General features: G+C 46.5%; 1 protein-coding gene across 2 annotated transcripts; it reads right to left on the reverse strand.

Annotated features, from left to right (window-relative positions):
* Nucleotides 1-21,641: 21,641 nt before the first annotated feature.
* Nucleotides 21,642-119,493, reverse strand: RCAN1 (regulator of calcineurin 1). Of its 2 annotated transcripts, none has more exons than XM_027585061.2 (4): nucleotides 119,128-119,493; nucleotides 29,508-29,681; nucleotides 26,292-26,451; nucleotides 21,642-23,410 (listed from the first exon to the last, which is right to left on the reverse strand). In XM_027585061.2, exons 1-4 carry the CDS (start codon nucleotides 119,368-119,370, stop codon nucleotides 23,238-23,240), a joined length of 750 nt encoding a protein of 249 aa, XP_027440862.1. In that variant the 5' UTR covers nucleotides 119,371-119,493; the 3' UTR covers nucleotides 21,642-23,237. The 2 variants fall into 2 exon arrangements, with proteins under 2 accessions (XP_027440862.1, XP_027440863.1); XM_027585062.2 differs by lacking the exon at nucleotides 119,128-119,493 and adding an exon at nucleotides 32,340-32,528.
* Nucleotides 119,494-144,179: the final 24,686 nt, after the last annotated feature.

Here is a 144,179-nt window from a genome sequence, read left to right on the forward strand (position 1 = left end):
AAAAAAAAAAAAAGAAAGAAAGAAAGAAAGAAGACCACACAGGAGCCAACAGAGGATTCCCAGTGGTCAACACTGGAACTTCTGAGCTGCAAAATAAAGTAATATTGGATTATAACCCAAAGTATCAAGTAAATATCCACAAGTCCATATGGATATAAGTAAATGATGGGATAAATTTATAAATGAGGAAGAAGAGATTAAATCTCCCATGCAGAAATATTCCAAAGGATTGATGCAGCTACCGTACCTCTAAGGAGAGAGAGTCCAACTCCCCATTTTGGGAGTGACTTCCTTCTAAACTGTACAGTGTAGAAAGGGAGGGGAAAAGACTAACTTTGCATGGGAGAAACCTGACCAACTCCGCCTCCGGCGGCTGACCAAGGCCCCCCAGTCATCAATCATGTTGACAGAATATACACATGCCACAATGTGCTGAAAATAGCACTTGACCTCTGTGCCTTCCTCCCAGTAACTTATAACGCGGTCTTTTTTTTAATTAAAGATTTTATTTACTTATTTGAGAGAGAGCACAAGCAGGAAGAGGGGCAGAGGGAGAGGGAGAAGCAGGCTCCCCGCTGAGCAGCGAACCCTACATGGGACGCCATCCCAGGACCCCAGGATCATGACCTGAGCCCAAGGCAGACACTTCACCGACTGAGCCACCCAGGGGTGCCAAAAAGGAAAAAAAATTTAAATGAACCTACTACTGGCACACACGGAAAGATAGATGAATCTCTTTAATAGGGAGTTGAAAAAAAGAAGCCGGACAAGCTTATACTGTATGATTTCTCGCATATAGGATTCTTAAGCTGGCGACTTTGGCTTTAGAAGTTAAGAAAGTGTTTCTTTTGGGGAAAGAGCAGCAGCCGATGTCATGGCAGGCGAGCCGATGACGTCACGTGAGGGGCTTCGGGAATGTCATTTCCGTTTTCTTTCTTGCGCCAGTCGGTGGTTCCAAGGATATGTTCGCTTCCTGGCCGTTGGTTGAGCCGACACTCATCACCTGTGCGCTACATTGTGCAATCGGACAAAACTGAACGGTGGGAAGAAAGCAAAAACTCACGAGGAATGAATCAGAATGTGTGTCCGCACGGATGAATACTAAAAAATGTTGATTTTTTAAAAGGTAACTTGCCAAGTCATACCTAAAATACACCAGTTTTTAAAAATTTACCATTGGTAGAACAAACTAGGTCTCTGTTCCGTGAAAAGAGAGTTTTATTTAAAAAGACCTCCGAAGGCCAAAGGAGCCTTAAGACAAAAGAAAAAGGCCACCAAATCCGGCTTGACGGGAAATGGTTTCTTAAGAGGATTTATGGACAGAAGTGTGTCTTGTACGTGGCCACAAGTCAAGGAGAGCTCCCCAGTCCCTTAGGACCAGCTTTTATAACCCTAGGGGCTGGGAGTACAGCTGAGGGACCACCTTAGAGGGGAATGTTGGAAAATAGGTGTGTCATTGTCCTGTCCCCAGGGCAGATCAAGGATGTTATGCCCTGAAAGTGTACTTAAAGGTGTGGTTAAACAAAAGGAAAGAATGTGGTGCGGAGGAGGTGGGGGGGGTGGGGGGGGGTTGGGGGGGTTTGGGGGGGTGCTGTGCACCAGAATGTTTCAGATCACAGGCCAGTCAGCCGGCATGGCGGGTTTGTCCAAGATGACATTAGTCTGGTTCACACAATCTCACTTGCAGACTTAGAAAATTTAGTCTAACTATATAGAAACACACATGAGATTATAAACACCAAATTCATGATAGCAGTTACCTCTGCAGAGGGAGGAAGGGAAATAGAATCAAGGAAGAGGGGATAGAGGGTCTCGCTTCTACCTATAATCTTTTATATATATATATAAAAAATCTGAAGCACAAATTGCAAAATATTAAGTTATGATACAGCTGGGTTCAGCTACATGGGTAATCATATTATTCTCTATTTTTTTATAGTTTTGAAATATATACGTATGTGCGTGTATGTATATATCTGTAAGAACATGTAATAGCCTAGGGGCGCCTGGGTGGCTCAGTCCATCAAGCGTCTGCCTTCGGCTCAGGTCATGATCCCAGGGTCCTGGGATTGAGCCCCGCATCAGGCTCCCTGCTAAGTGGGGAGTCTGCTTCTCCCTCTCCCTCTGCTACTCCCCCGCACTTGTACATGCACACACTCTCTCTCTCTCCCTCTGAAATAAATAAAAATCTTTTTTTATTTATTGTAACGGCCTAGGAGAATTAACAACACTTATGATCAACACTTGGCCTCCATGTTGCTGAGGATGAATGGATCCATAGATTCTTGGCAATACAGAAACTGTTAGCTTATTTTTTAATAAGAGGAGTTCTAACTCAAAGACTAATGACCTTTGCATTTCACCAGCCCCTTGTTAGCATCATATCTTTCATGAAATGTAATTTCGAAGTTTTCTGGAAGACAAATTACATCTGCTGATAAGGCTCTTTAGAACCACTGAGAACAGTCAGATGCTGGAGGTCAATGAGCAATGAGAAACCAACCCAGTGGCTCATTCATTCACTCTGAAGCATGAACCGAGCACCCATATGGTCCATGTGAGACATGACAGAGCTTGAACGAGGCTGGCTGCAGAGGAGAGATAGAAGTAAATATCTCTGAGAAACATTTTGAGGCAGAGCTGTCCCAAGTCCCTGAACAGCGCTAAGTGATGTGGCTGAGCCCAAGCAGTGAGAAGAGGAATCAAGGAGGACAGCAAGAATTGACTTGAGTGACCATGTGGAGGCTGGGTCATTAACTGAGATGGGGACCAGGGGGAAATTTATTTTTTATTTATTTTTTATTTTTTTATTGTTATGTTAATCACCATATATTACATCATTAGTTTTTGGTGCAGTGTTCCATGATTCATTGTTTGTTCATAACACCCAGTGCTCCATGCAGAACGTGCCCTCCTCAATACCCATCACCAGGCTAACCCATCCCCCTATCCCCCTCCCCTCTAGAACCCTCAGTTTGTTTCTCAGAGTCCATCATCTCTCCTGGTTCGTCTCCCCCTCTGACATACTCCAGGGGGAAATTTTTAAGAAATTTGTCTTTCAAAGGTGTGAAGTTGGGGATGCCTTTCGAAGTCCAAGCCTGGATGTGGGCAACTGTATGTTGAATCTGAAGCCTGGAGAGGAGTCAGGCTAGAGACATAGACTTGGGTGTCATCAGCATATTGATGGTACTTCGTGGCATGGGACTTGCTGAGACCTCCCCCCTCGGAGAAGAGAGGTCTGAGGATCAAGTCTTGAGATGCTCCAGTGATTAGTTTAATAGAGGAGCCAAATGAGATAAGCAAACGCTTTTTTTTTTTAATTTATTTGACAGAGAGAGAGAGAACAAGCATGGAGAGCTGTAGAGGGAGAAGGAGAAGCAGGCTCCCCACCGAGTAGGGAGGCTGACATGGGACTCGATCCCAGGACTCTGGGATCATGGCCGGAGCCAAAGGCAGACACCTAACCAACTGAATCACCCAGGTGCCCCAAGCAAAAGCTTTAGATTCAGAACTTGCGGTAGCAAGGGAGTTGGCCACCATCACTTGCATTTGGGCAGAGACTCAAAAGCAGGCAGAGAAGTGGGAAAACTTCGTAGCAGACCAAAGAGAAGACTTTAGGCGTGCCCTGATTGGACGTTGTAGGGAAATGGTAGGTGGGCTAGCTAGAAGTGGGGTGTCCTATGTGATTGGTTAGGGATGAACATTGGGTTTTCTCTTGTTGGTCCTAAAGTGGAAGCAGGCGCACAAATTCTGGAAGCTGTCAGTTATTAGTCAAGTCCTGGCCGTTTGGGGCCAAGTGTTGCAGAAGTTACTGATTAATTTTCTGTACTGTGATCAGAGATCAGTCTGGCTTCCAGCAGGCTGGCTTCCTGGGAAGGTTGCTGCAGGCTGTGGGTCAGGGCTCTATCTCTAGAGATGATCTGGCCATTGTCCATTTGCATATTCAGTCTCTAGGAGAATAAAGCAGGAATGGAGACTAAGAAGGAACAGCTGGAGAGGTGGCAGGAAAGGCAAAAAAGGGTCTCGTCCCGGAAGTCAGGAAAATAACGTGTCTCAAACAGGAGGGGTTGGTTAACTCTGGCAAATGTCACTGTCATGTCTGATAAGCTGAGGGCCCAAAAGCAGGTCCAGTTTTCCCAGATGAGAAAGATACATGACCATCCTTCTTGCTGAATCCTCCAATGTGAGAAACGTTTTCTGGTGGCAGCAGTGGAAATGGGAACCAACAGGGTGAGCTAGCAAGAGCAGAGGGCACATTGCATCCCATCTGAGGCCTGCACAGCAAACACTGTCCCCTGCTGGGAAGGAGGGTTTCCAGCCCAGTGCTGGGTTCCACGATTGGTAGGATGACCACATCCCAGATTGCGATTAACCTGAAACCCATGCCCGGGCCTTGAACCACATACTAAAGGCCCAGATGTTCCATTTTAGGGAATTCTGTTATCAGGATGATTGGGAAATGGGTCATTTTCCTTCATAGACTGTTGAGAACAGGGGACAGAAAACTGAAGATGGCAAGCCCATCCCAGGAACTTTGAATCAGCCACAAGAACGTTAACCACGAGCAGAAATTGTTTGATACTTTTTATTATCATGAATTTGGTTTTTCTTGACTTAAGCAATAAAACTGTTATGAGAATTTGTAAAATCGACAGTAGATAAAAGGTGTCAGAGCCTTTCCCCCCGACCACAGCCTGGCTAGAGTGACCTTACGCTTGAATTCATCTTTGATGAGTATTAGAAGCAGGTGCTTCTGCCCCTTCATGAGGGGACATTTGCTTCACTTCTGGGTGCGAACACTAACTCCCATTCTTCTGGAAACTGACTTCTTCAAGACTGCAGGAACCTGAGATCAGGGAAAAGTGGAAAAGGATGACCTTGAGTGACAGTGAGCAAGGTCAAAGCTTTAATCCTTCTCAGGATCTGTAGCCCCTGACTTGGCCTGGCCCAGATGGCCCACACCTGCGTCACCTGATGAGCTCCCTCTGCAGGCCTTGCCCCTTTCCTGTCCACAGGCTGCCACTGGAGGATCTTTCAAAAAATCCCAAATCTCACTACCCCTTTCCCCTACAAGATCTCAAAGGCCTCTCCTTGCTCAAAGGCTCTGGTCTGGGCTCCCGAGTAATGCGCAAAATATCCCTCGGCATTCTTCCCCCTGCCAGTGGTTTTCACCCTTAGCTACCCTTCAGAATCTAGGGGAACTTTACCAACAGCCCAGTGGTTCTGGTTTGATCAGATGATGGTGGTGGGAGGAGTCCCAGGTACCCAGATTTTTAGTTCAGTGTCTCAGGACCTGGGGACACCTCCTTGAACCATTTGCAGATTCCGATTCCAGTGGCTTGGATAGAAGCAGGCTTTTTGTGGGTTCCAAGAGCACTCCACCGCAGCACGCAGTAGATTTCAGAGAGACGGGGGTGGGGGGTGGGAATGAGGGAAGGAAATGTGGGAGCTGCATCCCAGAGGGGCTTGTGAGAGCTCAGGAGGCCAGGTGCCAGGAATGGCCAAGGGTAGGGCTGTGGGCAGGGAAAGGAGGATGGGTCCCCTAGCAGTGGGCCTAGGACCACTCTCCCAGGCAGTGTCAGGGTAAATACAAGTCCAAAGAAAGAGGATTGTCCCTGGGGTCAAAGGGAAACAGAAGCCCCTCCCTCCCTTTACTTCGAGTATTTCCTTTAGCATTCTTTCTGTCTCTGAGATGCGGGCAAATCGTTCAAAAAAAAGAAAGAAAAAAAGAATTAAGCCCCTTACCAGTTTTGCTTTTCAGGAATATCTTTCTCGGGGGGCTTTGGAGCCCCCTCTTTGAACCATGAATGTGGAGGTGAAAGGTACCCTGTCTGCCTGTTTCTCTGGGAGGTTAGCCTAGGTACCTGCTTCGGGTTGTAACTTCCTGCTTCTCGAAAAGGCCGGAGAGGACTAGTGTCCCTTAAAGTTAGGTGATTTGACTGCCTGCCAACTTCTGCTCTGGGCTGGATGAGCGAGGTGAGGTTTGGGGGGACGTCCCTCCAGAGTCAGCCATCCTGGTCCGGAGGCTGGATTTCTGGCTGGCCACCGCCGGTTCCTGCTTTAGCAAAGGTGGGATCAAGCCTGTATAAATGCTGGGGAGGAGCTTCGCTGCTACGGAAGTTTGGCTGCCCAAGAAACACAAAGAGGCTGATCTGAGGAAGGTTCTGGAATCCCCAGTCGCATGGAAGGGGAGGTGAGGGACAAGTCACAGCAGGGAGTCGGACCGGGCAAGTCAAGGCCATCTGCTAGGATAAGTTACTGCCCAGAGAAAAACTGGGAAAAGGGGCCCTCACATTCTTCACCACTGAACCAGTCTGTTCCAGGCAGAAGATGAGGGCAACTCCCCAGGTAGAGCTTGTCCTGGAGGGAGATACTCAATTGTCTGAGAAAGAAAATGACTTCATCCTGTTGGTTTCAGGGTCTGCAAAATGCATCTCAGGCTCCTGAGGGCAGAGTGGGGGTAGATGCGAAGGTTTACAGTTTCTGGGTCTAACAGGCATGGTTGGTGAGCTGATGGGAATAGCACAGAACCAGCAGAGCTTAGGGGTGTAAGGTTTGGTAGACAGAGGAAAGCTCTAAGTACCCATGCCAGTGCCAGTGTCCCAGGAATAAACCCAAACCAAGAACCCACCCTGAGCCATGATCTCATCCCCGGCAGGCCCCCCACTCTGCAGCTGGGGTGTCTGTAGCTTCTGCAGGCTAAAGACAGTATCTGCTAACCCCTGGTCCAGGCACACCTCTCCAGAAACAATGAGCCCCATAATATCCCCAGGCCTCTGTAAGCCCTGAGGATCACTGGATCTCAAGGTAGGTAGCCTTTGAATGGGGTGTCCTCGCTAACCAGTGGTTGTGGACTGGGAACTCTCCAGCCTCGGGAAGGATAGGAATGTTGATGCCCTGGGAATTGGGGATATAGGCGCTGAACTCTATTTCTACAGGTATTGGCTGTTGTGCCAACCGTCTCAAATGCCTTTCCTTTTTTGAACCTTGTGCCAGAGTCCTTCCCATCTGTCCAGAATCAACAGCAGCATCACCTTGTCGAAGGAACCTCTCTTGGGCCCCCTCAGGTGGAGGGCGCCTGGGTGGCTCAGTCGTTGAGCGTCTGCCTTCGGCTCAGGTCATGATCCCAGGGTCGTGGGAGGGAGCCCTGCATCAGACTCCCTGCATCAGGCTCCCCGCTCTGCGAGAAGCCTGCTTCTCCTTCCCCCACTCCTCCTCCTTCTCCCACAACCCCTCTCTCACTGTCTCTCTCTCTCTCTCTCTCTCTCTGGTCAAATAAATAAATAAAATCTTCAAAAAAAAAATTTAGAAGACTTTATTTATTTGAAAGCAAGAACACGAGCGGGGGGAGGGGTAGAAGGAGAAGCAGGCTCCCCACTGAGTAGGGAGCCTGACTGGGGGCTCAATCCTGGGGCTCCAGGATCATGACCTGAGCCGAAGGCAGATGCTTAACCAACTGAGCCACCCAGGCGCCCCAAGAGGAAAACCCTTACAAGGATTTTACACCACCCTGGAAGGAGCCCTGAACCCTTTCCCGCATGATTGGTTGATCACCTGATTGGGTGACAGGCACATGGAGGGTTAATGCAATTAAAACAGCCCATAAAACCCCCGAGATCTAAACACCAAATTGGCAACCCTCTCAGGTCCCCTCCCTCTTTGGGAGTTTTGAACTATCGCTCAATAAAATTGCTTTGCTGCCCACCACTCTTCGTCTGGTCTACCTCTTCATTCTTCCAAGCGTGGGCGCTAAGAGGAAAAGAAATCCTGTAACAAGAGCAGCCGGTCACAAAAAATCCCATAGTGTATGATCCCCTTCACATGAGAGCCCAGGAAGGAGGAATCTAGAGAAGCAAAGTAGATTCCTGGTTGCTGAGGGCTGGGCTGGGGGTGGGGGTGGGGGAGGGATGGGGAACATGACACATAATAGCGAATGGGCTTGGGGTTTCTTCGTGAGGTGGGGAAAATGCCCCAAAATGGACGGTGGTACTGGTTTGCACACAGCTGTGAATACACTCAAACCGCTGAGTTGCACGCATCAAATGGGCGAATTGTATGTGATTGTATGTCAACAAGGCTGTCTAAGAAGAAACAAGCAAAATGAAACCAAAGGTCGTCTTTCCGTCTTTTTGACTTCTTGTGGAATCAGTGACGGAGGCACACTCTGTGGCCTGGGCGGTGTGGGGAAAGAGTGGCAGAGGTCGGTGGGGGAAAGTGTAAGCAGGCATCGCAGGAGGGAGGCTTGGGCTTCCAGAGTGATCAGGCTTCCCCAGGGCGGAGAGACCCGGCAGAACCCATTGACATTAGGGTTGCACACAAATTGCTCCAAGCCTTAGCACAGTCCCTGGGAGCTGGGAGTGTGCCTGTCTCCCTGTTCTTGCTCTGACCATGTGTCCTGAGCGTCACCGAGTTATCACCATGCAGGTTTCTCCACCCCCCACTTCGCCACAAAAAGCACAGCCTAGTGAGCGCCAACATTCTCCCTGGCTACTCCAGCTCCAGGGAGTTCAGACTAGGTCCCCGGAAAGGACCTGGCCTGGGGTGTCTGCCAATGTCACTGTCGCTTCGCAGGACCCACAGTTGGCACCTCGAAGTTGCTGGAAATTGCCATGGATGGAGCTGCTTTGTGAGACAGGACAGAGGATTCTGAAAAGAAAAATAGGGCGCCTGGGTGGCTCAGTTTGTTAAGCGTCTGCCTTCGGCTCAGGTCATGACCCCAGGGTCCTGGGATCGAGCCCCTCATCAGACTCCGGGCTCAGCAGAGAGTCTGCTTCTCCCTCTGCCCCTCATCCCGCTCATGCTTGATCTCTCTCTCAAATAAATAAATAAATAAATAAATACTCTTTTTAAAAAAAGAAAAAAGTTCTTAACTATAGCATTTTTTTTTTAAAGAAGACATTGTTTAGCAGTGATTTCAACATATAATCTTTGTTAGTTGAGTTGTGCAAGCACTCGGATGTCAAAGGCCTTACATTAGGGGATTGTTTTGTTCTCGGGCCTGATAAGAAATTTCTCAGGAATGAGTTGTTACTGTGCATTCAGAACCAAGCAGCTGTACTGCTCCATGCTGTAGGTCAAGGTCAGTGACTCAGGAACGTCCTCTCTGCCTCAACTCTTTAAGCTGGACCCTAAAGATCCCAAAGGGACAATCTTTCAGGAAACTGTGAGGGGTCCAGACAATCATGTTTGAAATTCCCATCACTCAGTAGTTCCTTGCTTCCGCTAACTCCACTGGCCAGAAAGACGGGGCAGATGTGGACACAGCCGGCACGGGGTGGGGTGGGGAGCAGGAGAGCATGGAGATGAGAACCAGCTCCCCCTGGAAGCACCTGGGGAAAAGTCAGGCCTGCGTTTCCACGTCGGACATGTTGTCCCCGCTAAGAAAACACCCCCTGTGAAGTATTTTTGTCTCCCGCTTTCCCCGAGGTTCTACCACCCAACCTGCTCAGTAGTGTTGGGGGAGGATCCTTATCTTTATTGAGTTGAAGACAAAGGAGTCAAGTAGGGTTGGAGGCAATTCATCCAGCAAATATGACTATTTCATTCTAAGCATTCTGCAGGGTGCTGAGAAATCAGAGACACATAAACTGAAATAATTGGCAAGCTGGTCAGGGGATAGAAGGGAAGCCAACCCTGAGGTCTAGTCCAAGGTGGTCGGACCTGTGCTGGGGACACACAGCTCCGTTTAGGGGGACTCGCGGGCCTCAGACAAGTCTTCCCAAAGGGCATGATGCTTGAGAAGGGTCCCGGAGAATGACGAGAAGCTGGGAAGTCAGAGGAAATCGTTACGGGTGAAGACACGGAGGGGAGGCATGGTCTGAGCGGCGCAGATGCCCCACTGTGTCTTCAGTCTCTGTGGAGGCGAGAAAGAATTCCCAGGGTGGACGGATGTGCGTCAGGAGACTGAGTTTGGACTGACTATGAAGGTGAGGGGAAGTATGAAGATCAGATGTCCGCGTTAGAAAGTTCTCTCTGGCAGTAATGTGAGAGTAGATGGGGAGGCTTTGCTAATAATGAAGGGAGACCTGAGGAAGGCCTGGGTGAGTGAAGGGGGGACAAGGAGACAGGACGCCTCCCACCGCACCCCCTTCAATCTCCAGGGGCAGGGCTCCCCATCGTTGAGTCGTGGAAACATGGAGGATGCCCAGTTGTGGAGCCCCTGGGAGCGGGCAGAGCAGCAGTGTTGTGACGAACAAGGGTCTGGGCTCCCAGGAGTGTTTCAAGACTTCCTACTGACCGCAGAGAAGCTCATCTCTAATGGCGACGGAAACGAACACACATCTGCGCGTCAGCCTTGAATATCCTTTTTGGGGATTAAAGGAGGGCCGAGGGGTGGAGTATCCCAGGACCTGCCTTGCCCCAGAGAAGACCTAAGTCAGTGACGATGAGGAAGCTTTGAGCAGGGCTTAATCCCCCTAATGCAAGGCCTTCCTCAAAACTCCACCACATCATGAGTCCTGTGAGAGGCGTGAGGGCCACCAGTGACTCAGCAGCCTAAGCATGCAGCTGAAAAATTGTAAAGACACCCACTCTGGCTTTTAGAGTATCTGTCACCACTACCTGGAGTTACACTCCATCCTTCCTTGGAGTCATACAAACAGCCCAAGACGTTACCTCACGTCAAAGTTAGCTGATCTGTGTAACTCGTGCTCTCAGTGTTTCTGGAAGAACATCTGTGGAGGAACTCTCTCGAAAGCCTTCAGAATGACCAAGCGTTGTGACAGAATATGTTTTTTAAGACAAGGAAATTGGCAAAGAGTGAGGAAGCAGCCATTAGACAGCATTATAAAAAAATCCATGGAAGGGACTAAAAATGATAAAAAATGCAATACAACTAGAGGTCTTTCTTCATCCCTTTTTATTAATCTGTAAGTATATTCACCCAAGCGTTCTTCTCACACATAGAGAGAGTTGGATCATTTTCTTTTTTAAAGATTTTTTTCATTTATTTGAGAGAGAGAGAGAGAGAGAGCACACAAGCAGGGGGAGTGGGAGAGGGAGAGAAGCAGGCTTCCTGCTGAGCAGGGAGCCCGGTGCGGAACTGGATCCCAAGACCCTGAGAGCATGACCTGAGCTGAAGGCAGATGCTCAACTGGCGCTCCAGTAGGAAAAGATTTAAGCCAGAGTTGTGATTATCTGTTGGAGTAACACATCACCCCCAAAGGGGTGGCTGTCAACAACCACGACTGTATTTTCTCACAGTATGCTGTGGATCCACTGGCTTCAGCTGCTATTTCTCTGCTCCATGAGGTGGGCTGGGGCTGCAGCCCCTGGGGGCTCTGCTTTGCTAGAACATTCCACGGTGGCTTCTTTGCCGATATGTGGCCAATAACTTGGTGCTCCTTCCTGTGGCCTTTCCTTCCGTGGAGGCGTCTCATGCCCTGGCGCCTCTCCCTGTGGCCTCTCTCAACGGGAAGTAGTTGGACTCCTTCTGTGGCAGCTGGTTGCCCAGGCGACAGAAGCAGAAGCTGCCAGGGCTTCTTAGGCCCCAGAACAAGTATGGTGTCCCTCTGGCCATGTTCTGTTGGTTAAATTGAGTCTCAGGGCCAACCCAGACTCACTGTGGGAGGACATGTCATCAGGACACACTCATGGGCAGATGTGGCTCCTTGGGGGCCGTCTTGGAACACTGGCGTGTGGTGTGGCAGTTAGGGCAATAGCTCTGGAGTCAGACAAATAGGGGCTGAAATTGTGTCTCGTCCACTTCCTGCTGTAGTAGGAAATATGACAATGTGGTGCCAGTCATAAAACCAGACTTAATATTATCTGCTGTCTTGATATCTGGAGGAATCGGAGGGCTGTGAATGGTCTAACGGCAGCTTCCCCTCCCCCACGCTGCTCCTGTGGAGAAGGTCCCCCAGCCAAACACCCCTTCTTGTCACCCAGAAGCTCAGTGCCCGCGGACCCCTGAGTAGTGGGTTCTGGTTCCCTCCCAGCTCGTGGAATTATTCAGACAAGCCCATCACACCCTCCCATGGGAACCGGGCCACCTCACTCTCTTGGTACTACGAAGCCTGCCTCTTTCACAACCCTGCCTGTTCACTCTGTTCCTGAGCATGACCCCAGTACCCCCTCCGGCTGTGAGTGTGTGAAACTAAAAACCTGCCGTTGGCCTCATTGGCCTGTGTTGGGTGTGGCGTGTTCACCATCCCCGTCACCGCTGGAGTGAAGAGGAGGTGATGACGAGAGATGACAGAAGCCAGGGTTGGAGTGCTTCCAGGAAGGGGAGCTAAGGAATGCAGGCAGCGTCTGGAAGCAGAAACATGCAAGGATATGGGTTCTCCCCAGAGCCTCCAGAAGGAACATGGACACCTTGATTTTAGACTTCTGACGTCCAGAACTGGGAGAGATTCAATCTGCGTTGTTTCGAGGCACTAAGTTTGTGGTAAATGGTTAACCAGCAGCAACAGAAAACGAATACATCTTGTTGATCTTTTTCACAGCATGGCTCTCCTGAAATTATTTGTTTATATTTTGCCGTCTAGTTCCTCTGACTGAGCTCTGTGAGGCTGGGCGCCATGTTTGTCCTGCTGATCCCCTCTTCAGGGCCCGGCACATCTGGATGCTCAGTCGATACCTTCTGAATGAGCACTGAATGCAATGTTGCAATATCACAACAGCCCATGTATGGTGTCATTGTTCAAATAATCGCTGGAAGCCTGATTTCTTAAATCATAGTCTCTTTAATTTTGCGTATCTTACAAAAATGCTTTATACCAAGAGTATCATACCTTTTCAATAAAAACAAAAATGAAACCCACCCAAATACATTTTGCAAAATTGTGTAAGAAAGAGTTTGCTAAAATATTTGTGTAAATATATTCATCAAAAAGGAGGCAAGAGGGCGCCTGGGTGGCTCAGTTGGTTAAGCGACTGCCTTCGGCTCAGGTCATGATCCTGGAGTCCCGGGATCGAGTCCCGCATCAGGCTCCCTGCTCAGCGGGGAGTCTGCTTCTGCCTCTGACCTCCCCTCTTTCATGCTCTCTCTCTCAAATAAATAAAAATAAAATCTTTAAAAAAAAAAAAGGAGGCAAGAGATCAGTGCTTAGATGGACATGGCCTGTGGCATGTCTTATAGGGATGGTTTGAGGACAGCTCGGGTCCATTTGGGGTTGATGGCTCCAGGGCACATAGCCTGCCCCCGAGGTGCTGGCCTTGGGCTGGCCTCATGGCCATGAGCAGTGCCCTGATGAAGAGGTCACATGCTCCCTCTGAGGTGACACCTTGTACCTCTATTGCTGCACAACTAACTACCAATAACACACACACATTTACCCCCTCACAGTTTCTGCGGGTCACAAGTCCAGGTAGGGGTTGGCTGGGTCCTCTGCTTAGGGTCTCTCCTCAGGTGAGACCACCTTGCAATCAAGCTGTTAGGCAGAGCTGGGGTCTTTCCTGAGCTCAGGGTCCTCTTCCAAACTCATTCAGTCGTTAGCAGAAGTCATTTCCGTGCAGGTTTTGGACCACGCTCCCCTTTTTCTTACTGGCTGCTGGCCAGGGACTGCTCTCAGCTTCGAGAAGCTGCCGCAGGTCCTTGTCACGTGGCTCTCCTCTCATCACCTGGCAGCTCACCCCCTCCTGCAGCAGGAGAGCCTTGCTGAGGCTTCTTGTCCACTTTAAGGGCTCCCCTGATTAGGTCAGGCCCACCCAGGATAAATTTCCTTTTGATTAACTCAAAGTCCAGGAGTAGGGCACTGAGTTCTACCTGCAAAATCCCTTTTGCCACCTAAAGTAATATGACAATGGGGGATGATATCCCATCATAGCCACAGGACCTGTTCACCCGGAGCAGGGCTGGGAATCTTGGGGCCATCTTGACCATGCTGCCTACCACCACCCTTCCACCCAAACACACCTTCATTCTCACAAAGCCCATCCTCTCCAACCCTGGGACACAGCCTCAGGGACTCTCTGGTGACTCTCTTCGGACCAGGGACACCCATCTGCTGAGCCCTCTTACATTCTCCACCCAGCCCTGCAGAACCTTCCCAGGTCACCTCTCTCTGCCTCCCCTTCCAGCGCCCCTCCTCAGAACTTCTGTCCCCTCCTCCCACTTAGTTCTCCCCCCAGTCCTGAGTGTGTGCAGCTCAGTTCAGGCAGCAGGGGGCGCTGCTGGCTTGACTGGTCTGCAGGCGCAGGAGGCGGAAGCTCAGCCACAGATCCCAGGCCCATCCAAGCTCAGCTTCCTACATCCCCAGCGGTTCTCTCCTGTTGTCAGGACCCTGGCACTGGGAGGGGACGGGCGGTGCTTATGTCTGAGGCCTCCTCTCTCCCAGTCTGTGCCTCTACCAGGAATCTGTCCCTATGGCCTTGTACGGCTCCCCACCCCACCCACCCAAACCCTTGCTCCGAGCGACTTGGCTTCTATGCTGCAATTACCCAAGACTGAGCCCTGGGAGTGGGAATGTCCCCCAAACCTGAGCCCTGATGATGTAGGAAAGAATGTTAAGGGTCAAAGCCGACGGCCAAGAAAGAATTCTTGAGAAGTCTTTGGTGCAAAAAGGTGGTTTTATTAAAGCCCGGGGACACGACCCGCGGGCAGAAAGAGCTGCACCGGGGTCCTGAGGAGGGGCCCATTATATACTTCCAAGTTGGGAGGGGCTTAGGGAGAGCGTAAGTCTCTAAGGGAGTTTGGAAGCAAGGTTTCCGGGACCTTGAGGGGGCTAGCTATTGTTGGGAAAAGGTCATTTATTACCATCTAATAAAACCTGAGGCATGAGATCCTGCAGATGTATATCAGTGGGCCGTATGCTTGGGGGATGATGGCCAACGTGTATCTTGGGGGTTTAGAGATAAAGGAAACTTCTAAAGGAATGTTTATATGATAAAGTAGACTTACAGGATCCTGGATTGGGGTGGGGAGTGGCTAGGAGTGGCTTTTGCCCTTAGTGAAGTATTAACATTGAGGCAGCTGAGTGTCCCTCTGCCTGTTTCGAGGACTTATCAATGTCCTCCCGCCTTTGTTTTCCACATCATTTAGGGCCCTCTGTCGGGCACTTGCTTCTGCTTCCCAGAGAACCACCACTGTCCTTGGAGCATCCCTGGAGTGTATCCCAGGCAAGATTCAGATGCCTTGCTCCCTGGGGAGGAAAGTTGCTTTCCAGAAAGTACTCTGAATTTTTGGGGGGAGGGGCGTAATTCATGATTTCCAAAGCTGGCTCAGTGGCCCGCCTGCTGCCTCGCTCATGGGGCATAACCAGGCTGGGGCAATAGGGGGTCACCTCATGCCCTGGATGGCTGGCACCACCGTCTAGGGTGTAATTTCCTCCCCGCGAAGAAATTCAGTCCTTTCCAGTATTTGAGGCCTCAGGCAAAGGCCTGGAATCAGCACCCATGCCTCTGTAGTATTTTCCTGGGAATGGCACAGAGGGCATTACCTTTGGCAAATGTGAGTCCAAGGGAGTGTGCTTGGCACAGTGGTGTCACTGGGCAGGGCCGAGCCAGGGAGAGTGTGTACATGAGGAGGTCGGTGACGAAGGACAAAGGGCAGGACAAAGGGCAGGACAGAGGGGGCCTCAGCACCCAGTAAGGATTCTAAATTCCATTCTAGATTGAAGGGTGTATGAGCTTCCTGCTGCTGCAGTAACAGATCATCACACACTTGGGGGTTTAATACACGTTCATTCTCCTTCACTTCCAGAGGCCAGAGGGAGATGAGTTTCACAGGGCTGAAGTCAAGGTGTCTGCAAAGCCGTCCTCCCTCTGGAGGCTCAAGGGGACACTCTTTTTCCTTGCCTGTTCCAGCTTCACGAGCAGTGTTCCTTGCATCTCTGGGCTCAGGGCCCCTCCCTCCATCTTCAAAGCCAGGAGTGTAGCGTCTCAGTCTTTTCTGTAGTCAAATCTCTCTGCTTCCTTCTTATAAGGACCCTTGTGTTGCACGTAGGGCCCGCCCGGATAACCCAGGAGACTCTCATCGCAAAGTGGGGAGTGAGAAAGAGGACATTCGGGGTGACCTCAAGGTTTCTAAGTTGAGCTGGGTGAATGCTGTCACCAGTCATGCGGGCAAGGGACACTGGAGGAGGGACCCAGGCCTAAGGGTGTTGTGTAGAAATAAAGATATTAAAAAAAAGAGAGAGAGAGGGAGTTTGGCTTTGGGCACATTTTGCCTGAATGAATGAAAAAGAACAAACCAAACCAACAAACACAGGATAAAGTGAAGTCTGGCTCAGGAACCCACCTTCGGAGATGGGCAGGCAGCTCAGTCCACTTTGACTCTTCCCAGGTGATCTCCTATTTTCCCGAAGGTAAATGGTCCCTTGAGCTTCCTAGAAAATCAGCTTCCTTAGTTCCCAGTGCCAGCAAAGGAGCCTGCAGCAAACCCAGGTTGGGGGTGAAGGTTATGAGCACGTTTTCCCTGATCACATCTGCTTCCTTGGTAGCATATCCCATTGATGCATTTGAGGATGTGCAATATGTTTATAAAAACAAGGTAATTGTGCCATATACAATTTAATCTACGTGATGTCCTCCATTGTGGATTATTTGATCTGAGTGTAGTTTTTTGTTTGTTTTTAAATTTATTTATTTATTTGAGAGAGAGAGAGCAAGAGCGTGTGCGCAAGAGGGGCAGGGTGGAGGGGCAGAAAGAATATCCCAAGCAGACTCCCTGGCGAGCATGGAGCCCAATTTAGGGCTCAATCTCACAACCCTGAGATCATGAACTGAGCTGAAATCAAGAGACGGAGACTTAACCGACTGAGCCACCCAGGTGCCCTATGATATGAGTGTGTTTTAAGAAAATTATCCATGCTCACTTACTAGTACCACCACAAAGTGAATTTTTTGCTCTTTCACAAAAGACTTGTTAAAAAGAACAAAAACTGGAACTATTTTTACTGTATAAAAATTGTGAATTTAACTCAATTAAAAGGATATTTGGCAACTGAGCCTGTAATAAAACCACATGAAAAATACTAGAATTCAGAAGGCATAAATATGTGTATGTGATACAAGCCATTATTTGTAATGGTTATTGATGATCTTATGTGGCTTTTAAAAATTATTTCTCCAACATTCGTGGTGCTTAAATTTTTTTTATTTCTAGGAGAAAAAGAATGATGCACATTTTGCATAATTTGCAAGAAAAGTGTTTTAGAAGCTTCAAAAATGAAACTGACCTTGCAGAAAAGTGGAGTTTTTCTTTCTTTTTCCAAGTTCCAAATGCATCACTGAAAATGCATTTCCTAGTCTGATATGTCGCTGCTGCCCAAGGTCTCATGAGAGTATGGGTTGACATTAAAGACACACTAAAGTCAATGCCATTTACCACTGATTAGATGTGGGTGTGTTTTATTCCTCATTTAGCAATGTGTTGGTTCTGAACATATAAAAACATTAATCCTATACATTAAACTTTAAGGAAGTAAGTAGGACCCAAGTTTATTTCTCAAATTAACAAATTGCCATGGACACACTGAGTTCTTCTAGAATTAGAATGTTCACACTCTAATTTGGGATGCTGCTTTGCCTTGCTGTATAATATTGTTTTAAGAATGTTATTAAATCAGGGGCACTTGGGTGGCTCAATTGTTAAGCGTCTGCCTTCGGCTCAGGTCATGGTCCCAGGGCCCTGGGATTGAGCCCTGCATCGGGCTCCCTGCTTGGCGGGAAGCCTGCTTCTCCCTCTCCCACTCCCCCTGCTTGTGTTCCTGCTCTCGCTGTCTCTCTCTCTCTGTCAAATAAATAACATCTTAAAAAAAAAAAGAATATTTTTATATCATTATCACTCGGAAAAGATTTTTGCTAGGGATATGGAGAATGGGGCCTTCCCCCAACTGTTGTCCATTGAACGAGATTTGAACACTTTTTCCTTTATCCTGATTTTTTAAAAATTAAGTCAACTTTATTGAGGTGCACTTTACATATAACAAAATGCACCCACTGTAAGTGTGCAGTTGGATGAGTTTTTGGCAAATGCACACTTGCCACCGCTACCGTGTTGCTCAGTCAAGGCACAGAGCATTTCCATTATCTGGAAAGTTCTTTCCCGCCCTTCCCACTCACCCTTTAGCTGAACACTCTGAGAAATGTAAAAGCAAAATTGTTCTTTTTCTCATCTTTTGCCCTACCCCAACAAAATTATGTCTCCTTTTCTCCCTTTGTTCTTGTTGTTCCAGAAACCTGGCAATTCGTTGGATTAAAGCACTGAGCTGATTATTGGTTCTATTGACTAGGAGAGAATATGCCTCATTATTTTCCTATTCTTTCTCAATGACCTCTCACTCCTCCGCGTCTGAAATCCCCATCCATCCATCCACCCACCCATCCATCCGCCCACCCACCCATCCATCCATCCACCCATCCACCCACCGAACCATCCATCCACCCATCCATCCATCCATCCACTCATCCATCCATCCATCCATCCATCCATCCATCCACCCATCCATCCAACCACCCATCCATCCACCCACCCACCCATCCATCCACCACCCATTCAACCATCCATCCATCCACCCACCCATCCATCCATCCACTCATCCATCCATCCATCCATCCATCCATCCAACCACCCATCCATCCACCCACCCACCCATCCATCCACCACCCATTCATCCATCCATCCATCCACCCACCCATCCATCCATCCACTCATCCATCTATCCATCCATCCATCCACCCACCCACCCATCCATCCATCCACTCATCCATCCACCCACCCATCCATCCACCCACCCATCCATCCACCCACCCATCCATCCACCCACCCATCCATCCACCCATCCATCCATCCACCCACCCACCCATCCATCCACCACCCATTCATCCATCCATCCATCCACCCACCCATCCATCCATCCACTCATCCATCCATCCATCCATCCATCCATCCATCCATCCATCCACCCATCTATCCATCTACCCATCCATCCATCCACCCACCCATCCATCTAGTCATCCATCCATCCATCCATCCATCCACTCATCCAACTTGTGTTGAATATCTATTCTGAGGCACAGGTTCCCAGACATCCTGCCTCTACTTGACTTAGGTTCTAACAGGGAAGACAAACAATTTAACAGTTATGCTAAAAAGTCAATGCATATTCTAAAGGGAAAGTATGGCACACAATGGGAGACTCAGCAGGAGTGGCTGGGAATGATTCTCGGGGAAAGAGACATCAGTGATGCAGAACTGTAGGATAAGTATCAGTGAGTCAGTTAATTATGTCAGCAGTATTTATCGGTTGCCGCGGGCTGGGCCCAGTGGTAGCTGCCAGGGATTCAGAGGACAGACATGGGCCCTGCTCTCACGGGGTGCCCAGCATTATGGCGTTAGCCCAGGCCAGGCTGGGGCACTGTGATAGTGGTCTAGGCACAGAGGGCAGGTGTGATGGTGCACAGCAAAGAGACAATACAGTGAGTGAGTTAGAAACCCTGGAAATCCCACGTGACCAGAGCTTGAATGTCAGCCAGGAGGGAGTTCCCCCCAATGGTACTCTAGGCCAGAGCTGTGGCAGTGGTTAGAGCAATGGGTTGCCTCTCATTGGCCTTGGAGAACGGTCACTGAATCCCTAACTGGAATCTTGAAAGACAAAGAAACGTTGAATGTAGACACCACAGTTCAATCACTTTCAAATCATTTCCTCCTGCCTTTCAGAACCACAGCCATGTTACCTTTCCTGAGCAGCAGAGAGGCAGTGCTGAAGAAAAGAAGGTATGGGAGGATACAATCCATCTACCTGATTGCCATGGAACTCCCCTGAGTCACAAGAATGGGAATTTCAGATGTGAATTAAAGATGGCCAAGTGTGGTGGCATCCTTGAAAAAAAAATCCCTTACGTGTCTTTAGAATCAGAAGACCAGAGAATTTAGGGAAGAAAGAATACATTTCTTCTGTATGTTCTAACTTCTTCCTAAATAATTTTTAGATTATGTATCGTCTCCATCTGACTTGTTGACCTTTAGATGACTATTGCATGACAGGCGTTTAATAGATTGAGGCAAATATTCCACAGGGTTCTGCAACCCTATGACATACATTTTAGAGTACGACATACCCCAGCTCGGATTCATTTTTGGGCCATAAACATGTCTGTACAGTACATTGAATCTGTTGCAATTTAACATTTGAGAAAATCTGTCTGTTTACTTTGTAGTGAATTCTGTACATTTCACTGAAAACTGAGGCTCTCTGAAAACCCACATCTCCCATGGGCACTAATTCACACTGCATTCACATTCTGGAAATATAAAATCCTAAATGCTTGCTGACTGCAAATCAGTCTTCCTAACCCAAGTATTAATAGCTGCATGAAATCTTAATACTTCTCCATCGATTACCACCCTTCACTTGGGTTTAGCATCCATTTCAGGGGGGGCCGGGATTCTTTTCTTGGATGACTCTATGCTGGTTCCCACCAGATCAGAAGTGCATTTATCAAAATCTATTTAAGGAATGCATTCAATCAATGGCAAAAGGGTATGTTTTGCTCGGTGCTGGCTGTTTTGTGTCTGTTGCTTCACATTTTAAAGAGCCCTTTGATGAGCAGGGCGGGACCAACAGACGCATGAGTCCTGAGCATGCTCAAGATTTGGGGCCCTTGGTATCCACCAGTCTGGGAAGCAGCAAGTGCACGGTTTCGGGATTCCAGCTGAGGCTGCCACAGAACAACTCATCAGCCATTGTCCTCACGAGTGCAGATGTTCAGTGACTTGTGATTTCTACTCTAGGCTTTGTCATCTTCATGGGCAGTGGGACCATATCTGCATCTGCTTATAGTTTCCCAGGTGTACGAGGGGACCATCTGGAATTCTGAGTGAACTGACACCACGTTCTGATTTTATCCCAGGGTTATTGATGAGAAAGGATCCTGGGCCGGCACGCTGTGTCATCCACCTGTGCTCACCCGGTGGGCTCCTTGCTACTCAACGTGATGATAAAGGACAGCTCCCTCCCTTGCTAGGCGGGCAATTAGTGAATCTGCCCGATAACCCAATTTGCCCACCAGACTGAAAAGTGGATTTTCTGACAATGTTTAAACCTCAAACGTATATGGGTTTAAGATATGGAAATTCTCCTGGACGTGATGGGATGAGGCTCTTCACAGGAGAAAAAAAAGAAGAGCATGTGAATTTTCACGGAGGAATGCCTCATGTTAATCTTGATCGAGATTAATGTCATTTTCTCGAGTTCAGCGAAGAAACCCTGGCTTGTTTTGGCTTTTGTGGGCTGGCCGGGGCAGGAAGTTCACCACCTCGTGTCATCAGGGCTCCAGGGAAAAGGCTGCTTGAGATTCAAACAGAAGGTTCAGAGACAGACTTTTCTGAACATAACTGGCCTTTGTAATTCAGTATCTTTCGTGGACATCTTTTCTAACAGGAAAGACGACTCTTCAAATTAACAATCAAAAACATTGCTGTTTAGTGGAGCTGCTGGTTTTGTTGGTGAGTAGGCTTCTCGTCAGAGTATCATCTCCCTACACAAAGCAAATACTCAGACTCCCGATTTCAGTTTTATCTATTTTCCCCTTTGCTAAGTGGTGTCTGGTTAGTGTGGTTATCCCTCCGTGAACCAGAGCAAAGAATCAGGAGTTTCTAAACAGAAACTGGTGAAGGAATGTGTCCTTTTGAGACTGCTGCAGGATTCAAAGAGTTCACAGACTGGTCAATCAAAAACAAAAGGGCACAAAGATTAACCTTTCCGTAAAGAGCATATTGTGTTGATTTATTATAGACTGCAGTTAAAAAAAATATTTTGAGGTTAGCCTCTCCAGTTTAAAAGCACTTAACCAGGAACATTTGAACAGCTATGCAATGGTCTCTCCCTCACCTGCCCCCCACCTCACCAAGTACTGTAAACAGGGGTTTGAGAACATTCAATTTCTTGACATGAACAATCAAATGTATTTGCTTCTTAAAAGGAAACCACCTTCCAAACTTCCAAAGCATGCACTGTTACTTGTCATTAGGTATTTCAAAACGACCAATTTTGCTATGGTATTGTAAGGCCAAAATAGAATACCTCTTTACCAGACATACGCATTACAACTAGAAAAAAAAATTACAGACTAACCGAGTGTAACGATTCCATCAGGAATTAATGGGGAAGGCACTGCATCTCTTTCATTCCACCACACATGTACTATCCACTTCACATGCTTTGAGTTCAAGTCCTGTCCAACATTTAACAGCATTTTCTACAACATACAAGTCACAGGTAGGGTAATATTCAGACACTATTCTTCCACCGCCGTATTTTTCACCCAAGTGTACAATGGGTATGAATATATGCTATCAGCTTTATTTACAAGTTTATCGTGACGTTTTAGTGGGGTAAGAAAAAAAAAATCAACTCTCTCAACCAACAGCTCCCCCAAAAGTTTTTTTGGGGGGGCTATGATTCATGTGTATAAACCACCACGTAAAAGAAGGAAATGGAAACAATGTCTGACCCAAAAGACCCAAACTATAATTTCTCACCCACTAAAAGTTGGCAGTGAAACTGCTATTCTCTGAATTTTATAAAGCGAAACGCGACATAGGAATTTCAGATCGACTTCTTTTGCCAAAGCACAAGGTAGATGCGGCATCGGAGAGGAGGCGGGCTGGACGTATTCCAGCTGGGATGCCCCGTGTGAGTGCTGTTGCAAAGACAGTCATGAATCTGCAAAGGTGACAGATGTTCCAAATGCTTTCCCGTCTTCCCAAAAGATGCAAAACAACAATGGCGTAACTCTATACACGAACAAAGGTTAGTTTGGAAATCAGTAATATACATGCACAAACATTAGAACATGAGGGGGAAAAAGAATGAGACACTACAAATCCCACATTTGCGTTGTTCTCGTTTTCACGTTTCTGCACCACTTTGTGGCTTCGCGGTGCCTCTTCCTCCCAGTAGAGAGAGCCTACCCCGCAGGCTGGTCAGCAACAGAAGGCTCTCCCCACACCCGGGGATGAAGCTGCCCTTGACAAACACAGAACCTACCAGAGAAGGACAATTAGGAAACACTATCGTGATCAGTTTGCATCGAGCTGGGCCCAAATGTCCTCGTGCGATCACCCGGAGCTCAGTGATTGGCCCAGGACATTCCCGGAAGCCAGGAACGCTGGCGGAGGCGGAGCATCAGAACTAGGGGGCGGAGCCCGGATTCCCTTCTGAGCAGGCGCGCTGGAATGTCTGCCCCGCCCATCACGGCTGCCACCTCCCAGGTCGTGAGCGGCCACTTCCCCAGTACAAGATGCCTCCCCGCGAGTGTGATTCGGAATTCTTCTGCCCCCCGGGGGCGCCAGTTCAGCTTAAGTGCAGGGGCGTGTACTCCGGCCTTCGGGTCTGGATGATTTTTGGTTTGGGTCTCTTCATTCGTTCCATCTCGTCGTCGTCTTCGTTCTCCTGGTCGCTCTCACACACGTGGACCACCACGCTGGGAGTGGTGTCAGTCGCGGCGTGCAATTCATACTTTTCCCCTAGAGAAGGAAGAGAAATGCAGGGTCACTCAGGCAAGAAGCATGGAGGGGTCTGCGCGGCCAAGCTTCTCTGGACGGTCAGCAGGGACAGAGGCACGCGGCCAGATACGCTCTGGATGGGTATTCTTTGATATACCTCTTTTTTGCTCTAGCAGAAAAACATTTATATATAAAAGTATATATATAAACATAAGAATAATATAAAAACATACACACACACATACATAATCACCATTATATATTATTCTGCTTTCAAACACTGAATCGAGATGTATGGAAGGAGTTTATCTTATTTACTTATTTATTTATATGGGGGAGGGGCAGAGGGAGAGAGAGAATCCCAAGCAGGCTCTACACCCAGTGCGGAGCCCAACGCGGGGCTCAACCTCATGATCCTGAGATCATGACCTGGGCCAGAGTCAGACACCTACCAGACTGAGCCAGTCAGGTGTGTCCCAAGGAGTGCATTTTTAATTACACTTAACATGCTCACCAGGCCTCCTAAAATTCCCAGATGACTCCCGAGCACAGTGTGAGGAGTGTGCATTCAGAAGACGGTGCATGAATAAAACATGGTAGGAAGGGACATCGCCAGCCTCCCTCTCAAGGCTCTTGTGTGGAGGCAGCACACACCGGGGGCCCCACGAGAGGACTCAATTATGGCTGGTTTGAACCAGGGGCTCTCAAAACATGTCTGACCACAGCATCCCTTTGCTTTGGACAACTTGCACCCCCGGGAGCCAGGAGTGTCCTGCATTTCTAGGTCAGCCTGAGTCTGACCAGGTTCAGTCCAGTTCAGTTCAAGGCCTTCTGGTGCAGCAAGGGTGGGATGGATGAGTCTTCTAGAAGTAACTGAGAAGCAATCTGTGGCGCTGCTCTGGCTGCCTCTTCAGGGCTGAGGGAGGCGGTAGCCAAACGTGGGCTAGGAGCCCCACCATTCAGTACCCGGAGCCCGTGGGCGCATTCCTTCGCATCCCTGTGAACCTCCATCTCCTCTCCTCTGTAAAATGGGATCATGATGACCCTGACTTCACTGAGCCGATTACATAAGTGCAAGCCAAGCTCTTAGGTCCTGGTGCCCAGGTCGCAGGCCCAGTAAGTGTCACCTAGTTTTACTAATGTTTACAAATAGAGCATGGACCATTACTGGTGGGAAGCTGGGTGCAGTAGAAAGCTAGGATTTAAACAGGTGGGGGGAGGGTTTGCTTCAGCTCGCTCCTCCCCTCCCCTCCAGGGGTACAGGGGTGGGTTTTCCTCCAAGTTCTGTGTGCTCTTCCTCAGCCCGGATTCCAGACCTTCCTGCCTCACACTACCCTGGGGACTCCTCGGAATCTGGAAGGCACTTTTCCTCATGAAAAAAGGTAGTTGTTGTTTCTCAATTTGGAATGTCGGGGAGGGAATGAAGGTGGAGGGTCACAAGATCACGCTGGTCAGGATCCTTATCTACCTACCAACTGGCCACAATGCAGCAAGCTTCTGCATAGGACCATATTTGCAAAATCTTTGCAATCTTGTTGGCTGTAAAGCACAGCCAAATATGAATGTTGTTCCAGCTCACTGTGAGATAAACTAAGGGTGAATGGATTTTATTATGTCTAGTTTCTGAAAAGGCTTCTCAGATCAGCCTTCTGTAAAGGCGTGGTAGATTCTGGAGTGTGATGAACTGTCTTTAGCTGAACTTCCTGCCTCTAGAGCGGTTTGTCACCTCTCCCTGATGGCGGTCCCATTTCTTCTCTAGCATCCCCAGACTCCAGTCCTCAGCTCTGCTGATGCACCTGAGCCAGGAGCTGCGGGGAGGGGCGCCTGCTTCCTCAGACTGGCCATCTTGACCTTCACGCCACCATTACCAGTAAGTAATGTGATTCTTGCTCTCTCCCTCAGAGGGAATTTCCACTGGGGCGGTATGTTCAGAAATATAATCTTTTCAACATGAAACTGCTGAGGGTCCAAGAAATAAAACACTCCAGCCAAAGGAACATCATCAGATTGCTGGGCAAGGAGAAATGAGGAGCTGATAGTCTCAGCATTTATTATGGTTGCTCTATAGATAGGGCAGGAGGGTGGGCTCAAACCACTTCATGCCCCTCACTCAAACCCTAGCAGGTAGGACAGGAACCACCAACATGTTATTGTTTCCAGAAATCTTGTACTGGGCAATGCTTGTGGGCCAGGCACTTCTGAGGTGCTTTCTACACAATCTCCTCTACTGCTCATTAATTCCACTGGGTAATACCCATTGTATAGAGAAGAAGACTGAGGCCATAGTATCTGTTATCTCTCTCTGCATACTCACACGTTCCTCGCATCAGAGGACCGGAACCTCGTCTTTCTCTGCATTTTGAAAAGGTGTGAGCACCCCAATGGGGCCAAGAGGGGGCATGCAGGACAGGGGCTCTTTCTTCACTATACTCTGTGGTTCTCTTCAACATTCAAAAGGGCAGGTGAGAATCGGATCAATGGGCGAAACCACCTTGACTAAAAATGAAGTTTCTCAAGTGTGGGATGGTCTGTTTTCCCTTTCCAAGTCCAATCGCTCATCCTGGGGTGACAGGCCTGGGGCCTGGGTCTGGAGCTGCCCACACAGGCTGTGCTTGGTGACGGGAAGGATTTGCAAGATGCCGGCCGTGAGGGGTCATGGTGCTTGGTCCCCATGACTGGCTAAGGACAGAGGCAGGTGTGTACACTCCCAACAACTTGAGTTACAGACACAGATGAACGGAGATAGGAACAATTCACAGAACCCACTCGCATCCATTGAAGGACAGCCGAAAGGGGCCACAAGGCTCTGGCCACTCCGAGGCAGGTGTGCATCTCGGTCTTGGCCCCCGAGTACAATTTCTCCCCATCTCTTTCCCTGCTCCCACCCCAGAGCACAGCTTACCTGGCCCCAGCTTGGAGATAGCATATAACAGATCGTAATTTATTACGGGAGTAGCATCTTCCACTTGTTTCCAACCAACTGGAGGCGAGGCAGGAGGAGAGATCAGAAACTGCTTGTCTGGATTTGGGGGAGCCAGGTGGGAACTTCCTATGTGTAAAGTCTGAGGAGAGAGAGAAAACACAGGTGATGTTTCTGGAGGAGAGAAGCCACGCGATCCAACGGCACTTAGTGAGCTTGCGGAGGACAGAGGACAAAGGACGAGCCCATGTCTGGGCAGCGGAACGCATGCTGTTCAAGGACAGCTCGCCATGCGGTCTATTTGGAGAATGCGACGGGGTTATGGGGGACCCACAGGCGCAGGGGCGGCAAGTAATTACCACTGACCCAGACTGATGGAAAATTAGTACCGTTTTAGTAGAAATGGGAAAAATAAAGCCCCTGTTGCTTGAGGCTAGAGGGATCTCAGCATCCACTTCTTCTGGGTCCTCATATCATAGAGGCATAGCAGAAGCTCCAAAGGCTAAGCTACAGCTCTAAGATGACAGAGTTTCTCAGGGGCCAAAGCAGGGACGGGGCCCAGGACTCCTGCCTACCCAGTGGTACCCCGCAATTCCCTCACTCTGGGCTTCCAAATCACATGACAAAAGCAATGAAGGGAAAAAGGGTCCACCTTCAAGGAAGTTTAAAAAATAATATGAAACAATAACCCATGACGCTAGCGTGGGCTTAGAAGTCCTATCAGTGGCTACAGGGCCATCCAGAAAGGTGTTACGTCAATGTCTAACCAGTTTGGGTTTTCTTTGTATTTTAATTTTCACAATGAGTGCACATTCACTTTCGTAATCAGAAGAAAGCTGTGGGGGGCGCCCGGGTGGCTCAGTCGTTAGGCATCCGCCTTCAGCTCAGGTCATGATCCCAGGGTCCTGGAATCGAGCCCTGCATCAGGCTCCCTGGCTCCCCGGGAAGCCTGCTTCTTCCTCTCCCACTCCCCCTGCTTGTGTTCCCTCTCCCGCTGTGTCTCTCTCTGTCAAAGAAATCAATAAAATCTTAAAAAAATAAATAAAAGAAAAGTAAATAAATAAAATCATCAGCTTAAAAAGAAAAAGAGAGAGAGAGAGAGAGAGAGAGAGAGAGAGAAGAAAGCTGTGGAAGGACTAAGTAATGATCCAGAACGTGATCAAACTCAGAAAGGAGTGTGCTCACAACTAAGGATCCAAGGTCAAAACCCGTGCCTCCCACAGGCCACGAGGGGGCGGGGCATCCCAGCTCTAATTTATGCTTGAGGGGCCAGTGAGCCCTTCTGCCCAGGTCAGGAAGCCTCTCTAATGTCTGCTCCTATACCGCTCTGGGGAGCTCGGAGCCCCACTGTGGGCCAGCTAGAACCAGAAAGCAGCATCCAAGAAGTTCCTTCTCCTTCCACTGCTAACCTGTTGGATCCCTGTTACATCATCATATAGAACTTTGTGAGCTGCCTTGAAAATGGGTCACCGATCATTGAAGGTTGGAGGGGGGGGAGTGGGGAGAACTGGAAGGATGGTGAGCCAGGGAAAAAGCAAACCCATGCACAGCCCTTTGTGAGTGTCCTGGGGCCGGGACTCCTGCTACCAGGAGGATTTCTTAGTGTTTGCTACCAGTTTCCTTTCAAGCCGGGCCTGGCAGCCCTGTGCCCATGTGCATGCCTGCATTTGCAGTCTGCAGGCGCTCCATCGCATGGAGCTCGGTGCTGCTAAGAAACTGCAGAGAGTGGGGACCCACTCAGGTCTGCTCTCTGTCTGGAGCACGTCATTAGCCCTAACCCCGAAGCAAATTCCTGGAAACCCTCTGCACAAACCTTCAAGTGCCAGAGTAGCCATGGCCACAACCTCGCGCTCTACGGACCGCCTTCCTAAAGGAGCAGGAAAGGTTCTCCCAGAGTTCCTCAAACCAAGGTCAGGGGCCATTTCTGAGATCACTTGCTTTCAAATATATGCTGATGTTTTCTTAAAGGCGAGGCACCGAAAATTTAGAGTATGAACTTCGCCTTTCTCAAAACTTAAGAGTTTTAAATTTCTTTTTTTTTTTTAAAGATTTTATTTATTTATTTGACAGAGAGCGAGAGCAGGAACACAAGCAGGGGGAGTGGGAGAGGGAGAAGCCGGCCTCCCGCCGAGCAGGGAGCCAGCCCCACGTGGGGCTCGATCCCAGGATGCTGGGATCATGACCTGAGCCGAAGGCAGACGCTTAACGACTGAGCCACCCAGGTGCCTCAGAGTTTTAAATCAACACATAAGGTACATATTGACTGGGAAGGTTGTCCATCATACCCTTGCTAAGTAAAAGAGAAGGCGAGAGTGACTCCATTGTTTTGTGCAAGAAAACGGACTCCTACTCTGTGTTTGTGTCTTTGTATATGTGAAGGGGAGAATGTGTAAGGATTCACACTAGATTTTCAAAGGTGGTTCCATTAGGGGGAAGGCTTTGGAAAGAGAGTGGAGAAACCTATCTAATTAACTTTAGGGACTTTTGTGTTGTACTTGGATTGTTTCAGTTAACTTGTGTTGCTTTTGTCATTCAAATGACAAAATAAACATGCTTTAAAAAAGGGTGCAGATGCAGGAATGTTCCCGGAAGCATCATCTATGATAGTGAAAAATTGGAAAACAAGATAAATGTCTGAGAGTAAAGACTGGTTAAATATGTTTGAAATATCTATATGGCACAGTATTATGTGCCTGTTATAATGATATTTCTTTTTAATTTAAATTCAATTAGCCAACATATAGTACATTAATTTTGGCATTATTGAACACTAATTCATCAGTTGCGTATAACACCCAAACCATATAATTGTTTTTCTCTGATTGACTGATTTCACTCAGCATAATCCCCTCCAGTTCCAACCATGTTGATGAAAATGGTAAGTATTCATCCTTTCTGATGAATGAGTAATATTCACCCTTTCTGATGGCTAAGTAATATATATAATGATTTTTTTTTAAAGATTTATTTATTTGACAGAGACACAGCGAGAGAGGGAACACAGGCAGAGGGACAGGGAGAGGCGGAAGGGGAAGCAGGCTCCCTGCTCAGCAGGGAGCCCGATGTGGGACTCGATCCCGGGACTCCAGGATCATGACCTGAGCCGAAGGCAGTTGCTTAACCAACTGAGCCACCCCTATAAGCTACTTTTAAAAGGGGGGAGAGGGAGAAGCATGCGTATCAATGGATTCAACTCACCTGGGCAAAATATAATTTCATTTCCTTTCCGAGAAATTCAGTCTTATGCAGTTGGAGCCTGGCATCTGCCGCAGATAAGGGGTTGCTGAAGTTTATTCGGACTCGTTTGAAGCTCTTAAAATACTGAAAGGTGATATCCTTGTCATATGTCCTAAAGAGGGATTCAAATTTGGCCTGAAAAGTAACAACAAAAATAAAAGGAGTTAGAACATATCTGCGTAGGAGTCTTTGACAACTCCACTGCGTTTCTTCTTGAGGAAGTGAACTAGTATCATTTCGAGAACACCCAACTCCTTTCTTAGAGGGGACAGAGAGCCACCCTCTGAAGATTTGCTCTTTCTGCCCTTTTAAGTCTAAGACAGGTGATTTTATTAAATTCACTGAATGAGCAGAACAAGTACCAATACTTAACCACCTCTTATAGTCACAGAAACAGTCTTTTTAAAGTGGAAAGGACAGTTCCTAACGTCCAACAACCTTCCCCAGCCCCGTGAACTCTGATCCTACTGCTCAGTTTTGGGTGTTGCTGTGTGCAGCAGATATTTCTTTAGGGCTTAACACCACTGGAGCTCATTTGGAAAAAAAAATTTTTTTTATTGCACTGGGAAACAATGAAGTTAAAAGAAACCTTGCATTTCTTAGTGTAAAGGAAGAGGTTTAAGAAGAAATCCCCCTATTGTTTTCCCGCTTGGTCTGTTACTTTTTAACTCTTTTAAAAGAATACTGGTTTAAAAATTAATGTAGTGCAAATGGACCCATTTCTGCATGCTGGCTTTAATATATGTACATTTCTAGCTCTAGTGTTATAAATGCTAGTGAAAATTATGAAACAGCACGAGCTCTTAGAATGGAAATGCTTTAAGTTCAAGGGTGTTATTAGGCTTCCATTCAGGAGGGAGCCTTTTGGGAAAAGCTCTTTGGAGAGCGCCCCCTGCTGGGCTGGGTCCAGGAGGGGGAGGGGCGTCAGCGAGAGGGTGTTGGGGGAGCTGGGAAGCTACTGCAAGGCCTCAGGGTTCCAACCAGAGAGGGAGTGGACAGCCGAAACTTCCAGAAAGATTGTATGGACTTTGAGTAGTCGTGCTTTCCGAGTCTTTTTTTCCAGACTGAACACTGAGGACAGGTTGGGGAATTCTGTGTAAGGCAGAAAAGGGCTGGCTGAAGGTCCGGTGGGGGCGACGTGCCTTCTATAAAGGGGATCCATGCAGAAGGGGAGGTGGGCGGGGCCCACCGAGCACCTTGGAAACCTATGGAAAGCACGGTTTCTGCAGAGGGGCGGCGAGAGGATGGTGTATAGGAGGGGAGAGCGTTTTCAAGACTCTTCGGCGCTAGACAGAGGTGAGGGAATGGGATGTCCAGGGCCAAGGCGCTCCACAGGCAGGACGGGACCTGTGTTCCAGCTCGTGGGGCCAGTGGTCAGCCTGCCACCACTGGGCAGGTTGTTAGGGGGGTGGGGGGGAGTGGGAACACTTCCTCTCTTTGAATTCCGTGGCTTTTCTTTAGTTTATGAACAGTTCTGAGGGGTTTTGCAGAGGCAAAGAATGAGAACAACGCACAGCAGATGCTTCGCGGAGGATTTTATCTGGCTGCGTGTGGTTTTTTCCTCCACCTCTCTGGAGCATGAGGACGGGCAAGTTTCTGGCACAGCGTATGGGCATAAATTTGGAATTTTGCATGACCTCATCAATAGGCATTGTGACCAACTGCTTAGTTTTGACGTTATGATTCAGAATTTAGGGGGAGAGGACTTTGAGGAATATTTTTAGAATACAAGTCAGGGCTCAGGACCAGAACACAAGAGAAGGCACAATATCTGTTAAATCCATATGACTGTGATACCATTCTCCAATAAAATAAATAATCTTGTTGGTTCTAATCATTGTTATCTGGTTATTACAGTTGTTGGATGGCATCTCTAATTAATTAAATACTGATTTTGATTCATATAAGACTAATACGAAATACATAGATTTTTGTAGTACTTTCATACGTAAAATGTGCTCTGATACCTAGTTCAAAAAAAGACCAGTCCTGGCTCACAAGTATAATACGCAATTATGGAGTTACATTTGATTTAAAAAACAACAAAACAACAGTTTTTTCACAGGCTCCAATATGGCATTGAGTATAAAGCATATCACACGAATACCATCCCCAAAACAGAACACACAGAATTCATTCATATACAGTACTGTTCAAGATCAATTAGACAGCTGGGTAGCGAGTGATGGAAATCTTACATCTTAATCAAATGAAGAAAAGCACAGTAATTAAAATTACTAATTATACTAATTACCATCAATGAGAGCTGCTTCCCAGGAGGTACACTTATCCCCCAGTTAAGTTATTTATCCAGTTTTATTACTTGCTATGGCCTCATTTTCCCTAGCTAAAGAAATCTGAAAACTTGAGGACAGGCCCTTGTAATTACTACAAACATACACACATCTTTACGATATTTATTTCCTAAGATAAAATTATTCTGGTCTCTAGATGTCAAAGTGAAAAGCTCCATTCACTGTCAGAAAAAGCTTCCCTCTAAAAGTTTACTACAACCTACACAGAACGAAAAATACCCTGTTAAAACCAGTTGCGTTTCCAGTTGATCAAGGGACCTGGATGTTTTCAAATATTGAAAGCTTCAAAAATTCCTTCACGGTTAAGTCCTCAGGCAATGGCTTTTGACTGATAAAGCTCCAAGTATTTTGGATTTATTCCAAAACCCCCAAGCCCACAAGACAGCCACATAACACCCTGCAAATATTTCAGTTAATAGTCCCAATTAACATAATGCTCTGAAAACTCTCAAAAATCACATTACATTAGAAGCCTTACCCTGGTTTCACTTTCGCTGAAGAGATCACTGTTTGCCACACAGGCAATCAGGGAGCTAAAACTGTAGTTAAAGTTTCTAAAGTGCATCTTGCTTTCTCACAGTGAGAGGACTAGCAGCTCAGGCAGTCAGAACCCAAGCGAGATTCCTTTGCAAGAGGCTGTAGGTCCTGTCTCCGGCCAGCCCTTTATAAAGCACTGAAGTCCAGCCCCCTGGGAAAAAAAAAAAGCACAGCTTCCAGAGCATCCTGTTTGGACAGCAAATTCCTGAGTCAAGTCCTGCATGCTTTCAGGCCGACGGAGACAGAGTGTAAGTTTCTACTGGAAAGAGGTGACGTCAACACCTTAGTCATTTTCCCTATGCTAATTAACTTTGCTTGGGGAGGGTGGAAAAAACAGCCAAGGTTTGCCTTGCAGCTGCTTTATCAACGCCTCTTGCAGCATACTTTCCATTGGTAGCAATTCCATTCAGCCACTCAGACACCATGCTCCTAGGCTGAATGGGACGACCCTTCTTGAGCTGGAAAATGTTACCGAAGAAAAATGAGGAAGGTCTCTGCAGTAAACAGCAATTAGCCTCTAGGGGAGTTTCGAGCCTTTGGGAAACCTGGAAACCCAAGTCTCGACTCGTTGTTTGATCCCTGTAATTCCCTGAAAACCTCAAAGTTTCGTGTTGGGGTATTCGAGAAAACATTTTGAAATCTTTCTTGGTCAGTGAACTCTGTTTTTAAAGAAAAAAGTGGAATTCATTTTGAAATATGGCTTTTCCCCCCCCAGTTGAACTTTACTGGATGAATGTCCCAATTCCCGCTTGTATTCCACAGTGGGAACGTGGGAAGAGATCCTCAAGCAATCCTGGGATTTTTCATTGGAAAACTTTATTAGTAGTAATTTCGGAACTAGGGATATGCAACCCTTTGATCATTTTCTAACAGCTATTGGATTCCGAAAAAGATACAAAAACATTTTAGAGAATCTCAGCTCTGAAGTTGAGAAAGGAAACATTGCGGGCAGTTGTCTTGCTTTGAGACACGTAGACAAAGTTTGTTGTTGTTGTTGTTTTAATAGAAAAGGAAGAAGAAATGGAAAGAACATATGCTACGCTGAAAAGTTAGTTCAGCTGGCCCCTTTTCCAGGTGCGATGTCTGGTGTGGAGAAGCTGCTGGGATGGCAGGATGCTAGTTCTTTCCAAAGGCTGCAACTCCGAAATTCTAAGCACTTGACCAGCGTTGATCCCTATGGCAGCCTGGGTCCCAGGTCCTTCCCAGTCTGCCCAATTTCAGTGTCACCTAAAAGCACTCCAGTTACTTATAAAAGCATTCTCTAGTCTAGAGGCATACTGAGACACCTCCTCCGGAAGCTTCCAAAACTTAAACAGAACCCTGCCATTCACACGTAAAGATTAACTTCAAAGAATCATTAAAGCCAGCCAATAATAAAATGAATATATGCCACGGAGAAAAAACAAACCAGAGCATTTATCCCTCCAAAAAAGGAAAAGCAAAGCCTTCTTGGATGAATGAGCGTTGCTTCATTTCAATGCACGCTGCCTCGCTGCCAACTGTAGGGTTATATAAGAAACCAGTTATGGTGTTTGCTTTGCCAAACTACCCAACACCCCCAACCTGAAAAGATCTAAATGCGTATATTCTACAAAAGTTTGGAACACTATGAATAGTACGGGTTTGCATCGAACACCACGGGCAGTGAGCCAGTGCTTGGCGTTGGGGAGTGTGCTTGGGTGTGCTGCATTTTCAGTGTGGTCAGCAGTGGGTCCGTGACACATGGCTTTTTAGTTTCTGGTGGCAGCAGTGTGTCTAGGGGAGGTGTTGCTGGAGGAAAGAAGGGGAGGGGGAGGGAGGAGACACAGAACAGCCTCCCCTCCTCTAGAGAGTCTGGGGACAGATCTGAGGTGCCCACCCCCGCAAGTTCCAACCCCTTTTCTTTTTCTCCTGGAGTCCACCTTAGCAAATAGAGTTAAAAGGTGATCGGAGGAGGAAGAAGAGGCTGATTTCACTGTCTTCTTTTTTTAAAAGTGTATTTATTTATTTTTTAAGATTTTATTTAATTATTTGACGGAGAGCACAAGCAGGGGGAGCTGCAGAGGGAGAGGGAGAAGCAGGTTCCCCCCCCCCCCCCCCCCCCGGAGCAGGAAGCCTGACTCAGGACTCAATCCCAGGACCCTGGGATCATGACCTGAGCCAAAGGCAGACGCTTAACCGACTGAGCCACCCAGGCGGCCCCTCTCTCTCTCTCTCTTTTTTAAATCATGACATAAAAGTTCCAGATCAGTTCTGTGGGCAGATCTGAAATATTTTTGTTCATCTGAGACAAGAGTACTGCTGCTCAACCAAATCTGCAGTTTTTGTTTCATTATATGGATGAAAACAACAACAAAAAAGGAATAGTGAGGTATCAGAGGATTGTTCATCTCTCTGTCTTTGCTCATGGAAATAGATGACAAATAATTGATCTTTCACCAGGCTGCCCAAAATGCCTAATAAAAATGTGTAATCCTGTACCTGCCTTTGAATTGATTTCAAGCTCATTTGAATCCAGTTTTTTTTTTTTAAAGATTTTATTTATTTATTTGACAGAGAGAGACACAGCGAGAGAGGGAACAGGAGCAGGGGGAGTGGGAGAGGGAGAAGCAGGCTCCCCGCTGAGCAGGGAGCCCAATGCGGGGCTGGTCCTGGGATCATGACCTGAGCTGAAGGCAGACGCTTAACAAGTGAGCCACCCAGGCGCCCCATATGAATCCAATTTTGAAACTGAGTGCTCCCATTGTTACATCAGGAAGAGGAGCTCAAAATGGTGGCCAACTGTAGGGAGGTTGAAAAGATAGCTCTGTGGCAAAACTCACTGGGTCACAGAGTGACCGGGGCCTTGGACCAGGAGAAGGGCGCCCAGGGGCCACCAGCACAGGCTTCCTCAGCTTCTGGGTGAGTGGTGCTCCAGACTTGGCTGGCCAAGGGGACAGACAGCTGTCCCCGTACCCAGAGGTGACACTGCTACAAACTCATCTCAGGTTCCCTTCCTCTGCTAACATGACAGTTCTCCTTAGGAATGCCTGTTTTTCGACTGCACGTCTATTATACATGAACTTGGATTTCTAAACATCCTGTGCAAAAGACTTACGTTGTAAATAGCGATTTTCCCCCATAGAGGATAAAAATTGTTCCAAAACAAGTATTAAGAGAGTGGACTTTCCTACACGTATATCCCTCGTCATTTGGGAGACAAGTACATTTTTGATTCTTGTTTGCTAGTTGGATATAAGTGATTTGAAGACAGCAGTGCCTAATGTCTCATTAGAGCTCTTGAAAAGCATACTAAAACTCGCACTTAAAATAGTAACACTGACACCAGAAGTTAAAGAAGAAATGAAATGCTTTAGTCAACTGAAAGCTTTAGATGTTTTGCATTTCCTCCATTCATACCATAAAAATCCTAAATGAATCTCTTTAACTTGCATTTGGTTCCTCTGGCTCCATGCAGTTAGAGCATATTTTCACCAAGAAATTTTCTATTTTCAGTGAGGAAAAACTGAGGTTTATGTTGAATGCCACCATTCCCATTACAGCATTCCTCAGGCAAAGTAAGGATGACCTCAGCACGTCCTTATAAACCCCAAGGAGTTTACAACTATGCCAAGAATGTGCCACTGGGGAAACTTGCTACAAAGGATCAGAGAAGGAAACTGAGTTTGGGCTTTGATGTGCAAACCAAAGCAGGGCAAAGAATGAGGCAATCTGCAAAAGACTGACGGGGGTGGGGGGGGTGGAGGGGGGAATGACACACCTGATTCGATAAAAGATGTCATTTAATATTTTTTTAAGATTTTTTACTTATTTGTCAGAGAGAGAGAGAGAGCGAGAGAGCGAGAGAGAACAAGCACAAGCAGGGGGAGCGGCAGGCAGAGGGAGAAGCAGGCTTCCCGCCGAGCGGGGAGCCCGACGACGACGCTGGACTCGATCCCAGGACCCCGGGATCATGACCTGAGCTGAAGGCAGACGCTTAACCGACTGAGCCACCCAGGCGCCCCTAAAAGGTGTCATTTTAAAAAAGCATTTATCTTGAATGCTAATGGAACTTGTGGTTGAGTCGAGTTTTTAGCTTCTGAGGTAATGGAATTGTTTTATTGTTACTTTATATTTGTAACCTTTTTCTCGATAATGTGGCGCTTTATTCTTCCAACCTGAGTTACTATGCAGTAGAACACAGGGGCTCACTCTCTTCATTATCATTTCCCAGTCTAAAAGATGTTATTAACTAAGGGACGTGTCCTTGTCCTCAGCTTGTAAACCGGGTTAATATCAAATTCAGATCCAACGATGTGATGTTGGCAGAGTGCCTAGCACAGCGCCTGAAATACAACTGGTGGTTGTTGTGTCTTAGCAGCATTTCAATTTCCTATTTCCCCTCTAATGATGCTGAGGTTCAGAAGGGCACACTTTCTTAAGGAGAGCCAGGATTCACCCTGGTCTTTCGATTGCAGATTCCAGGCTTGTTCCATGGAACCACAGAACCATGCCCACCTAGCAGCAGTGCCTTATGGTATCCTAGCTCATTTCCCCATCTCTCTCAGTCCCTCTGACTGGGCCGTCCAGGGCATCTTGGATGTCTTCCTCTTCTAAGTGCCACACCTGCAGGTCCATGGAGAGTTCTGTGGATTCTCTGTACCACCCTCCACTTTGCACTCCCAGCACACCACTTCAGGCAGCTTCTGCAATTGCAATACCTATTAACTGGCCTCGCTGTGGCCAATTTCTCATTGCTCCAATATGTACATAATTCCCACAACATAAAACTTCCCGAAGCTGGGCTTGATCACATTCCTCTCCCACTGGGAAAACTTCAGTGACTTCCCCTTGTTCCTTAGGTTGAAGATGAAGACTTTCACTTAGTATTCATCCCTGTACCCATCCAGGCATGCATGCATCCATCTATCCATTCATCCATCTACCTATCCATCCATGCATCCATGCATCCATCTGCCCATCCAGTTATGCATCCATGAATCCATCTGTCCGTCCGTCCATCCATCCATCCATCCATCCATCCATTCATCCATCCATCCATCCATCCGCCCATCCATTCATCCATCCATCCATCCATCCATCCATTCATCCATCCATCCATCCGCCCATCCATTCATCCATCCATCCATCCATCCATCCATCCATCCATCCATCCATCCATCCATCCATCCTTTCACCCAAGGAGTTTTAGGTGTTGGGGATTCAAGGGTGAACAGACAAAACTCTCTGCCTTCATGGAACTTACATTCTAGACAGGAAGAAAAGAAAAAGAAGAGAAACAAAATAAATGGGTAAAATACCCAGTCTGTTTAGACAGTGCTATTTGCTGGGGAAAAGGCACAGAGCAGGGATGGGAAGACCTGGGAAAAGGAGATGTTGAGTGAGAGACTAGCCAGAGAAGGCATTCCTGAGAAGATGGCATGTGAATGCATCAGATTGGAAGGAAGTAGGGGAGTGAACTGTGGGATGTTGGGGAACAGCATTCCACTTTGGGAACAGAATACACAAAGGCACCAAAGCAGGAGATGCCCCTCCCAACTAAATGTCCTCTCCCTCCTTTAGCCCCGGAGACCCCCGGGGTTCTCACCATGGTCTGCCTGGCCTCCTACTTCTGTTCTTATCTGGCACTCTCCGGACTGCAGTGAAAGCCACGTGGGGGCAACACCACTCACTCTTCCTGGAGATACGGTTAAATGTTTGTGTCATTCAGAGACTGCCCCAGGGAGGGCCCATCTGAGGCAGGTTAAGAGCCAGAATTCACCAGGCATCCAAGGGCCATGGCCCTTGGTGTTCCTGACTGAAGGGTGCCCCGTGTCTTTGGTCTGAGCAAAGGCCATGCCCTTCCTTTTCATCCCAGGAGGTGGTGTAACATCGTTAAAGGCGCATGTGTGTGTTCGGAGCGTGCCAGTCTCATTCCCCGGGCGTACCTTCTCTGTTCTTGCTGTGTGGGAGCCCACGGGTCTCCCGGGCATGGGGGACTGAGTCATCAACTCCAGACTCAGAGGCCACACCCATGGGACACTACCAGAGGCCGCGGCAGCCATCTTGACAACCCTCTGCATGTGGGAAGAACATATTCAACTCAATATATTTTCACCTCTTTCAATGCCTTTTTATGTCCTTTTTAAATGCCTACTTTTAGGGTATGTTTTATAAAGTGCCCAATGTAGAGTTGAAGTTGTGTCGAATTTACGAATAAAAATGCTTTTGCGGGCAGATGTACTCAAAACTCTTTTACCAATGAGATTCATGCTCAAAACCCATGGAGACCATTTGTCCAACAGGAATTGTGATTGAAGTCCCAATTTTCTTTGAGCTTTGTCCTAATGATCAAGTTAAGAAAGAGAGCAGGAAAAATGTTCTTCTTTTTGATCTCCAAAGGAATTTCCATTCTTGTTCTCTTTTAGGAATAATCAGGGAACTGGGCTCTGAGAGGCCAGATTTGGGCGCAGGAATTTATTGCTTTTAGCATTGCTTTATTACTGGTAAAATCTGTTCAGTCACAGGGAGGGGCCTCCATTTCAAAGAAAATGTAAAACAAAGCAGGTAACCTTTCTGCTGATGGGCTTCAAGGTCCTAACCAGAACCCCCCAGAACAAACAGGCAGGTGGTGGTTCTCCCAGGATGGGGGACGATGCCTAAAATAAGAATTCCAAATCTGAAATAAGAAAACCATCTTAAATGAAGATCACCTTTATGTTTAATAAACATTAATCTTCTGGATCTGTAGGGTAACACAGAAGAAATGCTATTAATACTAACCTTCAGCCTGGCACACTTCTGATAATTTGAAAAATAGAAGAGCCTGATTCATACAAGACAGTGTACACATAATTTGTATTTCTGGGATAATCCAGAACTTTCAAGGACTTAAATAAATAATATGGGTGGGCTTATTAATGCCAGCGCCAAAAAGGATCGATACAGTCAGTGGTGAAGCTGCTAGGGACGCCTGGGTGGCTCAGTGGGTTAAGTGGCTGCCTTTGGCTCAGGTCATGATCTCAGGGTCCTGGGATCGAGCTCCCTCTCCCTCTGCCCCTCCCCCTGCTCACGTTCTCTCTCTCTCTCTCTCTCAAATAAATAAATAAATAAAATCTTAAAACAAATGGTGAAGCTGCTAACCATGTATTTTAGCAGAAGGGCACGCATGCTCTGTTAAAGCTTATGGTGGAGATTTAAAAAAAATTGGTATCATCAAAAAAAAGGAAAAGCAAAAAAAAGAAAAGAGAAGAGAAGAAATAAAATGAAACAATCAGTTGATTAAGAAAAAGCAGGGAGGAAGAGCATGTTCAAATTTATACCTTAAAAAAGAGGTCAGGGTTCATACAGGATTTCATCTCGCTTGTTAAATTCCACAGGCACTCAAAATCCCATTAACTTTTGTTTCCTTATTACCTCACTCTTTCCTTAGTACATGAAGGTTAACCACCCCTCCGTAATTTCTTGGAAATGCACTGCTTACAGGGCTTAAAATGGAGAAACAGCCATAGGCAAATCAGAACTATCCTTAATGAATGACCTGCAGACCAGCAGACAGGGATTAAGGGAGGTAACCTTCATTTAGAGATGACTGGGGCCAAAGCCACCCTAATTAATCATCCCTTATTTGCTCTCTTTAGTCTATTCCTTTCTAGACCCACCTTAGTTTAACCACTGATTTTAACTTCTGCCCAGGGGCCTTCCTCAGCAGGGGCGTGATCCTGAGGTGACAAATCCCCGGGGCAGGAAATGTACTGGGAGCGGGTTAGCCACAGTCCGCCCCTATGCTCCTCACTCCCCGGACCTGGTTCTCTCTCATTCCAGTGCGCAGCCTGCACTCATTCGTTCCCATCAAGTAAATCCTTTCCCTCCAAAGCATGAGCTCCCCTTTCTTGTGTGAACACTGACCGAAGAGCCCTCATCCTTTCCGTGCCATGTTCCACGCTCATCTGGGAAGAACGGACGCGGCTGAACCCTGGCCAGGATGTGTGCTGCCGGGAGGTGGAGGCCTGGTGTCTTTCTAGTAGGTTCTCCCGGGGAACCTGGCCCTGGGCTGGGGCCCTGCAACAGCCTATGGATCCCTGGGGGAGGCGTCCAGCTATGTAAGGTCGGGGGAGGAGCGTGGAGCAAAATTGAAACCTCTGAGTCTGTAAAACCAAATAGAAAACACAGTTTTCGAGAACTTTCCTATGCAGTTTGTATCCACACCCACTTTAAAAACTCAGGAATCTGCTCGGAAATTGTTTTCTGCCAAATGCGGGAGAAAAAAGTGTGCCGTGCGTGTTTTCCTGCTCTTTGCATCTCCACCCCCAGGCCCTGTTTCCCCGTCTGTAGCTTTGAGAAGTTACCAACGGGGCCAGAGCATATGCTGTCTTTTTATACTTAACGTGGCCTTCTTCGCTGATTATTTACAAGTCTGATAATAAGTTGCAGGAGGAAGCATATCCTGTCTTCATGAGGATGACACAAGGACTTCAAATATACTTAGGAAAAAAATAAACTATCCACACAGAGCAAACAACTTTGGATATTAACACTCGCCCTCAGAAAAGAGAACAACTGTGCCAACTTTGTTCGTTGGGGAGGTTTGGGTGTTGCTGCCAAGTGACGAGAACTTGGCCACACACCTCTGCACCATGGGCGTCTGGGAGGGAAGGGCTGTCTGTCCTCTTGGGTCTAGAACCAGTTTACTGGTTGTGAGTTGTCAGCTCCCCAACATTTAAGAAAGTTAGCTGTCAATATTGAAAAACTGGGAGGTTTCACATAGAAATAGAGTACCTGGCTTCTTGGGGGGTAAAGAAAGGAAGATGTAGCCATTCAGGGCCCAGAGGCCCACACGGCTATGGCTGACCTGGGAGGCTAAACCCTGTGCTCTCCAGACATAATTGTCCCCATTGCTCCGGACCCCAGACCCCAAAGGCATTCCAGCTCTCGGCCTCTGGCTTAATTTAGTAGTCAGCAAAAATAGATTATTAGTCCCTTGCTGTGAGCCAGACCCAGAGGGGTAGGGGGACGCGAGAAGCTGCTCACCACCCCCCACCCCAGGGCTCACAATGTTCTCTGTCACATAATCCACTTCGAGTAATACACACAGAGAGCATGTCGTCACTCCTCACTTGGCAATTGTTTATTTTTTTCTGGCCCCTTCACTGGCACAACACATTTCCGTAAGTGACTCTTTGGACATTTGCCGAATGTTCTCTTCCACCCCTGAAATTATATGGTAATGCAAGCGAACGGTGGAGACATTAGGTTAGGGGTGACACAGATTCTGCTCAAACGTCTACAAACCACAGTTGGTTTCTTTGGAAATCGTTCGTAAGACGTGACTGGGTCATACCAGGGCGGCAGACAGCCCAGCTAAGAATTAGAACCTTAACGCACTTATAACACACTTACAGACGTCTACACAATGAGCTTGTGATTGACGGAGGCAGAAAGGTTTGGTCATGGGTGGCCTTAGCAGACGGGGTTAGAGATGATTGCAAAGTAGCCAGAGATGCACGTATTTTCAGAATGAGGCTTTTAAGATCATTCTTTAAAAGACCATTTAAGGGGCACCTGGGTGGCTCAGTTGGCTAAGCGTCTACATTTGGCTCAGCTCATGATCTCAGGTTCCTGGGATGGAGCCCCGCCTCTGGTTCCCTGCACAGCAGGGAGTCTGCTTCTCCCTCTCCTTCTGCCCGCCCCCCCCCCCCCCCGCTTGTGTGCGAAATCTTAAAAAAAAAAAAGACCATTTAAGCTGCCTTTGTAAAAATCTAGGATACAGTTTGATCAATCTTCTTATGTTGAAATAACTCTTAGGGAGATTGTGCCTGACTTCATCCTTTAAAGAAACCCTCCCCAAGAGTCTAAGCTGGCCTGGCTTTTCTATCCTGAAGGAGGTCACGGAGGTATTACTACCCTCTGTAGAGGTGAATTAGGTGGCATATACAGTAATCAACCACGGGTCTGCTGAGCCCCCACAGCCTGCAGCCCCTCAACCAATGAATAAATTCAATAGACACTGGCTGCTTCCGGACCCTGAGACAGATGTTCTGTGCAAGAGATTTATTTGGGGGGTGCTCCTGGGCTCAATACCCAAGAAAAAGAGGGTGGGGGTGGTAAGAGGAGAAAAGGAGGCTGGGCAGAGGAAGACCAAGACTACAATGTTCCAGTGGAAGCTTTGCTGGTCCTGTGGGGTGTTCTGAAGATGGCCCGATCCTCACTGGAGCAGAAGGGCTGGGTGTTGATACCCCCACATTGGTCAGCTCTGGGACAGCAGCTACCTGGAGAAGGGGTGGGGAACTTAGGGAGGTGGCTCTCCTCAGCTGAAGTGATCTCCAAAGTGGGCAATCGCCAAGGGCAGCTGGAGGGCAAATCCTTTATTACTGAAGGGTCCTGGAGTGTGTTACTGTGTCCACCAACCAACCAACCAGCCAACCAACCAACCAACCACCCATCACTCCCAAGATCAAGGAACCAATAAGTTCTGAGGTCAAAGATTTGGACACTAAGTTAATCATCTGAAATAGCTCACAAATAGGACAGACTTTAAATTGGACACCATGAGAATACTACTGATTCCACTCCAGATCATTAGCTCACCTATCCACATTAAGGAACTTCAAAAAAAATATATGGTTAAAAAAAAGGCAGTAAGCTCAACAGTTTTATTTTTATTATTTTTTTAAGATTTTATTTATTTATTTGACAGAGAGAGAGACAGCGAGAGAGGGAACACAAACAGGGGGAGTGGGAGAGGGAGAAGCAGGCCTCCCGCGGAGCAGGGAGCCCGATGTGGGGCTCGATCCCAGGACCCTGGGACCATGACCTGAGCCGAAGGCAGATGCTTAACGACTAAGCCACCCAGGCGCCCCAACTCAACAGTTTTAGACTCTCAGCATTAATCATGTCAATTGAAAACTCAACAATTTTACTCCTAGGAATTTATTCTAAGGAAATCCACATAGGTGTGCGCAAAGATTTGGATGCAAATGCATTCCCCCACAATGCTGCTTATGCAAATCACATACCAAAAGCAACCTCAACATCCAACCAGTGACCAGCTAATTAATATGCTGAATCCACTCCACTGACTATAGAGCCTCTCACAAGAAGGAGGTGAAAACTATCTCATGACACAATAAAGATGTTCACAACTTGCTGTTAAGAGAAAAAAGCAGCTTACAAAACAATGTTTATTGCTGTGATCCATTTTGGTGAAAAGAAAAAGTGTGCATGTTAGTATGAGGTGGCAATGTTTTCCTTTTTTGCCTATTTGGACTTAACTAGTATTTCCGTGGTGAACACTTATGACATTTGTAATAACCAAAGACTCCTCTTTCCCCTCCCCCCACTATCTCTTGTATATCAATGGTCACAGAAACCTTGGTTAACAGATAAGCTATTCAAGGTTAAACTTAGGGAGAGGAAATCTACCTTCTTTTTTTGCATAATGGTGTGGTATGTGGCTTTAATTTCTTTGCCCTGCGAGTATTTCATACACACAATTCCCAAACCTGGTGTTTATAACCCATGAATATTCTGGGGTGCCAACTGTTGAAAGAATCCCATCTCTTACCTACATATTTAAAAAAATAAACGGATTTCACTGGAAAATATTTTTTCTTTTCTTTAATTTTATTATGTTAATGTTAGTCACCACACAATACATCATTCATTTTTGATGCGGTGATCCACGATCCATTGTTTTCGTATAACACCCAGTGCTCCATGCAGTACGTGCCCTCCTTAACACCCATCACCAGGCTAACCCATCCCCCCACCCCCCTCCCCTCTAACATCCTCAGTTTGTTTCTCGGAGTTTCTAGTCTCTCATGGTTCCTCTCCCCCTCCAATCCCCCGCCTTCATTTTTCGCTTCCTTCTCCTAATGTCCTCCCTGCTATTCCTTATGTTCCACAAATAAGTGAAACCATATGGTAATTGACTTTCTCTGCTTGACTTATTGCACTTAGCATCATCTCCTCCAGTGCCATCCATGTTGATGTAAAAGTTGGGTATTCATCCTTTCCGATGGCTGAATAATATTCCATTGTGTATATGGACCACATCTTCTTTATCTTTTGTTTTTCTTTGATAACCTCTTTCGCCAACCATTTTTATCTGGTGAAGTGGCCAGATATCAGCTGTGTTGACTGGGCCATTCTCGCTAGAGTCAAGGCCACGGACTGCCCGGGGACCGTCACGAGGCTGTCCTGCTCCACGGTGCTGAGCTCTGCACAAGCATGAACAAGTCTCATGAGGTACATTCTGCAGGCTCCAGGGTGTGGCTGGCAGAACATATCTGATTCCGGAAAATCTCCTACCCAGGACTTGCAGACGACCCCCAGCACGCTGCCTGCTCTGAGCAGAACTCTCAAATTCTTTTTTGTCACTGCCATTCCTCACCTCTTCTCCTTCCTCATTTCTCTACTCTTCTTGCTGTCCCAGAGTCGCATTCCAGATCTCCTCCTTTCTCCTTGGGATGGCCCTGCCCTCCGCATCTCCCTTCTAGCAAGACTGGAATGTTACCTAATGAACTTGTTTGCCCATTACAGCATTAATGGTGAGGATAAGGCCTCCCAGAGCAGATGTATTTAAGCCGCAAATTATGAAGAGCAAAGTCTCATCCCCGAAGGAGCGAATGCACGGCTGAGAGGAAAGTTCCAGGCAGCAAATCAGTTACAGGGAAAACTGCCCTAGACAGGTGGGTTTTTCTGGGGCTGGGTTCTACCTACCTGGAGATGAAACGTGTATGTTTTGAGCACCTTTACTGAGCGGATTCTTATGTGGGCTGTTTGGGATTAAGAACAGACGTTCAAGTGTAAAGAAAAGCCATCCATTTGTGCATTTCATTCAACTATCATCTATGAATCCCCAGCCTCGTAGGACTTTGACCAGAGAACCCAGGCACACCATGCCCGGGCTTCTGACGACAGACCTGTCAGCTAATATAGCTGGGTGTTGTGTGAAGCCACGAAACTTGTGATAATTGATCAGGCAGTTACAGAATATATTTCCCGAATCAGAAGCTCTGTGTTTTTTTAAAATTTTTTTTTTAAGATTTTTATTTATTTGACAGAGAGAGTGAGAGAGGACAAGCAGGGCAAGTGGCAGACAGAGGGAGAGGGAGAAGCAGGCTCCCCTGCTGAGCAGGGAGCCTGATGCGGGGCTCGATCCCAGAACCCTGGGATCATGACCTGAGCCAAGGCAGACGCTTAACTGACTGAGCCACCCAGGCGCCCAGAAGCTCTATGTTTTAGTAAGTCATCTAAGTGATGGGATGCACGCTCAAGTTTGAGCACCTCTGGCGTACATAAAGGGCCTACACAGCATAGCTCAGGGCAAGCAAGTTTGGGGTGAATGGTAGCTGGTACTACCATTATACATTCTGGGGATCTTCTGGCTACTTTGTTGCATTTGAAACAGTTTTTAAAAGTACACAAGAAAAAAAATCTTTTTTTTTTTTAAGAATTATTATTATTTATTTTGAGAGAGTGAGAATGAGAGAGAGAGAGCACATGAGAGGGGGGAGGGTCAGAGGGAGAAGCAGACTCCCCGCCGAGCCGGGAGCCCGATGCGGAACTCGATCCCGGGACTCCAGGATCATGACCTGAGCCGAAGGCAGTCGCTTAACCAACTGAGCCACCCAGGCGCCCAAGGAAAAAAAAAATCTTTTGACCTGCCCTTCAGGTGTGAGATCAGACTGACCACGGGACATTCGGCAAATGCCAGACAAGTGGGCCATGTAAAATTCCCCTTTCCCCCTTCAGCCTAAGGCTCAAGGGCAGCCCAGGCTAATTCTGATAAAGTAGCTGCAGAAGAAAAGTTCTAAGAGAAGCGAGGCGGGGAAGGTGGACCGCATGCCCTATTCCGAGAGGCTGTACCAGGGGGAGGTGGACCTGAGTCTCCAAAACCGTGAAGGTAGGACCTACTTCTTAGGGCATGGTGAGCCGTCAGAGAACCCACCTCGGGCTCAGCACAGGGCCTGGTCAGTAGTGGACACGCAGTTGGAGTGAACCGTGACCGTACTCCCTTTCCTCTCCTGCCCTCCATCCCACGCTTCAGCATTCCACTCACTTCTTCCAGCTTTTTCTGACTAGTGTTAGCATGGTCTATCCTTCTCTGCCCACTTACTTTTAATCTACATGTGTCCTTGTATTTATAGTCAATTTCTTGTTGATGACATTGTGGGAGAGCATTTTTTGATCGCCTATGACAATCTCAGTCTTTAATTGGTGCATTTAGATCACCGAACACTCAAAGTGATCTCATGTAGTTTGATTCATGGCTACCATGTTGGTTATAGTTTCTGACTGTTTTTTAAATCGCTGCCTGTTTCTTCTCCCCCTCCTTCTTTCCATCTCTCTGGTTCGTTCCTCCACTGCCCTTTCCCCTTCTAGGAGGGCGCCTTCACTGGGGGGCTGCCATAGGGGTGACAGGGAGGATACCACCTTGTGGGTGGTCATGGGTGTCTACGTAGGCTCAGGGCAGGCCTGTTTATAGGAATGGATGTCTGGAAGCCTTACCCAGTTCTCTGCAGGCTACTTGACAGCAAGAGGACCTGGCACACAGGGAGGAAGACGGGTCTTGGGAACATTCTAGAAGGTGAGCCTTGGAAAACACACTAGCACGGCCCCTTGGTTGAGATATTCCTAACTTGGGCGTCAGGAAACAGCCTGTCCCTCTCTTCCTGTCAGCCCCGCTTTGGCCCCCGTTGGCTCACAGGAGAAAATCCAGCATCTAAAGCACGAGAGGCTCCTGTGACCTCCACACAGGTCCCGCCACACTGTCTTGGCGCATCAGTGGCTCCCCAGGCTTGGGGTTCAGGGCTCAGGGGCTTTCATCCAAGCTGCTTCCTCTGCCGGGAGCACCGCCTGCATCTTCTCCTGGCCGAGGTCCACTTGAATAATAATTTGAATATCATGTCCGGGGGCACAGAAATTGCCCCAGGGCCCATGGCTGTGGTTAACTTTTCTGTTAGGCACTCCTATTCCTTCCTAGCACCTATGATGCCTGCAATTGCTTCTGGGTTGATCTCTTTAACATCCATTTTCCCTGCTGTGCCCTCCTCAGAAGTTGGAAAAACAACAGTCTAACCATGTTTTCAATTATTTGAAACCATGACATAGAGCATCGAGTTAGCAATTTACATGTGATGTCTGGTGTACCAGAATATGACACACTGGGCTTAATTCTGCAGTAGATTTATTCTGATGATCTGCACCACAGTTTTTCCTCTTGCTGTAACAACTTATACAGAGGGTGTGATCTACGTATAGTGTGTCAAAGCCAAGGTTTAGAATTTGCTACAGGAGCAGAATACGTACTGAATTTTGTATGAAGAGCTATTTGTTTAAATTACACAGCTAGGCTATCTTGCCACTTTTAAAATGAATTCAGAAGAGGTCCTAAAAAATTAAAATCAAGACTACAGGTGGGTATATGTTTAGATGTTTAAGGTGCATTTGCATGGTGTGATGAGAATATAAATAAAAGGCACAAGGGTTGCTATAGGATTAAAGTACAGGGCTGACCCCCAATAGCCAAAGCAATCTTGGGAAAGAAGAACAAAGCTGGAGGTACCTGCTCTCTGATTTCAAACTCTATTACAAAACATAGTATTCAAAACAGTATGGCGCTGGCACAGAAACAGGCACACAGATCCATGGAATAGAATAGAAAAGGAACCCAGAAATAAAGCCGCGCTATATAGTCAATTAATCTATGACAAAGGAGGCAAGGATGTCCAATGGGGAAAAGACAGTCTCTTCAATAAATGGTGCTGGGAAAACTGGACAGCTACCTGCAAAAGAATGAAACTGGGGGCACTGCCTCAGTTAACTAGCATCTGCCTTCAGCTCAGGTCATGATCCGGGGTCCTGGGACCTTTGGCTTAGGTCATGATCCCAGGGTCCTGGGACCTTCGGCTCAGGTCATGATCTCAGGGTCCTTAGATCAAGCTCCATGTTGGGCTCCCTGCTCAGTGGGGCATCTGCTAGAGATTCTCCCTCTCCCTTTGCCCCTCCCCCCACTCATGCTCCCTCTCTCTCAAATAAATAAATAAAATCTTTTTTTTTTTAAAGAATGAAACTGGATCACTTTCTTATGTAAAAAAATAATTCAAAATGGATTAAAGACTTCCATGTAAGACCTGAAACCATAAAACTTCTAGAAGGAAACAAAGGCAGTAAGCTCCTGGACATCAACCTTAGCAATATTTTTTGGAGCCAGTCTCCTCAGGCAAGGGTGACAGAAGCTAAAATAAACAAATGGAACTACATCAAATGAAAAAGCTTCTACCCAGCGAAGGAAACCAATAACCAAACGAAAAGACAACCTACTGACCGGGGATATTTGCAAATCATGTAACCAATAAGGGGCCAGTATCCAAAATATATAAAAAACTTATGCAATATAATATTAAAAAAAAACCTGATTAAAAAAATGGGACAGAGGAGTTGAATGGACATTTTTCCAAAGGAGAAATACAGATGGCCAACAGGCCCATGAAGAGATGCTCCACATCACTCGTCATTGGGGAAAATAACAAATCAAAACCACAAGGAGATACCACTTTACACCTGTGAGATTGGCTAGCATCAAAAACACAAAAAATAACAAGTGTTGGTAAGAATATGGAGAAAAGAAAAGTTTTGTCCCCTGTGGTGGGGATGTAATTGGTACAGCGACAGGGGAAAACCAGTAAGGAGGTTCCTCAAAAAATCAAAAATAGAACTACCATAAAATCCAATAATTTCACTTCTGGGTATTTATCCAAAGAAAATGAAAACACCAATTCAAAGAAATATATGTACCCCTATGTTCATTGCAGCCTTATTTACAGTAGCCAAGATACGGAAGCAGCCTAAGTGTCCATCAATGGATGACTGGGTAAGGAAAACATGTGGTGTGTATCTATATCTCTGTGTCTACAGTGGAATATTACGAGCTGTAAAAAAGAATGAAATCTTTCCATCTGGGACAACATGGATGGATCTAGAGGGTATAATGCTAAGTGAAATAAATCTGAGAGAAAGACAAACGCTGTATGATTTCACTTATGTATGGAACCTAAAAAACAAAACAAACGAACAAAACCAAATAAAGCAAAATCAAACCCAGACTCATAGATACAGGAAACAAACTGCTGGTTCCAGAGCAGAAGGGGGCTGGGGAGCAGGCAAAATAGTGAAGGGGATAAAGAGCTACACTTCCAGTTTTAAAATAAAGGCGTCATGGGGATGTAACGTACAGTGGCACAGTGGATACAGTCAATAGTACTGTAATAACTTTGTATGGGGACAGGTGGTAACTAGACTTGCCTTGGGGATCATTTCATAATGTATAAAAATATCGAATCACTATGATTTATACCTGAAACTCGTAAGATATTATATGTCAATTATGCTTCAATAAAAAAAATGTAGGTCTAACATATGCCAATCACACTTTAACTTTGTTTTTGTAGTTGAAGAATATATGTAGCACTGAAACCTTGACTTGGTGTAACTATGTTACAGGAAAGTAGTGGTTGCATTCTTTATTGTCCATCTTCCTTTTGTTATCCTACAAAGTTGGTGCTTGAGCATCAAGCTGATTTCACTGGCACATGGGAAAAAGCAGATGTGGTCTGCAAGGAATGATTTCCTCTGTGAAGCATTTTCAGATGGCATTCAGTGCCCAGGTAAGCAGTAAGCCCTGCAATCCTTTGGGGACAAATGTGTGGATTTTTTTTTTTTTTTTTTTTTGAGGTGGGATGGGGCAGAGAGAGTATCTTAAGCAGGCTCCACAGTCAGTGTGGAGCCCGACGTGGGGCTCGATCTCACAACCCTGAAATCATGCCCTGAGCCAAAATCCAGAGTTGGACACTCAACCGACTGAGCCACCCAGGCGCCCCAATGTATGGATATTTTGAAATGTTTTCCGATAATTGCATAGTTTGGGCGCATTTTTACCTGATGGCATTGTTTCTTATAATAAAACCCACTGTGTTTCCACAGCTGGCCCAGTTCTGGGCACCCAGGAGGTGGCTCAGTCACTATCTGTTGGCCAAGTGACTGAATGAATCAATGATCATGCACTCTGTAAACTCCAAAATATTGACCCAGACAGAGGAATTTAGGGAAAAAAAAGTAATTGGCACCTTTTAAAACTTATAAATGAGAGGCACCTGGGTGGCTTAGTCAGTTAAGCGTCTGACTCTTGATTTCAGCTCAGGTCATGATCTCAGGGTCCTGAGATCGAGCCCCATTTTGGGCTCCACACTCACTGTGGAGTCTGCTTGAGATTCTCTCCCTCTCCCTCTGCCCCTCGCCCTGGCCCCCCACCCTGGCTCATGCTCTTGTGTACTCTCTCTCTCTCTTTAAATAAATAAATAAATAAAATCTTTTAAAAAAAACCTTGTAAATGAGTGGGGGTTGATATTTCAGTCATCTAGCACTCCTTTCCCTACTCACTCCACAAGCATTATCTGAGCATCTTCAGTGTCTGAGGGGCCACACTGGCCCCCATGAGATCCGGGGATTGAGACACGGCCCTGCTCTTGGGAAGCACCCACCCAGGTCGGAGTAAAAGGCCCAGACACAGACCTAACCCTCCAGTGTTCGCAAGCACTGATATGAGCCATGCGTGTCACAGAACAGGGAGCAGCAAGTCCTCCAAGGTCGGGAAGCAGATAGATGGAGGTAATTTATATGTGACTTTATGTTGATAAAGCTGAATGGAATTCACCGGCCCACTGTCACTGGTGTCACAGCCACTGGGAGGCCCCTCCTAAGCCCTGTGCCTGCAGTCTGGGGCAGGGGGCAGCCTGGACTGGCCTTCTGGGTTCAGCAGCCCCGTATACTTCTCAGTGGGATGTGATCCCTCAGAGAAACCAAATCAGAACACTAAAGCAAAGCAAAGTCACAAAAGCAGCAAACCCCCCACCCCCCAGCCTTGTTTCAAGGTCATCACCTCAAGTTTGCCCCTTGCTCACGTGGGAGATAAGAGCATTGCACCTGCCGGTCAGCACCTGTTAGCCACGCTTCCAGAACCCAGCCAGAGTTCCATCTCAATCCCGCCTGGCATTTCTGCACAGAAGCCTGCGTTGGTGGAGTCCTAGTGCTGGTTGCCCACAGAAAACCAATGTGAGCCGTGACCAAGAAAGTCGTTTTAGAAATGAGGAAGTGGATCTCGGGCTCCTTGTGGTTTCTGATGCAAACTGCAGCAATGTGGGGCAGGGGTAAAAGGAAACCCTGAGGAAAGTAGATGTGTGCTCTCCCTTTGCTCTTGTGGAGCATGAGGGAGACGAGCCCGTGTCCCATTGTACACTGTTCATCACCGCGCGGGTCCTCCACCTCCCCCCCCCGCCCCCCCAAGTACCGGCAGCTCTCCCCACCATTGCTGTGACCCCGACATCTCCCCTGGCTTTTCAAGCGCCCCCAAGGGGACAACTCCGGGATCTAAGATGAAGCAGGCTTGTTCTAACATGCTAAGAACAGCCCCTGCATGCCAACACGTTCGTACGTTCATCTACTTTCTTGGTCAAAAGCAAAGGAGAGCCTCTTTTCATACAGGGCGCCTTTAAAACGTATCATTTCAAAGGGGTCCAAAGAATCATCTGATTTTCAACTGCTCGGTTGAAAAACCCAGGCAGAAATGCTGAAGGATTTTGGTCGACCCTGAATGAAATGCAATTCCTCAGAGATACAGCATGCTCTTTGGTCATCTGAAGGACCGCAAAAGAAAGTGATTTGCAGAAATATCATGGCTAACAGCAAATGTCTCAGTGACTCAGAAGATGGTTAGCAATCACATGAGGCGAAAGTTCATCTTTTTCCATAAAAAAACCCCACAAAAATAAAAATTCTGCCTATTACCAATCTCCTCCAAACATTTACCAGCAGACTTACTCAACTTTGGCTCTAAGAACTTTTACAATTTACTAAATGTTGGCTCTATGTACTGACTCTATGTACTTGTTTGCTGTTTCTTCCTCATCATTAATTTTTTTAAATGTAGAAACCATTTTCTCCATTTCAAACTAAAGAGCTTTTAACTTAAAGTCACTGACTGGTATAATTGAACATTAAGTTATTTGAAAAACCCCAATAATGCCACTATTGTTGTCAGCAGGTGTGTTAACTACTAGTTATTCTAGAAGCTGATGCAAAGGTTCCATAAATGTACACATGAAGGCAAAATCATCGTAGCTGAAGAGCAAAACTGTCTTTGTAGTTTGCAGATAAACACAGCATTCTCAAATACTAAGCAAGCAAATAAGTCACGACAGCTCTCCAGATCAGAAAGTAGAAGTCACAAGGCCTGGCAATATCCACTGTTACCAGGAACTGAAGAATAGGAGGAAGCAGGCTGAGAATAGTGATGGGCTTTCCCCCGAGATGTATATTTTACAAGAAATGTTCAATTCCATTCGAGATATGGAAAGACAGTATGTTTTTCCCATAAGAAGGGGAAACAGGAAAGGTATAAGTAGCTTGACCCATTACAATGTCGTATTTGGAAAATGGAAAAGGTTGAGAAAATGATTAGTCATAAGTGCATGACTTATTAAAAATGACCTTCTGATAATAGGGACATAACCTGCATGAATGAACACTTCCCCAAAGCTCTATTTCGGTGTCCACACTTTTCAAAGTTCTACACAGTAAACAAGATAATGGATTCTGGAGGGTGGTGTTTTCTTTGGAACCCAAAGGGTCACAGAAAGATTCTCACCATGCTGCGGCCATGTTGCCCCCAGAATCAAGGGGCAATGGAGTCAGGGAATGGCTTGGGCCCCCAGCGCCCAGGAGTGTCAGGAACCTGAGCCCAGGCACACTCGAGAGAGGGGCATTTCCACTGGAGCCAAGAGGAGAGCTTTCACGGGCAAGCAGGTGGTCACTCAGGCCTACTGCTCTGGACATGCCACGCATCCCCCTCTCAGCTCCCCCTCACCTACCCCTGCCATGTAGGCAGAGAGCCCCTAGAAGATAGAGAATTTGGAAAATACAGTCCCAACAGAAAAAATAAAAAGGCCAAGAAAATGAGATAAATTAAGTATCTTGCCCACTGCTATGGATTGAATTGTCCTCCCAAACTCCCAAGTTGAAGCTCTAGCTCCCACTGTGGTGGTCTTAGGAGGTGGGGCCTTTGGGAAGGAGTTAGGTTTAGATGAGGGCATGAGGGTGGGACTCCCATGATGGGATTAGTGTCCTTACAGGGAGAGGAGGACAGGCAGGGATCTCTCGATCTCTCTCTCTCTCTCTCTCTCTCTTTTTCTCTCTCTCTCCCCCCCCCCCCACACACACACAAGTGAGTACACAGCAGGAAGGTGGCCATCCTCCAGCTTCACCAGAGGCACAGAGGACCAGAACCAACCAGGCCAGCTCCCTGATCTCCAACTTCCCGGACCCTAGACCTTGAGAAGGCACCGAGGCTATACAGTGTTTTGTTCTAGCAACCTGAGCTAACATACCCCCTACCACTCAGCTTTAGACACAGGATTTTGAACCAAAGGCTGTGGATTCTAAGCCCATGTTCTTAACAACTGTGCTTTACCACTTTTGAGAAGCCCTAAATCAAGACATTCAGTGTACTTTTTGCTTTCAAAGTTACAAATGAAATCTGTCTTATATGGTTAGGTGTGTACTGAATGAATAAGAATTTGGAAATTAGCCTGTCAATATTTAAGGGGTTACGAGGTACAAACTTCCAGTTGTAAAATAAGTAAGTCACAGGGATGAAAAGTACAGCATTGGGAGTATAGTCAGAAAGGTATTAACTTTGTATGGTGATAGATGGTAACTACACTCACTGTGAGCATCTGTGATGTATATAAATGTGGAATCACTCTGTTGTGCACCTGAAACGAATTACGATTGTATGCCAACTATACTTCACTTCAACAAAATCTTAAATAATCAAATTAGTTCTCTTAATAAAATGACATATCTTTGATATCTGCAAAAGCTCCCTGATGACCTCTTAAACCAGAAAAGCTGGGTTTTCAGATTTAAACAGGGAAAGCAGGGGTGCCCGGGTGGCTCAGTCGGTTAAGTGTCTGACTCTTGATTTTGGCTCAGGTCATGATCTCAGGGTTGTGAGATCGAGCCCCAAATCGGGCTCTGTGCTGGGCATGGAGCCTGGGTAAGCTTCTCTCTCTCTCCCTCTGCCCCTGCCCCCTGCTTTCTCTCTCTCTAAAAAAAGAATAAAATTTAAAAAAAAATAGGGAAAGCAGAGTTTTCAAAAGGGTAAAAATGATCAAAAATGTCAAGTCAATACATGCTCAGCATTTAAATTCTCTGCAATATCAACATTTTTCAAATATGAGTATAGTACTTTTTAAACAGCCTTATTTGAGATATAATTTAAATATCATTATAATACTTTGAAAATCTGTCTTTATATCGTGACAAACTGGTAATTTGCTTAACATCATAAGAAATATTGTGATGGCTGAAAAACATTGTTCATGGTAATTTCAAAAGCTATGATTAACCTCTATATCCACCAGTAAATCTACTAACGTCTGGTACAAAATGTGCCGGCAGAAGAATGTTGAATTGTCTTAATGCCATCTAAATAAAATGCTATTTCTTCTAGGTTATACTGTAAATCCAAGTGAAGGACTATACCAGAGTATAAAGCAATTACAAAGACATGCATGCTGTTCCTGTCTGCGCTTATTTTGTGTGTTTCTTATTTTGTGCAGTTTGGATGATTTTGCTAAATTGCACTGCCAACACACTGGCTATCAACCACCCAAGAGGAATAGGGAGGTTTGCTGGGTGCTGAGATCTGACCGGTCATGTCTGAAGTTCTCCTTCGTTTGCCTTCTGTTACTCCTGCTCTCTGCTGTCTCAGCCCCTGTGAGGATGGGCCGCTGCCTGTCCCTGGCCGTGAGTGAAGTACTGTGTCAGCCTGCGCTGTCTGGGTCCCAGCATGCCCTGACCCATGCGGGCGGCCGCCCTTGAAGGCACTGGGCCGAAGAAGAGAGTCAGACAGCCAGGAGACACACTTGTGGCAGCCTGTGTGCAAAAAAGGTGAAATCTGCCATGAAGGCACTTTCTAGGACAGCCTCTGACTTTCTAGAATTATTATTTTCACTTCTTTACAGCAGTGTTCATTTTCTAACCTGGTGGTGGTTTAGGTGATGTTCTCATCTGCTTTTGAGTTTAGAAAGGCATCTTCTAGATGATGCGCTGTGGTCATTCAGAATCGGTATTAGTGGGTGGCTGCCCGAGACACCAGAATGACAATTTCTGGAGGTCAACTTGGAGAATGAATAATCTCTCACAGCCAGGGTGGTGCTGCTGCCCTGTTGAGTCCAGGCTAAAATGCGGCTGCACCAACCTGCTTTATTTCCACTATACATAAAGCAACACAAGCTTTAACTCCACCAAGGGCATCGACCCCAGCAGTCCCTCCCTAAAGGACCGCACAGGGAGACAATGATGGGGGACTTGGTGGGAGGGCCACAGCCTCGGTGGCTTAGCCATGTGCAGGTGGGTGTGAACCGGTTTGCTGTTGACATCAATTCATTCATTCGCTCATTCATCCCCTCGTTAAGTTATCTACGACAGGCCCAGAAAAGACTCCACCAGGGTTCCCTGAAGAGTTGATGGGCCCCCAGGGGACCCCTGGCCACCCAAACTGAACCCAGGAGCTCCTGAACCCAGAATCCAGGTGTAATCCTGAGGCCCCTCCCCCAGGGGCACCTGGAGCTTAAGGAGGAGCAAGTCAGAATAGGGGAAGCATAACCGAGACTCCTAGGGGTGCCTGGGTGGCTCAGTTGCTAAGTGTCTGCCTTCGGCTCAGGTCATGATCTCAGGGTCCTGGGATGGAGCCCTACATCGGGCTCCCTGCTCAGCGGGAAGCCTGCTTCTCCCTCTCCCCCTGCTTGTGTTCCCTCTCTTGCTGTGTCTCTCTCTGTCACATAAATAAATAAAATCTTAACAAAACAAAACAAAACTGAGACCCCTAAGTGGCCAAGGTCCACCCTGTTCTCTGCAAAACTCCCCCACCGCCTCCCGGTCCATGCTGTACTTGTCCAGAAATCTTCTCACAGAGTAAAACCATCTCTGGTGGCCCAAAGTATCATTTAGAAATTTCTGTGACTGTGGTTGCAATTCTTAACTTCCTTTTCTAAGTAGGCTCCATGCCCAGCGCGGAGCCCAATGTGGGGCTCGAACTCACGACCCTGAGGTCAAGACCTGCGCTGAGATCAAGAGTCTGATGCTTAACCCACTGAGCCCCCAGGCGCCCCGCAGTTCTTATTTCTGTGCTCTAATTCCAGACCTGCACACACAGAGAAAAGACCATGCAAGGACACAGCGAGAAAGCAAAGAAAGCAGCCATCTCCAAGCCAGGGAGAGAGGGGCTGCAGAAGAAACCAAGCCTGCCCACACCTTGATCTGCGGCTTCCAGCCTCTGTACTATGAGAGGAAAAAATATCTGCTGTTTCAACCCCCCATGGGAAACGAGTACAACCAGTATTTTAAGAGTATGTGACAATAGAAGATGCACCCATCTCGAACTACCACTCTTCCGTCAACATCCTTATTTATTTAAGGACTCTGCAGAGCAGCAGTTCCTGCCTGCAGATTGCCTTCATGTTTTCAAGGAAAACTCTCTGGAAGAAAATGATTAGTAAGGAGGGCTCCAGGCCACCGATGGAACACACAGGCAGCTGCCTCATCAGGTTTGGTGTTGTGTGCAGAGCTTTATCACGCATCTGATGGGATTTGCATCCTGCATCCTCCCATGGGATACCCACCTGTAAGTCAGTCCTTCATATACGCAAAACCACAACGGGGAAGTTGATAAAGTTGACAAGCCACTCTACGACAATGATTAAACTCACCTTTTCAAATGCCACATTCTTGGCAATCATTTAGAAGGGGATCATTTTTTCTTTTCCCCTAAACAAAACAGTGGAAAGGCTTTCTGAGGCACCCATTACACTCTGGGAAACCATCAAGGATATATGCATGCCAGTGGTAACTATTTTTACTCCTACATTCTGAACACTGTTTCTTTTCAACTAGAGTTTATGAAAGGTCGGCTGGCTGGCTTCTAACTGGAAAAGTCACAGAAGTTTACCCTCGCAGAAAATATCTATACCAGTTTCTTCCTCGGAAAAATGAATGACGAATCCTGAATCATATTTCCTAGGATCTTAAAATAATGATGTCAATTTGCTGGTTTATTTGAAAATTCCATGGTAATAAAATAACCAGTTAAAGATTTAACCTACTTCCATTGGGGCAGTTGGGGAAAAAAGGCGGCGGAAATCAGTTCTGTCACTTTGGCTTCCCGATTATTCAGCGAGTCCAAACCCATGTTTTGACCATGGGTGGCTCTGAAATCCAGCATCGGCTCAAATGTCTGGGCTGGGAGACTACCCTCGTGAACATTCTTTCTTGACTCTCTCTTTATATCAGCCTTAAGGAATTCGTAAATCTCTGAGACCTCCTTCACAGGATGTCTAGCATTGCCCCCTTGGTCAGTGAAGGTGAAATCCCTTATTGTCTTTCTGAACTTTCTGGTCCCTTTTCCCTCAATGTCAGAGGATAAAGGCAAGAGGGGTGTGTAAAATATTTTTAGAATAAATGCTTAAGGGTAAGTCTCGTGGGTCCCACGGGAGACTTGAATGACCGAGAGTCGTAGAAATCGTCCTCATACTAAGAAAAGTCTAGCCAATGGAGAAAGGGAGGGAATCACCAGAACTTTCCAAGGCTTTGGCAGAGTTAGGGGCACATGGCCATGTACTCAGAGGATGAAATGAGGTTTGAGATGCTGGGTGGGAAGGCCAGCAGGGGACCCATGCTCCAGCCTGGAGAGATTCCTGCTGGGGGGTGGCTTGAATGCGATGTAAAGAGACTTTGGGTCCTGGACACCCAAGGGCTCTGTACGTATTAGCCTCAGGCAGCAAGCGACACCCCTTAGGGTTTGGCTTCTTGCTGACTCTGCAGATACAGCTCATTTATACACCCCTGGCCGGGGACAGCCTGGATTTTCACAGGGTGGCCCTGAGCCAGCAGCACTGTGAGCTTGTGAGAAAGGATGAACGGTGGCCCCACCTGAGATCTACTGAAGTACACTCAGCATTTGAACAATATTCCCGGGTCACCTATGCAGACTCTCTGGCAGCTTATAAACAACAGACATTTATTTTGCACAGCTCTGGAGGCTGGGACGCCCCAGATCGAGGGGCTAGCAGATCTGGTGTCTGGTGGGGCGCACTTCCTGGTTCACAGACAGCTGGCTTCTCACTGTGTCATCACACTCGTGAAGGGGAGAGGGAACTCTCTGGGGTCTCTTATATAGGTCACTAATTTCAGTCATGAGGTCTCTGCCCTCATAACTTAATCACCTCCCAAAGGCTCCAACCTCCTAGTACCATCACATTGGGGGCTGGGATTTCAGGGGGACACAAACATTCTATCCAGGGCACACGGTAAGGTTTGAGAAGGTTTCTCTTCTCAAACTTTCTCTCCCCTTCTACCCTAGACTAGGTAGGGGAGAGAATTGTGCTGATTACCATCTGATTGCTAAGTGATACCATGGGACAAGAACATCAAACCATCCTCGGGCAACTTGTAGACCAACAATCCTCCAAAGGAATCTTGCCAGAGTGTGCCACAAATGGCAAACAAGGCAAACCTGGTTTACAGGATTCTTCCAGAGAGAATGTTTACCGGGTTGCCAAGGACATCAGAGTCACCTAGAATGTCATCGATGCTGAATGGGGAATGTGAATGCTCACAGGGAGGCTCCACTTTTTTTTTTTTTTTTAAGATTTTATTTATTTATTTGAGAGAGAGAGTGTGCACAAGCCGGGGGTAGGAGCAAAGGGAGAGGAAGAAGAAGACTCCCCACTGAGCAGGGAGCTGGATGTGGGGCTCAATCCCAGGTCCCTGGGATCATGACCTGAGCCAAAGGCAGACGCTTAACCAACTGAGCCACGAGGCACCCAGCTCTACTTTTTTTTTTATTATATTATGTTAATCACCATACATTACATCATTAGTTTTTGATGTAGTGTTTCATGATTCATTGTTTGCATATAACACCCAGTGCTCCATGCAGAGCGTGCCCTCTTTAATACCGCTCAGCCACCATCACCGGGCTAACCCATCCTCCCTCCCCCCCTCCCCTCTAGAACCCTCAGTTTGTTTTTCAGAGTCCATCATCTCTCATGGTTCGCCTCCCCCTCGGATGGAAGGCTCCACTCTTAATTGAATTATCCCATTAGATATGCTGGTTAAAAATACATACATATATATATTCTTCCAAGCTATCATGATCGAATGCTCTATGTCCCTATCAAGCAATCAAGCATAGAGACGGGGAAGAGATGACTTGATTACTTGACTTGTGTGGCCAAGAAAACAACACACTTCCCTCCGTGTGCAGTTTTAACGGGTAACTATATACTTTCAGCATTTTCCTCTAGCGATGTATTTTCACAGACCTTACGGGACTCAGGCTTTTAAGCCACTGCATGTCCACAGGTGTTTCTTTTCTCTTTAATAGGACGATGGGGCACTGGGTTATTCTGAATTTCAGAGTGCCTTTTCTGAAGGCTCGCACACCACAGGGTAAAGCAACCCTGCTGCAGACCATAAATGGCATGGCTAGATAAGGCGCAAGACCTGTGGTTTGTGAGAAAGTATTAGAAACAAAAGAGACAGATTCCTCCCTTTGTAATGGGGCTCTGTCAAGGCCAATCGCCTTTTGGACTTGCAACGCCAAAGGGCCCTGGGGTGAATGTCCTTGTCCCCACTGGAGTGGGAAGAGCCGGAAATCCATTCGAGCTGACAGCAGGGACAGCCAACTGCTGAAAGGAATGGAGTACTCCCTAATACTTTCCAATTTTATCTCAAAAATTATGATTGAGAAAAAAAAAAAAGACTCCAGGTGTCTGAAGCATTATGCCACATGATTTACAGTATATAAAATCATGGAAAGTCACGCCACTTCCTGAGAGCACACAGCTCACGCTGGCCACCGAGACCCTTCTTCTGACTAATTCATTCCATGCTGTCGCTTTCCAGGTCTGACTCATGACTATAGCCTACTTTTCTCATTTCCTGAAATGATTCCGATGAAGGTTCTTCCACATAAAAAGTGGAATGATATGTAAAACCCAGAAACCTAGGTATAATTTTAAAGTCTTGACTGTAGGTCCCAAATAAACTTTTGGCCATAAATTCATAAGATGGACCTATGTTTCCGGATTCTGAAGGACATCATATATTCCAGTAGATGAGCCTGGAGTGCAGTGCTGGGCTCAGGATCAAAACTTAGTAAATTCAGCTCCAGAATCAGATCTACATGTAACGCAATAAATGAGCTATAAAGCAAAAATCTTTTCAGACCAAAGGGAAGTCTGAAATCAGGAAGTATGATTAGGATACAAAGGGGATTAGAAGCAGTATAGATGCACCTGCTCTGTGAGATGGTGAACCATTATGCTTTACTTAAAGGGGCATTTCACTATTTAATCACTGACTTTCTTTCTTTCTTTCTTTTTTTTTACATTATTACCAAAAGGAATGTGGAGCACTTTAAATTGCCTCTGAGTTGCTTGTGTTTTATGAGAGATAAATACTTTAAAATCACTGTGTTCTCTTAAAAAAGTTCTTGGAAACAATGCACATTTCCAGTTGGGATTTATGAGAAGAGAGTAAATAAGCCAACCCTTGACTAATCATTTCTCATACTTATCTTCTTTCTTTGAGAGTTATAATTATTTTTACTTTTCTAGTTAGAATCCGGAAAAGTACATGTTTCTATATAAAAATGTGAAAACACTTTGTATCATGCTATCGCCTGAATGAATGAATTGACTGAATATTCATCTGGAATTCGTTATTTTATTAGAAATCACTGAGTATTTCTAAGACCCTCTCAGGAATTTTGGAAAAATCTTTCAAAATGAGTTATGCACTGGATGCTGAAACCATCAGATGAAAAGCTGATGGGGAATTTTACAAACTGGATTATACACTGTAATCCACGGAAGGATCAACCTGACACAGAAAACGAGAGACAGCCAATCATTATGCACCCCTCCATGTACAGCAGTATCAATAACAGGACATCTCGTGTAAGTAAAAATGAAATAAACAAAACACTCTGATTCTGACCAAGTTCCCAAACCTATGAATTTCTAGCAAACACAGGGCTAAAGAGATGTGCTAAACAATGCTAAGGAGAGGCAGTCGCTGCTCCTGGATTGTGGGACATTCTACCAGACAAATCACCCCATATCTTCAAATACAAAAGACTATGGTTGGGAAACCGGATATTAAGAGACATAAGAAATAGATCAACCAAATGTGACAGATGCATCATACTTGGATTCTGGTTCAAACACGCCAATTATAAAAACAGATTCGTGAGGCAATTGGGGAATTTGAACACAGAATGAATAGTTGATGTTAAGAAAGTACTTTCATCTTTTTTTTTTGTTTTTAAAGAAAAGAGTCCTTATCTCTTTGAGATGCATACAATTGAAATGATATGATACCTGGGAGTATGTTTCAAATTACCCCATGGTGTGAGGATGGGAGGGGGGATTCCATGTGTTGATCATTGTGGAAACTGGGTGATGAGTTGAGTATGGGGTTCATTAGATCATTTCTCTGCCTTTATACCTCTTTGGAAAACTCCATAAATAAAAAGGTTTTTTTTTTTAAGAGTTAGAAGGCAAAAAAAAAAAAAAAAAGTGGTAAAGAATTGGAAAGGCATTTAAAATAAAGTCACCACTCTCTATAAAGTCTAAATAGACATGTATAAGATGGTCTTCATAATAAAATGTATACTTTACGTAAGGTGAAAATACACAATTTAATTTTTAACAATTTTTCAAGAGAGTGAGGTCTCTGATAAAAAGTTTCATACTGACACTACAAGTATACAACCGAATTCTCTTGGACTTGGATTCTTTTCGCCATTATTGGCAATACGATCCGTAGGGAAAATACAGAGAACGCTTTTCAAAGTGCTGGAAAACGTGGGCGCCTGGCTGGCTCAGTTGGTTAAGCGACTGCCTTCGGCTCAGGTCATGATCCTGGAGTCCCAGGATGGAGTCCCGCATCGGGCTCCCTGCTCGGCGGGGAGTCTGCTTCTCCCTCTGACCCTATCCCCTCTGATGTGCTCTCTCTCTCTCTCATTCTCTCTCTCAAATAAATAAATAAAATCTTTAAAAAAAAAAAAAAAGTGCTGGAAAACGTAAGCAGGGAAACATCTCAGCACACCTTCAGCGGAGGGCCAAGTAGTATGGAGGTCTTTGTTTCCTGATGGGACGGACCTGCAGCAGGTCAATCGCATGAGCCGAGCGGTCTCAGGGCCCGGCTCACAAGGATGCTTTTACCGCGCTGTTAATGAAACACTGGGATACTTCATGTGACTTGTTCGCTCCGTGCGCATGGGGCTCGTTCTCGCCACCTGTTGCAGAAGCAGCAGGTTCCCACCCACAACCACCCACCCAGGGGTGGAGGGGGTGACCTGGGCATTTTCATTTCAGCCATGAAAAGCCTGGTGCAGGTCTTGTGAAGAAGGTTCAAGGCAGCGAGTGGCTCAAGAGGAAGGCCAGAAATAAAACCCAACCCAACCCAACGAAATTGCGTTGTGCCCTTTCAGCCATCGTGGTGTACTCTTCCCAGGCCGGGGGGAGACGTGAGCCTCAAAGCTATATTCAGGTGCATGCTAGCGAGGACATGTGGTGCGTTTTAAAATTTCTAGATAATTTGAAAAAATAACGAACACTCAACCAACTTTCACATTTAACCACACTTAAAGGATGAGAAGGGTGGTACCCATTTTTCATGGAAGGGGACGCTCAAAGACAGAGCAGCAAATCACGATGCTGACAATGATGCAGATGGTCCACGTAGCAGCTATCACGTGACAGTTCCCGGTCCCCCAGGTTCTACGGCCGCCACTCTGCATACACCCCCTCTCTTCATCCTCAACCTCTCGGTGAGATGGGCACTCTTTCTCTTCTACAGATGAGGAACTAAGGATCCCCCTCATGCTGAATTCTCTCGGATGTTTGACTCAGCATCAGAATCTGAAGCAAGGCGACAATGAAACTGTACCCAGCCTAACACAAATTCTTAAAATAGTGAAGAATGATCCATCATACCCAGTGGCAAACTATGCTGACAAGTTCAAGCTGTCAAGGAGGTGCCTGTGGTCCCACGTAGGACCGATGGAAAAAGCACACAGTTTTCTTAATGCTGCTGACAATTTGCGAAACATTTGGCCACTCTATGGAAGATGTCGCCAAACTAACAAAGTCACACAGTGGAGAAAGGCGAAGAATGAAAGGTTTGCAAGGCCAGCTGCCTTTTCGCCCTATACACCAACAGCACCGCCTCTGGCAAAACACAGTGACTGAGGTTCAGGATGACTGAGGACCCGGAATGATCTAGAAAGTCACTCTCAAAAATTACCAAGAAAGGAGGTTATCAAGAAAAAGCCTTTCACCCCTATCTAAGAAGGCAGGTTTCAACTGTCCATTTTAGACACTGATCTCAAAATGATGAGATATTAAGCTTCTAACAATCAAACTGTTATATAGCCAAAACAAGCCGAGCTGTGCTGGGCTTTCTGCCTCCCTGGATCGCGCGGTCTCATCTGTTGCAAGGTCAATGGTAAAGGATCCTTCAGCTCCAAAGCTCTGAATCCAGAGCCTCAAAAAGGCCAACAGCAGAGATAGGAAAGATTATAATCCCAAATAATATGATTGATTCAGTTTATATAACAGAACCAAGTGCAAAGTGCAAAGACACTCAAGTGTCTTACTATCTATGCTAATGGAGCACTATAAAAACATTTCACCTGAATACTAAAAACAGGCTTCCAAGTATAATCATAATAATAAAATAAAAACATAAATTGCTGTCAACCCAGGGGGGTTGGGATTTCAGGGGGGACACAAACATTCCATCCAGGGCACACGGTAAGGTTTGAGAAACCTGCCTGAAACTCCCACCCGAGTCACTGGAAATTTTAAGAAGGCTAAGATGGATGAACGTACCCTACTTATTCCAGGAATCGCTGGAAAATTCAGAACAAGGCCAGGACTGGGAAAAAAATAAAAGAAACTTGTCTGACAAATTAAGTAGTGTCAGGAAGTTTAATACTGTGTTTGATTCACGGCACAGGATTCTTTCTGTAAGAACTTTCATTAAATCCTGTTTGTTCTGGATAAAGACCGATATGCTCATAAATGAGTTCAGACAAGCACAAGCTCCATGATGAATCCTATTATGTAGGTGTTTCTGTAAGTTTCACAGGCAAGCAAGAAGATAAAGGACTTGTTTGTAAGGTACCCAAATGTCCTGCTGGTAATGGTCTAATCAGCCTACTGCTTTAAATGCCACGAGCTATCAAATATCCCCTTGTTCCAGTGGATTAAGTCCTTTGAAATATACGGAACTGGGTCCCACAGAAGGTCCTGATGTTCTGAGACTGTGGCTCACGTGTTCCAGTTTATTATGCAGGCTCTGACTTAGGATTCTAAGTTACATTCAACCTACGCCTTGCAATCTACATGGTCTTTGCAAATGTATTAACTCACTGAAGTTTCCTGAAACCCTTGAGAGGACAAAGGGAAGGCATTCTTATCTTTACCTTAGCAGAAATGAGGCTCCGCAAGCTCAGATTACTTGCCCAAGGTCATGTAGCTCATAACTGGCGGCATCTACAAGCACATGGGTGCCTTCTCATTGTGACCCAGGATGGCTGTACCCAAATATGCCTTCCTGTAAATCCCTGAGATAGTACCGAAAAAGAGACAGTTTGGGTACATGGACATGCCCTCAAGATTATGGTGGTGAGTCAGTAAACACTACTTAAAGGGAATATTGGTGAGCTCATTCAGGTCTTGGGCATCTGAACTGAGATGGGGTTAGATCATCTAGAAAAAAACTTTTCCCCCAGATTTATCTTTTAATATAAGAAGTCAGATTCTAGGTATTCTTAAAATTTTTTTATTTAAATTCAATTTAGCTAATATATAGTGTACTCTTAGCTTCAGGGGTGGAATTTAGTGATTCATCAGTTGCATATAACATCCAGTGCTCATTACATCAAGTGCCCTCCTTGATGCCCATCACCCAGTTACCCCATCCCCCCACCCACCTCCCCTCCAGCAACCCTGTTTGTTTCCTATAGTTAAGTCTCTTATGGTTTGCCTCCCTCTCTGTTTATATTTTATTTTTCCTTCCCTTCCCCTATGTTCATCTGTTTTGTTTCTTAAATTCCACATATGATTAAAATCATATGGTATTTGTCTTTCTCTGACTTATTTTGCTTAGCATAATACCCTCTAGTTCCATCCATGTCATTGCAAATGGCAAGATTTCATTCTTTTTGATGGCCGAGTAATATTCCATTGTGTGTGTATATACACATCACATCTTCTTTACCCATTCATCTGTTGGTGGACAGATGGGCTCTTTCCATAGTTTGCTGTTGTGGACATTGCTGCTATGAACATTGGGGTTCAGGTGCCCCTTCAAATCACTATGTTTGTATCGTTTGGATAAATACCTAGTAGTATGATTGCTGGGTCATAGGGTAGCTCTATTTTTAACTTCTTGAGGAACCTCCATATTGTTTTCCAGAGTGGCTGCCCCAGCTTGCATTCCCACCAACAGTGTAGGAGGGTTCCCCTTTCTCCACATCCTCACCAACATCTGTCGTTTCCTGACTTATTAATTTTAATTATAAAATAACACCATTCTGACTGGTGTGAGGTGGTATCTCATTGTGGTTTTGATTTGGATTTCCCTGATGCCAAGTGATGTGGAGCATTTTCTCATGTGTCTGTTGGCCATTTGAATGTCTTCTTTGGAGAAATGTCTGTTCACGTCTTCTGCCCATTTCTTGACTGGATTATTTGGTTTTGGGGCGTTGAGTTTGATAAGTTCTTTATAGATTTTGGATACTAGCCCTTTATTTGATATGTCATTTGTGAATATCTTCTCCATTCCATAGGTTACCTTTTAGTTTTGTTGAATGTTTCCTTTGCTGTGCAAAAAGCTTTTTATCTTGATGAAGTCCCAATAGTTCGTTTTTGCTTTTGTTTCCCCTGCCTTTGGAAGGGTGTCTAGCCAGAAGCTGCTGCCGAGGTCACAGAGGTTGCTGCCTATGTTCTCTTTTAGGATTTTGAGGGATTCCTGTCTCACATTTAGGTCTTTGACCTATTTTGAGTTTATTTTTGTGTACAGTGTAAGAAAGTTGTCCGGTTTCATTCTTCTGCATGTGGCTGTCCAATTTTCCCAACACCATTTATTGAAGAGACTGTCTTTTTTTCCATTGGATATTGTTTCCTGCTTTGCTGAGCACTCTGATACAAACCTAGAATCTGTTTGAGTGAGTAATAGAGGTCGCACGGATTTATGCCTCTAACAAGCTTGCTCTAGTCTATGTTGGCAGAGATGCAGGCACCACCTGAAGGTGCTAGTGAGGAAGAACCCACACTGGAAAGGGCTGCAAGTTTCTGTGAGTAGGCAAATTTTGAAACTCCTCCTGTGAACTGCTCCACCTAAGGACACCAACCTAAACTTCTGTAAGAATTTAAAAGCAGGTTCTTCCTGTGATCATTTCTCCATATTCTACACTTAGAACAAACAGGTAATAGAGAATAAAAATGAGAACTGAAGAAAAAGAACAGAAGCAAATGAAGAATATCCGGACTGATATTCATCTTAAGGCTGTTGATTTCTGTGGGACATCCAGTTACTGGAAAACATCGTTACGAGAGGATTGTTGTAAAGTTTTAAATGATGAAAATAGGGCTTTATAATGGAAACTGTTTTGCAATTCTTTAATAATTTTAATACTTAATATAGTAATTTGAAGTGTACCAGAAGTACATTGGGTTGAAATGGCAACAAAAAGAAAATGTGTTAAAAATCGGAAATATTAACATGATTTCACAAAGACATCAGAAGAATGATCCATCTGTTTGGGAATTGCAGTGAGAGCCTGGGGGAAGCTAAACGGAGAATGAGTGGTGAAATAAAGAAATGAAGGAGAGTAATGTCGGGCAGAGAGGTTCTGACGACACAGGGATACCCCACTTTTCCAAAGTTCTCATTATGGCCCTTGGCTTTTATCAGAGGCGTGTTTTAGTAGCCGTCTTCTCTTAACTGAAAGAAATCTGAAGAGGACTTTTGCTTCTATGAAAAAAAAGGGCAAAAAGCGAAAACAGTATTCAGTGTTGGTTTTGCAGTGAGCCATAGGGTGGGAGTGCGCCGCCAGCGGCAAGGGTGGCGCCCCCCAGCGCCTTCCCCAGGAACTACACCCAGCATCTCCGCCATCAGCCCCGCCTTGAACTGTGTCTGGGAGCATCTGGGCTCCATCTTGATTGATCGTGTGCATCCTTTCGCAAGATGCATTCTAAGATTTTTGGGGTCTGGAAACACTCAGAAAACGTTTCCATATAAATTAATGATAACTGCTTCTTTACACCATTTCGTCTGACAAAAGTTTCCGTGGGAACACTACTTTCAGATAGTGGGGGAAACCCTGTCTTTACAAACTAAGGCTATGTCCAAATCATGATCCATGTAAATACAGAAGAAAAGCTCCCAATCTTTGCCCCTTTCTCCAGCACCAAGAAGCTCTTTTTGGCAAGTGGCTATTTTAAAACTTTTATTTTTAGTACAAAGAAAAATAATCCCCAGAGTATATTTGTAAGCTTGGTTGGACTCTTTGCAATGCCAGAAATAGGGATCTGCCTGCCCACCCTGTTTATTTTAAATACTGTCCTAATGCTCTGTATGTGAACAAAAATACATTTGAATAGTTTTATCTTCCTCCAAGAGTTAAAAATATTGTTGTTAGTTTTACTTGGCTGTTTGAATACTTGAAAGCAGAACTTCAAGAAGTAGCACTTTCTGGAAAATATTTACCTCTTTCTGGATTATTTTACATAGAAGGTCTTACCTGAGTAATCTGTTTATGAAAGGAAGAGAAGCTAATACACGGTGTCAAGGCCAATAAAATCTGAATCTTAACACAGAAATATTGTCACTATTGGCTCCATGTCAGGGGCCACAATAGTTCTACTGTTCAGAAGAGCTGAAGCATACAGTCAGCTCTTGCTTGACTGCATTTTCCAAGGGCACAGAGGATTCAGGGATTTGACTCCTTAAAAGGTCCAAGATCCTATCTCTTCCAATTCAGGAATCCTCCCAGAAAATTCCAGGTTGTTTATCACTCCAGTGCATTAGTGCTGCACTCAATTACATTTTCTTTAATGCGAGTGCCTTCACTGAGGTGGGGCACTCCCAGCTCAGCCTCATATTTTCTGTGAGGTCATGCAGAACAAGCACTTCAAGGAAATCTGACCAAACGCTTTGTGAATTCCATTATGAAAGCACATAAAACAATCATCTTGCTCCATGTCCCTCAGGGGTAATCTCTTAAGGTCACGTTTTGGTGAAAAATCAATAAGGACATTATGGAGCACTGATTAACTCTGCAGTGACATTAGTTGGGGCACATTCTTATGCTCCTGGAAAATCAAATTCCTCTATATTCCCTAATTTCCCCCAAGTATTCTGCTTCACTCAGTCGTCATGGATTGCATACCTACTATGTGCCAGACATTCCTAAGAAAGTGTCTTTCGTGGGGGGGGGGTGCAGACCCATGTTGCACATGAAGTCACGTGACAAATGCCATGGGGAGGCACCTGCAAAGGGCCCACGAGGTTACACCAGGGGGAGGGCAGGAGGGAAGGATGGTGTCACCAGCTGAACCCCCCACACTGTTCTCGCCTACCTGAAGTGTCTAAGATACTCACCAAAGAACACTCTTGTACAACAACTTAACACCACTGACCCGTCTATTTGAAGATGGCTAAGATGGTAAATTTTATGTCATAGGTATTTTGTCACAATTAAAAAAAAAAGATGCACAATCTCAATCTAATCATGGGGAAATGTCAGACAAACCCAGACGGAAGGACATTCTACCAAGTGATGGGCCTGTAGCCCTCACAAGTGTCCAGGTCAGGAGAATGCAGGAAAGACCTGTGTTGTTCTAGCCTGAAGGACACTCAGGAGATAAGACACCCATTGCCACCTGCCAACCTCAAGTGGATCCTTTCACTACACAGGGCATCCCTGAGACAAATGGGGAACTGTAAATGGAGCCTCAGGGTTGCATGGCAGCGATGTACACATGTTAACGTCGGGGTCCTCACAGTTTTATTGTGATCGTCTAGAAGCATGTCCTTGTTTAGAGGAGATACTCTACTGTATTCGGGCATCAGGTTGGTAACTATTTTCAAGTGGTATGGAAAAAAGTTTCTTATATTGAACTTGCAATTTCTCTATAGTAATAATAAGCATCCCAATCACAATTGCAAAAAGAAGTATTCCATCAAGCTAGGCAAAGTGCAGAGGCGAAACCTGGCACTGTCACAGGGTATGAGGCTCTCGGCTGCCTAGGATCGCATCCTGGCCTCAACCTGTGCGCTGAGCACTTAACCACCTTGGGCGAGGGAGCGAATGCCTATTGCTGTAGTTTTTCATCTGTAAAGCGGGGTGAGAGCACCCTGCTCCTGGCTCATACAGCTGTGAGGACTCAAAGGGATTAAGTGTGCGGTTCTTGGGATGTTGGCACTTATAATAAGCACCCAAATTCACTAGGCTATTCTTACTGCATACAAAGACCCTGCTGATGGTGTATGGGTGTCAGCCCCCTGAAACCAACATGCCTAGATGTATCCTATACTGTGAGCTGGCTATCTGTGCTACTCTTCGTCTCCCCCTTTGCTGGACACACAAGGAGGGACAGCTTCCAAAGACAAACTTTTATCTTCATTTCTCCTCGCCTCACATCAGACTTGGCATCATCAACATCACTGTCATCATGTATCGATTATGTGTCCATTGGTTTCAGGGTAAAAGAATGTTGGAAGACAGGCCTTTGCCTTTGCAGAACTAACATACAGCTGGAAGCCAATCGGTTGGACATTAGCTATTACAAACATAAGAACACACTGTACACTCTAGCTTAAACCTTATCTTGGGGCCAATGTTGGCACAATATATCTGAGTTAAAATTCAGGATTTCCTAATGTTGACACTGAAAAGTGGTTCAACCTTTCTAGAACACAAAGCGGCAGTATGCGACAATGTTTATAATGGGTCCATAATCTTGGACTCTCTAATTGCATTTGGGGGAATCAATTCCTATGTTAAAAAAAGGTTGTATAGGGGCGCCTGGGTGGCTCAGTTGTTGAGCGTCTACCTTCGGCTCAGGTCATGATCCCAGGGTCCTGGGATCAAGCCCCGCCTTGGGCTCCTTGCTCTGCGGGAAGTCTGCTTCTCCCTCTCCCACTCCCCCCTGCTTGTGTTCCTGCTCTCGCTCTCTCTCTGTCAAATAAATAAAATCTTTAAAAAAAAAAAAGGTTGTATAAAAGTGTTTAAAGTGGGCGCTGTTTGTGATAGAAAACTATCTGGAGAAATGCAGCAAAATGTGGAGTTCTCCATAAGAACAAACAGCTTCTGTTCGGTGAGTGTGGATGGAAAAGGGTGGTTTATCATTGCCCCAGGCAGGGAGGCATGGAAGGGCAGGAACCTTCCAGAATGGCATGGAACTCAGGGGCTGATGCACATGGGGTGGATTGGGAAGGGTCACAGCAGAGGAAAATCAGAAATGAAGCCGGAGAGGCAAGTGGGGGCCAGATCAGGCCGTGGAGGAACAGAGACATTGTCCTGTAAGGTGTGGGATACTGGTAAGAAGGACTCTGGAAGACACTCGGGCACCTTGGAGGGCTTGCCTTGAATGGGAACAGAGGTGAGAGAACAGTGTGCAAGCTGGGACACCCGCCAGGTGGCAGGTGAGGAGGCTCGGACCCAGGAAGGGGCTCTAGGGATGTATGCGTGAGAAAAGAGCCAGTGAGTAAAAGCAGAATAGAAACACAGTCAAGGACTATAGCCATGTAAAATGTGTGCTTGTTCACCAAAAAAGATTTTAAAATAGATGAAAAGTAATGCAAATTGAATACGATGTGCATTGATTTTTTTTCCTGAAAATTTTATCAAAATCTCATCATCATAAATATACACATTTATAATTTTAAATCCAGGCTTTGACCTCTACTTGTCATTTAGGGTAGTGCTGCCCAAGTACGGTCTGTGACGGGGGCCAGTCCGCAATGAGGTCAGAAGAGAAACAGGGAGGAAGGCATTTAGAAACTTTTAAAGCAATTTATCAGAAAAATTGCATGTCTGTTGCATCTAATAATAAGAAGTTAGGGCTTGTGTATTGCAGGTCTTTCTGTTCCACTGCATTCTTCTCGTAATTTATTTTTATTATGTTGAATTTATTCGTTGGCGAGAGGTTGGAAATTGAAACAAAGCAGGTCATCCTCACAGACAGTTTGGGCGGCAGTGATTGAGAAGCCCGCAGAGCTGCCGGGCTCTGGCTGGCGCGGTCCACGCAGAAGCACCTGCTCCCAGAGGCTGAGCAGCAGGGCCGCCCAGCCCGTCCCCTGCCCCCAAGTCTGGCTGTGGTTCCATTTACCTGGTGGATGCATGCATGCTCAGCACCAAGCAGAGACCCAGAAGGAGCGCCACCGCCCCAGGTGTGACTGTTTAAGGCCATTTCCCGCCTGTTGTCTGCGGGAGCCGCACCCTGTCTCCTGCCCCAAAGGCGGGTTGCTGTGCTCGCTCAGGAACACTTTGGACTCCCTGCCTAAATTGCGGCCTTTCTGGATTGAACTAGATGATGCCCGGTGGGATGGGCTGGAATGGATGACTAGTGGAAATGGGGGTATTTAGGGCTGCAGAGAAGAAGGAAATATTTCAGAGCCATGGAAGGATGGAACGGGCTGCCTGGGCACAGGGGAAGGTGCCCTTTCCCGAGGCTGAGGCCGGGCAAGCCTGTGCCATGGGCATGGATGCGCATGGTGTGGCCTGGCAGCCCCACACAGCTGGCTTCTGGACGTGGTCCTTTCCCAGCCCCAGGTCTCCAAGTCCTGTGTGGAGAACTCCACACCTGCTCAATATCCCAGCACCGGCCTTTCCTGAACAAATGCAGGCCCGCACACCATGTACCTCAATGGTTAAAGGTATACATCAATAATAAGTTTTAAATAAGATATGTTCTATCTTCCTATCTTGAAGAAAAACAGATAGTTCCTGTAATGGACTGAATGTGTCCCCCCCACCCCCAAATTCCTACGTGGAAGCCCTAATGCCAATGTGATGGTACCTGATGGTGGGGCCCTTAGGAGGTAACTGGGTCATGAGGGTGGAGCCTTCATGAATGGGTTGCTGTTTTACAAGAAGAGGGCCTAGAACTAGCTCACTCTTTCTGCCTTGTGAGGAGACAAGGAGAGGTGAGCCGTGTGCAGGCCAGAGGAAGGCTGGCTCCAAACACCAAGCACGCTAGCACCCCAATCTCAGACTTCCAGCCTCCACAACTGGGAGAAATACATTTCTGTTGTTTAGAAGCTACCCAGTCCGTAGTACTTTGTTAAAGCAGCTCAAACTGACAGATGGTCATAGTGACCTGCAAGGCCAGGCACAAATTTAGGATTCTCAGACTCCCTGGGGTCCCTCACTGGAATGTGACAATAGAGAACTAACCCCTTCTCTTCCTACCACTGCCTGCACCCCACACCCCGAGGTCACACTCCAAGGGGCCTGGCCCACTTCAGGTGGGCACCCGAGTTGACACATTAAAGCTCTGTCCAGGGGGCACCTGGGTAGCTCAGTTGGTTAAGTGACAGACTCTTGGTTTGGCTCAAGTCATGATCTCAGAGAGTCATGAGATCGAGCCCTGCACTGGGCTCCATGCTCAGCAGGGAGTCAGCTTGGTACTCTGTCTCCCTCTCCCTCTGCCACCCTCCCCCCACCCCAGCTCTCTCTTTCTCAAATACAGAAATCTTAAAAAAAAAAAAACAAACCCTAAAGCTCTGTCCATAACCCCAGGAGACAGCTGCTCCTCAGCCACCCTGTGGCCTAGAAAGGGCTGGTCCACAGACCTGGGGAAGAGATCCATACAGACCTGGGAAGAGGATTTGGATCATCCGGGGAAGGAGCTGCAGGGTCCTGGGTACCTGGAGTGTGGCATAAATGGAGGCGTGTAGGGTTAGGGTGGTGGGTCTCTTTGGGAACTGGGGGTGTGACCAGAGGAGGGCTGCAGTGGGGAAACCCAGTGCCCGGGTCTACAGGAGATCCTGATAACAAGACAAGCACCGCTAGGCTCCCCACTCCACCCCTCAAAAAACCTGGCTCCCTTGTCCTCTGGCTTCTCAGTGGCAACAACTAAAGTCTCCTTGCTTTTTGTTCCCCGCTCCTTTTTCTTTCTCCCTTCTCAGTGCACGCACACACGCACCAGCAAACACCTGCACAGGTGCATACCCGGGCACGCACGCACAGGAGCCCACGCAGGTACGTACAGAACGTAGGTGCGGCCCAATCACTCCCTCCCCAGGTCAGACAGAGAGTGGCTGACCCCGAAGACACATGGGACCAGTAAGACTCAAACCTCACCTGCAGAGGGGGCCAAGAGGAGATGAGAATCATGCTTAGCACTCTCCCTTCAGTGTTGTTTGACCCGACTGCTCTAAACTAAATATCTGATAAATGGTACTGCTTTGCTTTCCACCCATCCCCACACCCCAAACCCATTGGGGTTCTGAGTGTTTCTGCAGTTCGAGGCCACGTGGGCACAACCCCAATGCCTTCAAGTAAGACAGGTACAGATCATTTCCACTAAAAAGAAACTTGGATACTTAAAAGATTGAGAACACAAGCTCTAAGAGGCATCCCTCTGTTAGCAAGAGGTAACTAACCATTCAGAATCTCAAATCAACTTCGAAACGGAAAACTTTAGCCTTGTTCCTGACAGGAAAAATGCTTGGGGAAGTCTTTGTAAGGTCTGACCTACAACCAAGGAAGTCTCTAGCAAGTCGGGGCTTCATGAGAATTTCCTACTTGTGGTTGCTGGTGTAATGAAATAGTAGCCTAAGAGGAAGAAGGGGGGAGGGACCATGTGCCTCTCTTTTTCCATTTATACTTCAGAGTTCCGTCTGTTTGGTGGACAGAAGATAATCAGAGTGAAAGAGATATTGTCCTATGTCTCTCATGCATTTGGTTGGTTGTTTTCACTGTCAGGACCAAATTCCACTTGCATAGAAGGGCTTAGCTCTGAGAACGGGGGTAGGTGTTGGCAGATCCGTGGGGCAGTGCACTTAAAGCAGCTTCCGGGGGTGGGGGGGGTCTGAGCCTTCCACTCAGGACCTGAGCTCCCGCTTTGAAAGCCCACCACGGTCCCATTAAGAGGAAATTCAACACACCCACTGAAAGCTGACCTCCTGCTTCAGCACTGCAGCTGGCTACTCATAGTGTGGCTAATGCCTCATCAGCTCCTTCAAGTCAGATTCCACCTGCAAGTCTACACACTTTTTTGCACTCATGCTGGGCAGGAGAAAGGGCAAACTGAAGATACTCTTTTTTTTTTTTTTTTTTTTTTTTTTTAAAGATTTTATTTATTTATTTGAGAGAGAGAGAGAATGAGAGATAGAGAGCATGAGAGGCAAGAGGTTCAGAGGGAGAAGCAGAGTCCCTGCTCAGCAGGGAGCCCGATGTGGGACTCGATCCCGGGACTCCAGGATCATGACCCGAGCCGAAGGCAGTCGATTAACCAACTGAGCCACCCAGGCGCCCCGAAGATACTCTTTATTTGATGCAATTCTTCCCCCACCAAACCCATCAAAAGACCTTGCTAATATAATTAGATTGTCTGTTAAGATGACCTCAAATATGTGGGTTTTTTTTTTTTAAGATTTTTATTTATTTGAGGGAGAGAAAGAGAGAGCGTGATCAGGGGAGAGAGGCAGAGGGAGAAGCAGACTCCCCACTGAGCAGGGAGCCTGACACAGGACTTGATCCCAGGACCCCGGGATCATGACCTAAGCTAAAGGCAGACGCTTATCGGAATGAGCCACCCGGGCACCTGTCAAATGTGTTTTAACTTTTTGGTTAACTTTGAGAATTCAGGCTTCCAGCTTTGCAATAATGTGAAGCTGTAACTGAGTCTAAAAAGTGTGTTTGCTGATGAGACATGGCAGTGGTACCTGGGAGGCAAAGGTGTGTTGGGGCCACCTTGGTTCCTTGACATTTACAGGAGACCGACTCCTTAGAAGGGTCTCCTTACATCAATGGGGGCGTCCCCTGTGGATTCTATGTTAAGGGCCAGGGGCTCTAAGTGGAAGAGAGCTTTGTTTCTCTAAGTTTCTGTGCTCAGGGACGACTGGGGCAGAACCAGCTGAACAGGATGCACTCAGACCTGCCTTTTCACTGGCAGGTGGGAAAGTGCCTCTCAGAGTATTCAGTGGTAGGCTCACAGGGAGATTTTTTTGAAATAAATCTTATTTTTGAAGTTGGGGGGAAACTGCTGTGTAGGAATCACCATAAATCCTAAAAGACTGAGCCATTTCCTTTCAGGTATTTAAAATAATTGAATACAAATACTAATGAATGAATGTTACCTTTATTCTGTGGTGATTCTTTACAAATTAGCATGTCTTAGAAAAGAGACCCACTTTTGATTGTTATTCAAGGGGAAACACTATCCCGAGCTGCAGAGAGAAGGCAGGAGTCTCCCTCTTGGAAAGCAACATGGCGCATGCGCAGCTGCAGGTGCAAAAGCCGGGGCAGAGTTTCAAGAATGGGGCATTTGAGGGGTGGGGATGGAGGGATTACTGGACAGAAAAGGAGAAGAAAGGAAAGCGAAAGCAGTGAACAATTTCAGCATACCCTATGTGCCAGCAACTGTGTGTAGGTGTTCATGTATATTAGCCTTTAAAATTTGTCCTCTTTGAGAAATGTATAAAAAACTGTTGAATTATTATAATGTACACCTGAAACTAATAGAACACTGTATGTTAATGATACTTGAATTAAAAATAGTATTAAAAAAAGCTCTCCTCTTGGTGAGGAAAGGTATACATTATTTCTATTTACAGAGGGAAAACAGTCTCAAAGAGGTTCAAGACCTTGCCTGAGGTCACCTGTTAATTCCCTTCTGGAGCCAAAGACCACTGACTGGGCTCAGGGCAGGATTTAAGGAGCCTCCGGTGGAGGCCCTCGGGGTGGGAGGAGGCAGGAAGCAGTGGGGGTAAACACGGAGGCATTCCCATTGCTTCTCCTGGAAGCCCGCAGCATTGTCCAACCACGGACTGAAGTTGACGGACGGGGGACAGGGAAGGGGAGGACCGAAACCCATGGCTGCCAGGACCCTGTATGAGGACCCCAGGCTCCTGAGTTGAGTTTTCAACAGTGTGGTTCCTGTAGAGATTTTAAAGAAAACCCATCAATCCAGAAGATCCCAAACAATGAAAAGGACCCTTTCTAAAACTTCAGAGTTAAAAAAAAAAAAAAAAAATTGTTTCAGTTAAAATATGCTCTGGAGTAAATAAAAGAGAACAAATCAAGTAAGGAAATAATAATTTTACAAAGAAAAAAAGACGAGGGGCACCTGGGTGGCTCAGTCGGTTTAGCGACCAACTCTTGATTTTGGCTCAGGTCACGATCTCAGGGTCGTGAGATCCAGCCCCCAAGTAGGGCTCCGTGCTGGGTTTGGAGCCTGCTTGAGAGTCTCTCTCTCCCTCTTCCTCTGCCCCTCCCCCTGCTCACCAGCATGCTCTCTCTCTCTCTCTCTCAAAATAAATAAATAATTAATTAGTAAAATGTTTACTTCTCAGAAAGACATATTCTGTCAAAACATGAATGTACTTTTAAGTAATGAAATCTGATTTCCCTAATAATGCCAGTTAATTCATTTAAACTTAAAATGACACAGACAGTACAGATAAAAAATTTAAATGACTTCACGATTAGTCATTAAGACTAATTTGGTAAATTGCAACAAACTGCTTTTAGTTGCTTGCCTATCAGAGATATAATTTAATTATCACTAACATAATAGGTAACCAAGAAAAGGCGGAGAATGGTCATCCCGGGGCAAGAAGAGCCCTGTTTATTGCTTGGGAGACACAGTGCCCAGCGATTCCAAGGATGTAGGTTGGGAAATCTGCAGAATTCACCTGCACTCTGTCTAGTCCCACAGATGCTCACGTGCATCTGTTGGGTGAAAACACAAGCAGTTTGCTCCCTTTTGTGATCCTGAGGGATTTCGTAAGAGTTAAGGAAAAAAAAAAAAAAAGCCTTGGATTAAAACTCTCCTGAGACAGCTCCTTTCATCCCCATGCTAGAATGTCAAAATCTGGCTTCATAAAAAGCCCTTTCCTGTCCAGGATCTGCTGCCTCGTGGTGGCAGCAAGAAGAGTGCAGGGAACAGAACACAGGAGCGGGAGTACAGTTCTGACCCCGCCTGGCCTCCCCTGGACTCCATCCGTGTCATCGATTATGAAGCAAGGGGAAATCCTAGGAGTCCATGGATGTGAAGGGGAACTTGGTGTGGGCCCCCAGGGCAGACTGCTACTCCATGGCGGGTGTTGGGTTCAGTGGAAGAGTTCATTTTAGAACAATATTTATTTCATTAAAAACAACAACAAAACCCCAAAATGAGACCATTTCAAAACCACTTGGCTTGACCTCTGAGGTTCCTTCCAGTTGCAACATTCTAAAGTCAATGAAAGTGAGTAAATCTGGCTTATCTGGTCTCTGCTCCTAGATCCAAGCCAATGTCAGCTGGAAATTCTGATACAAGATGAAATTACTCGCCTGGGTGAGACTTTGCTTTTATGACGGCGATCCAAGGATAATGTCTGAAAACAGACTTGATGTATATGGAAAGACTTTAGCAGAGACCCTCGAATTTGGGAGACCAAAAGCTTCCAACTTTCTGTCTAAGTTCTTCCTGGGACAAAAGTTGGCACAGTGATGGTGACTAAGGGAGCAGGGAGGGACCCAGAGAGAACATCATGTCACGGACTTGGATAAAGTCAAGATTATGTAGCTAATCTCTCATATGAACATCACTGATGAAAATACTTTGTCTTGGTTGAGTTCCCTCATCAATGTCCTGTTACCATGCTTGCCTTGCTCAATTTCCAACCCACTCCTGCTCACAGGTTCCAATGATTGGACATAGAGCCAGGCCAACTGGTCCCCCTACAAATACATCCTACATAACTTCAGATGTATCTTCATGGGGGCCAGGTCAAACTTCCATTCACCACTTGCTGTTTCTGCAGGGGTTTCATACCTTCTTATACCCCTGAGTCTTTGGCCTGACTCAACGATCTCAACTTCTTTTTTAAGACTACCAAAGCCAAGAAACTTGAATTAACGTCTCCCTTTGTACTACATCATTTTTCTGTATTTTGACTCATTCTTGGCTCCTTCTCTATCTTGTCAATAAGAACCATCCCTCTCGCCTCCTCCAAGACCCTCCTGTATCTCATAATCACTCCTACTTATAATGTCTGTTATTGGTATTACAACACATTGCCTCTCTAGTTAGCAGAACATTGCCAAAATGACCTGTGTCACCCAAACACATAAAGATAGAAAATATAAGAAGAGATAGAGAGTACCAGTTTAGGAGGCCCAACATTCAAGGGTTCCAGAAAGAAGAGGAATAAATGAAGGTGAAGAGATTAGGAATGCAAAAAAAAAAAAAAAAAAAAATCCTCGGGTTTAAAGCAGATGAGGCCTTTTTTTTTTTTTTAAAGATTTTATTTATTTCAGAGACAGAGACAGCACAAGAGGGGGTAGGGTCAGAGGGAGAATCAGACTCCCTGCTGAGCAGGAAGCCCGATGTGGGACTCAATCCTAGGACCCGGGGATCATGACCTGAGCTGAAGGCAGACACTTAACTGACTGAGCCACTCAGGTGCCCAAAGGAGATGAGTCTTAAGATGGAAATAACTCACCAAAGACTATAATGAATAAAGACTCACACATTAACATACCTGCAAAGCATTTCAAAATTAAAAGATGAATAAAAATGTTCTAAGAGAAAAAAAACCCCACAAGTTACCTACAAAAGTGTGCGAGTCAGACTACCATCAGCCTTCACATCAGCCAAACTGGACCCTAGGAGACAATGAGGCTTCCCTAAAAGTTCTGGGAGAGAACAGTATTCACTAGAGAGCTCTACATGCAGAGAAAAACCAGCAATCAAGTGGAAAGGTGAATACATATATTTTAAGATATTTCAAGAAATCAGATAATTTCTTTTTCTTTTTTTTTTTTTCAGATAATTTATTTTTCATTCTCTCTTGGAGATGAGGAGGGAGTTAAAGCAAATGTAGTCCAGCAAGATGAAGGCATGAACCACAACAGACAAAGACATGGGATCTTGGAAACACTGGATCCAGCTCAGGGGAGGAATGAAGAGAAGTGCCCATGTGCCTGGGAAGCCTCAGATCTTGAGAAAAGTCAGTCCAGAATGCAAAAATGTGAATAATAGAAAGTTTCCCATCATTGAGAAGATGCAAAAACATCAGTCTATGATAAAGCACATCACACACACACACACACACACACACACACACACACACACAGAGACACACACACACAAATAGAAACTCTAAGCAAAATAAAAATGCTATTCAGTTAAGTCAGGTTCAAATATGAAGTAATGCGTAACATAACATGATTTTCAAAGATTTTTTTTTTTTTTAAGATTTTATTTATTTGACAGAGAGAGCACAAGCAGGAGAGAGAGGGAGAAGCAGGCTCCCTGCTGAGCAAGGAGCCCGATGTGGGACTCGATCCCAGGACCCTGGGATCATGACCCGAGCCGAAGGCAGCCGCTTAACCGACTGAGCCACCCAGGCGTCCCCATAACATGATTTTCAAACTGGCAGATTTTTGAGGGTATAAAAGGAGTATCCATCCATTTGCCTTTGATTTTAATACATTCTCTTCCAGTGCCTCCTGGGTCTTGAAGTTGGACCTACTTAGAAGGGAATGTAATCCTAACCAACTGGTTGGCCCAGGGCTGAAGAATATTTTTACAGCTCTAACAGCGTAAACCCTTCTTACTTATGTTCAGGTTTTAGAATCAGCTTATGAATAAAACATGGATAACTGTCACAGCATAGTATGTAAATATTAACCACCTGAACGCCAAAACGTGGCCGCTAGAAGGTGAAACTGGACAGATGTAAGGGAATCAAGAAATGAGTGGCAAAGAATGGTGGGCACTCGGGGCGCCTGGGTGGCTCAGCTGGTTAAGCGTCTGCCTTCGGCTCAGGTCATGATCCCAGGGTCCTGGGATTGAGCCCCACACTGGGGCTCCCTGCTCAGCAGGGAGCCTGCTTCTCCCTCTCACTCTGCTGCTCCCCCTGCTTGTGCTTGCTCTCTGTCTCTCTCTTTGACTGTCAAATAAATAAATTAAAGAAAAAAAAAAGAAACGTGGGCGTTCTCAACTGCAAAATTTGAGGGCATCTGCTAAAACCAGTCCCTTGCGATCAAGTGAGTTTTTGAGCAGCATCATGGGTCCCTCTACCAAAACTGGTCCTGCGGCTTTGCGGAGATCTGGTCAGGATGAGCCTCTCCCAGCAACGGCTACCTGGCCCCTCACTGCTATCCATGCCTGGGAGGTCCCACGTGGCCCAGGCCCACCCTCAGGAGGGGCAGCAACACGCCACAGGAAAACACACAGTTCTTCATCCTGACCCATCTGGAATGACCACACTCAACTTGCTAATGATATCATTTCCTTCTTCCAGCCATTCCTTCCACTCTTGCTCCCCCTCCCTCTCCTCTCCTGACCATGGAGCTTCTCGTGTATGCCCAGCATGATGGTTGAGGTGGTCCTGCTCTCGGGGTGAGCCCGTCTTAAAGGAAGTGAAGCCTAGAGCCTGGGGAATCTCTGCCTGGAGGTGACAAAGCAGAAGGTGTAGAGTAAAAGTGTTTCCTCAAAGGCATTTCACTCGGAAAGATCGGTGGTTAGGACTTCCAAAGCAGGATCCCACAAACTGGAAGGACGCATGCAAAAAATATGCTTACTGAAGCAAAGGAGAGCAGATGAGGCAGCAGTTTGCTGAGGGACCTGTGTGTGACCCTCAAACACATGATTTCACTCCATCCCCAGGCCAGCTCTTGGAGGTAGGGCATCGTTTTACTGATGAGGAAACAAACTCAACCAAGGCCTATGTGGATCCAGAGCTCGGGTTCCTTCCATCAGCCTGTCCAGGACGGTTAACTCTCGGTCACTCTAGTGACTGAGCCACCCAGGGTCCAAAGAAGTCTCCAGAATGCTGCACCCCAGGTGTGATGGCTGGAGAAGTACCGCATGAAGGGAAGCTTGAGGAAGATTCTGATTTGGATCCAAGAGCTCAACAATGTCGCTTACCGGAGATGATTCCTAGCTCCCACCCAATGGTAAAATTCCGTGATTCCATAATTGGCCTCTTAGTTCTTCCTTCTGTCTCCCAACACAAGGACAGGGGTTTGCACTTTGTCGGATCAGCGCAAATAACCGAGGCCGCGAGCTGGGCAGGCTCACACACCTGCACCACCCCAGCCAGGGGGCCACACCCTCTCCCTGACCCTTTCTGTCCCGCAGGGAGAACTGAGGCCTCTCCCGGGACAGGGCTCCGGACGGCTTCCAGAGGAGCCTGCGACAAGGAGAAGAGAGCCCCCAGGACACCATCTAACTCAGACACAACGGGCTGCACGGTGGGCGGCTGTTAGGAGCTCCAGGCCTGGCGGAGTTCTCCTCCTACTTGACTAAAGCAACCTATGAGTGCCTTGAATGCTTTCAAGCTCTACATTTCTTTTTAAGGAAGGATGATGAATTTGATTAAAAATAAAACCAAAACCAGCCAGGAAGTACAGTCTTTAGAAGAAAGAAGTTATAGCAGGTTGAGAATAAGGTACCGCAGAAGTCCGCACCTTTTGGTAAACAGATATGATGTTTTAAACTTGAAACTGGGCAGATTTCCAGGGGGTCTAATTGCTGCTTGACAGGAAATCTTTTGCAGTCAAATGAACTTTATAATACATATGAACAGCTGGGAGAAGACCCAAAGATACCTAATGAATCATGCTTTCCCCTTTGGTTTCATCATGACTTGGTTTTTAAATGTATGGCCAACTCATTCATTCATTCATTTATTCATTCATTCTCTCATTCATCGCACTTATTAACAACATATTACATGGCAAGCACGTAGCACATGCTAGGAACCAGCAGAGCAAGACCAAGACAGTTTCTTCATTGGAAAAGAGCAGAGGTTAGCTGGGAAGAGTCAGCCTCTACTGAGAAAAGATGATCTGGAATCAACAGGCAGTGCTCAGAGGATTTTGAAAGCAGTGAAAATACTCCATCTGATACTGTAATGGTGGATACATGTCATTATACATTTGTCCAGACCCCCAGGCTGCACAACACAGCGCCAGGAGAGAGCCCTCATGCACACTGTGGACTCTGGGTGATGGTGATGATGATGCATCCACGCAGGATCATCAATGGTAGCAAATGTACCCTCTGGTGTGGGATGTGGATAATGATGGGGGGCTGTGCATGTGGGGGGGAGGGGGGCAGGCCCATATGGAAAATCTCTGCATCATCCCACAGTTTTGCTGTGAACATAAAACTACACTAAAACATGAAGTCTCTTTATTTTTTTATTTTTTAAAGATTTTATTTATTTATTTGACAGAGAGAGAGCACAAGTAGGGGGAACGGCAGGCAGAGGGAGAGGGAGAAGCAGGCTCCCCGCCGAGTGGGGAGCCCGATATGGGGCTTGATCTCAGGACCCTGGAATCATGACCTAAGCTGAAGGCAGACGCCCAACAACTGAGCCACCCAGGCGCCCCAGGAAGTCTCTTTAAAGAGCAATTTTTAGGGGCGCCTGGGTGGCTCAGTCAGTAAGCGTCTGCCTTTGGCTGAGATCATGATCCCATGGTCCTGGGATCGAGCCCTGCATCAGGCTCTCTGTTCCTCGGGAAGCCTGCTTCTCCCTCTCCCACTCCCCCTGCTTGTGTTCCCTCTCTCGCTATGTCTCTCTCTCTGTCAAATTAATAAATAAAATAAATCTTAAAAAAAATTAAAAGCAATTTTAAGAGTGGGGCACCTGGGTGGCTCAGTCGGTTAAGCGTCTGCCTTCGGCTCAGGGCATGATCTCAGGGTCCTGGGACAGAACCCCATGTCAGGCTCCCAGCCCAGCGGGGAGTCTGCTTCTCCCTCTGTCCCTCCCCCCACTCGTTCTCTCTCTCTCTCTCTCTCTCAAATAAATACAAATTTTAAAACAAAACAAAACATAAAACACCCCAAAAACAATTTTAAGAGGCTACCAGAAGGACCAGTGGGGTCCAACTGGATGCAGGAGTGGGGTGAGGCATCCCAGGCAGAGCCACGACCAACTTTATCACCCAGCAGCCGGCATCCTGGGGACCCCAGCGGTTCCCCAGCCCTGCATTAATGAGCCATGCTAGAGAAAGGCAGGGGAGAAGCAGAGACATGAGCAGGAGCCAAACAAAAGGCCTTATTTGCCAAGTAAGGATTTTGAACTTTATCTTATAGACAGTGAATAAGAGTGAAAGAGCTGTTCAAAGCAGGGCAGGGAGATGATTGAATAGATCTTAGAAAGACCCCTCAGGGAGCAGGCTAGAGGTGGATCAGAGGTTGCTGGGGTGGACAGCAAAGCTAAGTACGAGGCCGCTGCAGTCACTAGCAGTTACTAGGCAAGGGATGGCCTCAGAGACTGCACTGAGGCAGGTCTAATGAGGACAGGAAAATTGGAAACAGAGGGAAACCATGGTTAGATGTGAAATCTACAAAACTTTTGGCTGAATCAATGAGGATGAGACAAGAAGGTGTTAGCAACATCGCTCCTGTTTCTGGCCCCAAACAACTCAGTGGATGGGAGAGAATCAGAGAGGGGTGGCAAGTTCAGGGGCAGAGATGATGGCCTAGGTTTGGACACACACAGCCCGGGAGGCCTGTGAGCATTAGAGCAGAAGTCCCGCTGGGAAGGCACTAGCCAAGTCTGGAGCCTGCACAGAGGTCTGGATGTCAGTCCGCAGACTACTGAAGGGGTTGAAGTGGACGTGGGCCAGCTAAGGTCAGAGCCCAGGGGGCCACCAACCTGGACGGGATAATTCAGAAACGTGAAAGGGTCAGCTGTGTGATGCAGAAACAGAAGATTCTGTATTGTCCTAGACCCTTGTATTTCTCTGACAACTTTCCTCATGATTTTTACCCCCATAATATATAATTTAGGTAAGCAAATGAGGCCATCCTGTTGGATTCCATGCTATATGAGTACCAAGGATGGGCAGTCTGGAAAATAAATTTCTACTTATTCGATCTGGAAAGAAGTTAGACTATGACACTGAAAAACTCCAGGAAGGGGTGGTGTGGAAAAAAGACATCAGAATCAACTTGCAGGAGGAAATTAAGGAAAGTATTATAACAAAGCTTCGTAGGTCTCCTGCTGTGAGTACCAATTAGCCAGAACCCCTAGAAATCGGGAGACAGACCAAACTACATATTCTTATCATTTTTCTGAGCCAAGTAAGTAATAAGATAACCAGTGTGCACCCAAAGCCCTATTGGACATTCATTTTTAAACTGGCCATTTGGCTGAAGCCCCTGACAGTGGACGTTCGTTGTCTCAGATGAATAGTTGTCTAAGTTAGGCAGGATTCCAATGCAAGTTGCTGTCACAAGGAGCCCGTGATTGGACAGACCAGCTCTATTCTAGGGCCAAGCCTGGCATCTGCTTTGGTCTTGCTGGGCCCCCTCTGGGCCCTAGGGAGATGGACCTGCCCAGACAGGGAGAGAAGACTTTGTAGACAGACCTACAAACAACCTTCCTAAGGGCTAGAGAAGAATCTCCTGAACTTAGTGGGTCCTCTGAGAGGTTCATCTTGGCCAGAGTGACTTCGCAGGGGTCTTGGGCACACTACAGAATATTACCACGAGGGGTCTATGTGGTTCTGCATGCGGTGCCTTGGCCCCTGGCCTCTGCTGGCCATCCTGTTGGGTTCCATTCACACTGATGCCTTGGGAAGAGCAGGGCTGGGTGACCAGTCCCAACTCGACACCCGTCAGTCAGTCCTATGACCCCTGGCAAGGTCACCCAGCATTTGGGCCACTCACTTGAAGAACAACAAAAACAAGCAGGCAAACAAAAAAAACAAGGAAATGAAGAAAGAAGGATTTGTTCTTAGTGATTTCCTAATGTGGGTCCTTCAGAGATGTTTAGGCTGGCTGTTTAGGGACCACCTAGGGAACTTGCTAAAATCGCAGTGCTGAAGACAGAGTCCAGATCATTGACCCTGGGCCTGGGGTGACCGGGGCATCTGAATTTTTAATATGCCCTCTAGGTGATTCTGATAAACAGCCAGATTTGGGAGCCACTGGAGAAAATAATTACCAAAGCCCCTCCCAGCTTTAATAATATATGAGTCAATGCATATATTATTATGCTCAGGACCGATTCAATAATCATGACCCCAAACCTAACAGTGGAGTTGCATTACTTAGACCTTACATATACTCGCTGATGAATAACGCTCTTTGCTTTACAGAAAACAGAATAAAATGAATTAGTCAAGGGTCCCAAAATAGACCCATCTCTCATTTCCCTGGAATGAGTTTTCTAAAACTGAAACAGAGTGTCAGCAACGTCCCTGGGCTCAGGGGAGGTGGGGGGTTGGCAGGTTCAGGGTCACGAGCTCCAACTCCATCTGGGCCACTGTTTTCTCTACTGTCAAACAGAAACAACAGCCACCAACCTCTCCCCAGGGAAGAATTCATACGGGATTTGCTATCAATCTGACTCTTCACAGCTAATAGCAGGCATCAGGGAAGGGGGGGATGCTACATGGTAGGATTCTCAGACCCAACGGGTCGGCACTGCATTTACTTCAAGGGCTCAGAATCAAAGCGAATCCAGCCACAGATTCCCGAGGAGAGAGGAGGAGGCCCTGTTTATGCTGCTCTCGCAGGTAAGCTGAATCCAGCTTTAGCCCGCCAAGAGCCATCTTATCTACCCTCACGTGCGCTGGAAACGGAAGCCGGTGTGCACAGCCTGCTCCGCGCTCGCAGCTTCCTTGAGCTAAACGTGCTGGCACTCAGGCCTGATAGCGAGCAGGGTCGGCACGAATGGAAAGAATGACAGTGTGTCCTTCCCTCTTCCTGAGGCTCCGGCTGATATGGAAACCGGCTGGCGCAGGCAGCAGTGGAAAGTATGAATCCATTCTTGCCTGGGGTTGAATGACGGAGGAATAATCAGATCAGGGCTCATGTTCAACTATCACTGTGGCTCACTTGACGGGCCATCATGCAGTCACGTCCTTTGTCCTTTGCACGGCAGGGAATGTGTGCGGCTACCCTGAGCAGCTGAAAGACTGGGCTTGGACTCCTGCGAACGGAGGGGTGGGGGAGTGGGGGGGAGGGGAGGATGAGATGGGTGTGGTGATTGCCCTGGGGGCCCTGGATGCTTTTCTTAGGCCCCTCACCTCCAGGCGACCTTGTGGTCCTAAGACGCACGCGGTATTCATCCCACTTTTTTTTTTTTTTAAGATTTCATTTATTTATTCATGAGAGACAGAGAGAGAGAGAGAGAGAGTGAGAGGCAGAGGGAGAAGCAGGCTCCCAGGGAGCAGGGAGCCTGATGCGGGACTCGATCCCAGGACCCTGGGATCATGACCTGAGCCGAAGGCAGATGCTTAACCAACTGAGCCACCCAGGCGCCCTCATCCCACTTTTTTATGGATGATGGAATCCAACCCCAGAGATTGCCGGACTTGCCTGGCTTGCCTGACGTTGCACAGAGTGGGCATCCAAAACCCAGGTGCTGTGAGTCTAAGACCCGAGATCCGCATGCCTTCCTGGGCTTGTGTCCCTTGACAGACGCACAAAAGCTGGCCCCAAGTCAAGAAAAAGCATAGGAAGGCAAGCCCCGCGGAGAATGTTTGTGAACGGGACTGGTGTGGAGGAGGGAGGGGAAAGTTTTAGGCCAAAGAACTTCAAAAATATCTTTTGACAAGCACTAGAAACAACGCCCCCCCCCCCCAAAAAAAAACCCAGGGGCGCCTGGGTGGCTCAGTTGGTTAAGCGATTGCCTTCCGCTCAGGTCATGATCTCAGGGTCCTGGGATCGAACCCCGCATCGGGCTCCCTGCTCGGCAGGGAGCCTGCTTCTCCCTCTCCCACTCCCCCTGCTTGTGTTCCCTCTCTCGCTGTCTCTCTCTCTGTCAAATAAATAAAATCTTTAAAAAAGAAATAGTAACTTGATGAATAATTAAAAAAAAAAACCAAACCCAAACCAAAAACACTGAGCAGTGAGTCGGAGTTCTAGGTCCTTCGAGAGACGGTCCCCGTTGCCTCAGAGAAGTCTTAGGCTCTGGTGGGAAAGATCCACTGGAATTGCCTTCAAGCTGGAAAGTTTAAATGACAGCGTGTCCCATGATCTTTTTTTCAAAGACTGTCTTATGGTTCAAGAAAAACCCAATTCTAACATCTCAACCAAATGAACATCTGGTCTACGATGCAGACTGCTCTGCTCGGAAAGCTCCAGAACTGGGTACAGTAAGGAAGGCTAGGAGTAAAGTATTTTATGAAAACACAGAATAAAACAGGGACGCCTGACTGTTTCAGTCAGAGGAGCATGCGACCCTTGATCTTGGGGTCGTGAGTTCGAGCCCCATGTCAGGGGCAGATATTGCTAAAATAAATAAATAAATAAACAAATAAGTAAATAAACTAAAAACAAACAAAAAGCCCTCCAAAACACCAGAACAAAACAAAGATGAACATCCCCGAGAGTCAGAAAATGAGTTGACAGTGCCCCTTGATGATCCTTTCAATCTGAGAAAGTATTACTCACACCCTCTCTTTCCTCTTATTTGACAAGTTCCCTCAAATGGAAGAAGAGGAGGAGGAAGGGAAGAGGAAGTTGCCACCCTTCCCAACCCTGGCCTGTCCTCTCTCCATTTGCTAAATTCTGATCATGGAGGATGAAGAAGCCCAAAGAGAAAGGAGCAGTCATTCCCAGGCGTCGGTGCCATAAACTAACGAAAAGAGAAATCCCGAAGAATGAAAAGCCTCTACTGTTTACAGCTCTAAAAAGTATTAAACACCATCGGAGTACCCAGCATGACAGTTTCAACAGAGCATTAATGAGAAGAAAAAAAATCTAAAAAAGTTAGGAAGATTAGGAAGTGGCCTGATGCCCCGGGGAGAGTGCACAGCAAGGGCGCCTCCCAGGGGATCTGCAGCATTCCTGCAAAGCAGGTGTCTTTCTATTTAGGGCGCAGAATTAGCCTGGCCTCCTCAGTGACCTCCCAGCTCTGATTTTGTTATCAAAAGGCCAACAGGGTGGCTCTCTTTCAAGCCAGATGAGGCATTTACTCTAGCACCTGGGCTGGATGTGGCTGCCAGATGGAGGTCGGTGCCACCTTAAAGAGTATCTGCAAGACTGTGATTTATAAGAAATAGATACATATATTGCCTTCGTCCCTGTTTCTGGCACAGAACTCCTAAAACTCTTGGGATTTCCAAAGTGGTGAGGGCATAAAAGTGTCTTTGTTATGTGAATGAGGCGAATTTTGGACCACCCCACGAATGGGGGCTGGTTGTTGGGGCGCCAATGTTGTGATTAGAGGGCTGGACCTCTAGGGAGGGGAGGGGGCCTGGAGGCCAAGGATTTAATCAACCATGCCTAGGTAATGAAGCCTCCATAAAAACACGGAAAGCCTTCAGAGAGCTTCTGGGTTGGTTGGCAGATTTGGAAAGGGGATATGGAAGCTCCGTGCCCTTTCCCCATACTTTGCCCTATGCCTCCCTTCCATCTGGCTGTTCCTGAGTGATAGCCTCTTCTAATAAACCAGTAGTCTACTAAATAAAATGTTCCTCCGAGTTCTGGGAGCCGCTCTAGCGAATTAATCAAACCCAAGGAGGGGGCTGTGAGAACCTCGGATTTATCGCTGATTGGTCAGCACAGGGGACAACATGGATTTGTGACGAGCATCTGAAGTGCATGGGTGTGGGGACGAGGCTATCTGGTAGGACTGAGCCCTTACCCTGTGCGATCTGATGTGACTTCAGGTAGATAGTGTCCGAATTGAGTTGGACTGTCTGACACCCAGTTGGTGTCTGACAATTGGTGCTGTGGGGAAGTCCTCCACACACACATGTTGGAACGGGGTCTAAAGTCATTCATTTCAAACAGAAAACAACATGATACTTGTTTTTTTTTTTAATTTTATTTATTTAACACAGAGAGAGATAGCAAGACAGGAACACAAGCAGGGGGAGTGGGAGAGGGAGAAGCAGGCTTCCCGCGGAGCCGGGAACCCGATGTGGGGCTCGATCCCAGGACCCTGGGATCATGCCCTGAGCAGACGCTTAATGACTAAGCCACCCAGGCGTCCCAACCTGATACTTGTTTTAGGAACAAGAGCGCTAATAAGTTCCTATAGATACTCTTCCCCACAAGTTTTATTGATTGATAAAAATCTTATATATTTAGGGTGTACAATATGATGGCCAAATAATATACATGGTGAAATGATTCTTACAATCAAGATTATTAACATAACTATCATTACCCTCTTTTTTGTGTATGTGATGAGAATACTTAAGATCTACTCTCTTAGCAAATTTCAAGTCTACAATACAGTATTATTAACTATAGTTACCCTGCTGTATATTAGTCCCCAGAACTTACTCCTTTTATAACCAAAGCATGTACCCTTGACCAACATCTCCCCATTTCGCCCATAACCCGCAGCCCTATAACCAACAGATTACTCTAACAGTGTTATGGGTTAAATTGTGCCCAGCCTCCCTAAATTCACAGGTTGAAGTTCTAACCCTCAGTACCTCAGAATGTGACTATATTTGGAGATAGGGCCTTTATAAAAGTAATTAAGTTAAAAAAAGGCTCTTAGGGTGAGTTCTAATCCAGTCTGACTGGTGTGCTCTTACAAAGAAGGTAGGAGGGCTCTGTGGATGGCTCACATGGTAGAGCTTGTGACTCTTGATTTTGGGATCCTGAGTTCAGGCCCCACGTTGGGCGCAGAGCTTACTTAAAAAAAAAAAAAAAAAAAAAAAAAAAGATGGGCGCCTGGGTGGCTCAGTCGGTTAAGCGTCTGCCCTCGGCTCAGGTCATGATCCCTGGGTCCTGGGATGGAGTCCTGCATCGGGCTCCCTGCTCAGCAGGGGCCTGCTTCTCCCTCTCCTTCTGCCTGCCCCTCTGCCTACTTGTGCTCTCTCTCTCTCTCTCTCTCTGTCAAGGGCAGCTTGCAAGAGTCACCTGGGATGTTGTCATGCAACAATTTGTTGACTTTACCTTTTACCTGTATCCTAGAGACAGAAACATCTCACACCTTATTTCCAATAATCGCTGTTAATATCCCTCCCTTGCCTTCAGACGATATTAAGAATCCAAAGGGCAATCGGAAACTCAGGGAGCTAGAAATATCCAAAAGGTCTCATTCACAGTGAATTCAGCAAACAACTTCAAAGCAAAAATAATAATGAAAAATAGGCCTTCCAACATGAAAGTATCTCTTTCCAAATGCTTCTACCAAATCTAAGAAAATAGACATTACCACGGTTAAAAAAAATGTCCTTTGTAAAAATAAAGCTTCATAATTATAGTTTGTTCTCGTGAATAACTCCTCAAATATATCCTTCTCGCAAAAGGGTTTCTTTTACCATCTACTCATCTCCTATTGCTGACTGCAGTGGAAAATTACATTCCCCTATGAAATGTAATCTTGTTGATATTAACACCTATTGAGGTTTGCATCAAATTGCTAGGTGAGATGGTGTAATTAGGGAGAGGTCAGGGGAAAATTACAAAGGATGCAGAGGACACCAGTCCCAAGGAAGTAAATAATGAAAAGATCCTAAGTTGCTTTTAACTCTGGGTCAGGTGCTTACACAAGGGCTCACAGGCAAGGTTTCTTCAAACCTTGCAGAGAAGCATGTACCTGCTCGCCTGGTGCCAGTCTTTTTGAAAATAAGCCTGTACATTTTTCTGCCTCACTTTTGCCAGAGGATTCACAAGAGCATCTTGAATCCAAATGACAAAATTAAATGCACACTAACCACTGGTCCCCACAGCTTCATGCAAATGTGTGGCATTAGGAAATACAAACAACAATTATCTGTTACCTGAGGGTCATGCTTTGATATGCACTTAACAGACACCAGTTCTGTTCTGCTCAAAGGGCAATGTTCTAAAATTTTACATAAATTGTATACTTGGGGATTACTATAAAAATAATTTATAAATCATTCTTGTTTAAAAATGAATTTTATCTTTTTCTAGAAAAATTAGAATTTCAAGAGTTGAATAATTTCTAAAGATTATATAAGATTTCAACTTCACTTTTTTAATTCACTTTGGTGATTATTACAACATTAAGAGCTGTAAGAGGTTGTTAAGAACCTTACTGATATGCACAAAAAAGAAGCAAATTTACACTCATCTCCATAATAATACGTTAGCTACAGAAGTAGCACATGCTAAGATATTTCCAATTTCTAATTCATATCAGACCTTAATAAGTCAAGGATGCATACTGTAATCTCTAAAACCACCACCATGAGAACACTAAAAGAATAGTAAAGGAATGTATAATAGACAAATTAGGGGAGGGAAGGAAATAATGAAACAATGAAATAATTTTAAAAATAACTCAATATTGGGCGCCTGGGTGGCTCAGATGGTTAAGCGTCTGCCTTCGGCTCAGGTCATGGTCCCGGGGTCCTGGGATCGAGTCCCGCGTCGGGCTCCCTGCTCCTTGGGAGCCTGCTTCTCCCTCTGCTTCTCTCTCTCTCTCCCTCTATCTCTCATGAATAAATGAATAAAATCTTAAAAAATAAAATAAAATAAAATAAAAATAACTCAATATTTTGAGGAGATAGTGAGCATGCAAGAGTGGAAAGAAAGGAGGAAAACATCCCAATCATACTTGGAAATTTTAATACACTTCTCTCAGCATCATGAATCCAAAACTCAGTAAGGCAATAGATGATTTGAACAACGCAAATGACAAATTTAACCCAATTGACTATAAGTTGTTATTTAGTGCACCTAACAAGCTACAAAATATACATTCTTTTCCGGGCACCTTGCTAGCTCAGTTGGTAGAGTGTGTTACTCTTGATCTCAGGGTTATGAGTTGAAGCCCCACGTCGGGTGCTGAGGTTACTTAAAAATAAAATAATAAAAAACAAAACAAAACAAAACCCAAACATTCTTTTCCAGTATACATGAAACTGGCCCTTTGTGGAGCCATGAAGCAAGTCTGAAAAAAATGTCAAGGGACTGAGACAGAGTGTTTTCTGAATGCACAGAGGAACTATGCTGGCAATCAATGATATAAAAGATAACTAGAATATCCCCGAGTATTTGTAAACAAAGCAATGCACTTATAAATAATCCATAGGTCAAAGAAGAAATTACGATGGACATCAGAATATATCTGGAAGTGAAAGGTAATAAAGATATGATATACCAAAACTTGTAAGATGCAACGAAAGCCAAAGCCATACACAGAGGGAAATTTATAGCCTTATAGGCACATATGGGAAAAAAACTAAAAATCAATGATTTCATATTAATCTCAAAAAGCAAGGAAACAGAACACAAATATAAGCCAAAGAAAGAAGGGAGGGGAAGAGTAGAAAATATTGAAATAGAAAATAAATATACACTAGAAAAAAATTAACAGTTAAGTGTTGGTTCTTTAAAAACATTAATAAATTCCATACACCTGATGGGACAGATGAAAAAAAGGGAAAGAAAGCACACGTTGTCGTTGTCAGAGTTGAAAAAGGAGACATCACCATAGGTCCTACAGATATTTAAAAGCCTATAAAAATGCAATAAAAATTTTTATGACAATATATTTGACATTTCAAATAAAATGGAAACATCCTAGAAAACTGCAACTTCACAAAACTGACAAGAGGAAATCAATTGAGTCTATATCTAGTAAAGAAATTGAATCTCTAACCTAAAAACCCTCTCAGAATAAGACTCCAGGCCGTTGGGGTGCCTGGGGTGGGTCAGTCCTTAAGCGTCTGCCTTCTGCTCCGGTCATGATCTCAGGGTCCTGAGATCCAGCCCTGCATTGGGCTCCCTGTTCCGTGGGAAGCCTGCTTCTCCTTCTCCCACTCCCCGCGCTGTGTTCCCTCTCTCTCTGTGTCTCTGTCAAATAAATAAATAAATAAATAAATAAATAAATCTTTAAAATAAAAAAAGACTCCAGGCCCTCACAGATCAGTGAAATCTTCCAAACATTTAAGAAATAACATCAATTTTACATAAACTCAATAGACACATAAAAGGGCAACTCCTCCCATGTGTTTTACGATTTTAGCATAACTTTGATCCTAAAAACTGACAAGGATATCACAAGAAAGAAAAATTACTGACCTATGTCTCTCACAAACGTAGACAAAAATAATGCAAAGCAAAGCTGGAGTTACAAAAAAAGAACACTACAATCAAAGAAATGTGAATGTGTATATATTGAAAGACAAGTACGAAAATGTTTTAGAGGCATCATTACAATATCCCCAAGAGGAAAATATTCAACTGGCATCAACAGAAAAATAAATAAATTGTGATATATTCATATCATAGGATAAAACAACAATGAACTATTATTATGGGTGTGGTGGTTAATTTTATGTGTCCACTCGGCTGGGTCATGGTGCCCAGATGTGTCGTCAAACATTATTCTGAATGCTTCTGTGAGGGTGTTTTTGAATGAGATGAACATTTAAATTGGTGAACTTTGAATAAGCAAATTGCTCGTCCTAATGTGGTGAGATTCATCCAATTAGCCGACGGCCTGAGTAGAACAAAAAGACCGACCTACTCCAAGCAAGAGTAAATTCTGCAACACAAGGCTTTCAGACTTGAACTGCAACATTGGGTCTCTCTTGAGGCTTCAGCCTGATTGTCTTTGGACCTGAACTATGACATCGGCTCCTCCTTAGGTCTGCAGCCTGCCGGCCCACCCTGAAGAGTTTGTATTTGCCAGCCTCCATAATCGTGTGAGCCAATTCCTTAAAGTAAATCTCTCCCTATGAATATACACGTCCTGTTGGTTCTGTTTCTCTGGAAGATTCCGATACCAACATGCAGCATGGATGAACTTCACAAGCAGAATGTTGAACAAAAGAAACCAGATACAAATAATGAAAAACATGGTTCCATGTATTTAAGTTACAAGCAAGCAAAACCAATCTCTAAGATAGCCTATGTATTTATATATACCATACGTATATTATATACTTACATATTCGCATGTAATATATTACATATATAATATATACAGGAAAGGGGATTCCTTTTGTATATCTATATATCTATGTTCCTATGTATCTATCTGTATCTTTTTTTTTTAAAACATTTTATTTATTTATTTGACAGAGAGAGAGCACAGTAGGCAGGCAGGCAGAGGCAGAAGCAGAGGGAGAAGCAGGCTCCCCACTGAGCAGGGAGCCCGATGCAGGGATCAATCCCAGGACCCTGGGATCATGACCTGAGCTGAAGGCAGATGCTTAACCGACTGAGTCACCCAGACACCCCTACCTATCTATATCTCTTACTTAGTTCTGTTTCTTTGGAAAACTCTGACTCATACAGATGTCCAGTAAAGACTTTTCAATACTTACCCATTTCCCATTTGCTCACTATTATCTATTCACGCTGGCTTCCTGGTTGAACACTCTTTGCACCAGCCCCCATATCTGCCTGGACCTTACCTGGCTCTTTGCAGCCCTCAGACCTCAGTTTAAAAGTCACCTCCTCAGAGAGACCCTCTGGAGCCCCACTGGGTGCTTCCTGTTATTGTTTATCAGGCTCCTGTTTGGTTTATTCATGGGAGGAATCACAATCTGTAACTAATATCTATCTTTCCCAGGAAAGGTACATTTCAGGAGGACAGATTTGATGGATAAACAAGTGACTGAATAAAGAAAAGAATGTCTAATGAGCACACCTCACAGGGTATGAACTTCAGCACTCTTATCGGGACGGGAAGAACTAGAAACCTAAGAAAAAATGTTCTCAATCCCCTTTCTAAATCACATCTCTTCAACTGATACTTTCTCCATGTTCTCCTGACCCATCGCCCCACGTTCACGAGGCTCCTCCATCCCAGCAATGGCCAGCACCCAGGAACCTATGGGGTTCCACCAGTCCAGGATGCTGTGTTTTAGCCAACATCCTGTCCTAAGGTGGAGCCAGGTCCAAGGGCTGATGTGTCACAAGCGTGACGGTCCCTGAGTGCAAGGCCACACAAGGAAGGTCAGAAAAAGACAAGAAGACATGCTTCCTATACTTGAGAAGCCAGGAACCTCAAACCTCACGGAGAAGTGAAACTCTGCCCTCGTTGAAAGATAAAGTGTATCCAGCCAATCAAAGCATCAGAATGACTGGATGTGGATGGCCTAGAAAATTCTGGGCACAATAACTAGGGGGCAATGATAAGGACTTTTTATTTAGTCATAACTCATCAAGCTGTACTTTTATAATCTGTGTCCACGCGATGCCTGTACAGTGTTCAGAAAAGAAACCTGCTAGAAAAAAGCTATTTCCTGGTGAAAAGCATGGACTCAAGTGAGAACGTGGGTCCAGTCCTCACTTCCAGAACGCTCCCCAGCCGCCGCCAGTGTGAATCTTTGTCAGGAAGGATTCGTTCCCTCATTAGATAAATGTTTCTTTGGGCACCTCCTGTGTACCAGGCACAGCTCTGGGAACAAAAATGAAACCAACCACTGCCGGCGTGCAGGTCGCAGTCTGGAAGGAAGAGAGGGAAGATAATTAATGAATAAAAGTACACAGTGTGTCCTGTGGTGAGAAGTGCCCCAGGGGGAGGACAGCGTAGCACGTGGGACAGAAAGTGCAGAGGAGGGGGTACACGCAAACTAAGATGGCCAGGGACCGTCTCCCTGGGAAAGTGACATCTGAGCCACGACCCAAAGGAGGCTATTATAGCCTTCTGAGCAAAATCTAGGCCAGGAGGAGGGAAAAGCAAGCAGAAAGGCCTGGGGTGGGACCTCATGGAACACGCAGGCAGCGGACGGGAGCTGGCCAGCTACTGCAGGGACGCCGCAAACTCCAGGGCCGCGTGAAACCCTGGAGGGTGTGAAGAGAGGGGATGCAAATCAAAGCTGAGCTTCAAACACGACTATTGCAAGACTAAATAGAGCTTGGGTCTTTGAAACTGCCACTGAAGGCCAATTTGATTAACTGATCTAAAGGACTCAAGATCCCCACAAGCCGAATCCTATGATTGTCAGGCCGATACCAAAACGGCCATTATTTTACACGTGTGCACAGACCGAGCCGTCATGGAATCCCTCCCCCGCCCCCCCCCCCCCCCATTACAGTATTCGTGGTCACACAGCAAACTGCAGCAGGACCCGGGTTCCAGCCGCCAAGTGCCATCAGGAGTCATAAAAAAGCACCCACCCCCACACCCTGCCAGAGTTTCAGATCCCACCATCTTTGCCAAATCTTACTCCGGGTTATACAGACAAAAGAAAAATGATAGGGCGCCAGAAAACCTGAGAAACTACCCCAGTTCACCTCGCACGACCGACCTTCCGCAGTCAGCCCTGCTTCCTGATTTCAGGATGGCGGCGCCCGAAACCACGCCCACATGCTGTCGACACTGTCCTCTGATTGGCTAAGAAAAGATTTGCTAAATCCTTGCCGGAATCAAACACTGGTCAGGAGGTGATTAAGTTCAAGGAGAGGCGGGAAGTCCCGCTTTCCCAACACTAGGATTAGGCAGCAAGGCAGTAAAATGGGGCAACTGTCCCCTCACACACCCACACAAATCCCGGACCCCCTTTCCCACCCAAGCCACCCTTCTGGGGCCATCCAGGTGCCTGTCACTGTTCCACACCAGGATTCAAAGTCTCTGAGAATAGAACGGTTTATCAAGGGCCCACGTGGATTTACGCAGCCTTAAAAAGAGAACAGAAGCCAATCATCTGTTACTTGTGTTTTCTGATTCCATGAAAAAATCAAAACAAAACAAAACACTTCGTGGCTGAGGCCATCTGTCCATGACCAGATTTTCCTATATAACTTATATATACTCTAGTGATTAATAACGAGATGTCAATCTACAATTACAGGAAAGCCTCAATGGCTTGACTTCACTGGAGCTCCAAGAGAACGTGGGAATGGATCGTAGTGCCGTTTCTCTTAAGTGTGTATGGAAACATGGAGACACAGAGGATGGGGCCCTGGGGGCTGAGCAGTCATGAGGGCTTCAGGGCACAGAAGACCCATGCGCATGGCTATGCGCCAACACTGGGCGGTGTCACAAAGAAACATTGGTGGCCTTCACTTGGAAAAAAGCCAAATCTTCCCTCACCCAGATTACACTAACACGGGACCCCAGTTTGTATACACTAGGACCTCATAGGATGCTCTCAATCTTGCTTTCATTATGGAGATGGTCTTAAATGGAAAACACCGTCACGGACAGAGGCATAACAGTGAAGCACCAACATCTTTAGGTGAAAAACGCTCAGATACTGGCAATTTCATGTGTTTTGACATGATACTAATTAGCTCTCAACCCATCAACCACAAGCTTGCAAGGTGCCTATGACTGCCAGCCAAGGCACAACCTAGTTTTAGCATATGTGAAGCTCACCGTCCCTGGGCTGACCCTCTAAGTGCCTCCTCACAAATAAAAAAATAATTGAATAGTTATGAAGATTTGGCTTATGACGTGGGCTGAGGTTCACCCTGAATCACGAGCTTCCCTTAGAGATGTTTCAAAGGGACACTAACCAAGCGAGTATGACCGCTATCTTTTGCGTGTACTAAGAACATGAAGTGTTCCTGGATGATGGGCCCACTCAGGCTCTCTCAGGCTGGGGAGGGAGCCTGGGACAGCCTGAAATGCAACAACCATGCTGGCTTTCTAGGTTAGGACACTGAGCCTCCAAGAGATGGCGGCAGGGGGCCCTATGGGTTATGCGGTGGGGCTGAGGAGCCCTCTGGCTGTTGAGCCAAGCATGGACAAAGGATATGCACAGTTTCCAGAACAGCAAATAGGTTTAGTAGAAGGTCTAGAAAACAGAAGAAAACTATTGTGGGCATTCTCTTCATGAAAGTTCTGGGCTACATAGGTTCTGGCTTCCTGGGTCTCCCTTCCCACCAAATATACGTGAGCTGCCCACTGTCATTCCTTGGGAAGACATCGATAGAGCGTTCCTACACACCAGGTCTCAGGTCGAGGTACAGGGCAAACCAGGGACAGTCCTGCCTTCAAGGAGCAGGTGCACAGATTACAAGAGTGGCTTATGCCCCAGGTGACCACTGCCCCAGGCAGACTTATAATGTTATAACATGTATAGGAAAGAACCGCTTGTTGACACTTGTTTTTTGTTCTGAGGCTGGAGGGCTGGGTGATGGGTGCCACCTGTATTCTTATGCTCTTATTGAGCATAATGAGCAAGTGATTATTTTCAGAATTACTGCAATACCGAAAAGGTACCAAAATGTTACATATCGATTGATAAGATTAGAGGAATTTCTGCCCTGACCCTTCAGTAGGAAACTAGACCTACCTAAAATCAACAGTCCACTCACGGAATCTGGCAAAGGATACGAACTGTCCAGAGGAAACAGGACCAGCAAACAAGCATGTGGGAAGATAGAAGGATGTTGCAGTCAGAGACACAGCTATAAAAGAAGAGAATGTTTCCTGAAGAGGAGCCGAGAAATGCCCCTTTGGGGGAGCCTCGAGCCCCCTAGAGTCTGTCAGTCGCATTTGACGTGATGGGTGTCATCTGGGGCCGAGGCAGCGTCCAGGGGCTCCGATGGCAATGAGGGATGGGCAGCCGGGTGCACGGGGAACAGCAGTGTTTAGAGCCAAGCCCCTGGGGGCTGCTTCTGAATCCCAGGCCAGCTACCAGCCCCCGCACAGGACCTCTCCAGGCCTCACGGAATGACAGTGCGACAGTGTGCACCTCACAGGGGTGCTGGCATCAAACGAAACGAGGGACCAAAGTGCAGAGGCAGCAGCGGGTAGTGGTTAAGGACTCCGGCTCTGGGATAGAACAGCCAGGGCTCAAGTCCCGCCCCTCCCCCAACTTAGCTCTGAGCTGAGCTGGTGACTTCACCACCGACTGCCTCCGTTATTCCATCCATAAAATGGAAACGAGGACAGCTTCACTCTCACAGGGCCTGCGTGAGGATTAAACGCATCCACGTTTCTAAGCACGTACAACAGCGTCTGGCACAGACCAAACACTAGAAGCATTTACTTAAGCACACACAGATGAGCCATGTGCTGTGGGGACTGGCGCATAGTAGGTGCTGAGTGAAAGGCTGGGGAAGGTCCCCACAGCCATGTCCCTTCCTCTGGATGTGCTGGGAGGCAGGAAAAGAGGTTTATCAGAGTGGGAGGAGACTTACCTAGTTTCTAAGCTCTAAGAAAGTACTCCAAGGCTCTTGCTTGACCGTGGGGAAAAAAGAAAAAGGCGCAACTGGGGCAGAAAGAATAGAATCCTAGTAATTCTGTGTTCTGATCAAGCTGAGTTTGACCTTTTAGCAAATTACTGACTCCGCTAAGAGTGAACACAACCCATCTATTCATCACAAACGCCAGAGTCTGGGGAATGGGTCCCAAAGGCCAGACTCTGCAGGTGGGCCCAGGAAACTCATGCGGAGAAACAGATTTCTTTCGCTGGGGTTTGCTCACTCCCGGGAGGCGGGTCCTCTTCCTACCTGAGAGCTGACTTCCCAACTGGCAAACAGGCTCAGACAGGCATGCTCCTCCCCAGGCTACTGGGATGGCATCACTCCCAAAAGCAACCCGTTGCCTGGACCAGATGGGCCTGTGGGCCGGCGTCCCGACAGCTCCAGCAGGGTCACGGGCGCTGGGCAAGCCTCCCCAAGGGCCCTGGGACCTGGCTGGCAGAAACCAGCTACCACTCTGCGAAGAGAGACGCGTGATCCAGCCAGGAAAGGGGACTCCCTGGGGACACTGGTGCAGCCACCTGCACATACCCATGCTCCGTGCCCAAATACGGCTGCATGGAGAGCTCTCACTGAGGGGCAGAGGTGGACTGAGCCTGAGGTCACCTGCCCTCGGAGCAGGGACAGTGCTCACCTGTGTGAAGAGCTAACACCTGTGGAGGGCATAGCGGGGAGCCTGGCCCTCGGAGCACTTTCCAGCCACAGACTCATGTCATCTTCAAGGCAGCCCTCCCCACAAGGTGGCCATTTCTGTCTTCTGGGCCAGCAAGCCAAGACCCAGAGAGGGTGAGCACAGAGAGGGTGAGCGAGTTGCCCAAAGTCACGCCGCAAGTGAGCAGCAGAGCTTGCAGTCGGCCCTCTCACCACTAAGCTCTGACCAGTGACCTCCAGATGTGAGCGCACGTCTTCCGCCTGGCTGGAAAAAGCAAAGCGTTCTTTGTGGGGTCAGTCACTCCTGCTTCATGGGACTGACTGGCTGATGGTAAGGGAAAGTCAAGGAGAACGCCAGCAGTGGCCCCAAGGGACTGCCCAGGAAATCCCTCGGGTACGAGGGACAGGGTTGGCTGGAGTCGGAAAGGTCCAAGTGACTTGCGAGCATGTCCAGGGCCCATGCCTGGCCTCAGGGTCAACCCACCCGGTGACGAAGTCGGTGGGGCTAAGGCATGTTTAGTGACTGCTCGTTGGTCTGCACACACCCGGACGTGATTGTCGCTTCAAGGAGGGAAACAGGAAGTGAGGCGGCAGGGGAGGATCAGGCATAGTGGAACAAGTTGCAGATGAGAACAAGGAGCCTGGCTGGGCATCTCAGTACCGGTTAGTCGTGAACTTGCTGTGTGATTTGGGACCAATCCCAACCTCTCCGAGCACACCAAGGGGCCACCAGGGGGTTTCTAGAGCTCGTGTCCTATCCTGGCATGATAGGAAGGCCGAACCACGCTGCCCGATTCTGCAGCCACTAGCCACATGTGGCTATTTCAATTAAAGTTACTTCAACTTAAAATAAGAAATCCAGTTCCTCGGTAGCACCAGCCACATTTTAAGCCTCCACAGCATGTGATGATTTACAGTAATTAAAGTGAAATGAAATTAAACATTCAGCTCCTTGTTCATATCCACCATATTTCAAATGCTCAGTGGCTCAGTGGCTGTTGTACTGAGCAGGAGAGATAAAGAACCTTTCCATCAACACAGAGTTCCACTGGGCAGTGTCAAGACTGGGGAGGCGGAGACATACGGTTCATAGAACATCCTTCAGGTCACTTCTTGAAAAGGAGAATCGAGGGTGAGGTTAGAGTCTACTTAAAAGCAACAAGAGTGCTGGATGTGTTTTCTGTGTGCAACCATTTGTTAGATACCTGGAGGTAAGTTAAAATGCCACATACCGCCACACCAAGGTGACGGTCGATGGTAAAAACAAGAGCATGCTCCCCTTGGAAGTTGGATACAAGATAAGGATGCCATCTGGCATCGTATAATTATTGTTCAAGTGCCATGTGGCTAAGAGAATAAAACACAAGTGTTGCAAAGAAGATGGCAAATCATCACTATTTGCAGATGATACGATTTTATACTTGGCAAATGCAAAAGAATCAATTGAACCCCTCTTAGAAACTATAAGAGGCTTTAGTACGGTGGGTTGTTGCAAAGTTAATACATAGAAACAAGAATTTTCTTTATATGAAAGGAAAAGTATAACAGAAAAAGCAAGCTCATATTATAACACATTTCTTAAGTTTACATAAAAATATGTATACCCAAGAATCTAAAACATGAATACAAATTAAAGACAATAGACAGGATCTATACAAAGACACTGGCATATACTGGTGGCATAAAGATGGCCCAAATAAGTAGAACATTATTGAAACATAATATTCAAAGATGCCAATATTCCCTAAGTAACTATAAACCCAAAGCAATCTCACAAAATACCAACAGGTTTGGTTGTTGCATTTCTTATGTCGTTATTCGTAGGGGGTGGAGGATAGTTTGAACGTGACAGAGTGAATGCTTCTAAAGTTCATGGAGAAGAATAAGCAAATGAAACCGACCAGGAAAATAAATACTGGAAGAGAAGAACAGGGGCACATAGACGCATGGATTGTTACATAAGGCTACCCTGCAAGGCCATAGTCAGCACAGGAGCACGAAACTGGTTCCGAAATGGACAGGAAGATTCACAGCAGAGCCCTGATTCCAGTATATTTGGCCACCTGGGTATATTGCAAATCTATACGATTTGGAACTCACAGGTAACATGCAAAAAAGAAAAGCAGAAGCCCATCTTACTCCTTATACCAAAATGGCCAATGAATTAAAGGCAAAAAAAAAAAAAAAAGAATTAAAGGCAAACATCAAAAATAAAACATTAAAGTACTAGAAAAAAACAAACTCCTATACATCTTGGCCCAGGAAAGGACTCTGTAGTCATGAAACAAACCCAGAAGACCAAAAGACAAAATTCCTACGTCTCTACTACAAATAAAAAGAGTAAAAATTACTGTGGGATAAAAACCACATAAAGTCAAATGGCAAACTGGGGGAAATGTCTGCAATATATGTGATAAAATACCAGTTCCTTTAATATACAGGAAATTCTTCCAGGTGCATAAGTACAGTCCAGAAATGTACCAGAAAAGTAGTAAAGATATAAACAATCAATTTACAGGAACAACCACAACAAAACAAAAACAAAAAAACCAACAAATGATCAATAAGCATAAAAGATGGTCAACCTTGTTCCAAATTAAGGAAAAACAAATTCAAACAAAAAGATACTATTTTTTTCACCTCTGAATGATCTTGGCAATGATCCAAAAGGATTTATAATCCCCTTTGTTGGCAAGAATGTGGGGAAAGAGGAAGTTTTATGCAGAGGGTAATATATATTCGTATAAACATTTTGGAGAGCAAATTGGCAGTATCTATCAATATGTAAAATCCCTATACCCTCTGATTCAGAAATTCTACTTCTAGAAATGTAACTCACATACATATTTACAGAAGCAAACAAAGATATGTATACATAAGGAGCTGCTTGCAATAATGTTTATGATGGGGGGAAAAACACAGAAAACAACCTAAATGTCTATCAGTAGAAATTGCTGGTTAAATGTTACATTCTTATAATGAAATGCCATGTAGTCATCAAAAGAAATGCACGGAATTACTGGAAAGATGTCCAAAATATTTTAAAAAGATAAGTGGCAAGAGAGCATATATAATACGATACTATATAAATATATATACATGTTATATATTTAGTTGCATTTATCTCTTTATATACACCACATACATGTTTATACATGCATGAAACGCTACACATAAAGCTCAACAGAGGCTATTTCTAAGAAACAGGTTGAGAGAAGAGAATGGGGAATTTTTAGTAAATGCTTTTATTCATTTTTACAACCAAATATTACATTTATTTATTTTAAAAGATTTTATTTATTTATGAGAGAGAGAGAGATCATGAGCAGGGGGAGAGGTGGAGGGAGAAGGAGAAGCAGACTCCCTGCTGAGCAGGGATTCCCAACACAGGGCTTGATCCCAGGACCCTGAGATCATGACCCGAGCCAAAAGCAAACGCCCAACTGACTGAGTCACCCAGGTGCCCCCAAATATTACTTTTAGAATGAATTACTCTTCAAATCAAACAGCAATCTAGGCAAATGTAATAAGCCATGGTTGGCACTCAGCAAATGTACTTATTATGAGTTGTGCTCTTCAGAAGGTTCTCCCTAATGCCATTAAATACCGTTCCACCAGCACACTGTGGACCTAACACAATGGTATGTAAACTCTTTGCTAAAGCCAGCTTATAATAGCAGTGCTCTCTGGCTAGAAGGACAGGGGTGAGTTATTCTAGACCAGAAGCACAGAGAACTGGCTCTAAGAAGTAATGAGCCCAGATCCCACACTGCTAAAGCCCAACCTTGGGTCCCCACTGCTGCTGCCCTATGATGGAATCATCTGGAATTACTGGAACTGGAGACAGACTGGTGGGTGACATGCTGCTATGGGGATAACAATAAAGTTTTTAAAGATTGGTTCATTTAATTAAAAGCACAGCAGGCCACTGAGTACTAAGCAGACAGCATGCATTTCATTACAGAAGGTCATCTTTCCTGGCACCATCTAATGGAAACCAGGGCAGCCTCCAGAGATAAGATCACAAGCTGATTTTGCCTTCTTAGGGACAAGATCTGGCAAGGAATGACCAGCCACCTTCTATCAAGGATGCTAGAGGCTGGCTGGTGCAGTAAATGGAGATCTAGCAGATGTCAGTGAATTTCTGAAAAGATGTGTGTGTCTCCTCAAGGGCATTCTAAGAACAATGAAAGAGAAGGAAGAGAGAAGAAAAGGGAAAGAAGGAAGAAGAGATAGATGGCAAGACTGAGAGAAAGCCCCCCCAGCAAACATGCTATTTATTTTTCAATTACAGATTTTTTTTAATTGTGCCAGGAAGCCTAGGATTTATCATCAGCATTAATGCTTTTATGCTTTAGAGTTAATGGTTTTTACAACCATTGTCTTATTTGAGATTTATTTTTACAAAGTGTTTAGTTTCTTAGGTTTGTTTTCAACTTTGTACCAGAGCTCATTTCATGTGAAAACATGCTTTATCTAAGCATTTACAAGTTCTGACAAGTCATTTTTAATATTCTGGTATGACACCTCTTGCTACATTCAGCCGCACCTCAGCCTGTTAATCTCATACGGGTGCTCACGTGTGTGGGAAACTCCTGGGAAAATAAGGCTTAATATTTAATGGACTTAAAACACATTTGTATGTGTTCTACTTCTACTGCTGCACTTAATATTTATTGAGTGCCTACTATGTGGCAGGCTCTGTCGTAGGCACAGGATAAACAGCAGTGAGCAACAGACACTTTAACATTTGCATTTTAATAATTTTAATGAGATTGCTAACAAGTACTAAACACTTGTTTGGAGACTGGTATTATTGTTAGCGCCTTATTTTGTGAAAATTAATAAAGGAAAACCTCACTAAGATGGGAAGCCAGAAGCACGGGGAGCTAACACCCTACCTCTTGTCAATTGCAGGGTGCAAGGTACCTTGCACAAGGATACTACTTTACCACCCCATAGGAGGAGGAAGGGTTTTCTCCTCTCCCCGCAACAGCTCAGCCAATGAGAGACAGTCACAGCCTGGCCAATGAGAGACAGTCACAGCCCAGCCAATGAGGGACAGTCACAGCTCAGCCAATGAGAGACAGTCAGAGCCCAGCCAATGAGAAGCCACTACACTTGAACTCCCAGTTCAGGCCAATGGATTTTTTTGTTTACACGGCCCAAACTCCCCCTTTCTTCTATAAAAGAGTATTCCTCTGCTTTGTTCATCAGACTTGCCTGTAGTTTTGCCATAGCTTGTCTGGGATTGCAATTCTGTTATTCCTGTATAAACCCATTTTTGCTGGTAAAATAACTAATAGCTTTATTTTGCTTTATTTATTTTTAGTTACCTAGAGACTACTGTTTATTTTTTAAATTGAAGTACAGTTGACATATAATACTGACAGTTTTATTTTGAGGTTAACAATTTATATGCTCTTCTCTCATCCTTATTTAGGGAAGGAAAAACTCTTCCTCTACCTTTTAAGGTCTTCCAGCTGGACTAAAAATTAAGCTGACATGAGATAGATTAACAGGAGAAAAAATTTAAAAAACCATGAAGTTTTATTATGTGTGCATGGAGGCCCAATAATGAAACTGACCAAAGAAATGACCAAGGAAAAAGACAGTTTTTATACTTTTTAGACAAAGAGACAATAAATCCATAAGGAATTCACAGGACAAAAAAGACTTCACTTTGGGGGCTTCAATTAGTAAGGAGTTCTAATCAGAATTTGGGCTGGGGTAGTAAGCTAGTAAAAAGCAACAGGATTATTTATATAGCTTTCTTGGCCCTGAATTTATTTCTGGTGATAAGGCTGTCTCTTCACCTCCTGGTACAGGGAGGGTACCTTCTGCAGGGAGGCTTATTTCCTGCTTTCAGGGGGACAGAGGAGGGTAGGAGTATCCTTCCTGCACAGGTTGGCTCTTACGTAACTTCTGTTTAAAATAACCCACATGCCAAAGTGGCACATTTTGGGGTGGCCTGCCCTTGTTCCCTATGTTCACAACCCCGTGAGGTGGGTAATCGCAAAGAGACTAAAGCACAGAAAAGTTACTTGCCCAAGGTCACACAGCGGTTGCCGATAGAGCTGGGATTTGAATTCAGGCCGACTTGGCTTTGGGGCTCACCCTCCTAACCTCACCATCGTATCACCTTTTACCATGTATAGCACCAAAGCAAGGTATGTATTTGTCCATAAAAGAGCGTGGGCCCTTATTGGGATGAGCCATACAAGTAAGATGAATGATAAGCAGCAGGGGAACCTACAAGTAGGTGATCCTGCCAAGTTGGACCCCGTGCTATCCAGCAGAGAAAAGGAAGGAGGAAAAGGTAAGAAACGAACAAACAAAAACTAAATGACAACCCAATATACAACATCATCTAATGATATATTCATTGCTGTTAAAACGGGGCCCTTGATAAAGACTACACACATATTTTGGAGTATTTCCTGCCATCAGATGCCACCCCAGACACTGCCTTGCTGGGTTTAATCCTCACAGCATCCAGGAAAAGTGATCGCACCACCTCAGCCTCCGTTCACAGATTGAAGAGGAAGTTCAGAATCTCAGCCACAGCCTGGGGGGTGGCCCACTGTACGGCTTCATTCCAGCACGGGATGCTCCATTCTGTCCTCTGCACAAAAACCCTCTCCAGCAAGGGCAGGGAGTCATCCCCCAGCATACAACCTCCCTACCTGCCACCCCACTTCGCTCACGCCACAGGCTAGGGCCGACTCACTGTGCTGAGAACCAGGTCATTTTCCCCAGCTTGCTCTACGGAACTGAAATACTCAAAATGTGGAGGTTACAATGCATCTTGTTGAGTAACAGTCTTTCCCAATATACATCAAGAATAAATATTTGACAAAACAGAGCAAATTAGGGTCAAAGTGTTAGTCCTGCAAATTTATTGACCACTTCAAAGAAATATACAGATTCAGAATTGATTTTAAAAATAATGTTCTGCAAATATTGTGTTGGGATAAACAGGTGGTTGAGCTGGAAGGCTACCTCTTAGATTCAGCTCTGCTAGAAAGAGATACAGATACAAACCAAGCCTGATGTTGCCAGACATCTGCAACTGTCTTTCAGACCATTCAACTGTAGATAACCTAGCAGATTTTTCTGATGGGTGGTCTGCTTTTAGGGGCTGCAAAAGAGTTTACAGAGTACTGACCCAGACCTGAGGTGGTCTCCATCACTGTCCAAGATCTGCAGCAGGACACAGAGGTGGGTGTGCAGGCACAGCCAAGATCTGCCCGAGTTCCTGAGAGTCCCCACTCCGGCCCAGAACACTGTCACCACATGGCCCGAGCAGTGGGTAATTCTGGAATCATCCCGGGACAGGGTCTCCGATGTGAGAGAACACTTCCCACCATGCAGGTCTGGGGACCTATCTGCTTTACTTTTTACAAGTAATCTATGTAGGGGCACCTGGGTGGCTCAGTCAGTTAAATGTCCAACTCTTGATTTAAACTCAGTCATGATTTCTGGGTTATGAGATCGAGCCCCGCGTCGGGCTCCGTGCTGGCATGGAGCCTGCTTAAGATTTTCTCTCCCGCTCTCTCTCAAAAAAAAAAAAAAAAAAAAATAATAATAATAATAATAATAATAACAATAAAATTAAATTAAAAAATAGTCTATGTAGTAACCAGCTCAGAAAACTCCCACTATCGGGCACCTGGGTGGCTCAGTTGGTTAAGCGACTGCCTTCAGCTCAGGTCATGATCCTGGAGTCCCCGGATCGAGTCCCGCATCGGGCTCCCTGCTTAGCAGGGAGTCTGCTTCTCCCTCTGACCCTGCCCCCTCTTGTGCTCTCTCATTCTCTCTCAAATAAATAAATAAAATCTTTAAAAAAAAAGAAAACTCCCACTATCTCTGAAATAGTTTTTGTTTCATCTGAGTGAGTTCCCTTTGTATTTCTTTATGCTGATAATTGGAGTCACAGTCCCAACACACTGCAAAGCGGAGCATGGGACAGAGGAAGTCACAAACGGGGGCCAGGCGTGGCTGGAGGAGGAAGACCATTGCTGTAGGTGAACACAGGCCCCCGTGTTTCCTGTTCCAAAGGCGGCGGTGTCGCCCAGCAGCAAGGAAGGGGCTCCTCCGGAGGTGGCTCTCCCACAACCTTGGTCTTCCATGGGAAGCGGAGGAGGTGTGTTTCCACTTGAAAGTTTCAACTACAAACTTATCTTCAAATAGCTTCTTTGGCAGCACAGGCGTGACTTCTTCCTGCTGAAAATGCACTTTCTGCGGATGCCTGAATTAAAGTCTAAGGCAGAGTCCGGCTCCACCACACAACACACGCGAGGTTATTGCCCCCTGGTGGCCAATGCTGGTATTTTGCATCGGCTCTGGGGCCAAGCTCACTCTGCCTCTCTCTCTGCAGCCCCCTAACAGTGGCACGGGGACAATTTTGCCTGTCCTGGCTGACTTGACTCTAGCTGTCCTCCTCATTATTTGCATGCTCTGGGTTTTTCTAGGTGGGGCGGGAGTGGGAGTGCGGAAGACATCATTTCGCAGAGAATTAAATGAGCAGCATAAAAACCAGGGGGCAGGGGGCAGGGGGCAGGGAGACCTGTTCTAGTGCTGGCCAATATCCAGGGAGCACCGCTGAGGACACACCACCCCCTCTCTGAGCCTTGATTCCTCCTTGGAGAAATGTAAGGTGTGTGCCTCAGGGCCCTTCGTGCCCTGGTTCTGTGCCCATAGAGGCCCCGTTGCAATGGATTCTATGTGATGAGTAGTTTTGCAAAGGGGGAAGAAGCCGCCTTCTTCTATAAAATAGGCAAATATGGTATTTATCTTAGAAGGTTGTAAGAAGGATTAAATGATGTACATAAAATATTTGGCACTAATGGTGCCAAATAAATTGGGGGCTAATCATCACTTATATAGATTACTGCATTATATAATTTATCATCCAAACTTAAGGGTCAAAGGGGGTACTACTAATAACTTTCCTGGGATGACAGGCACAGATCGGATATGCAAATGGGATATACTGTCACCTTATCAATAAGTAATAGCCATCAGGGGATTTGGAAAAGTCCCCAGTAAACAAGAGACTTTTTAAAAACACATTTCATATGAGTGTTCTGGCTTTGGGAGGCTATCTTCAGCAAACCCTCAAATGCTAACGGGACAGAATTGGTGCTGGAGTCAGTAAAATGCTCTCTGACACAGGTTTCTTTTCAGGTTGGTTCTACAGAAATTTCCAAGGGGCTGAAATATACTTTCTCTTCAGCTACAAACTAGCCTACAGGCCTCCTGCTGACCAGTGCAGGATAGGAGCAGGAGTATGGGTGTGAAGGAACCAGACTATGCCAACCCAAAATACCCCTCTTTGACATAAAAGTTATTTTGAGCTGAAGGCAATTAAGAGCACAGGCAGAAAAAAAAAACAAAAAGCAAAACTATCTCTTCTCCCCCTTTTTCTGCCTAAAGGCAGGATATAAATTCTCCTTTTACTGTAGAGGACCCTAGACACCTATCAGCCCAGAGAAGGCACCAGAGGAACCTGCAACCAATCTTACTCCATTAGCTTCCTCCCACATATTTACCTTCCTGCACTTCGCTGCCCTTGGAAGCCAGAGATGGCTTTTCTCTGCCCTGTTGTTCCTCTACAAATGTGCTGTTCTTTGTTCAAGAGCATTTATAAGCTGAGTTACATCTCCCTGAGGTTTCTCCCTTGTGATGTGTACTGCACACTTTGATAACTGTCCGTTTTTCTCTTGTTAATCTTTTTGTTAGGGAGCTGCAGCTGAAAACCGAGGACGAGCATAGGTCAAGTTCTGTCTCCCCTACAGATGGAAGGCTGGGAAGTCGGGCAGAAGAAAACTAGATTCACGCTAGAGAAATTCTCTTCTGGAGCAACTTCCTCCTTGAAAAGTCTGATTTAACATGTGGGGGTGCCCAGGAGCAAGGGGCAAACGGGCCACGTTCCACTGATGGAACAGTGCAGAGCCCATGGTTGTGAGAGCCAGAAATGACCTCACAGGGATGAGCCCACTCAACCTGCTCACTTTAGAGACGAAGCAACGGTGATGGGGCTAAGTAACCGGCCCAAGGATGCATGGTTTTTTTATGGATTTCCCAAGCTCCTTGGTTATAGGTACCGTAACACACACAACTTAAAAATGTAATTTCTTGTTTTGCTGCTAGCTTGTGAGCCCCACGAAGGAAGGGATGGTGTCTGTCACGCACCATGTGCCCCCTTGTGCTGACTTCACGGTGACTGTGAGGTAGGGGTCACTGTCTTCCTTCTGCAGCTGGGAAGGCTGGGCCTGGGGAGGATGACAGACTCACCCAGGATCCCGTGGCTGGTCCTGCAGCCAGCACAGTGCTCAGAGAAGGCACCCAGTAAATATTGGTTGAATGAATGAATGAACGAATGAACGAATGAGTGAATGAATGAGTGAATGAGTGAAGCGATGGAGCCAGGATTCCAATCCAGGTCTACCCGGCTCCAGCGCCCCGGCCCTGCCTTCTGCTAGAGCACAAAATATGGCCAGGGCTGTCACTGATGTACCGCAAGCACTCAGCTACATCCGCTAAGTATAAATAAATGGCTGAAAGAAGAATAGAGCTGTAACTCATCTGAACCTCAGTTTCCTGTGGATAAAAATACTTTCTTCACAGAGCTGCCCTGGGGTTTCAAAAAGATGTGAAAGATATGAAAAATTCATGTGCATTACTGCACACTGCAAGATGGTTACTACGCAGGCTCTGGAGTCGGCTAAAACGAGGTCTGGATCCCAGGGCCGGCACTTCCTGGCTCTGCGGCCCGGGACAGCTGCTCGGCCTCTGCTGGCCTCCTTCCCACATCTGTGGGATGGCAGGAGTACCTATTGCAGAGTCCTCGTAAGAAGATGAAAAGAGAAAGGTTACACATGCGGCCTTCACATCAATGGGCGGGAACTACTTTATCATCTTTAAAATAAAGCAGAAGGTTGAACAAGAAATATCAAGGTGGGGAAGGAAAACAAGCTACTGTTAGGTTGAGTGAAAAAAGAATCCAGACTCGGCTCTCTGAATTAAGCAACATTTTCGTCTCTTAAATCTGAATTCAGGCCAACCTCAAATACTCGTTCTGTGGCGTTGATCAGGACCCCACCTGGGAGTTTCATCCTGCACCTGCTGAAATTAGTACCGAAAGGAAAAATACAGGCTTTTCCCAAAGTACATGGATCTCGTTTGCCAAGCTCTTCCTTCACAAATGCAGTGGCTGACAGCTTTTGCTACTTTAGAAACTTAATAACCTAGCTCTAATCCTATCAATGAGGAATTGTAGGTTCAGTGGTGGGGTCTAAAACTGTGGGGAATAAAACTTTTCTAGGGCTGAAGCTAAAAAAAGTCAGATCACAAAATACCTTAACGAACAGTTCTGAATGTTAGCTGCCCCAGGAAGTCAAAAACATTTATAAAGAAAAAAGTGGACTCATGAATAGCTCCTGCAGCCGGCAGCCTGAGATGGCCCCGGGGACCATCCCGGGGTCGTGTCCTGCTGAACGCCCCCCGCCCCTTGCGTGTGATCAGCCTCGCTGCCTCACTTCTCGTGAACGCAGCCCATGGGGCAGGATCTCCCTCTGAGATCGGGGTACAAAAAGACTGTGAATCCCATGCCCCTCACATGTCCTTCCTCACTCACTCTGAGGGAAGCCAGCAGCCAGGTTAGGAACCGCCCTACAGAGAGGTCCCTGTGGCAGGGAAACAAGGGAGGCCTCGAGGCTCAGCCACCCCTGCATTCCTGATCCTCAGATGCTGGGAGGTCATAACATTTCCTGTTTTAAACTACTAAGTTTTGAGTTAGTTTGGGGCACAGTAGTAGATAACTAGTACACTAACGTATATCGTACATTTACTCTGTCCCAGTCAGTGAGAAGCGTTTTATGTACATCATAATATGTACGTTCTATTACCACCCCCCACACGTGACAGGCAGGGAAACTAAGGCACAGGGGGACAAATGGCTTCCTCAGCCTCACAGTGTATACATGCATGGGACAGGTATGCTTAAGATCTACTACACCTTAGCTATTACACTGCACTGCCTCTTCATGGACACACTTGGACAGAGAATGCAAGCACATCAACCCCAATTAAATCTCCTGAGGTTAAAAATAAATTAATTAAAACACTCTGTGCCAACTAAATCAAATACAGCAAAGGGTTTCAACAATGACTGACATCCATACGCAAAGCCAACCCTTCCCCCAACATCAAACTTTGAGTCAAGGTAATTAATATTTTCCTAACATTATGTTTTAAAAGCATATCTGTTTTGCCCCACAAGGGCAGAAGAGCTCTTTTTACATCCTCTTGCCAGGTTATAGCCTGTCCAGGCTCAGAGAACACAGCACCGTCACTGCTGTCGGCATCCCCACATTTTGGGTGGTAATTAGTATTTACAAAAGAAAAAAATTCTCTCTCCCCACTGAATTGTATTTCAAAGGACTGGCACTCTCCCACCACCCTTGGCGTGTGTCCTGACAATGGGGTGTAGAACATGCATGCCAAGGGGGTCTCTCTCTGCCACCCCCCTCCCTCCACTGCTGGAGTCCTGCAGTCACAGACCAGGGCCAATGGGCCCCCCCCCCAAGTGACACAGACGCAAAGTGGGGACTCGACCATCTGTTTACATTTTTTAAAAGGGAAGAGAGGAAGACTACAGCCTGAAATATCAACACAGGAATCGGAACCTAACAGCCTCTGCTTTAGCTATTCTGTTCTATCACAAAGCCAATTTGTTTTTTGTTCCCTGATGTAATGTCTTGGGGCTCAGAAAGCCTGCAGCTATGGGCAATGACATTTGAAGCTTCTGCTGCTGAGGAAAAATGCTGTGAGCGATGTGTGGTGGCGGTGGCTGGAGCTGAAAGGGAACCACACACTTGCTCATGCGGGGAGTGATGGGGAGGGATCAAAGGGAGCTCGCGGATATGAAGAATCATGACTTATATAAGCGTCAGAAATTCTAAAATTAGGGAAATAGTGGATAAATTCTCAAATAAACTTTGCACGTATATAACACATAGGTTTTGGGTTTATTTTTTTGTCTCTTTAACATACGACATTCTGGACACTTCCAAGTAAATCAAACCATACCATGCCGGTTTACTGCCTCTCTACTCTTCGGGGGGCTTCAGGGGCAACTTTAGGCATAGTTTCGGTTGGAGAAACCACACGCCCATGACACTAGGGCGAAAGGTAAAAAGGCCTGAAAGCGCCTGGAGTTTATACCGCCTTAGACCCCGCCTGCTACCGATCTGCTGGAATGTCCCATCTCCCAACCCGCGGCCACAGACTGACTTGGAACAGGGACAGGCAGAAACACCGCCAAGTACCTACAATCTTATGAGCAGAAATGATGCATACCAGCCCTGCTACCCTGGACCTCAAAAACATCCACGTCATCAATTACTGCTGGATGGTGTCCTGTCTACCAAAGCAGGAGTTTGGGGAGGACCAGCCTGGGATCTGCCATTTGGCTGGAGGCTGAACAGCAGCGGGAGGGGATGCGTATGATGGCCCCGGGAGGCAACCCCTTGTTAAAGTACAGGCTCTTATCTCATGTGTCACACCTCCCAAAGGCAAGGGCTCCAGGGCTGACAGCCAATCATCCAGCTTTCCAGCTACAAGGTCAAACACCACTCAGAGGAGGGAGGCACCAGACCAAGAGCCTGACTCTATTTTAGACTTGGAGGAAATCAAGGCACAGATCTGGCTCAAAATGGAACCCAATGACCAATTATTCAATGATATTTTCATGGCACAACAAGGCCTCTGGTCAGGCAAAACCCCTTCCAGGTAAAACAATGGTCCTCATCCTTGACTCACAATTAGAATTGCCTGGGGGAGCTTTTTCGGCAACTCTTTCCAGGTGGTTGCCAGCCCGAGACTGCAGCTGGTCAGGGTGGCCTGGAGCCCGGACGATTTTTAAATCTCCCCAGGGACTCTCATGTGCCGCTAAGGTGCACAAGCTAAGGTGCTTGGGGTCTTCCCTGATACAAAGAATTCAAAGCCACCACTCAAACTCCTTTTATGACAGAATATTTCCCGCTACTAAAAGAAAAGCATGTCAGTATCACAAATCTTAAGTGGACATTTGTCTTAGGGAAAGTGAGTTTATTCACAGAGAAGAGTAAATGTTCTGATGATTAATATTTTCTGACTTAGCCTTTGGGCAAAGCTCTATCAGTCAAATATGCATTCATGTTTCAGACAACAGGAAAAGTGGTGTTTGTTTCTATTACCCTACAGAACTATGCTCGCCGTCTGGAAACTCACAGAATATTACTTGAGAACTCCTAAGTTTCTGGTGAGCTTGATGAGGACTGAATAAATGCGCTTATTCTAGGGAACCAACGGACCACCGCCAATGAGCTAAAGTGCATGCAATTACTGGTTCAAAGCACTGTTTTGCTTTCTCAGGAAAAAAAAAAAAGGTTCACAAAAACAGAACAGTAATGGGATATGCTAAGCTAATATTTGTACAAGAGAAAATAATCTTTTTCTTTTTTTTTTTTTTTTTTTTAGAGAGGGAGAGAGAGGGGTGGGGAGGGGCAGAAGGAGAGGGAGAATCTTAAGCAGGTTCCAGGCCCAGCGCAGAGCCCGACATGGGGCTTGATCTCAGGACCCTGAGATCACGGTCTGAGCTGAAATCAAGAGTCAAACACTTAACCTACTGAGCTGCCCAGATGCCCCGAAAATGATCTTCTTTTAATAAAAGTTGTCACTCATTTGTAATAGCGTAAATCTCTCTAGTAATACTACTTGAAGTTAATGATGATACAGTTTCAGTTGTTTTTTAGATAAGCATTTAACGAACACATTTATTGTAAATTATTACAGCACTGATGATGACCTGGCTGACAAACTACCTATCACACCTAACTGTTATGGTTAGAAAATGGCTTCTGACATAAATTCCCAAATGAATTGGTGGTTCAGATCGATTTCTTTCTATCAGGACTATGGTTAGAGAATAACAGGAACGTGGGGAAAGAAGTTTGGCACAGTCTTTTTCCTTCACATTGTCTGCCGTGGTCCGGATGTTTATATCCCCCCCCGCCCACCCCCTCACCAAATTCACACGTTGACATCCTAACCCCTGAAGGTAATGGTATGAGGAGGTGGGGCCTTTAGAGGTGTTTGGGTCACAAGGGTGGAGCCCTCTGGATGGAACCAGTGTCCTGATGAAAAAGCTCCCCCCGCCCCCAGCCCCCTCCTCCCTTCCACGGCAGCAGGATGGAGTGAGAAATCTGCAAGCCCGGAAGAGGACCATCACCCGACGACCACGCTGGCCTCCAGAACAGTGAGAAATTAACGTCTGTTGTTTATAAGCCACCCAGGCTGTGGTATGTGATTCCAGTGGCCCTAACAGGCTAACCATCGCTCATCCAGGTGACCCTCCAAGGGACTGGTTCAGGAGGGGGGACGGCCAGCCCCCCAGTACAGGGAACTCCATCAGCAACACAGTGAGCAGTCTGCCCACTCGGGTCAGACGACACCGACCTGAAGCAGGACATTTTCACTACACCACCCAAAGGTGGGATCAGGCTGGCCTTGAGGGAGAACAGCCTTGAAAATAATAGGGCTGCCGGAAGCCATACCTTCCCACCTAGAGGGATGGTTTCAGCGGAAGGAAACATTCTTTTTCCTGGAAGGCTCACCAAAGGCTCCCTCCTCACCGCCCCCCAACACCCCCCTCCCCCGCGCCAGTGATTTCTGCTCTCACTGCCCCCGTATAGCAGAGCTCTTTGCCTGTGGGGCCTGTGACTCCCTCAGCCCCGTGAATGTTCTGTCTTCACTGATTGTTTGACATCTTATGGGAGCTCAGGGTTGTGCAAGAAATGTGGCACAAAGCTCCCCGCCCCCTTCTGAAGCTCTGGACCCTCCAGACAGAGAAGACAGGCTCCAACTCCAACACCCCCGCCCAAATCCAAACACCCTCATAGCTCCCCTAGACGAGGAAAGGCGAGAGCTGCCTAAGGGGTCTCCTTGCCCTCTCTTGACCACCCACCCTCCTTCCCCAAGAGACAACTCTCCACTCCGCTCTCCTGTTAGAATAACATCCCAACCCCTCCGAGGGCCACCAAGGCCCCCCATGGAACCATTCCCTGGCTGTGTCCAACCTTAGCCACCCCCTACCATCTCTCACTCGGCCAGGGCCATGAGGCGCCCTTCACGCCCTCAGTCAGTTCGCCACTAGCCGGGAACTTCTGGCTTTGCTGTTCCCTCCTGTTCCCTCTGCCTGGACGCTGGCCACACAAAATCTACGCAAGGAGCTTCCTCCTGCCAGCCAAGTCCAAGCTCTGCCGGGAGATCTTCTGGGGCCACTCACTCTACAGTGGTCCCACGCTGACCCCTCTCTGCATGTCCTCATTGCCTGCACTGACCCCAGGGCCATGCACTGCCCTCTCTACCCTTCTCTGGGCTCTGGAAGGCTGACCCCACCTATGGACTGCGCTGCTTGGGCTCCCTGGCCTCCTGGCTACCAGCTGGGTTCCACTAAGGAGACCAGAAAGCCAGGGCCAGTGGGGGGTGTCCCCTCCCTGCCACTCCCTGCACCCCAATCCCACCCCTTCACTTCTGCAGCTCCAGCCCGCCAGCCTAGGACTCCAGCAGTACCGCCTCCTCCCCTTGATCCAACACCCCTGGCTGACTCCCTCAGTCCTGCCCCGATTCACCTGTTCTTTACTAACTCGAACAACCACAGTGTCCCCCTTAGGATTGGCAGGACTCTGCCCCTGTCCTCTCCTTGGTCACCCTCTAGCATATTCATCCTATGTTACTTTCTCCACTGTCCTTGTTGACTTATTTTTCTGTTATCGGACCCCTCCTTAACCACTAGAGCATAAGCAGAAAGCTCATCGTGTTCACTGCTCTACCCCGTGGGCCTAAGCCAGTGCCTGGGACATAAGAAGCATTCCACACACAGCAAAAGAATAATAAAGGACTGAATGCTAAGCCCTTGGTCTCTGCTCAAAATATCACCTTGCCGGTAAGCTCTTCCCTGATCATCTAATATAGAACAGAAAGAGCAATCTCCCTCTCCTCCCAGACCCCCACTCCCTCCTCCCCTATCTTCTCCGTCTTACTTTTTCCTATAGCAAGATCACCTCCTGACACACTTAATATTTGTTGACAGTCTGTTGCCCCAACAGAAAGGTCAGCCCCTCAGGCAGGGTTGTGATGTCACTCACTGCCATCCCCTCAGAGCCTAGAATGGTGCCTGGCCCAGGCAGAGTCTCAAACATTTGTTAAAATGAACTGCTAGCAAAGTGGACAAAATTGCACACAAAGCAATTTCAGGAATGTCCCCAGCACTTACTGGGAAGATGTAGAACTATGAATTGCTAGACACCCCAGTAAATAAGCACAGCCTTACACGACCTGACCCTGCTGCATTAGAAAGACCGCCTCAGATCCCTAGGAAAGAGACTGGATGCGCTGGCTAGACCGTGGCCTCAGGAAGAGAAAAGGTTTTAGAATACGATGAGCGAGACCCTGCATTTATAACAATTGTTGCTTTAGAAAGCATGCACAGTTTACCTAAGCACACAGCCATTGTAAATCCTTTCTGAAAGCGGATGCGCACATAAATTACAAATAAATGGGACGAAAGCACACCATTCTCTGTTCCACAGTGGTGTTCCTCTTGGCAGCAACCTTCAACTACAAGTTCCTTGACAGTATACGCAGACCCAGAGCCAGGCATGGAAAGCATCAGCTGCTCTCCTCATGAGGCCTGTCTCCCAAAGACAGGCTTTGTTCTGCAATGCCTACGTTGTCCAAATTTTATTCTGCACACTAATTGCAGATTTGAAATAAACTCCTCCTCCCTCCACCACCATTGATTACTCATATCTGCCCCCTCAGCCTCCTAAGTTTCTAAACTGGGTAGATTAAAAAAAAAAAAAAAAAATCAGCTCCTCATGTACTGAGTGTCCCGATGGTGGCATGCCAACCCTTCAGGGAGCAAAATTCCTGACTATTCTGAAGGCCTAGAGAATGGGTCCCTTCCCCCCAACACCATTCGACCAAAACTGGCCAGCCACAGGATAATGAGCAACCACAGATCCTCACCCAAACACTGGCTTTTCTTCCAACAGTGCAGATTGAGAATGCAGAGACGTTGTCCTATTTATGAATAGTGAGTCACGTCGCCGTTCCACGTCTGTTTCCTGCTCCCTATGAATGAGAGGAGCCCCTTCCCCAAAGGAGAAGTGCAGAGCGACGGTACATGCTCCAGGGGCGGCAGTGTGAGCTCCCGGCCACTCCGGTTGCGAATTCATCCCTTGACTGTCCCTTACTTCATTTCCCCCACCCCTACTCCCCCCACCCGAGTAGACACCCAGGGGTCGGAGCGTCCCTGGGAGGCGGTGACCAGCCACCGTCAAAGGCGAGGCGCTAAGAGCTCCTGCGCCCGGTGCGTGCGCGGCCCGGCAGGTGCTCAGGGACCCGGGACCCTCAGGGAGCGCGCCCACGCCCCCGCCGGGCCAGGAGTGGACCGCTGCAGGGCGGCCGGGGGCGTCGCCGCGTCCCTGAGGGTCGCCTCCCGGCCCCGCCGGCGGCCCGGGCTGGAAAGGCTGCCGCGGGCCGGCCGGGACCTGGGCGCCGCGACCCGCGCCGCCTCCTCCGGGCAACAAGTGTCCGCCCGCCGCCCGACGGCCCGCCCGGCCCGGTCCTCACCCGGCACAGGCCGTCCACGAACACGCGCGGGTCCAGGTGGCAGGCGATGGTGGCGCTGGGCAGGTCCTGCAGGTCCACCTCCTCCATCTCGCAGTCGATGAAGCTCCAGTCGCCGCCGCCCTCGTCGGCCTCGGCCGCCCCCGAGAACGGCGCGAAGGGCCGCAGCGTCACCCCGGGCTGCGCCCGCGACTCGGCCGCCTCGGCCGCCGCCCGGAGCCGGGGCCCGGCCACCGCGTCCTCCATCCCGGCGCCGGAGCCCGCGCGCCCCCGTGCGCCCCCGTCGGCTGAGCCGGCCTCGAGCGCGCGCTCTTCGCGCTCTCCCGCCTGCCGACTCGGCGGTTAACCCCCTCCGGCTCCCGTCGCAGCCGGCGGCGGTCACCACGGCTCCCCGCGGACGCGGCCTCCGCGCGCCGGCCCCGCCCAGCCCCGGGGGCGGAGCTCGGGCCGACTTAGCGGCGGGCCCTTTAAGGCCGGCCCCCGCTGGGTTATTGTATCCCGCCCTTCCAGGAGAGAAAGCCAATAAAAGAACGGAATTCTCCTCACGTGATCCCCATTCTGCCGCCCTCAGTCCAAAGCCTCAGGGTGGCCATGCTGGTTAGGGGCAAAGGCCTCTTCAGCCAGTTCCGCTTTTCCGACAGCTGGTGTCAGCTCAATGGCACCAGTCAGTGTCTTGGGCGCCCGAATGATAGCTGCAGAGGCAGAGCTTCTCTGGTTCCCAGGCGGTGACGCTTTGAGGCACAAAGGCCAACTTTGGGGGATTTAAGCCAGATCCAGTTTTGGCTAAGGCTCCGTGGCCGTTGGGGGGGGCCGTATTAGAGGTTAGAGGCTTACCGTATATCATCACATATAGTCGCAATAAGGATTGAACTAGACCTTGACGACAATACCTTACTTTTATATTTCAGCGTATTAGTCATTATATCATTGTTCAAAATGTATATAATCAAAAGTAAATTGAGTTGCCGCTACGCTATGTGCAAATGGAGTTAACGAAAGGAGCAAAACACTTGTCCCTACCTTTGGGAAATTTATAGAGGGAAAGCACAAGTTCTCAAATAAGCCTCTCTCTCCCTGCGTAATAGATAGAATGGCTTCACCGTGAAAGACAACGCGATGCAGTGAAAACTTGGGTCTGAATTTCAGCTTTGCTGTTAATTATTTGGATGAGTAACCTGAATCTTAGTTTCCTTACCTGAAAAATGAGGTCGTATATGGTTGAGTCCAGTAAGGGCCCAATACATGGTAACTCTGTTTCTGTGTAGGGTTCTTTGGAAGGTGTGAAATCAGACCTGTGTTTTCTCCTAAAGTGGGCTTACCCAATTTAGCTAAGAACTGTAACTGAATATAATAAAAAGTATATCCAACTAATAGCTGAGATTTATTCAGAACATATCCATGTGCTGTGGTTCCCATTGCGACAATCTCCCAGGGGTTTGTGGCCGCTAGGAGCTTAAATCCAAGTGCAGTAGTAATATGCATGCAGAGATAAATCAAGGAATGTAGGAACCATCATGGCTGGTGGGGATGTAAAATGGTGCAGCCACTTTGGAAAAACAGTCTGGCAGCTCCTCAAAAAGTTAAACATAGAGTTACCCCTGGACTCAGCAATTCCTCTCTAGGTATGAACCCAAGAGAAATGAAAACATATGTCCACACAAAACCAATATTCAAATGTTCATAGCTTTGCTATTAAAAATAGCCCCACCGTCCTGAGTGTGGAACCTGCTTAGGATTCTTTCTCTCTCTCTCTCCCCCTTTGCGCCTACCCCCTGCCCTCCTGCTGGTGCTCTCTCTCCTCTCTCCCTCTCCCTAAAAATAAATAAATAAAACAAAATAAAATAAAAATAGCCCCAAAGTGGAAATAACCCAAATGTTCATGAACAGATGAATGGGTAAGCCAGATGTACATCCATACAATGGAATATTATTCATTCATAAAAGGGGATGATGTTCTGATACACACTACCACATCATGAACCTTGAAAACATCAAGCTAAGTGATAGAAGCCAGTCACAAAACACCACATACTATTTGATCCCATTTATATGAAATGTCCAAGATAGGCAAATCCACAGGGACAGAAAGTAGATTAGTGGTTGTCAGGGACTGGGAGAGGAGAGAAGATGCAGTAAGAGCTAAAGGGCTTTTTTTTTTTTTTTTTTTTTTTTTTGGAGGAGGGTAAAGAAAATGTTCTAATATTGGAATGTGGTGATGTTTACACAACTCGGTAAATATACTAAAAGTCACTGGATTGTACTTTCAAGAGCGCATTTTATGGTTTGTAAATTATATCTCAATGAAGCTAGTCTTTACGAAACAGAGAATGTGCTAAAGGCCACAAGGGGTTAGATGAATTGTGGCAGAGGAGGTGACACTGCAGAGTCGAAAACTCTCTGTAAACTTGGCCAGACATTCTGAAAAGGGTAACAAAGGGGATGAGGCACCAGTTTTGGAAAAACAATACCCAGGCAACCCGTTGCTGGGTGGGTCCCTGTTATCATCACCCTTAGGACAGGACGCTCTTTCAATCCAGGCTTAGCCTAAGCTGCTTAGAGCAAGCAGAGAGGGCCAGGGGACAATGCATGTGAGTGGGAAACGCACCAGGAAAAAGAAACCTAAGATGCACACAAAGCAGGCCATCACAGCTGGCCAGCTGCTGAGGTAAGAAGAGAAAGGCACAAGTTCACCCTCAGGCAAGTGGTAAAGACAGAGTTACCTTTCACTGGCTTAGTCATTACTAAGACGCACAGTCACACATTCCCTCAGTGACTTTGGATTCCCACCACCGTCTCTCTCCTCTCCCTCTCTGGGCAGCAAAGTAAAGACGGTGACATCTTTTCCTGGTTGTCTGTGTGATCCCAATAATAATAGCGATATCATTTGGATAGCTTTTAATTTAAGGGTGTACACATAAACCAGCTCACATAATCCCCACAAACAGGTATTATCAATCCCAGTTGTTAGAACTGAGGCTCAGAGATTGAATGACCCTCCCACAAGGAAAGAGGTAGCAAATGGCAAAGCAGAGCACCAACTCTGCTCTCATCCTGAGCTGTCTCTGCCCTGTGGGACGCTAGGACACAGAACAATGGGAAGAAACCAAAGAAAAACAGTGCGGAAAAGGAGAGGAGAGGGAAAAACAAAGGAGAAGAAAAGAAATGGAGGGATGGGAGAGGTAGGAATTTGAGAGCAAAGGAAAGAGGTGCTTGAGGTTCAAAATGGGGGGCAGGGTGATGATCCTAAGAAAGGACTCACTCTCAGGTACTCAGGACTAGCACTGGGTGTGATGTTTGAGAGAGAGCTCTCAAAATATCAGAGCGAAATGACGGAATCTCTCAATAATTAGGATTAACATCACCCCCTCCTCATCTAGGGGCATGCCTGGGGGTTCTTGCCCTATTGCCGGCAGAATACTTAGTCATAAAATGTCCGATTCTTCCTTCCACTTCGAAAATAAACTTTTATAGTAACTGCCATCTTTGTCATGCCTTATAAATTTAAGAAAGGCAGACCCCTGTGTCTTATGCTTTCACTGACGCTAACGCTAACGATCAGTGGCCTTTCCCAAAGAGGGAAAAAAACAGAAAACGTGCTGTCAACAGCACAGGTGGAAACCAAGCCCAAGATGCTGCTTAACTTTGATTGCAGACCTTGTTAAGGGTGAAATCCATTAAACTTGGGGGCAATTTTTTAAGAGCTGTTCTACCATCAAACAGGTACAAAATTCCTAACATGTCCTTTGGGAACTGTTAGCTGTTCCTTTTTCCAACTGTGGCGATGGAATCCAAGACCGACTCCTGCTTCCTGGTTGGGCATCTAGGAGAGAGCCTTCCCTTTCCCTTGGCTTGCAGGAAGAGATTTGATCTAGATGTTCAGATTCCCTGAAGGGAAAGGGACCAACGTGGGTAAAGAACTACTCTCAGAGACTCTTTTTTTTTTTTTTAAATGAGGGGAGGGACACAAATTTTAATTAATATATCTTACCGTTTCCCATTCATTTTCCTCCCCTAACTCCTTCCTCAACGTCGGCCATTGTAATTACCGAATATGAGAGACGAGATGCCCAGAAAGCCACATTTGGTTATTTTTGTTCTTAGCATCTGTCTCTTATATTTAATGCAGCCCAGTTATGCAAACATGCCTCTGCCCGGAAAAGCCAGCCTATTCATTTGCCAGGTGGGAAAGTTTCATTGGATGACACTTTCGATTGCTTTCTATTTTGTTCTGGAAATTGAAGGGGGCTGCGTGCAGTAGGCACTCGCTGAATGCTTATTAAATGAGCCAACGGCATTTCTGCACACTCGAGAAATTATAGACATTTAGACATTTTATTTAAGATAAAAGGCAAATAGCTGACTTTATGAGTGTTTGCCATTACAAAGGATTAACTGTTCCAAAAGCTGCTCAAATGAGTAAACCGCTCAAATATGTCATTTGAAAATTTCTATTTTGTTACCTTCCATAAAACAAATAAAAATATGTGCTGTTTTGTTGTTGGTGGTTGCTGTTTTGGCTTTCTTTTTTCTTTTTTTAGGGAAAGGAACTTTTCCCCCTGATCAAGCCTAATCAAGTTTCATTCTTAAAATCCACTTTTAGGGGTACCTGGGTGGCTCAGTGGGTTAGGCATCTGCCTTTGGCTCAGGTCATGATCCCAGCGTCCAGGGACCGAGCCCCTCGTTGGGCTCCCTGCTCAGCGGGGAGTCTGTGTCTCTCTCACCTTACTCTCACTCACTCACTCTCGCTCTCCCTCTCAAATGAGTAACAAAATAAAAATCTTTTAAAAAATTAAATTCCACTTTTAAAATCCCTGTTATTTTCTATGGTCTTCTGATGCTTCTTAAATCAGAAAGCTTGAGTTATAAACTGGGTTTTGAGAGAAATATTGGAATTTGGTTCTTTTGCCTTTCCAAGTTTAGAAAGTTCACCAGCTTCTCTATCATCCTAAGTTGTCTTTCAAGGTAGCTGACACCTGTGTGGTTTTTAGGTGAGTTGGGATTCTTCTGGTTGCAAGTAACCAAAACCTCTGGAGCCAGTTTAAACAGGAGAGAATTTAAATTAATGTAGGGTGCCTTATGGTAGCCAAGGGCAGCCATGTAGCCGGGGCCTCAGGAAAGTCCTAGAAAGTGTACCTCGGCGGTTATCCAGAAGCCAGCTTGTCACTTGGGCCATCTTGAGGCCATCGGAGGTCGAGGATGGGTGCATAAGAAAAGAGGTATCTACTTCTGGAAATTCATAGCCATGCATTTTCAGTGTGCTCTCCTTGTTCAAAATATCTTCCTTTGTATTGAGCTAAAATCAGGAATCCTGTCAGAGGATAACGCAATCTCCTGTGTGGATTCACAAGCCAGGGACATGTGGTCTAAGTTTCAGTTCTGTCTGTTATATCTCCGTGGCCTTGGGGGAGTCACTCACCCTCTCTGACTCTCCAAATCCTCTTGTATAGAAAGGTGATGGAAATAGCTTCCTGTCAGAAGTGTTGAAGGGCTAGAAACAGTGCCCGACCTCTGCCTGGCACAGAGGAGAGGCTCAGAATGGAAGATTATACTTCTATTCCTGGTACTGTGTCTCCCACTTGGAAACCCCCTTCTCTCTTCTATGTTAAAGTCCTTTAACAGTGAGAATACAGGTAAATGGATCTTCCCCTCTGGCCAGCTTCTAGGCGAATGAATACTCGGGCAGGGTCTGGACCTGTTGGGTAAGGTCATTGAAAAGACATGACTGCCAACTGACCTGTAAGCTGGACCTGGGCACTTGGAGCCTTCTCCCCACCTCCCTTCTCCTTGGAATGTGGATTCCACTGGTCTTTCCTGCTCCCAGAGACTGGGAGACACAACCTGGAGATGGGAATGTGGTGTTGAGAACACCTGTATGGTACAGGTGACTGAACCTGGTTAGGGCCTCTTTATCCACTTTTAAGATTTGGTGTTAGGGCCCGTGCAGGGGTCCATTCATCTTGCTGCTGCCCGAGACGAGCCTCGTATGCAAGGTCCCTTGCTTATTAAACCTGGCACCCACCAGCCCTGAGTGGCTGGCCTCTTTCTTTTGTCTCTCCCGGCCCTCTGCGAATGTGAACCAACAGGGTCTAGGGACCAATGAGCTCTTATGCTAATGAGCTCTTCTCTTCAGATTGCAAGATGGATGAGATATAAGGACAAGTCCCACCTCATACCCAGTCTATTCACAGCCTATCTTTGGAAGGCACCTGTGTGTGCTGAGCTAGACCACCCTGAGGTCAGGCTGAAGTCATTGTCATCATTCCAACAGGAGAGAGTTCCTTTTAGGAAGTGGGGGAGGATATCACTGGACCTTTCCCAGCGCCCTTCCTCAGGAACGGTTTTTAACCGATGTGATGAGTTCCTTCTTTGATTTTACTCTATCGCATAGGAACCACATCTCATTTGCCGGTGATACCTAGCAGTGCCTGGTGTATTAAATAATGACGACCTCGTGCTCACAAACGCACAAGGAGCAGGGCCTATAAGAGAGCATATTTACAGGTTCCGGAGTTTAGCAGGTTGAAATCTTTGGGGGGACCATTATTGTATCTACCATACTTAAAGGAAGAGAGGGGTCAAGGCTGACTCAGAGGCTTAGGTCCGCATAGCTTTAGGGAAGGAGCCACCTCTAACCTAGATAAAGACTCTGAGAGGAGCAGGTTGGGGAGGGGACATTATCAGGAGCTCACTTTGGGGCAGTTTAGGCTCCAGAGACCACTTAGGGCTGCATGTGGAGCCACACAGGAGACAGTTGGGTAAAGAATCTGGAGTTTACCGGGAGAAGGCTGGAGGCATGCTGTGGGAGATGCAGCTCTAGATAGAATATAAAGGCATGAGGCCATCAAGATCCCCTTCAGAGTGAGGAGAGGGGTATGAACTCAGACATTAGTCAGCAGTGGTGCTTTGGGAAGGTGGGCTGAGAGGCCAGGGAGCTACCGGGCAGGTGCGGTGCCCTGGAAACCAGAGACAGAGTGCTTCATGGAGGACAGAGGGGTTTTCCATGTCCAAGGCTGCCAAAAGGTCGGCTTTGAGGAGGATGGGGAACTGAGTTTTGGATTTCATTACTGGTCTTGGCAAGAGAAATTTTGGAGAAATGGTGGGAGATAAATGCCCAACTGCGGGAAGAAGAATTGAATTCAATGAGTCTAAGCAACTCTTTCAAGAGGCTGTGCTACGGAGGTGGACAGAGGAATGGGAAGAAATCAGAGTGAGGGAAGGGCTTTGTTTGTATTTACAGATGGGAGGAGAAATACCAGGTTTGGGTGCTAAGGAAGATGACTCAGTAGACAAAGAAAGCTTGATGACTGGGTGGGGCAGGGGAGATTTCTGGAGCCATCTCTGTGCCAATAGGAGGGAGGGCACCTGGTATCAGTGTGGAGAGGCAGGTCCCGAGGGAAGAATGGAATCTGTTTATCACCACCGAGAGCAGGTAGCAAGCTCAGCACAGGTGCTGGTGGCAATGGTGAAATTTCCCTGTGGTTGCTCTGGTCTTCTCAGTGAAATAAGAAGTGATACCATTACCTGAGGGTGAGGATGAGGAATGTGGCATGGAGAGTTTAAGGCAAGAGGAGAAGATGCGAAGTAGTCTTCCAGGAATGTAGGAGAGTGAATACACTAGGGAAAGTTAGGAGGATTACAAATGTAGGTATGAGTATAATATATGCATACATTATATAAATATATGTATGTGATTATAATATATACATATACATCAATAGATGTAAGCAAGTATATTTATGTGTAGTATGTATAATATAGTAAAAATAATTATAATCAATAGTATCTAATATATATGTAACATGGTATATTAGTATATGTTCATCCATCTATGAATATAGAAATATATGCAGATAATGTATGTAATAACATATTAATAACCTATATTATATATAATTAAAACATTTATTTGTGAATTATGTCTCCTTCACTCTATTCATAATATATGTGATGCTTATTATAAAACATACATAGAAATAAACTTATTAAAAGTATAAAATGGCGCCTGGGTGGCTCAGTCAGTTAAGTGTTTGCCTTCAGCTCAGGTCATGATCCCCGGGTCCTGGGATCGAGTCCCGCATCAGGCTCCCTGCTCCTTGGGAGCCTGCTTCTCCCTCTGCCTCTGCCCCTCCCCCACTTGTGCTCTCTCACTCACTCTCTCTCTCTCAAATAAATAAATAAAATCTTTGAAAAAAGTATAAGAAAGGAGAAATAAATACAAATTTAAGGGTTTATTTTTTTTTGAGTAATCTCTACGTCCAACGTGGGGCTTGAACTCACAACGCCAAAATCAATAGTCGAACGCTCACTGACTGAGCCAGCCAGGCACTCCTGAATGCTTATCATGTTTTTACCCTCATCTTTTCTAGCTTGGAAGATCAAAAAGGCAAAGTCTTTATCAACCATCAAAAATACCCTGTTTTCTCAAAAATCTTCTGTAACTCTGTTACTTATTAACGATGTCTTATTGCGAGTGATATGATTAAATGTGCTTCATCCTTTTGGGAAATCATAATGAGTCACATGGTAGGTATTATGTACTCTGCTTACTAAATCAGGATATTCATTTTTCAATCCCATCTGCCAAACATGCCAGGGGTTGTTATTATTTATCATTATTATTACATGATGCAGTTAGTAAATTTCCATGCTCCTTGATGTCAGTGAGTTGTTCTTGCAAATTAATTGGAAGTTATTCATTTTTATATGTTTCACAAATGGGTTTTAAAATGCACAGAATCCCTTGGAAGCTTTTTAACAGGTTAGGAAATGGTGTTTCCTAGTTTTCAAGTGTGAGATACAAGAGCTCTGATAGATGTCACACGTCGTTTGTTGGCAGTAAAATCACCAATGATAGAAACCTTTCCAAACTACTGTTTTCAGAATCTTCTCCCCATAGTACATGTTTCCAGCAGAAAGTGGTTATTTTCTCATTCGCTGTTAAATGTCACTTTGACCCCAAAGGGCAGGTTATTTATCTTAAACTACTTCATCAGTTTAAGGCTGGCTGTTGGTCCCTTTCTCTTGGCTCACCCCTGCTTTCTTCTGTGGAAATCTCTTCATACCATTGTCTAGCAGGCATCTTTGTAAGGCACTTGTCCATTTTCACGAGGATGAGTTTAGTTAAAAACTGGATAATGTGATTTGCAATTTCTCTTAATGGGAATTTGGGACCTGCAGTAACAGCAAAATTTGGAAAGCAAAGAAGGTGTGAAGAGCTGTGTCACCCCATGCCACCTGGAGCTCCAGCTGTCCCTTCAGGGTGCCATGAGCATCCTCATGACACCTGCCAGTTTGGCTTCTGCAGGGGGAATGGGTACCAGAGTTAACCCACATGGCAAAGCAGCAGAGCATTCCTTTCTCCCTCCCTCCTTCCCTTTTTCTTTCTCTCTCTCTCTCTCTTTCTTTTCTTTCTTTCTTTCTTTTCTTTTCTTTCTTTCTTTCTTTCTTTCTTTCTTTCTTTCTTTCTTTCTTTCTTTCTTTCTTTCTTTCTTTCTTTCTTTCTTTCTTTCTTTCTTTCTTTCTTTCTTTCTTTCCTTTCTTTCTTTCTTTCTCTTTCTTTCTTTCTTTCTTTCTTTCTTTCTTTCTTTCTTTCTTTCTTTCTTTCTTTCTTTCTTTCTTTCTTTCTTTCTTTCTTTCTTTCTTTCTTTCCTTCCTTCCTTCCTTCCTTCCTTCCTTCCTTCCTTCCTTCCTTCCTCTTCTTTTCCTTTTCTTTTAAAGATAGAAACCAACATAAACAAAAGTCCTAGTATTTTTCACTCATCCCGGTGAGTGACCTTGACCTAGAAGGGCAAATAAACAGAATGCACAAAACTCCATCGGGGCAGCTTCTTCCACCTGGACTGTCTCACTCTGACCTGGGACTGTGATTTCTGGCTGGGAGTGGGGGGTGTCTGGGGCTTTAGCAAGCTCTGTCGCTTCCACCTTCCCAGCCCATTACTGGCCTCTGAAATACAGGCTAATTTCCAAAGAACACTTCAGATCAAAAAGCCAAAATGAAAGTCATCATCTTTCCCATCAAACGTGTTCATCCCACTCGTTCTGTTTTAATTTGCACTCTGCAATCTGTCCGGTCACCAGGGCAAAGGCAGGCGCTCTATGGACTCTTCTCTCTTCCTCACGCTCCCCTCCCCCGTTCCCCAGTCCAGGTGACCCTTACTACATCCTGCCCACACTTTCTGTGGAATAATATTGGCTGAGGTTACCTCATTGTCTTCATCTCTATCTCCAGTCTCTTAGTTCAGGACCGCAGCTGGGTCACCTGAGCTGGGTAGCAGAGCCAAGGACTTGGGAGCCTTCTCCATTCATGGTTGAGATAATCACCAGGAACTTCCAAGGATTAGGCATCCAAATAAGGGTCATCAAGTTTCCTCCCTCTTTTCCACCGCCCCCTTGGATGAGATCTGGTGTCCCTATGCAGTCCCCTCTATATAGTTGCTCTCTTGATCACCTTCATCAAAAATACTGATCGTGGGGCGCCTGGGTGGCTCAGTCGTTAAGCGTCTGCCTTCGGCTCAGGTCATGATCCCAGGGTCCTGGGATCGAGCCCCGCATCGGGCTCCCTACTCGCTGGGGAGCCAGCTTCTCCCTCTGCCCCTTCCCCTGCTCATACTCTCTCTCTCTGACAAATAAATAAAATCTTTAGGAAAAAAATACTGATGGTACTGCATTCTAACACTTCATTGTCTTGCTTTTGCCTTGTACTGCGAGCCGCCTGAGAACAGGGAGAGTGGGGTTCTCCTTGTGTGCTGCATGATGCCAGGCACACAGGTATTCAATATTCAATAATTATAGAACCTGCCTGGAAGTGTCTGTGGACCCCAGCCCCAAGCACCGGATAACCGACTGCTGCTGGAATGAATGGATGATTGACAATATCCCTCCGACAATCGGAATAGGACATTTTATCAGACTGCTTCTCTGAGTTTCCATCGAGGCAAGCTGGGGGACATGAATCGAAGCACTGCTGAGTACACGAAAGCCATTCTGTGAGGAAGCCGACACTGCAGCATCCAGTCTGGCTTAATTCGGGAGCACATTTTTTATTCGGGGTAATTACACAGATGTGACGGGGGGTCAGTGTGTTCTTCATTCTAATCAGTTTCCTCAGACTTGCATTCATTTCCACTGCTCCCATGGCTTTTTGGAGGAGCAAGCATTTGTGGTTTTAATAGAAGTATAATTAACATACAGTGTTGTATCAGTTTCGGGTATACAACCCATAATGATTCAACAGCTCTATACATTACTCAGCGTTCATCCTGGAGCAAGTATATTTTTAAAACCACTTTATTGGGGCGCCTGGGTGGTTCCGTTGGTTAGGCGTGTGACTCTTGGTTTCGGCTCAGGTCGTGATCTTTGGGTCCTGGGATCGAGATCCACATTGGGCTCCCTGCACAGAGGGGAGTCTGCTAGGGATTCTTCCCCCCCAACCTCTCTCCCCCTCTGTTCCTCCCTGCGTATACTCTCTCTCTCTAAAATAAATAAATAAAATCTTTTTTTTAAATAAAAAGTTCCTTCTTTTATTTTTTTTAAAGATTTATTTATTTTGAGAGAGTGAGAATGAGAGAGAGAGAGAGCACATGAGAGGGGAGAGAGTTAGAGGGAGAAGCAGGCTCCTCGCTGAGCAGGGTGCCCGATGCGGGACTCGACCCCGGGACTCCAGGATCATGACCTGGGCCGAAGGCAGTCGCTTAACCAACTGAGCCACCCAGGTGCCTAATAAATAAAATCTTAATAAAATAAAACCACTTTATTGAGGTATAACTGGCGTACTCCAAACTAAACATATTTAAACTGTACAATTGATAAGTTTGACACACACAAAACCATCACCAACCACAATCAAGAGAGTGAACATAGCCATCTGCTGAGTTTCCTCAAGCTTCCTTTCCACGGCACCCTTAAGTCACCCCTGCTCTGCCTCCTGCCACTGTAGATGAGTTGAGCTAGTCCGTATTTAAGCTTTAAGAGCTTCCTTGTTCTGTCTTCTCTTTACCTACCTTCCCTACTCTTAAATTATTGCTTTATTACCTGATGTCTCTCTAGAATTTTAGTTCAATTAAAAACACTCGTCAGTCTGCTGAGTTGCCTCTGTGGACTCCAAAGGAGTTTTACTTTGATGGTTTATCTTGCTTGTTCTCTATGTCTGGTGAGCCTCACTTCCCTGAGAAAGAAGGACCAGGTGGCCAGCATGCGTTTCCTTTGTTGGCGAACGATACATCTCCCGGAGGCCTCTCGTCTGGTGGGGATGCCGAGTGACAGCTCTGTGCAAGAAGGGACAGGGGTTCTGGGCGAGGTAACTGATGGTCTGTAATGTACCGTCGAGCCAGCTAGCAGCCTGGGGGCCTCCAAAATGCCAGAGGGAGAGGCTTCACTTGGGATGTCAATATTAACCAGTATAGATTTAGCTTCCCTCAGTGGGTTCCATTTATTGGAAGAGGTATCTGGATTTTGCTATATTCCGTGTGCTGTGTGTGTCCGTGCCTAAGCACATGTGTGTGTGTATGTACATGTGCATATATATGCATGAGTATTTGTGTGCACGTGTACTTGTGGGTGTGTATGTGTAACATGCATGTTTATGCATGTCTGTGCATGTGTGCATGTCTATGCGCGCACACACACACAGCATGCATGTGTGTTTATGTGGGGAGTGTGCATACACACCTGCTCATATATGCGTACATGCATGGATATGCGGCCCATGTGTGTGAGTGTGTGCATGCCTCCGTGTGTTGAATGGGATGGATTCCCTATACAGAGGCTTCAAGTAGTCCCTGTTTCCACCCTAATCCTCTGCTAATCTTGGCCCCGGGCTGCTCTCTGTTCTCAGCTACATGGCTCCTTGGAGATTCTCAACTCCCTCCAAGGCTGCATTTGTTGTGTGGGTTTCTTACTTTTACTAAGTTGGGTTTGGGGGGGGCAGGCTGAGTCCCCCTTGCAGGCATGCCAAGGGGGCCGCCTGTCTTTCACCCCCAACTACTCTTTGGGGCCCATCTGGGTGTTTCTGAGTCACTTGCAAGACCAAGGCCATCTCTCTACAATGCAGAATCCCCATCACCAACTTATTTTACTCAAAAAAGTTTTGCTTCAGGGCGCCTGGGTGGCTCAGTCGTTGAGCATCTGCCTTTGGCTCAGGTCATGATCCCAGAGTCCTGGGATCACAAGTCCCAAGCCCTTCATTGGGCTCCCTGCTTGGCAGGAAGCCTGCTTCTCCCTCTCCCTCTGCCCCTGCTTGTGTTTCCCCTCTCACTTTGTCTCTCTCTGTCAAATAAATAAATAAAATCTTAAAAAAAAAAAGTTTTTCTTCCATTAAACCCACTTCACCTGAGCATTTGAATTTAGTTTTAGTCAGAAGAGAATCATAGTCTATTTTTATTTGGACTGTAGAACTCTACTTAGTGTGTTAAAGGCAGATCCATTTCCTCATCAATCAAGTGAGCAGGGATGGGAGGGCGTGTGTGTTGGGGGGTTTGGGTTCCTTTTACACACTGGAAGCTCCCATCCCTGGACCCCTGTGACACTTCATGTCTATTTCAGGAAGGACCAAGATTATCCCTAGAAAACAGCAAAGGCCCCAGTGTTGTAGATGGTGTTGAGATGAAAATGTTCCAACCATTCCTTACCATCAGTCAAACCTCTTGATAAAAATCACCTAATAAAACATAGTCCTACCATACAATCCACCAGTTGTGCTCCCTAATATTACATGAGTTGAAAACTTATGTCCGCAAGGAAACCTGCACATGTGTTTATAGCAGCTTTACTCATAATTACCAAAAACTGGAAGCCAACAAGATGTCCTTGCGCAGGTGAACGGATAAATAAACTGGTACGTTCGGATAATGGAATATTATTCAGGGCTAAAAAGAAATTAACTTTCCAGCCACAAAAAGATAGGGAACAATCTAAAATGCACATTGCTAAAAGACGGAAGCCAATCTGAAAAGGCTGCTTACTGTATGATTCCAACTACATGACATTCTGAAAAAAGAAAAACTATGGACCCGTGGTTCCCGGGGCTTGGATGGGGGGGTCGGGGAGGGATGAATAGGAGTCACAGGGGACTTTTAGGGCAGTGACAATACTCTGCATGACAGTGTACTGATGTATATGTACCATTATATGTTTGGTCCAAACCTATAGAATATACAACACCAAGAATGAAACCCAAGGTAAGCTACAGACTTCAGTTAATAATAACGTATCAATATTGGCTCTTCAATAACAGAGATGTACCTCGCCAATGCAAGATGTCAGCAACAGGGGGAGCTGTGTGCTGTGTGTGGAGCGAAGTGATAGATGGCAAGTCCCTGTACTTTGCTCAATTTTTTTCCCTGTAATCCCCAAACTTCTCTAGAACAGAATCTATTCATTTTTTAAAAATTGTCTAATAATATGGCCACAAAACACCTGATGGAAAGCAAGAAAGTGAAGTCAACTTGCCAGAACAAATTAGTTGCAAATTGTACCTCTCCAGGGTAACATTGGTGAAGACGAATCAGAATAACGGAGAGCGTGAAGTCATGCCTCCTTTGGGGCCACTCCTAGCAAATTGCAGGGTAAGGAGGGCAAGCCATGGCAACACTACCACCTAGTGGTCAAAGGCAGACTTGCAAAAGCGTGGCTTGGCACGGTCCATTTTTTTACGATGTTATGGCTATGCCCACATCTGTCTATAAAAGCCGGGAGAAAAAAGGAGTCGGGGTAGGAGGGAGGTAAATGGGAGGCATAAGGAGAGCTTGGCTGTCCAAGGGCCACGTCCCTAACATTTTCCATCCGACAGACCGACCAAAGCAGGAGGGTAGGATGAGGAGAGCCCAGAAGGTTGCTACACAGGTAAGGCACGGAAGGATCTTGAAGGATCTGTTTGCTTAAAAACATCTCTGCCAGGTAATACTGCCCATACGCACTGCTTGGTGTTGATTCCCACTGTACACAACCGGCCAAGGCGGAGAGAACCCCTCATTCAATGAGTCTCTAGTGGGGCTTCTTTCTGGACCGGGCACTCTTATACGTGCTTGGGCGGGGGTGGGGGGGAATGTTATGTCTAGAAGTCTGCCCACATCTTCTGGGAAATATGAGCAGCCTTCTAGCCCTCTTTTCTGGGGGCAAGGAGATGGACCCCTTGACTAGGAAAGGGGAGCAAGAATGAACACCTTGGAGGGTGACTCTAGATAGGCTGGAGGAGGGAGAGCTTAGGGCTTCTGGCCGAGAAGGTATGTTTGGTGGGACATCAACTGCCAGGTACGCGGGGGAGCCCCACGGGGCAAGAGGCAGGGAGGCAGTGAGGATGAGGGTGAGCCGCTTTATGGCTCTGCTTCAGGTCTGTGGGGACAAGCAGATTCAGCAGCCTCCGATGGAACACTTAGCTGGTTAATGGGTGACTGACTGTGGCGGCTTTGCTCGACAGGGGAACTTCCCTATTATGAAGGGGCTCCAAGCAGAGTTTCAGCCCCGCAGCTCTTTCCCAGATTAGCCTGTGTATCAGTTTCGGAGGGCTGCTCCTCACTGGGAGGCTTAAAACAATGGAAATGTGGAAACGTGCTTTCTCACGGTCCTGGAGGCCAGAAATCAAGAAGTCAGCAGGGTCGTGCTTGCTCTGAAGCTCCAGGGGATGATCCTTCCTCGCCTCTTTCAGCTTTGGGTGATTCCTGCTCCTCCCTGGCCTGTGGCCACATCGCTCTGGCCTCTGCCTCCATGGTCGCATGGCCTCCCCTCTGGCCTCTCTGACTCTAAATCCCCCTCTCCTATAAGGACACTCATCACTGGATTCCAGGACCCCCTCACTCCAAGGTGACCTCCTATTCACTCGATCACATCTGCAAAGATCCTGTTTCCAAATAAGGTCATATTCAGACGTGCTGAGAGTTAAGACCCCCACATACCTTTTCGGGGTCACTTTCAACCCACAACATCCTTCCTGAGTTGCTTTGGAGAATCATCCACCAAGGACTGCGTTCTTTCCCCAGGTGCCAGAGCTGCTTATGGTCTGGCGTGTGGCGTCATGTCAGGAAAGCACAGTGGTTCCACGTCGGTGTTTCTGGCCCTGTGGTGTGTCTGTGACTTTGGGCTCTTCTGAGTCAAGGGGAATCTCCACTCAGATTGTCTCTGCCCCTGTAAAGGGCCAGCTGTCGGAAGCTGGCTTTTCTGCAGCCTGTAACCAGCTAGCCTGATACATCGTTGATAACCAGAATGATTCCTACAAAATGGGAAACCCGCAAGTGGTGTCATTCTGCTCCCAAATGCTGAATGCATTACCTCAGGAGGAAAGGGACTGCGGTCCCCACCCCACCCCCCGAAGCAGTCGGCTGGTAACAAATTTGAACACGTTCTCCCCACTGGAATGCGAGCAGGTACTTGATGGTGGTCAAATCGCTTCGGGGGCCTCCCACGCTGACAAGTTTTCATCCTACATGATCTTGAAGCAAGCAAACAAAAGATTTCTAGCTAAAACCAGGCCATGTCCATCAGCCTAGCCCACTCTGCTGCTCTGTTTTCTCCATGAGGCTTATCATCATCCTAGGCAGTCGATTTTTTATTTCCAGTATTATCCAGATTTTTGATTATTTTGTTTTGCCTATGCTCTGGCATTAGATGCTTATGGCTGCTAAAAAAAAAAAAAAAATCACCACAAACAGTGCTTAAACCAGATACAGATTTATTGTCCTATAGTTCTAAGGGTCAACGCCACAGCAGGTGTTACTGGTCTCAATAAAATCAAGGGTGTCTGCAGAGCAGGGCTGTGTTCATTCGTTCCTGGGGCCAGCACCAGCTTTCTTGCCTTCTTGGCTTCTAGAAGCTGCGTGCAGTTTTGGCTTGTGGTCTCTTTCCATCTTCCCAATCCACCCTTGGCTTCTGTCATTCCATCTCTTTCTCTTCTGCTGCCTCCTGTCTTCCATCTTTTTGCGGCACATCGGGTAACACTGACCTACCCGCTTAGTCCAATATCATCTCTTTATTCTAAAGTCAGCTGATTGGTGACTTTGACTTCATCGGCACCCTTAATTCCCCTTTGTCATATAACATATTCACAGATGCCAGGAATTAGGGCGTGAACCGCTTTGGGGGGGGCATTACTCTGCTCACTGCGGCCTCCTGCCCGCACATGTAGGTTTCATGAAAGCAGGAATTTTTGTCTATATTCTTGTAAAAATACAAATGTGATGACGCCATCTTCTTACTTGTCCTCCTTTACTATTTCCGATGGTCTTCCTATAGGATCCGACAGGGATCTGCCCATGTTCCCCCCAGTCATGGGCCCTGAAGATAAAGATTTGATCGCAAGGGAAGTGATCCCGGGAAACTCTGAGGGAAGTGGGGGAGGGAGGCGGGGAAGGAGCCTACATTGGATGCATCGGTGGGCAGGTGACCGAGGCCAGGTTGGTGGCTCCTTGTGTGGAAGTGTGGAGCACGCCTCTCAGCTATGCACCCAAAGAGCGTGGAAGCTGGGGTGTGAGTCTTCCGAAAGCCCGCAAGGGTAGTTGCTGGAGGTGTTGTCTCTCCAGCACTTGCGGCTGAGGAGTCTTCAGGGGGTATTTCAGGTGTGTGTGTAAGGATGTGGATGGCTTGTGAGCATGGACGGGACTGGGCGGGGTGCCTGCCTTACGTGCCTCTGGGTGCCGGGCAAGACGCCTACTTCTTGTGTGAGACGGGGCTGTTTTATTGCAAGACAGGGAGAGCTCTGTGTGGATCATAAGTTTCCTGAGGGTGCTTGGATGGCCAGCTTGTGCAAGTTTGCCCAGGATTTGCCTGGTTTTTGCACTGAATCTCCCTGTCTCCACCCCGCCCCCGCCCCGAGCACCCAGGCCAGGGAAAACCCAGATAGATGGGACACCCTCTCTGCTTACTCACTCTTGGACAAGGTCATGCTGAGATGAGCTAGTTAGTGATGCAGAAGGTGCTGTTTATGTATGCAGCTCTCCTGGAGGTGCCGGGAGCTAGGTTGTCTATACTGTTTATGGATGTAGAGATCCATGGGGGTACATTGGCTTCACCCAGTTCCACAGCCCTCTTGAAATAGAGATGGTGCACACACATCTTGGTGGTTCAGAATTTGAAGACTGGGGCATCCCGTGCGACTGAGAAAGGGCAGTGGGGGATCTGTGCCTGGAAGTTTTGGGACCTCTCCGTGGTTGTTGCCATATCTCTACCTTGATCAAAGCCGCATGTGAGTAACCTTGTGGTGCACCTGTGAGTGTTTTTCATGGCTGGATCCTGGGTAAAGGATGCAGTGCTCTAGGTTGACCACTCGCCTGTCCCCTCAAACTCCTCAAATCTCTTCGAAATAGGGCACCTGGGTGGCTCAGATGGTTAAGCGTCTGCCTTCGGCTCAGGTCATGATCCCAGGGTCCTGGGATCGAGTCCCACATCGGGCTCCCTGCTCAGCGGGGAGCCTGCTTCTCCCTCTGCTTCTCTCTCTCTCTCTCTCTCTCTCTCTGTCTCTCATGAATAAATAAATAAAATCTTTAAAAAAAAAAATCTCTTCGAAATAGGGCATTTCTAGCCCTATTGAACACGCCAGGGTTTTTCTTCCTTCTGGAACTTTCCATGTATTGTTCCCTCAGATTCCCCCACTGCCTTTGTTGGCCCCACAAGGCTTATCAAGGTACCCCCTCCTCTGTGCTCTCAGAGTCCTTGGCGCTTGCCCCCTGGTACCCACCACGCTATGTTATACTTGCCTGTTCTCTTGACCAAACCCCTACTGGACTGTTTTAGGTTGCTTGGGGCATCTGTAAGGAAATACAGTAGACTGAGCTGCTTAAACAGCAGAAATGTATCTTCTCATGGCTCTGGAGGCTGAAAGTCTGAGTTCAAGGTGTCAGCATGGGTTTGGTTCCCAGTGAGGGCTCTTTCCCTGGCTTGCAGATGGCTACCTTCTTGCTGTGTCCCCACATGCCCTTTCCTCTGTGTGTCTCCATGGAGAGAGAGAGAGAGAGAGAGAGAGAGATCTACCTCTTCCTTTTTATAGAAGATCACCAATCCTATCAGGTTTGGACTCTACTCTTATGATCGCTTTTTGCTTTAAATATCTTCTAGAAGCTCTGTCTGCAAACACAGTCACCTTAAAGGGAAAGGCTTCAACATATGAATTTGGGTGGGGGTGGGGGCACAATTTAGTCCGGAGCATAGACTGCAAGCTCTTTGGGGGCAGGGACTGTGTTTCATTCCCCACTGAGCTCCTCGTACAATAAGTGGCAATAAATCTTTGCTGAGTAAACAAACGCATGAACGAACGATAAGGATAGCGGAGGTGTTGGCTGTATTCCCCCCAACACCTCTGTGAGAGGGCGTGCCAGTTATGATCCATTCTCATTCATTCATTTCAACCTCCTTCTACTGGGTTTTCCTTTTCTGCAGAGGCTGGAGAAGTGGAAAATGCATTTCCTAGCCTGCCTTGCCAACAGGGCTCCACACAGGATTTGGGAGCTGCAGATTGGATGCGGCCAAGAGAGCATAGAATTTGCAGGATTAAGTGCACAGAGAGGCAGCAGTTGGGGGCATTTTTTTTCCCCCTCTCATGCAGATTTAGCAGGTTTGAGGAGGCACTAAAGGTGTCCTGTCACCGGAAGCAAAGGCAAAGCTTCTGTCACTGAGACTCCAGGGCTGTGCTGATTCTAGAACATCCCACGGAGTTAGCTAGAAGTGGCAGCTCCCCTGGTGGGTTCGTTCTGCGGTATTGGCCTGTGAGTCATTTCTGGAAGCCTCCTCTGCAGCCTGCCTTTTCAGCCCTTCTGAAGATTTTAGAAGCACATAAATGTTATTAAATGCATTTCTGCTTAAAATAGCTAGACTGGTTTCTAGAACCACAGGCAGACCCCGCCTGGTTATACAGATGGCAACTCTCACACCCAGTGAGACCTTAGAAGACAAACAGCTACCCAAGGTTGGAGAGGTCCTAAGTGCTTCCACTGGTGCATGACCCAGTGAAGACGAGGCAGGATGGTGTCTGGGGAGTGTGTTTGCAAAGTGGTGTGGTTCCCGCAGGCACGGTTGACCGAGGGCAAGAGTAGGAAGACCACTCAGTGAAGGGACAACAAGAGTACAGGATGAGAAGACTTCCAGGAATAAATAACTACAGGTGCCCCTTAGCAAGCTGGCCTAGGAGGGATGGAATGAGAGGCATGGCGGTGTCACAGGCATGAGGGCTCAGAAGGAAGCTTGGGGTATAGGTCCATTCCACTGGCCAGGGGGGCGCCTCAGGTTTCAGTGGGAAGCCTGGTGCCATTGGCTCTGGGACTCAGATGGAATGTTGATGTAAAGTTGTTTTTCTGTTTCTGAAGTCCCCAGAAGCTGGTGGATAGGGATGTGGTGACTCCTCTGGAATCTGGTCTTTCAGGCACACAGCTTAGAAATTTCCAGAGTCCTGCCCTTGTGCTGGAGAGCACCAAACCCTCCCCAGGTTTTGGAAGAATTCACAGTGCTCACTGCACAGGTTCAAGGACATGGAGAATGGAGTCTGAAGCAGAACATTCAAATCCACCAACATCAACCAGGAGTTGATGTAGTAAGTCACAACACCTGAGAACAGTTGGATTTGATTGTTTCCCTGATGGTTAAGCTCAGGAGTTTTGTCACCCTCCGATGGTCCCAGGCCAGGTATCTCACTTGCATCTGCAACAGGACTCAAATGGCCCTGAGTGTAAGACAGAAGAGAATTCCATGGTGTATCGATAATTGGAGAAAGTAACCTCCTACAGCACTGTATTTTGTTATGTGGCCATTTGCCACAGTGGTTGAGGCCACCAGGAGATTTCCAAGACTATACTAATCATAGTGTTGATGTTGATAAAACCGATGTCATGATACAAGCTTGAAAAAACGAACTAATAGCTTTTGACAAAGCAAAATTTCTTTCCATCAGGAAATTGGTGTCTCACACAGGATTTATTGTGATGGATCCAATGACCACATACTTCTGATTTCCTGGGGTTCTGGGCTAAACATTCTGATATCTGGGCCCATTCTATACTTGCTGAATTGGAATTTCTGGGAATGGTGCATTTATAAAAGTCTCTGATTTATAAAAGTTTCAGATGAGTGAAATCTGGAAGTCACTGGTCTTAGGCACTCCTGTCGTCAGAATAATCTACCTGTCCCAAGATGTTTTCCAAGGAATCTGAGGAGTGAAAGAATGAGCCTCTGAGCCGAGAAGCTTTGAGCTGTTGTTCTGCATGCTCGGCTCAGTGTGGAGGAGAAGGGGGGACAGGCTCAACTGGCTCTTTCCTCCAGGGTGTCCGATGGCTCAGCTGCCTCGGGTCGGGGCCACCCCAGGTCTCACACCACACACCTGTCCACAAGCTTGAAAGAACATTCATCCATCTTATGCCATCCCAGATCTCGGAGCAAGTACATATGCGTGTATTTATCATCCACCTTATTCTAATGCAACTTAAGATGTTTGGTTGATCAGAGTACATTGTGCAAACTTCACTAAAAAAGCTAAACCCTGGTCCTCTTTTCTTTTCCCCCCAAAGCCTTGATTTTGGACTTCAGGCTTTCAGAATTCTGAGAGAATAAATTTCTATTATTTTTTACTTGCAGTATAATATACGTAATGGAATATTTATCATTTTAACCGTTTGTAAGTATACAATTCAGTGGCATTAAATACTTTCACAGTGTTGTATAACCATCACCACTGTCTTCACCTAAAAATTATCAGCCCCCAAATAAATTCTCTGTCCGTTACACAACAGATCTCTCTCTGCCCCTGTCCCCAGCCCCCGGTAACCCCTATTTTGCCTCATCCCCATGACTGGACTGTTCTAGGTGCCCCCTATAAGTGGAATCATACAGTGTTTGTCCTTCCCTGTCTGGCTTGTTTCACTGAGCACAACATTTCCTAAGACCCATCCACGTTGTATCATGTGACAGAACATCATCCCTCATTATGGCTGAACAAGGGTCCATTGTAGGGATAGACCCCATTTGGGTTTTCTTTTCATCTGTTGATGGGCAGTGGGGTTGTTTTACCTTTTGACTATTGTGAACAACGTGGCAGTGAACACTGATGCACAAATACGTGTTCAAGTCCCTGCTTTCGATTCTTCAGGTTTTTACACCGAGAAGTGGAATTGCTGGGTCATGTGATAACTCTGTGTTTAATTTCTTGAGATTTTCCACAGTGGCTGCACCATTTTGCATTCTCTTTCTCTTTGTTTAATCAATAAAAAGGATTTATTTGGCTTTGTAACAGAAAAGTTTGAGGTAGAGCCCACATGGGGGCTCACTCGATCCTCTGTTGATCTCGCTCCATCTGTCCTGCCTGCCCACCTCCACCTGCACGTCTTCCTCAGGCTCTACGTGATGGTAAGACGCCTGCAGCAGCCCCCACATCCAGCCATGTTTGAGTTCGTCTCATGGACTCTGAGTTTGTTGGAGACACTTTAGGGTTCTGACTTACCAGAGGGTGACTGGCTTCTGGAAGGCAAAGATAGCAGCCTTTCCCATTTGGTAAATGTCCCCCCACCTCGGGGCAAAATCAGCCTCTCCTCCCCCAGTGCTAGGTTTGTGAGTGGAGTTCACCAATCACAATCATCTGGTGTGCAGGGACTGTATCCCTCAGGGCTCCTCAGAGAAACAGAACCAGTAGGACATAGAGAGAGGGGGATTTGTTAGGGTAAATTAGCTCACAGGATTATGGAGGCTCTTGCTGTCTGTGGGCTGGAGGCTCAGGAAAGCTGGTGGTTAAATTCAGTCTGGGTAGAGCCCAGGGCGGGAGAAGATGGATGTCTCCACTGAAGCAATTGGCTGGATTGCCCCTCCCTCTGCCTTTTGTTCTATTCAGGTGCTCAGTGGATTAGATGAGCCTCATTGGGGAGCGGATTCTACTCTACTGAGTCCCCTGATTCAAATGCTAATCTCCTCTAGAAACCCCCTCCCAGACACACCCAGAAAGAACTTGGGTACCCCATGGTGAATCAACCTGACATAAAATGAACTGTCACAGGCACTCAAGTTCTCCATCACTTTTGATCCTTCTTTCTTCCTAGCCTGCACATCCAGTTCCTTGCTCTGCCTACCCAACTCCGCCCAGCAGAGAGTTTTCCTTCTGTCTGATTCACCCCCACTGAGAGCACTCGTTATTTCAGTCTGTGTAATGTGGTTACCTCAGGCAGCCCAGATGCGGAGGGTGCTAATGCGCTCTTGGAAGTCTATTTGGTAAACTCACCGCAGAACGGAGGAGACGGGGCTGTCTGTAGGACCTCGAAGGGAACAGGATCACTTCCCCCTTGTGACCAAGGTAACCTTGGCGCTTAGAAGGCAGTCTTGGGAGACCCACTGAATGTAATAGAAAGGTATGGTTGGCCAGGAATATTTAAACAATGTGACCAGCGAGGAGTCTAGAGAAAAAAAGTCGGGGGGAGAAGGTCAGAAAGTCGCAGGTACAAGCATCCTGGTACACAAGGGGTGCAGCCAAAGCTGTGTCATCAGATGTTTCTCACAACCCATGATAAATGCTTCTCTGCCCTGAGTCCATGTTCAACAAGCAACCTACTGATTACTAATTGGTGTTCCAAATATTTGCATGGCAGGAAAGCAGTGCCTTGGATGGTAGCCCGGAGTGCCCCAGGACGTTGTGACAAAAGTCCATTGCTGGGTCACTGTTAGAGACGAAAGGCACTCTGAGGGGCCAGAGGGCAGATATAGGGCTCACAAGAGAGCACAGTCGGCCCACAATGGGCAGAGCTCTTGATGTGAACCCAAAGTCATCAGCTACCTGTCTGCTCAGCCAGTATCACCTGCATGGTGATGCCATTCAGGGAAGGCTTCCTTCCTTGGATACACAGATTTGAGTCCCATTTGCCTTGTGTTGGGTCATCTTTTGATTCCTCTCAATGTGCAAGGGTCTCAAAATCTTGGCCTGAATCCAGACTGAATCCAAAGACTCACAAAACTGAGCTTCCTATTAAAGCCACAGAGTCAAAAATGTGTCTCAGCTGTAAGTCCTAGGGGTCCAGGGTGGTCACTAGAGCCACAGTGTGTGCAGGACCCTGGCCTTGGATCTTGCCCTGTTCTCACTCCCTCACCGCCCAGCCATGGCTGCCTGCTTGCTGTGCGTGGGACTGTAAGTTCCTTGGCAAACCAGAAAGCGTTCTCAAACCTACTGCTTCCCAGGTTGATCCCCAGCTGGGGGAGAGGGAGAGCTCCAGGGGTGAGACCTGCCTGGCGCTCGGTGCTGGCACCCAGTGGGACATGAGCATGGTTGTGGCCTATGGGAATGCACATCGTGCAATATCCCAACCAAAGTTCAGAGGATAGGAAGGCAGATAGAGAGCACAGGCCTCTCACACCCATCTGGGCTGGGACTTGCAGTGTTGGGGGGCTAAAGGAGTTTTAGGAAAAGCACCAGCAACAGAAGAAGAAGTCCTGGGAGGGTCAGTGGGTTGGACAACAAGAGGCTGAAGCTGAGGACTTTGGGATTTGTTCTGTGGGCTGATGAGCTGTATATCATCCCTGAGGGGGCAGGATGGAGTGCAGTTCATCCATCTGTGAACCACAGCATTCTGCTGTGGTTGTTTTAAGAAGGATGAGCTACCACTTTCTCCCCACCTTATCCCCCAGCTGCTTCTTAAATTCTTTTTGTTGTGAAATACATATTAGATCTAAGAGAGTATAAAATATATCCCTATAAATTCATGAGTAATAAAATAAATATCGATGTATTCACTACCCAAATTAAGAAACAGATTGTTCCCATAACTTCGAAGTTCCAGTGTGCCTTCCCTGCTCACACCCACTTCCCCATCCCAGAGTGAATCACTGTTCAGATCGCATAGAGAAGGGGAAGGGGGTCAGACAACATGGTGGAAGGTGGCAGCAAATATAGATGAAGAACTTCCCAGGAAAAAAAAATAAATAGAGCTTTCCTTTTGGGCTTTTTTCACTGCAATATAGCTGCATGGACCAAACTTGCAGTCCATGGAAACACTCACTTGTTTGGGATGAAGGATCTTAGACGGGTGCTCCATGCCTGCCCCATGTGGGTCAGTGGAGAAGAGACACCAATGGTGAGATATGAATGAGTTCAAGACCTCAGGGGGAAAAGGAAT

The sequence above is a fragment of the Zalophus californianus genome, chromosome 1 (assembly GCF_009762305.2).
Source record: "Zalophus californianus isolate mZalCal1 chromosome 1, mZalCal1.pri.v2, whole genome shotgun sequence".
NCBI lineage: Eukaryota > Metazoa > Chordata > Mammalia > Carnivora > Otariidae > Zalophus > Zalophus californianus.

What these genes read in the sequence shown, in the direction of transcription:
- RCAN1 (XM_027585061.2), bottom strand. Translation starts at nt 119,370, where the DNA reads ATGGAGGACGCGGTGGCCGGGCCCCGGCTCCGGGCGGCGGCCGAGGCG. An exon ending in TCGTGGACGGCCTGTGCCGG is followed by an intron (nt 29,682 to 119,127) that starts GTGAGGACCGGG and finishes GTTACTTTTCAG; the next exon opens with GCCAAATTTGAATCCCTCTT. An exon ending in TGAAATTATATTTTGCCCAG is followed by an intron (nt 26,452 to 29,507) that starts GTGAGTTGAATC and finishes CTCTCTCCTCAG; the next exon opens with ACTTTACACATAGGAAGTTC.